Here is a 144,179-nt window from a genome sequence, read left to right on the forward strand (position 1 = left end):
TCTGAGGAGTAGATACAGGGACAGTAGAAACCAGAGCTGTCGATACTCCAGAAGTAAGTGCGGTGGATGGAACAGATGTTGCGGTAGTTGCAGCAGTCGTTTGAGATGGAGTACGAGGCGAAATAGGCCCAGACTGAGAAACTACCGAAGGTACAGAAGTTTGAATATTAGACTGGACTGGTTGCAGGGGTGAACCAGAAACTAAGGGTTTTCTAGTTTGAGATGACAACTGTACACTTGGCTGCAACACCTGTTGAACTTGCGATGGATCCCACACTATGTTTATTCCGGGGTATTGACCCATAACAGGTTGAGGATATTGAGATCCATAACCGGGTTGAGAGTAGGATTGATAATTGAAAGGTACATTTCCCTGAACATAAGATTGACCTTGGGGTGGTTGGAAACCTTGACTCGAGTACTGACCTTGGGGCAGATACCCTTGAGGCATGTACTGATACTGGGGTTGACCTTGAGGTATAAATTGATACTGGGGTTGACCTTGGGGTACGTATTGAGTCTGGGGTTGACCTTGAGGAAGGTAATGTACCGTAGGCACGTACTGTCCTTGAGGTTGCCCCCCAGATGCAAATTGTGTACCTTGAGGTTGCCCCCCAGGCGGTAACTGAGGCTGCCCCCCAGGCGGTAACTGGCCACCTTGAGGTTGAGAAGTAGGAATAGAACCTGACATCATAAGAATATCTTCTACACTCAAAGGCTTTGCACCATTTCTTCTAGTGAACATCCTTTGTTCAATGGGTTGAGGAGATGCTCCCGAAAAAGTACCAGATAGAGACTGATACCCAGCAGGAACAGAAGGACCGCCGTACAAAAAATATTCAGGTGATTGAGTAAACATGGACAACTGACCTGACATATTTACGGGAGTATAAATACCCCTAGGTGGATAAGAAACACGAGGTGGTGAAAAAGTCGACACTGAGTTGTCCAAATAATTAGTGAAAGAAAGATACCAAGTAGTACTTCTAGGTGGACTGTAAAAAATGGATTCACGCTCCCTTAGATCAATAGTAGGTTGATCTTCAGGGATAGGGATGCCTATTTCTTCTTCCGGAGCAAGTTCTTCAATAGCTATCAAACCAGAAGGAAGATTTTCGGTGATGACTCTTTCTACCCTAGGTGAATTAGGAGCACTAGAAGTTGGAGAGACTAACCCCGATGTTGGAGTAACAGGTTCAGATATCTCGGGTTCTTCGCCTATATCACTAGTAGATGAAAAACTACCAGCAAGTTCGGAAACTGAAACAGCTTCAGGATTATAACCTGTTTCTAGAGTTTGGTAATCAGGATGAACTACCAACGAAGACTCTCCTTCTTCAGGTGACCCTACTTTACTGCCACTAGGAGTTACGAGGACTTTCAAACCTTCGTAATGGCCCGGGACGTCTTCAGAAGGTTGGCCCCGAAGTCTACGGGACTTCCTCAACAAATCAGCCACGGTTACAACCTCAAGAGACTGGCCCCGAAGTCTACGGGACTGTCTTGGTAATTCAGCCACAGCTAAAAACTTTTAACTACTGCACACGCAAACAAAGTAAAATCTCAAAGCAAACTACCTAAAGTCTCTAAAGAACCAAATAAATTTGAATCACATGCCTAAAGAATCTAGGGCGTCAAACCACACACAAACAGTAACCTTCCAGACCGAAAACACTAGTTGGTGATGAAATCCAACATCGCCGAATTCAGTACAGAAGTGGCGGGTGGAACAGTTACCCCGACAACCTGCTTAATGAATAGACTGGACCAAGTTCCTCCACTTTAACCGTCTCGAGTGAAGTGAACCCCCCAGAAAATCCAAGTGAGTCTAGCCGACGTCTGCTCCAAGTACAGTGGGATCTTCCATCCACCGTCACCTTAGGAAGAATCCTAAAGATAATAGTCACTAAGGTCACCAACAACAACAAATATACTTGGGGGAACAGTCTACGATCCGATAGCATGCAAGGGCAGAGTAACAAGCTCAATCCCCTTGTTGGCTCCTTGACAATAATCCAAGGTTTACCGACAAGTGACCCCAGGCTCCTCAACAATGATTAATCCGAGGTTTACTCTTTGTAGTACGTGCGTATCTGGCGTCGTTCCCAATGAAGGAGGATTGATTCCCTCACTGGTTCGGACACGATCTCGTGCTTCTCCTTTAAGAGGAGCTTTCCCAGAGTATAAATGAAACAGTTGGATTTATCCTACCACAAGATAAGCTACTTGTTTGGTTTAACTGTCTTGGAGAGTTAATTACTCTCCTACTCCAAGACACTAGCTTGATCTATGTTGGTGTTTTAGAGCCCTAGTAAATAAAAATTTACTAAGTTGATTTTACTTTAAGCGTTAATTTTTTTGGCTTTTCTTTAGGACAAAAGGTAGCGGAGATGAAACTGATGGTGTGTAGTCTCGACTCAAATCCACTAAAAAGATGCACCTAGGATGAAACAAAACAATCTTTCCTTTTCAATGAATTCCCTAGCTAAGAGAGTTGGAGAATGAAAAATTTATAAAGACAATTTTCTTGGCAATGAAAATCAAAGAAACAATCTCTTTATCTTTTCCAAAGCACACAACACATGACCACTAATTATTTCACGAAAACTTCCTTTCTCTTTTCAAAGACTTCAAATGCTACTAAACAAAATTTCCTCAAAAGAGATTTTATATTTTTGCCTATTTAACAAAGCATGTAAACCTATTTAACAAAAATCAATTTTAAGATCTATGAAAATCCAATCAAGTTTAAGATCTATGAAAATATAAGAGAAAATTACCTAAAAACAAATCTAATGAGGTAAAAGCCTACAAAATATAATTCCAGGTTGTTTTACTCAGTTACAATCCAACCAAGGACTAATTCATGCAGAATCATAAACTAGTCAAAAACAAAAAACAAAAAGTTCTTGTTGTTTTTCTTAAGAATGAAATTCACAGCTTAACCAACAAGCCTTCTCGAAATTCCGCAAAGAGACAACACAAAGGTAGGTTTCTCACAAAGGTGGATTTTATGAAAGGGCCGACTCCTAAGAAGATTGAAAAGACCAGGGATATCCAAGGTTTTTACAACTTTTAAAGCCAAAGTCACTACAAGACCAATGCGAAAATCAAACCTAGGGCTAGAATTTCTATGAACTTCACTAAAACCCTTGATGCTAATGAAACAAGCTTAGATGAAAAATTTTGACAGGTAACCAGTGGATCTGGGCAGCAATTAACAAACTATAAGCAAAATCTAAAAGGTAAAAAGGAAAAAATGGAAATTTTCTAAGTTTTTGACAGGGTACGCAGGCAGCCTGTTTGCACAGGTGCGACCATGCTCTGTGTACAAAGCAGAACTGCGTATAGGTACGCACTGTGCTTAATGCAGAGGGTGCGTACTGCTCTCAAATCCAAGAAAAATAAAAACTAACTTAACCCTAAGCTATTCCACCCAAATTCACAGTCAATCAGTCAAAAACTAGAAAGAAATCAAATTTTCTCAAATCAAAGTATCAATCAAAAGAGAAATCAATCAAATCCATGGATTCCCCAGCGGAGTCGCCATTTTGTCATGTGGAAAGAGTCGATTTTGCGGACAAAACTGACCTCCCTAGAAGCTAAGGCTTTCTAGTGACAAACAAAACAATCAAGCACTATATTTCCCTAAATATGCATTTAAAATAAAAGCAACCAGGTGTTTAAGGCTTACCTCTAGTCCAACGCTTGTTTGCAGCAGCCAAGCCTCTTCGATCCAGATGAGCTCCTTATCCTTGAAGCCTGCATTCACTAACAAGAAAACGATTACATAGCATCTGAATAACTCATATAATAAAACATATTCATCATAAAGACCAAGGAGTTTATGAAAAAAATTATATATAACAACTTGTTGAGAAAAATGAACTTAATTGTATTAATTGGAAACAAAAGAAACCATTACAACCAGTGCCTTGGTGTTGTGCAGGTCCCTCCCAAGGTCCAGCAAGAGTTCTCCTTTACTTTGATCAGCTCACCCACTTCCAAATGAAGCTAAGAAAAGATTGGAATCTCTCCTCTCAAGCTCTAAAAGGGAGTCCTAATTTCAGCAACATCTACCCTTAGGAATGTTCAGCTTTCAACCTCCCCTCCCTCTGGCCCAATGCCTGTATTTATAGTGCTTTGGAGGAAGTTAATCAGGTCCACCATCAATGGGATAACCCCCTCTTTCAATGGGATAGCTCCCCTCTTCATGGGATAAGTTCCTCTTTCATTGGGATGCATGAACCATCTGGAGGCACTCAATCCACGTCAAACCATCTTCTAGAATTCTCTAGAATCGACCACAAGTAAGTTTTTGGAGTAAAAATTGCACCTTTTGACCTTTACAGGAGTACGCACCCACCCCTTTACAGACAGAGAATACAAGTACGTAGGTATTATGAACAAGAGGTTCGTACACGCAGGTAAGGGTAAGACAAACTGCGTAACCAGAGTTAAATTGAATTTTAAAGACTTTCTCTCTTTCTTGGAGTTTGACATGAGGAGCAGAGGTATAAGACTTGCCAAGGAGGACAGTATGACTATTGATGGAGCCATACTGACTGCAAATAGTCATGGTGACAAATTTTAGTGTAACAGTGGCCACCCCGAGAGCTCGCACTATGTTTCGTCCTTCTCAAACACCAATCCACAACAATCCCACCTTTTCTCCATAAACCTAGGGGCCAGAAGGAAGAAGGGAATAAAAAAACATGAAAGAAATGGATATCAACTGTGGTTATCAGCTCGCAAGGGGAGGCTTCAAACAGAGAACAAGCTTCCCCAACCCCGTGGAATAAAAAAACATGAAAGAAACGGATATCAACTGTGGTTATCAGCTCACAAGGGGACGCTTCAAACAGAGAACAAGCTTCCCCAACCCCGTGCCTTCACAAAAAGGGGGGAACTGTAGGGGATGACAATCAAGAAGGACTAGGGTGGCCACCCCAGGAACTCGCACTGCTTTTCTTCCTTCCCGAACACTAATCCACAACAATCCCACCTTTTCTCTGTAAAGCTAGGGGCCGAAAGGAAGAAGGGAAGAAAACAACATGAAATAAAGAGAGATATAAAATGTATCTACCAGCTCACAGGGGGAGGCTCAAAATGAGAAAAAGCTTCCCCAACCCCGTGCCTTCGCAAAAAGGGGGGAACTGCAGGGGATAACGATTGAGAAGGACTAGGGTGACCACCCTCGAAACTCGCACTGCTTTTTGTCCTTCCTGAACACCAATCCACAACAATCCCAACTTTTCTCCATAAAGCTAGGGGCCAAAAGCAAGAAGGGAAGAAAACAAGATGAAATCAAGAGATATCAAACATGGCTACCGGCTCACAAGGGGAGGCTCAAATAGAAAACAAGCTTCCCAAACCCCATGCCTTCAAAAAAAGGATGGAACTATAGGGGACAACGATCGAGAAGGACTAGGGTGGCCACCCCGGGAACTCCCACTACTTTTCGTCCTTCCCGAACACCAATCCATAACAATCCCACCTATTCTCCATAAAGCTAGGGGCAAAAGGAAGAAGGGAACAAAACAACACCAAAGAAACAAAGATCCCAAGAAAAGAGAGAAGCTCAACAACACACCAAGTAGATGTCCGCTAACCAAAAAGAAATCAAACAAGGCACCCAATCAAAAAGCATCCCACCTCTTCACACCCTCCCACATACATTACGGCACAACACCCTTTCTAGCTTTACAACATAACAAACAACAATCAAACAACCAAGCAAATAAATCACAACCTAAACTTGACCACTAGAAAAGACAAGGGCCATGATGAGACCAGTGTTTGGAGCACGTTACTGAGAAGTAAACAACCCCCAAACCTAGCACAAGGCTTCAAATGACAAATAGACTGCTAATAACACAAACCCACCCTACTATTTGTTGCACAAAAATTGTCACCTTGACATTCTGCAATCTATGTGAGTCCATTATCACTCATACTTTCCTCTTTTGCAAGACTTAAGCCTCAGTTCTTCATATCAAGCCTTGAAAATAAGAGAAAGCCCTCAAAAGTCTATAAAACTCTGGTTCCGCACTTTCTCTTAGCATTACCTGCGGTCCTGCACCTAAAGGTCATGTCCCCCATGCACTTGACCACTTTGTCTCTGTGTTATGGGTGCGGACCCCTGTAAAGGTCAAAAAGGCGCAAGTATATTCTTAAAAACTCACTTTGAGTCATTTCTATAAGCTTCTGGAAGGAATCTTGAGGTGGCAAGTTCACTCCTTTAAGGTTCATGCATCCCATATCTTAAGGAGCTAACCCCTTGATGTGAAGAGCTTATCCCTTTGAAGGAGGACTCTATCCCTTCATAGGTGGACCTATAATCTCCTTCCTTTGCACTATAAAATGAAGCATTAGGCTAGTTACTTGAGAGGTTGAAAGTTGAATATTTGTGAGGTGAAATACTGCTGGAACTTAGTCTTCCTAATTGAACTTTTGTGAGGAGATATTACATACCTCTTTGATCTCATTTGGAATAGTGTGAGGCTTGTCAAAGTAAAGGAGATTCCTGTTTCGGACCCTGGGAAGAGCTTGTACAACATCAAGGCACCAAAGGTTGTAAGGTTCTTCTATTTCAAAGTTAATACAAATAAGTTTATTTTTCTCAATAAGTTGTGTTTTATGGTTCATTTTATGGATTCCTTGATCACCATAATGAACATGATTTATTATATTAGCTATGCAAGTGTTATTTGATATGTGCTTGTTTGTGATTGCAGGTTCTCAAAAGGAAACGCTTTCGAACGGTTGAAGGATGGTTGCTAAAACTAGCGTTGGACTTAAGGTAGGGTCTAAACACCTCTATAGATTTTATTAATGAATTGCAATATGTTTAGAGAAAGGTAGATTTGCTTGTCCTGCTTGTTGCTAGATATCTTTTGATACTAGGGAGATTGGCCTTGTCCAGAAGATCAATTTATCCAGCCAACAAATTGGCAACTCCGCTGGGGAAATGAATTTGGTTTTTGGTTTTCCTTTGTCTTTGACTTGAGAAACTTGTTCTAGTTTCTGGTTTTTTCTTGATGTGTGTCAGATTGTGTAGTTTTTAGAATCTGTATTTTTTTTGTTTTTTCGAAGTTTTCAGAGGACCATACTTTCTTTTTACAGATAGTGCAGGCATCCCCGCACTTTTTCTTTAGTACATAGAGCGGTACTGCATCTGATTCTTCTAGAAGCCTGCGGACCCTGTCAAAATTTTTGGAAAAACCTAAAATGTTTTCTTCCAGTTTAGTTTAGGTTTCATTTACGACTTTTAGTGTCTACCCAGATCTACATGTGTTCTGTCAAAAATCTCTTGTGAGTAAGTTCCATTGGTATTTTTGTTTTAGATGATTTTCTAGAAGTTTTGCATGCTTGGATTGGTTTTCACTTGGTCTCTATAGTGACTCAAAGATTAGAAGCCTAAGAAACCTTAGATTACCTTGATCTCTTTTGTCTTCTTGATGAGTCTGACTAGTTTGTGAAATATACCCTTGGTGAGAAATATATTTCATTTTCTCTTTGCAAATCTTTGAACAAACTTGCTTATAAGTTTTGAATTTCATTTTTATAAAAGAAAACACATTTGGATGTTTTTTTATTAATTTGTTATTCTGAACAAATTAATCCTTAGTTTACTGAATAACTAAGTAAAACATCCTCGAAAAGAATTGAAGCTTTTATACATTAGGTTTTTAGAAGCTTTTAGATCTCAAAATTAGTTTTGTAGTTTTTAGTGTTTTTTAGAAATTGTAGAATCTCTTTTGAAAGAATTGTTTTATTGTAGTTTTTTAAGTGTCAGAAAAGAAATGGATTTTTTGTGAGCATAATTAGTAGTCTCATTTTGAGTTCTTATTGAAAAAGACAAAAATATTTTCTTTTCATTTACATGTTGAAAGAAAGATTTGTTTTTCAAAGAATTGCATTCTCAAACTCTTTCTTTTAGCTAGAAATTCATTGAAGGAAAAACGAATTGTTTATCATTTTAGGTGCATTTTTTAGTGTTTTTGGAGTCGAGTCTTCACACCATCAAAGTTTCATTTCCATACCTATTGACTTAAGAAACAACCCATAAAAGTAATGCTTAATTAAAATTGATCTAGCAATATTTTTATTTCTAGGGCTCTTATCACCAATATAGCTTAGGCTAGTATCCTAGAGTAGGGAGTAATTAACTCTCCAAGATAGTTAAAACAAACAAGTAGCTATATCTTGCGGTAGGAAATAAATCCAATTATAATTGATATAATTTGGGAAGCTTCTCTTAAAGGAGTCAATCACGAGATCATGTCCGAACCTTTGAGATAATCAAGTCTGTCTCATTGGGAAAGATAGAAGATTTGCGCGTATTATAAACGGTAAACCTCGAATTAACCATTGTCGAGGAGCCTGGGGTCACTTGTTGGTAAACCTTGGATTGATCATGTCAAGGAGCCTTCAAGGGGATTGAGCTTTGTTACTCTGCCCTTGCACGTAGATCGGATCGTAGACTGTTCCCCCAGTTGTATTTGTTACTATTGGTAACCTTAGTGTCCATAAACTTAAGATTATTTCCTAAGGTGACAGTGAAGGATAGGTCTCACTGTACCTAGAGCAGACGTCTATTAGACTCACTTGGACTCTCTGGGGGGTTCTCTTCACTCAATACGGTTTTGTGAAGAAACTTGTGCCAGTCTGTTTCATTAAGCAAGTTGTCGGGGTAACTGTTCCAACCGGCCTTTCTATATTGAATTCTACGACATTTGATTTCATCACCAACTAGTGTTTTTGGTATTGAAAGTTACTTTTTGTGTGTGGTTTGAACTCTTAGATTTTTTTAGGCATGTGATTCAATTGTTTGGTTCTTTAGAGACTTTAGGTGGTTTTATTGATATTTTCTTTGTTTGCGTGTGAGTAATTAAATATTTAATTGTGGCTGAATTACCGAGACAATCCCATAGACTTTGGGGGGAACCTCCCGAGTATACACCAAGCCAGCTTGAAGGGCTACAAGCTCTTGTATCGCCTAGTGACAGTAGAGTTCGGTCATCGGAAGCTGGAGAGTCATCTTTAATTGTTCATCTTGATTATCAAGTTCAAGCAACGGAGTATATTTCTGAACCAATTTATTTTTCTGAAGTTAGTGGTAGTATTTATCCTACCAGTGAATTAGCTGAAGAATCTAAAATTTCTGAGCCTGAAACTGAACCTGCTGCTACTCCATCTTTAGGATTTGCTTCTCCAACTTCTAGTGGGCCTAGTTCACCTGGGGTAGGAAGTATCATTACCAAAAATATTCCTTCTTGACTCATTTCTATTGAAAACTTGTTAGTCTGGAAGAAGATATAACTCTCCCTGAAAATCAACCAACTTTAGAACTTAGGGAGCGTGAATCAATTTTCTACAGTCCTTTTAGGAGTGACGCTTGGTATGTATCATTAACAAACTTTTTAGAAAACCCGGGTCTTAGTTTTTCACCACCTCAAATTCCTTTTCATCTTACGCCCAGAGGTTATTATCCTCCTTTGAATATGTCAAAACAGTCATCCATGTTTTCCCAAACACCTGAAACATTTTTATATGGTGGTCCTTCTGTTCCTTTTGGGTATCAGTCACTCATTGGTACCTTTTCATGAGCATCTCCTCAACCAATTGAACATGGGATATCAACTTGTAATAAAGGAAATCAAGCGTTGAGTGTAGAATAAATTCTTATGATTTCTGGTACTATTCTAAATCTGCAACCCCAAGGTAGTCAGTTACCGCCTGGAGGGCAACCTCAAGGTAGTCAGTTACTGCCTAGGGGGCAACCTCAAGGATAGTTCATACCTTTGGGACAGTACATACCTCAAGGTCAACCTCCGACTCAATGCATACCTCAAGGTCAACCCCAGTATCAATACATACCTCAAGGTCAACCCTAGTATCAATACATACCTCAAGGTCAACCCCAGTTTTAGTACGTGCCTCAAGGTTATCAACCTCAAGGTTAGTACCCAAATCAAGGTTTCCAACCACCTTCTAATCAACCATTTGTACAAGGAGCTGGAAATGTACCATTTAATTATCAGCCCTATGCTCAACCGAGTTATGGCCCTTATATGCTCAACCTTTTATGGGTCCATACCCCGGAATACCATGGTGTGGGATCCATCTCAAACTCAACAGACTTTGCAACCTAATGTGCAGTTCTCAGCTCAATTTGGACAACCTTTGGTTTCTGGTCCAACCCAGCAACCTATCCAGCCTATTTTTCAAACCTATGCACCTAGTGTAGTTCATCAGCCTGGGCCTAGTTCACCTCGAACTCCGCCTCAAACTGCTACTGCAACTACTGCAACTTCTGTTCAATATACCCCACCCACTTCTAGAGTATCAGCAGCTTCGGTTTCTACTGTTCCTGCATTAGTGCAAACTCCTCAAGCCTCTTTACCATAGTCACGACCTACAGTTTATAATTTGGTTCAGATGCCTTTAGGACAACCTAGTCCAAGTACGATTGTCACAAGTCAACCGCAATTCACTTATCAACTGTACCAGGGACAGTACCAATTCGGTCCTACTGTACAAAACCCAGTTTATCAATATCAACTGTACCCTGGATATACTTATCAGCAACCTCAACAACCCCAGTTTGGTCTGCTTAATCCTGGTTTCCCAGGAGGTTATAATATTCCAAACACAAATCCAATTCTAGGTTATCCTGGATATCCTCCTACTGGGGCTAGTCTTGTCACCCAAGGTTTTCGCAACCCTAACCGTTAGTTACCGTTTATTGCAACTTTGGATTTACTTGATTTGTCACGCCTTACGAACGATCCAATTAACTATATTCTGTATTGGCCGCCAATGCCTAATAAGTTGCCCAGAGATATCCCAAAGTTCGAGGGTAAGTCAAGAGAAGATCCGTCAAATCACGTGATGACTTATCACCTCTGGTGTGCATCTAATTCCATTATCGATGATTCAATTTGCTTACGTCTTTTTCAACGCACTCTGATTGGTCTTGCTGCCAAATGGTACATTGAGTTACCATGATGCTATTTTTATAATTTTAGTCAGTTAGCCACTTCTTTCTTAACTCATTTTCAGTTGCCTGTTAGATACGACAATGGCACGGAATTATTAACTTCATTAAAACAATCAACGTCCACATATATTTCATATCATATTCATGAATGGTGATGTAGATGAAATTTAGTGAAAGTTTTTATTCCGGATCAAATTTTAGCAGAATGGTTCGTTAAATCATTATTACCTAAAATCACTGAAGATGTAGCTAAGGCAGGAGTTGTTACTGAAGAGAAAGTAATTTCTCAGGCTCAATACCTTGACCTCGTTTATACGCAGTCAAGTACTTTACATGAAAAAATCCCCAACCTTCTTAAACACAATCAAATAACTGCAGCTCCTTCAGGGTCTCATGCCGTTGATGGTATGATTGGTTCATTTAGTACCAAAATTAAGAAGAGATCTTCAAAGAATTCTTCTCCTATTATAACTTTACTAGTTTCCCCAATAGGAGAATCTTCGGCTGAAATTCCTACCAATATCCATGTCGTAGAATCATCTATGGCAAAATCAAAATTCGGTGGTAAAAATAAGGGGAAGAAGAAAAATAAACAAAGTTAAAAAGAGAAATCAGATAAAAATGAATCTACTGATGAGAAACGTAAACCTCGCTATCCTTGTCTCATTTGTGACGAGGAGAATTTTACAAGAGACTGCCCACATTGAGTAGAGGTTTCAAAAATCGTCAAAGGTTCTCAAACGCCTGTTGTCTTGAAGGATACTTTTCCTAGCCAAGATAGTAAGATGATTGGTTCTTCCTCAAATGCCTCAGAAGAACCCATTATGAAGATGTCTCATGTCAGGATTGTGACGCGATCGCAAGATTATGGTAGTAAAAATCCTTTTGGTGGTAAGGAAGCAGAATCTTCTCATTCAAACCCATCAACTTCAACTCCTTCTGGTTCTGATCCGCTACAGATTGAGAAACCTAACCCTGACTTAGTAATCAAACCACCTACTAAAGGTATACTTCGGAAGTCAGCTATCAATCCACATGCAAGAGCTACCCAGAATTATAACATTGTTGAAGACTTAGCTATTTCCCCTTCAGCGATGTCGGCTTTGGAGGTGCTGCAATCATGCCCAACACAATGTAAATTACTATTGTCGGCTATACGAGTTGTTGATATTCAGGATTCAAACCTAATAGTCTTCGATTTAGAGAATAGTACACCTTGCCTACCTCATCAAATGGCTTTCCAGATTGCAGTGTTAGTAAAAAACAGACCTTACTTTCAGACTGTGATTGATGAGGGAGCTTCTACGTGTATTATGTCGATCCAGTGTTGGATATCACTTGGCTCTCTGACACTCAATCAGTACCCGACGATTCTAAAGGCTTTTGATGGCCGAGGGTTCCATATTTTTGGCATTTTGTAGTATTTACCCATAGGGGTTGAAGGCAAAACTGTAAATCTAGATGTGGAAGTGGTTGATGCCCCTCTAAATTACAACCTTCTCTTAAGTCACAGTTGGTCTTACGCTATGACTACTATTGTTTCATCGGTATTTCGGCTTATTAAGTTTCCTCATAATGGAAAGATCGTTACGATAGACTAGCTGACTTATTTTTCATCCAACGTAGCCTCTTCGGATAGTATTCAGCATGTCGGTAAAACAACTATCCCTTACAAGGATGTTGGGGTAGGTTTGATTAAAGATTCTGGTTTACTAGGAAATTTTTCCTTTCCTCCTCGTAATGTATCACCTTCTATTACAACTATTCATATGATTTCATTGAACGCTGTCGCTTTTGATGATCCTTGGATCGTACCTTCCGATTCTGAGGTGGATTCATTTGGTAACGCGATGCCTTTGAGTCCCTTTGAAATTGCATATCAGGCCGTACAGTCATTTTCTGACTCTTGTTCAACCGAAACTAATCAAATGAATGTGGTCCATGGGGAATCACTTTCAATATCAACCTCAGCTTCAACAACATTTTCTAATACTGTTCATACTGATGAGCAGATTCATGAACTTTTGTCTGTTGATGATTTACCATGGGAAGATCTTCATCATCGATCTTCAATTTTTCCTGAGCTTGATCATTTTGAAAATGATTTTTCATCTATTTTTACTGCTAACTATGTCAAAGAACCTCAGAATCCATTGCAACATCCTGATTCTGAGTTAAATTTGGGAAATATTTCTCGAACGGTTCCTATTGACATTTCAGTTAAACCTGGAATTATTGAAAACATTCATATAGGTGCTTCCTGTACAGACGATGAAATAAAAACTTATAAAGCCCTATTTCAAGAATTCCACAACGTGTTTGCCTGGTCATATGAAGAAATGCCAGGAATCGATCCATCAATTGTTATCCATGAAATTAAAACTTACCCAGATGCTAAACCTATCTAGCAATGTTTGCGTCAGATACATCCGCGAAAATCTGCTGCTATTAAAGTTGAAGTTGAGAAATTACTTCGAGCAAGTTTCATTTATCCAATTCCTTTAACGGATTGGGTATCGAATATTGTTCTTGTTAACAAAAAGCAAGGAACAATAAGAATATGTATCAATTATAGGGATATTAATCAAGCTTGTCCTAAAGACAATCATCCAACCCCCTATATCGATCAAATTATTGATGATTGTGCTGGCAGTGAAATGTTCTCATTTATGGATGGTTTTTTCGGTTACAATCAAATCAACATAGTCCTTATTGATCAACCAAAAACGAATTTCATTTTTCCATGGGGGACATTTGCTATTGCAAATTACCTTTTGGATTGAAGAATGTTGGAGCAACTTTCCAAAGGGCTATGTCTTACACATTTCATGACATCAAGCACATTTTGCAGCCTTATCTCGATAATTTACCTGCCCATTCATTACGTAGAGCCGATCATGTCACTCATTTACGAGCAATCTTTATGAGATGTAGGCATTATCAAATTAGGCTGAATCCACACAAATGTGTATTCTGTATAGAAACGGGTCGTTTACTAGGATTTGTCGTTTTGAAAGTTGGCATTTGTGTCGATCCCTGGAAAGTTGAAGCTATTGTCAAATTACCTCCTCCTTCAACTCTTAACCAACTCCAAAGTTTGCAAGGGAAAGCAAACTTTTTATGTCATTTTATTCCTAACTACGTCGAGATAATGAAAGGTTTTACCAGGTTGTTGAAATAGAATAATCCATTCTTTTGGTATGAGGTAGCTGACAAATCTTTTGATGCACTTAAACACGCATTGACCCATGCACCATTATTGCATCCTTCCAAATACAACCAGGATTACTTTTTGTACCTCGCTGCTTCTCATTCCACCATTGGGATGGTTTTGGTTTAGGAATATGAATTCAACAGTGAACATGTGATTTACTATCTTAGTCAAACTCTGAATCCGACTGAGCTTAAATATTCGCATGTGGAGAAATTGGCCTTGGCGGTTGTTCAAGCTGTCCAAAGATTTCGTCACTACATCTTATTACGCAAAACCACGGTAATTTTTTACTATAAACCTATGAAGCATATATTGAACAAATAATTACTAGGGGTCAAGTATTCCAAATGGATAGTTATCCTACAAGAATTTGACTTGGAATTTGAAAAATCCAAGGCAAAGAAATCTTTGGTTTTTCTAGAACTGATGTGTGATTTCCCGCGTACTGATACTAAAATTATGGCGAAAGAGCCCATTGCAGACGAATCCTTGTTTCTTATCAGCACTCTTGATCCATGGTATGGATATATCATTGTTTATCTCCAAACCCAATCTTTTCGGCCTGAAATCTCACGATCTCAGCGACGAAAAATACGTTTCCAATCCCAACAATACAATATTATTGGTGATACACTCTATCATCGTGGGGCGGATTATGTTTTATGACGTTGCCTAACTCATGAGGAAGCTGAAAAGGTTCTAAATGACTGTCACTCTGGAGCATGTGGTAGTCATATGTCTGGGTATGCCACAACCCAAAAGATATTGCGCATTGGTTATTTCTAGCCATCCTTATTCAAATATTGTATCTACCCGTGTGCACCAACCACTCCTCTCCATGCTATAATTGTTGTCGGTCCTTTTGCAAAGTGGGGTATCTACTTTATTACATCTAACCCTCACTCAGCCAGAGGGCATGTGTATATCATCCTTGCGGTAGATTATTTTACTAAGTGGGCCGAGGCGATGCCTACATTTTCGGCAGATGGCAAAACCGCTGCAACTTTTGTTTTCAATCATATAATTGCTAGATTTAGTGTTCCTCAAGATATTATTACTGATCATGGGAGTCATTTTCGAAACATCATGATGACTGAATTGACAGATCAACTTGGCCTGCTTCACAGTAGTTCTACTCCATATTACCCACAGGCTAATGGTCTGGTTGAAGCTATCAATAAAGTTCTAGTCACTATGATCCAACGAATCATTGGTATTCACAGGTCGAATTGGCATAACATGTTATTTTCAACACTTTGGGCATATCGAACCTCAGTAAAAACATCAACTGGTTTCACTCCTTTTCAACTGGTTTATGGTTTGGAAGCAGTGTTACCCATTGAATGCGAAATTCCGTCATTACAAAGAGCCATAGAATTACTCCCAGCCACCTTTGAAGAGGAGAAATGTTTGTTGTACTTAGCTCAGCTAGATGAGAATTGACGTAATGTTGCATTAGCAATCGAGACTCATGTAAAACGAATAAAATCTCAGTACGATCGAAATGTTACACCTTGTAATTTTTCGGAAGGAGACCTAGTCTTACTATGCAATCAAGAAAATAATAAGCTAGGGGCTGGAAAATTCGTACCTATGTGGCATGGTCCTTATATTGTTAAGTGAATTCTAGAAAAAGGGGCCTATGAATTGGTAGATTTTGATGGTGTCTCTTTGGGTAAACCCAGGAATGGGCTTTATCTGAAGAGATATTATGCTTAATTTTTGGTGTGGAGATTTTTGTTAGATTATTTTCTTTCTAGCTGGTGTGTTTTAGATTAGAAATGTGTGCCTATTTTAGAGAGTGCTTTTATCATCATTCCTGCTTATCTTAATTTTAATCTTGATATTGCAGATGTCGACGTCTCTTCAAGCATACATTGGTTTTGCTAATGGTGCTTATCGTAATACACAGAACATTTCTTCCACAGCTTGGGTTATCTATTCACCCTCTGATGAGTTAGTATCTATGCATGGGGTAAGCCTCGGTCAAACAATGAATAACATTGCAGAGTATAATGTAATGATTGAGTTATTATCTGAATCCATCTCATTTGGGATTCAGAGTTTGATTGTTAGGTTAGATTTTGAATACAGCTTAACAGGGTGTATGCCATTAGAAATCCAATGTTATTAAGATTATTTTTGAGAGTTCGTCTCTTGGAACGTGAATTTGACTACATTGAATATCAGCATATTCCAATATATTTAAATACATTAGCAGATGCAGTTGCTTCTTGTATGATAAATAGACATTTTCAATAATCAAAACAGTAAATTTAAAAACATTCCATAACATGTTATACAAGATAGCCAGTAATAGTGATATATCATAGCATAGAAGTGTGTCAAATATACATCGTCTTCAATCATAGGTTGAAAAACACCTTATGATCAGCAAAAATGATAATACAAAAAGACAGAAAATGTCATATGAGTCTACAAAAGTGATCATCCTATCCCTGGTGATGATCATGATAAGAAACCACTGCTCGGACCGCCCTACAAAGGAACCTCCTAAAAGGTCCTGGGACCCCAATCACGTAATGTTGTAACCTAAGTGGGATATCATCTATGCCAGTCTCTGGAATATTTGTTGTCAAATGCTGTAGATGATTCTCCAATTCGGTCAGGGTCTCTGTAGATTGGTCATGTGGGGCCGGTACTGCTGTAGCTAGGTGTCTCCTCTCATAGGGCTGGAGAGCGGCTGGTCATCGTGGACCCACATTTGCATTTGAAACTTTTTATTGTCATTTTTGGAAGATTTAAAAAAAAAAAAAAATTAGCTAAAACTTAGAAAATGTTGAGAATGATTTTACATGAATCATCCCACTGCTCTCCTGGTGGAAGAATCATGTCTGGGTCACCATGATAATCCATCCCAACATATGGAAAATCCTGAATCACAAAAAGTTGGTTCTTCAACCAACGAAAATACTTAAGCGTAAATCGAACAACCTTTGAACCCTCCTCAGGATGACGGGCCATCACTGCAACCAAATGCATTATCCTAGGCTCTCGAGAAATTCCAACCTCAACAGAAAGCTACTGTGGGACCAACATAGGGACCCTCTCTAGACCAAGGCTCGTGACCAGGAAACCATATCCAAATTTTTTTAGTTGTCTGTTAATTGATCTAGTTAATTGGCCTTTTACATTCGCCAACATAGCTTCGCACCAGTTGAAGATGGCACCTCGATAATAGTCTACTGCCATTCGCATCTGGGATCGAGTAGCTACATGAAATGCTTCACTCCCGCATAGTCTGGTGATAGTGAATGTGATAACCTTAAGTTTAGGACGGGCGATATTTTTAATATCAATTCGTTTGTCCTTTGTTTTATCATTGCAAAACTCCAATCAGAGACTAGTGACAGACTGGCCACCTGGCCTAATCCCGAAAAGAGATAATCGTTTACCTCTCTTGGGCAAACCAGTGAAAAAATATATGTCCTCTAGCTCAATTTCGAGCCGGTGGCCACCAATCATGAAACACTAGTCCTGTATGTTCCACCTATCTACCAGCCATTACAAGAAGTCTACTTGGGCCCTCATGCCAAGTATGGCCCAGAATTTAAACAGTCCACATGCTATCAATGCATCCAATATGGGTTGACGATTTATTGCAGCAAGGTCCACATCCTCATGCTCACGTTCCCCCCAAATAAGAATTTTGTATGTCTTAAATTGCAAAAAATACATATTATAACATTTTAGTTCAAAACTTTTTGGGCGAAAATGGAGAAATTTTAAATTTTAAAACCTATTTGGCGGGGTCCACACCCACTGGTTATGGATAGTGCGTAGGTCTACACTCGTTGTAAGCAATAGGTGTGGACCCATGACTTTTTCCTTTGTAGAAAAAATTCGAGGCCCGCAGGGGCCGCATGTTGTGCGCGTGGACCCCCGCAAGCATTTTTCTAAATCAAATTTTCCTTAAAAAATCAGTTTTAAAGCCCTAAAAAGAAATGAAAATGGTTGAAATGCAAGATAAGGATGATGTGGATTACCTGGAGCTGGCGTTTTTCAATTCTAACGGATGAATTTTCTGCAATCTTCACAGGAAGTTTCTTACCCAAAAGCTCTCACCTCTCACTCTGAAGGCAAACAGTAAAAATGAATTTACAAAAGCCCTTTTTATAAGATTTTTTGAATAAATGAATTTTTCATTTATTTATTTTTCACTTTAAAAAGGTAACTTTTTGATGCATTTTTATTTATCTTAAACAGGTATGAGTAATGTTTTTAGTTTTTGTGCAGAATATTGTATTTTTCAGGGAGAATTGATCATTTTCAACAAATAGTACTTTTATCACTTTTTCGAACTCTTCCAAAATTTACGAAAAAGCAAAACATTGGAGTCCTCTTTAAGCTCTTTTCTGACTCGTAAAATAACAATGGATGTTATAAAATCATTGATAAAGTTCCCAGTGATAAAATCATGTGGGAAGTAATTAAGAGAATCAAAGAATCATCGCTTGATGATATCACAAAAAAAAAAATCATTCCTAATAGTGCCATTATTCCTAGAATTTATGGGGCTCCTAAAGTCCATAAACCTAACATACCTCTCAGACCTATAGTTAATACCATAGGTTCCCCTACTTACCTTCTTGCAAAACACTTGGCCAAAAAACTTAGACCCCTATCTGGTAATACCCCCTCTTATATTAAAGACTCCTATTCTTTTGTTCAATGGATTAATAACATAGAAATGAAAGATGAAGATCTGATGGTTAGCTTTGACATTGTATCCCTTTATACCATGATTCCTATTGGTGAAGCTATTGAGATCATTAGAAACATCACTGATAAAGAAACTGTGGATCTTCTGGAGCTATGCTTAAGATCCTCCTACTTCAGTTTCAAAGGTAAAATTTATGAACAGACTCATGGTGTGGCTATGGGCTCTCCTCTATCCCCCATAGTTGCCAACATCTTTATGGAGCACTTTGAAAAAAAGGCTCTTAGGTCATTTCCATACACCCCTGATGAATGGAAAAGGTTTGTAGACGACATATTTGCCAAGTGGAGTCATGGGAAAGAAAAACTTGACCTATTCCTCAATCACTTAAATAGTCTCTCTGACCATATAAAATTCACTATTGAAATTGAAAATAACAGCCATCTTCCCTTTCTTGATATCCTTCTTACTAAAAGATATGGGTCCCTTGGTTTCCAAGTCTATAGAAAGAAAACCCATACACAATGATATATTCATGCAAATTCCCATCACCACCCTAAGCAGAAGATTGGCATCATTAGAACCTTAACCACTAGGGTGACCAGAATATTTGATCCTGACCATTTAAATGATGAACTCAACCATCTTCACAAAGTGTTTGAACTAAATGGCTATAATAGAAATACCATCAAGAAAGCCATGCACCTATCCCTAAACAAGAATAACAAGGATATCAAAGACCAAAATTTATCAAATCCTAAGGTCTCCCTTCCATACATAAAAGGCACCACTGATAAAATTACTAAAATTCTTAATAAACATAACATTAATGTAGCCTTCACCCTTGTTAACACCATTAGACAATTAGTCAACTCAGTCAAGGATCCCATAAACCCTAACGTTCAAAAAGGTGTTTATGTGATTCCGTGCTCATTTGGTAAGGAATACATAGGTGAAACAGGTAGGTCTCTTAATATTAGAATTAAAGAACACACTGCTGACTTAAGAAGAGAAAGGACCTCAAAATCAGCCTTAGCAGAACATGTTCATTCTTCCTCTCATTACATGTGCATGGAAGAAGTCAAGATGGTTAGAAGAGAAGACCACTATCTTAAAAGGAAAATCAAAGAAGCCATTGAAATAGAAAAAAGGAAGAATAACCTAAACCAGGACGATGGTTTAAAGCTAAGCAACACGTGGAAACCTTTACTTGAAATCATAAAAAATCAATAAATAACTCATTATTAGGTCATCAATTTATTAATTAATTAATTAATTTATCAATTAATTCATCAATCAATTAATTAATTAATTAAGTTATTAATTTATTAAATAACAATTAATTAATTAAATTAATTAATCAATAAAATAAATTAATCAAATAAAACATATAAATAATTAATCAAAAAAAATACATAAAATTAAATTAATAAAAATAAAATAATATAATAAAATTAATTAATTCTTTTAATTAATTAGTCAAATAAATTAGCTAATTAATCAAACAAAGCATTGAAACTTTTAAGCAAATTAATTTTACATAAAATTATTAAAAAAAAAATCAATAAATAATAAATAAAAAAAATCAATTAATTTATCCCTTTACCTAATTAATTAATTAATTAATCAAACTAATAAATTAATAATTAATAAACATGTTAATAAATAATAAATAATAAAATTAATTAATTAATCTATTCTTTTATCTAATTAATCAGATAAATTAGTTAATCATCTAAACAAATTAATGAATTAACTAAACAAATTATTTAAATAATTAATTTTATATAAAATAAATAAACATAATAATTAATCCAATAGAGAATAAAATTAATTAATTAATTTATCCCTTTAATCTTATTAATTAACTAATTAATTAAACAAATTAATAAATTAATTAAATAATAATAATAATAATAAATGAAAAATTAATAAGATAATGGCCGACTAAATTTCATATATCTTTCCTTTAAAAACCTATATATACCCTAAATTGAGCTCTTGGATAAATCATTAAAATCTAGTGAATATCTATTGACGCATCCCCTGATGATGGACTCACTTGGTAGTCCGAAACGTTGGGTTCACAAAACTCTGTAACAGGTCATTCCTCATTCCTCATCTATATGAAAAGATTGCCGAGTTTTTCCCTTTTTAACTCGTTAAACAGAATTAAAAAGATGGTCCACTTACAGCTATTTTCTGACCGTATAAACATGAAAACATCGCCAGACTTTTGTCGTTTCAAGTTCGATATTGGTTATAAAACGACATGTCTTCGATCGCTTTTTTACTTTTTTAGATCAGAGCCACTAATTATGAAAAGTACTCCTTGATCGTAATGGTCAAGCGGTTCTCTCAAGTATTATTTTATACTTTTTCGAGCTTGGGGGACACAAATTTACGAAAAAGGACACCCATGGAGTTTCCTTAAGTTTTTATTCTGACTCCCTAAAATTGAAAAAAATCGAGTTTTTCGTATATTGGACTCGTTAAAATTTAACAGTAAAGGACCGGTTCAATTTTAAACAAGAACGAACCACTCCTTCTAAGGGTTCGAATTTTAAACTAAGTTGGACTCATCTGAAGGATGAGCTTATAACCAAGCAAATGTTATTCTCCTCAAGCTTGTCAAAAATAAAGAGGTACTTGCCAGAAATGGTGGGGGAAAAGAGAGAAAAATGAACTTGTTTGTTACACTTTGTGTTTTAGAAAAGCAGTTAACAACTCTTGAACACGACACTTTTTGTTCACCTGGGTTGGGAAATCCTTTGCCTAACTATTAATCAAATCATATTGAAAGTCTTCGACCAGTTTCTGGGTATTAGCTTTGGGTCAATTGTCACCAAACCATATGCAGTGTCGTTATGTGTTCAAGAGGTTAGTTTAAATAAACCATTCATCTGCAAAATATTTGTCATCCATTTCGACCATCCCTAAGTTAGTCCTTGCCAAATATATTTCTTCAAAACTTGATTTATGATTTTGTGTTGTGGGCTTGCCTACAACGGATCACTTTCTATCGACTTCAGCTTATTATCTAGAAAGATGATCTAGAAATTGTCAGTACCTTGGATTCTGCATGCCCTAATGGCAGGTTTCTCGCCTTCAACGACAAGTTACATCATTGACCTTCGATCAAAGGATTCTATTACATGTTTGACATCAGCTCATCTATTCACATTTCATGGATTGTACTTAGTACTTTGAGAGACATTGACATTACTCGTGGTTTCTCTCACACTTGTTAACAGTTCACATCATTGACTGGTAATCAAGTGGTTTCTACCATGTTCGACTTCGACACATTCATTCACATGGATAGAATCGTACTAGTTCAGGAAGCAGAAATCAAGACCTTGGATCTAGTTTCCACCATCCAGGCTACAAGGAATTTTGTTATTCATTATATAGTGGACTATTCATAAACAGATGGTTGCGCCCATACTGTGTCTACATATGTCTATACTCGTGATGTATTACAAAATCATTCCTGTATCAGAGAAATTTAGTTAGTTTCTAGTCAGTTTTGATCTGAGTATGGGAATGCCTACCTCAGCGATGATATGTTCACATATATATTTTGCATTGAATATTTTTACAGGTTCCGACCGGGGTGTCCACAAGATGATCCTTGAAATGATAAAGTACTTCATTCTTCTTAGATGACAAATTATATCTTCATCTATTACAGACTTCACACTTTAGGGGGCAATCTATTGCACAAAAATTATCACCTTGACATTCTGCAATCTGTGTGAGTCCATTATCACTCATACTTTCCTCTTTTGCAAGTCTTAAGCCTCAGTTCTTCATATCAAGTCTTGAAATTAAGAGAAAGCCCTCAAAAGTCTATAAAACTCTGGTTCCATACTTTCTCTTAGCATTACCTGCGGTCCCGCACCTAAAGGTCATGTCCCCTACACACCTGACCGCTATGTCTCTGTGTTATGGGTGGGGACCCCTGTAAAAGTCAAAAAGGCACAAGTATATTCTTAAAAACTCACTTTGAGTCATTTCTATAAGCTTCTGGAAGGAATCTTGAGGTGGCAAGTTCGCTCCTTTAAGGTTCATGCATCCCATATCTTAAGGATCTAACCCCTTGATGTGAGGAGCTTATCCCTTTGAAGGAGGATTCTATCCCTTCATAGGTGGACCTATAACCTCCTTCCTTTGCACTATAAAATGAAGCATTGGGCTGGTTACTTGAGAGGTTGAAAGCTAAATATTTTTGAGGTGAAATGCTACTGGAACTTAGTCTTCCTAATTGAGCTTTTGTGATAAGAGATTACATACCTCTTTGATCTCATTAGGAAGAGTGTGAGGCTTGTCAAAGTAAAGGAGGTTCCTGTTTCGGACCCTGGGAAGAGCTTGTACAACATCAAGGCACTAAAGGTTGTAACGTTCTTCTATTTCAAAGTTAATACAAATAATTTTATTTTTCTCAATAAGTTGTGTTTTATGGTTTATTTTATGGATTCCTTGATCACCATAATGAACATGATTTATTATATTAGCTATGCAGGTGTTATTTGATGTGTGCTTTTTTGTGATTATAGGTTCTCAAAAGGAAAATCTTTCGGACAGTTGAAGGATGGCTGCTACAAACTAGCGTTGGACTTAAGGTAGGGTCTAAACACCTCAATATTTTTTATTAATGAATCGCAATATGTTTAGAGAAAGGTAGATTTGCTTGTCCTTCTTGTTGCTATATATCTTTTGATACTAGGGAGATCGGCCTTGTCCACAAGATCGATTTATCCGGCCAAAACTATTGCACCCCTCCGTGTACAAAACACCCAACAACCTTTCCAGTGAGAAAGTCAACGGGTTTCAAGGATCAAACTCCAAAGAGGAGTTGTCACAGGTCGACACTCAATGCTGGAGAAAACCGCAAGCCACAAATACATCGATGGTGCAGAGCCACTAAAGAGAGGGATGTTCGCAAAGCGCACACCATGAAACAAAGAAATGACCAAGTCCCACAAAAAACCCACAATCCAAAGGGAGGAACAAAGACACAAACCGCTACTTCTTTTTTCCCTTAGAAGGCAAGTGGCTCACAAGAGGATGAGGAATTCCCTCGACGAGAAAGGCATGAGATAAGATTGCCACCCTCATTCCCACTGACAGGGAAAATTACGATCTCAATGGAGCTAAGACCGAGGGAGGGATTTTTCATTACCTGGACACCCAACCCTTCCATGAGGGCATGTCGAGGAATGGTCAGGACGACTAGGGTGGCCAGCCTAATGGGTTGAACTACTCTTCATCCATCCCATACTGACTACACCCTGAAAATTTCCCCTCACAGAAGGTTTGAGCTACCAGGTGCACACGCAACCACTCCCTCGACCCAACCACGAGCAAAAAATCTCACCCAAGAAACACATCAACCACCGCTGCCTTTTCAAGAGAACCAACTATGGAAGCTTGCACCCTTGGCACATGCCTTCCAATGAACAAAAGACTGAGCACCACCGCTATGAATGAGTCTGAATTTATTCATCGTATTTTCCAAGCACCTCAATTGCAGCAACCATGCCCGGCTGAATAGATCATCAGAAGGGCTCCCAAGAAAAAAGCTTTCCAACCCCCTGCAAAAACACATTGGGGGAAGAAAAACAAAGGATGGGTGGGACAAGCATAAGCATGGCTTGCAAACACACACAAAAAACAAGCGTTACCTCAAGACAAGCAACCAATAATGTTCCCGCCAAACACCAAACCCTCTCCCCTAGAGACACACCACACAGTCCCACATTGAAATCGAAACCCAACCAACCCAAACCAAAAAACAAAACCCCTACTATCAATGATCCTACCGCAGGTTCACCTACGGTAACCTTGTTACGAATTCTTCTTCATCTAAATGATAAGGTTCAATGAACTTCTCATGACGTCGAAGGCAACAAACCACCATCATCGATGCAATCCGAACACTTCATTGGATCATTCAATCGGTAGGAGCGACGGGCGGTGTGTTCAAATGGTAGGGATTTATTCAACATGAGTTGATGACACGCGCTTACTAGGAATTCCTCGTTGAAGACCAATAATTGCAATGGTCTATCCCCATCATGATGCAATTTGAGAAGATTTCCCGATCCTCTCGAATCAGGAAGAAAAACTTGTTGGCTGCATCAATGTAGCATGCGTGCGGCCCAGAACATCTAAGGGCATCACAGACTTGTTATTGCCTCAAACTTCCAAGGCCTAAATGGCCATAGTCCCTCTAAGAAGCTAGCACGAATGGGAACCTCTACGTAGCTAGTTAGTAGGCTGAGGTCTAATTCCTTATCAGAATTAACTAGACAAATCGCTCCATCGACTAAGAATGGCCATGCACCACCACCCATAGAATCAAGAAAGAGCTCTCAATCTGTGAATCCTTAATATGTCTAGATATGGTAAGTTTCCCCATGTTGAGTCAAATTAAGCAGCAGACTCCACTCCTAATGGTGCCTTTCCATCAATTCCTTTAAGTTTCAACCTTGCGACCATACTCCCCCCCGAAACCCAAACACTCTGATTTCTCAGAAGGTGCTGATGGAGTCCTTAGAGCAACATCTATCGATCCTTGGTCAACGTTGTTTATGGTTGAGACTAGGACGGTGATCATCTTTGAGCCCCCAAATTTCGTTCTTGATTAATGAAAACATCCTTGGAAAATGCTTTCACAATGGTCTGTCTTTCATAAATCCAAGAATTTCACCTCTGAAAATGAAATATGAATGCCCCTAACAGTCCCTATTAATCATTACTCTGGTCCCGAAGGATAACACAATAGGACCAGACTCCTATCATGTTATTCCATGCTAATGTATTCAGAACATAAGCTTGCTTTGAGCACTCTAATTTTTTCAAAGTAATATCACCGAAACCATGACCCATCCAATTAAGTCTAGGAGCATGCCGCCAACAAAAGGGACGAAAGGGCAGGTGCACGCCGAGTAGGCGAACCGACCTTTATGACCCAAGATCCAACTATGAGCTTTTTAACTGCACAACTTAAATATACGCTATTGGATCTGGAATTACCGTAGCTACTGGCACCAAAATTTCCCTCCAATGGATCCTCGTTAAGGGATTTAGATTGTACTCATTCCAATTACCAGACTCGATGAGCCCAGTATTTTTATTTATTGTCACTACCTCCCCATGTTAGGATTGGGCAATTTTCGTGCTTGCTGCCTTCCTTGGATGTGATAGTTGTTTCTCAGGCTCCCTCTCTGGAATCGAACCCTAATTCTCCGTCACCCATCACCACCATGGTAGGCCTCTATCCTACCATCGAAAGTTGATAGGGTAGAAATTTGAATGAAGCATCACTAGCACAAGGGTTGTGCAATCCGTCGAGTTATCATGATTCACCAGAGAATCAGGCAAGCCCGCGCTAGCCTTTTATCTAAAAAATGCATCCCTTCCAAAGACAAGTTTACATGGACGCCCTCGCCCAGCCTGCCTGAACGAGTTTACATGGATGCCCTCGCTCGACCCACCCGAACAAGTTTACATGGACGCCCTCACCCGACCCACTTGAGAAGTTTACATGGCACCCACACGATCGAAATGAAGGGACACGGGAGAGTCTGGAAAACGAGCTGCACGAATGTGCACAAGGGCCACCCCAGGTCACAACTTAGCATTTTTTATACGGGCTCGTGTGACCGGGCGTACCCTCACCCGACCTGCCCGAACAAGTTTACACGGACGCCCTATCCTGACCCATCCAAATGACTTGACACAGACGCCCTCAAACGACCTACCTGAATGAGTTTACATAGGAACCCACACGATCGAAACGAAGGGACAAGGGAGAGTCAGGAAAACGAGTTGCACGAACGTGCACAAAGGCCACCGTGGATCACAACTTAGCATTTTTGATATGGGCTTGTGTGCCTGCGCATGCCCTCACCCGACCCGCTCAAATGAGTTTACACGGATGCCCTCACCTGATCCACCTAAACGAGTTTACACGGATTCCCTCACTTGACCCACTTGAACGAGTTTACACGGACGCCTTTGCCTGACCCACCCAAACGAGTTTACATGGATGCCCACATGACCGAAACGAAGGGACAAGGGAGAGTTGGGAAAACGAGCTACATGAACGTGCACAAAGGCCACCGCAGGTCACAACATAGAATTTTTTATATGGGCTCATGTTCCCAGTCGCGCTCTCGCCCGCCCCGCCCAAACGGATTTACATGGATTTCCTTGCCCGACATGCCCGAACAAGTTTACATGGATGCCCTCGCCTAACCTGCCCAAACGAGTTTACACGGACGCCCTCACCCAACTGACCCGAACGAGTTTACATGGGCGCCCACATGACCAAAACAAAGGGACAAGGGAGAGTCGAGCAAATGAGCTGAACGAATGTGCACAAAGGCCACCCTGGGTCACAACTTAGAATTTTTGATACTGGATCATGTGCCTGGGTTCACCCTCGCCCGACCAACCCAAACGAGTTTACATGGACGCCCTCGCCTGACCTGCCCGAACGACTTGACACGGACACCCCTCAAACGACCCACCCGAACGAGTTTACATGGGCACCCACATGACTGAAATGAAGGGACAAGGGAGAGTCAGGAAAACGAGCTGAATGAATGTGCACAAAGGCCACCTCGGGTCACAACTTAGCATTTTTGATATGGGCTCGTGTGCCTGGGCGTGCCCTCGCCCGACCCGCTAGAACGAGTTTACATGGAAACCCTCGCCCAACCTGCCCAAACAACTTGATATGGATGCCCTCAAACGACCCGCCCGAACGAGTTTACATGGGCGCCCAAACGACTGAAATGAAGGGACAAGGGAGAGTTGGAAAAACAAGCTACACAAATGTGCACAAAGGCCACTGCGGTCACAACTTAACATTTTTGATATGGGTTCATGTGCCCTGGCGTGCCCTCGCCCGACCCGCCCGAACGAGTTTACACAGATGCCCTCGCCCGACCTGACCGAACGAGTTTACATGGACGCCCTCGCCCGACCAACCTGAATGAGTTTACATGGACGCCCTCGCCCAACCCGCCCGAACGAGTTTACATGGGCACCAAGACGACCAAAACGAAGGGACAAGGTAGAGTCAGGAAAATGAGCTGCAAAAATGTGCACAAAGGCCACTGCGGTCGACAACTTAGCATTTTTTATAAGGGCTCATGTGCCCAGGCATGCCCTCGCCCAGACGAGTTTACACAGATGCCCCCACCCGACCTGCCCAAGTGAGTTTACACGGACGCCCTCGCCCAACCCGCCCAAATGAGTTTACATGGATGCCCTCGCCTGACCCGCCTAAACGACCCAAACGAAAGAGTTGACATGGATGCCCTCAAACCAACCGCTCAAATGAGTTTACATGGGCGCCCATAGGACCAAAACAAAGGGACAAGGGAGTGTCAGGCAAACCAGCTGCATGAACGTGCACAAAGGCCACCCCGAGTTACAACCTAGCATTTTTTATATGGGCTTGTGTGCCCAGGTGTGCCCCCGCCCGACCTGCCCGAACGAGTTTACACGAATGCCCTTTCCCGACCCGCCCGAGAAAGTTTACACGGATGCCCTCTCCCAACCTGCCCGAACAAGTTTACATGGATGCCCTCACCTGACCCGCCCAAACGAGTTTAAATGGGCACCCACATGACCAAAACGAAGGGACAAGGGAGAGTCAGGCAAACAAGCTGAAGGAATGTGCACAAAGGCCACCCCAAGTCACAAATTATCATTTTTGATGCGAGCTCGTGTGCCCGGGCACGCCCTCGCCCATCCCACCTGAATGCGTTTATAGGGATGCCCTCGCCCAACCCGCTCGAACGAGTTTACACGGACGCCCTCAAATGACCTGCCCGAATTAGTTTACACCTATGCCCTAAACGAGCCACCCAAACGAGTTTACATGGGCGCCCACACGACTGAAACTAAGGGACAAGGGAGGGCCAGGAAAACGAGTTGCACGAACATGCACAAAGGCCACCCCGGGTCACAACTTAGCATTTTTTATACGAGCTTGTGTGCCCACATGCGCCCTTTCCCGACCGGCTCGAACGAGTTTACACCAACGCCCTCGCACGACCCACCCGAATGAGTTTACACAGACACCCTCGCCCGACCCACCTGAACATGTTTACACGAACACCCTTGCCCGACCTGCCCAAACAATTTTACATGAACACCCTCGCTCGACCTGCTCGAACGAGTTTACACGGATGCCCTCACCCGACCAGCCCAAAACGAGTTTACATGGATGCCCTCAAACGACTCGCCCAAACGAGTTTACACGGATGCCCTCACCCGACCTACCCGAATGATTTTACACAAATACCTTTGCCCGACCTGCCCGACCCGCCCGAACAAGTTTACACGAATGCCCTCGCCTGACCCACCCAAACAAGTTTACACAAACGCCCTCACCCGACCCGTCCGAACGAGTTTACATGGACACCCTCTAATGACCTGCTCGAATGAGTTTACACGAACACCCTCAAATGACCTGCCCGAATGAGTTTACACAGAATCCCTCAAACGACCTGCCTAAATGAGTTTACATGGGCGCCCACACCACTGAAACAAAGGCACAAGGGAGAGCCAGGAAAACGCGCTACACGAACGTGTACAAAACCCACCACGGGTCACAACTTAGCATTTTTTATACGGGCTCGTGTGCCTAGGAGTGCCCTCACACTAAACGACCCAATCGAACAAGTTTACACGAACGCTCTCAAATGACCCTCCCGAACGAGTTTACACGAGCACCCTCGAACGACCCGCACGAACGACCCTCCCAAATGACTTTACATGAATGCCCTCAAATGACCTGCCCAAATGAGTTTACATGGATGCCCTCAAATGACCCCCCAAACGAGTTTACACAGACGCCCTCAAACGACTTGCCCAAATGAGTTTGCACAGACGCCCTCGAATGACTCGCCCGAACGAGTTTACACGGCAAACGACCCTCAAACGACTCACCCAAACAATTTTACAAATAAAATTACCCTCCTAAACGAGTTTACATGGGTGCCCTCAAATGACCCACCTGAATTATTTTACATGGCAAACGACTCGCCCGAACGAGTTTACATGGGTGCCCTCAAACAACTCGCCTGAACGAGTTTACACGGTAAAAAACCTGCCCAAACAAGTTTACACGAGCAAATGACCTGCTCGAACAAGTTTACATGGGCAAACGACCTGCCCGAACGAGCCTACATGACAAACGACCCACGCAAACGAGTTTACATGGGTTTCGACACACGACCGAAGCGAAGGCACAGGGAGAGTCAGGCAAACAGGCCACACGAGCATGCACAAAGCCCACCCCCGGTCACAAATTAGCATTTTTATACGGCCACGTGTGCCCTGGGCGCCCTCACATGACATGACCTAACCTGACCCGACCCGCCCCAATGCGTTTACACAGACACACACACACAACACATCCCAACCTGCCCGAACGAAATTTGGGGTTTCCATGGGTGCATGACCCGAACGAAATTTGGGGACTTTGTGGGTGCACAACCCGAATGAAATTTGGGGATTCTGTGGGTGCACAACCCAAACGAAGACATGAGGGAGCATCACGCAAACAAGCTGCACGAACGTGCAGAAGGGACATGGGCGGTCACGACTTAGTGTTTTTAGCACGGCCACGTGTGCCTGGGCACACACACATGGCACAACATGAACCGACTGGCCCTAGGCGAGCCGACCCAACCCGCCCAAATGTGTTTTCACAAGCACCCACACACGACACGACAGAACCTGAACCAAACAAAATTTTGGGTTTCCATGGGTGCACAACCAAAACAAAATTTGGGGTTTCCATGGGTGCATGACCTGAATGAAGGCACAAGGGAGCATCAGGCGAACGGGCCGCACGATGTGTAGAAGGCACATAGGGGGTCATGACTTAGCATTTTTGGCGCTCCCACATGTGCCTGAGCACCCACCCATAGCACGACCTGACCCGACCCACCCGAATGAAATTTGTGGTTTCCATGGGTGCACGACCTGAACGAAGGCACGAGGGAGCATCGGGCAAATAGGTTTCACGAACGTGCAGAAGGCACACGGGCTTTCACATGTTAGCATTTTTTGCACAGCCACATGTTCCCAAACACCCACACACAACACCGAACAACCTGACCCGACTCGCCTGAACGCGTTTGCACAGGCACCCACACACGACATGACCCAACCCGCTTGAATGAAATTTGGGGTTTCCATGGGTGCATGAATTGAATGAAGGCATGAGGGAGCATCGGGTAAATGGGCCGCACGAATGTGCAGAAGACACACGGGCGGTGATGACTTATAATTTTTGGCACGGCCACATGTGCCCGGGCACCCACACATGAGACGGCACGACTTGACCTGCCCAAACAAAATTTGGGGTTTCCATGGGTGCACGACCTGAACAAAGGCACGAGGGAGTGTCGGGAAAATGGGTCGCATGAACGTGCAGAAGACAGATGGGCAGTCACAGCTTAACAAGCTTCAACATGGCCACTGTGCTCGGGGACCCACACACAACACGACATGGCATGACCCGGCCCTCCCGAAGGAAATATGGGGTTTGAATGGGCATACGACCCGAACGAAGGCACGAGCGTAGGAATATCTTTGACTCTAATACATAAATATACTTGGTGTAATATGCCTTTAAGGTCTTCAACATTTTCTTTTGACTCTTCGACTCACCTATAACACTTTAACATGTGGTCTATTTCAATGAGCAATAAACTCAATGATATATATATATATATATATATATATATATATATATATATATATATATATATATATATATATATATATATATATATATATATATATATATATATATATATATATATATTTCTTGAATAAATACAAATATCAAAAGTACATTTATGAATACCGAACCCAGTTACACTTTCTTCAACACCCCCTCTTAACTAGGGAGGTATTCATAAATCATTACAAAGTGTTTGGCTATTTTTCAATCTTGAATAATTCACATAAGAGAAACCAGATTGGCAACCCATCTGTTATAGCATCATATTAGCCAACATTGTTCATAGCAAGGCCTTGAATAACAGCTTTATCTCTCATAAGATCAGAGCACAATGTTGGCAAGGCCAATGGCTTATAAACACCTTAGTCATTGTCTCTCAAGGTACATACCCACCCAGGTGTTCCCTGAGTATGACCTTCTAGGACAATTCTTGTCTTGGGTTCCCAGCCCTCAAAGAATATTTCTCCTCTTGCCTACTCTTGTCTTGGATGCCCTACATATCCTCAAAGAGCATCAGATGCTAGATGATTACCCAATCCTCCCATTATTTCTTGCCAAGTTAAGACAAGAATGTTGTGTCTATCTCTTCCCCTTGATTGAGGAAGACATGCCCAAGTTTCCTCTAACAAGGAACTTTCCCAAGCTCCTTTGTAGTTGGGAACTTGTTAGAACTCCCTCTTAGCTAGGCACTTGTCCATTCATCAACAACATCTTCTTCGTGGGTCCTTCAGCTGCTTAATCTCCTTCTTTCCTTCGATGTCATGAAGTCTTTGTTTGAACTTCTTCTTGGCAGGGTACCGACCATCGATCGCTTTCCCTCCTGGTTTGTCATGTTATTGCTCCTTTCATGGAAAGTGGCCTTCTTGATATATATCAGGTCCTTTTTGTCATCTAGCTACTCGTTTGTCATCTTGCCTATCCTTCATAATACTTATCACATGGATGCATAGTAGAACTTACTTGTTCCCATACTTTGATTTAGTGGCCCTTCATGACTTCTTCATGATATTGCTTCAACATCAAATGGTGATTTTTTTGGATGGCCTCTTCATCATGACATATTTGTAGAGTTGAATCAGTTATTTTCACCTTACTATCTCCAAGGCCTTCATAGGTGTCAAGGGTCCTTTGATCTTTTTCTTCATTTGTCATAGTTTCCATGCCTTGTTTCGAGAGATGTTTGCCAAATATTTATTCTTTGTGACCACGATGTTCTTCACATGCTTGATCTATTTCTTCATTTTCTTCTTCTTGGATTGATTAGTCAACCACCTTACACTCCTTATGAGAGCACTTCTTCATGTTGACCTTTACTCGATTGTAGTACATGCCTCCAAGCATATCATTGGCGAAAGGGATCCTTTTATTCTTGATCATGATTCTAGAACTTTTCCCATGACCCAATATATATGATGACATGACTTAAACTTTGATGCATGCATACCTCATCTTGATTATGCTTTTATCATCTCAGCCTTATTTGATAGTTCTCCTTGATTGGTGTAGCCTTTCTTGCTTCATCTTCTCTCGCCTGTATATCATCCTTTCTTGAATCCCATAAATGGGACTCCCAACGATACATTTACCCCCTTATGTACGAACCTTATTTTAAAGATTCTATCAGAGGATCATGAGGACCCTTACCTTGCAAATGTTTCTTCCTTTGATGATGGAGGCCTTCTAAGAATTTTGATCATGATCAATCATTTTTTCATTGTGGATGAGACCCTATAATCGGTATGCTCCTTCTATGTGAATATCTTGAGCTATATCTACACCATGCTCCTTTATTCTAGAAGATATCTTTAACCATGTAATTTGTTCTATTTCTATATGTTCCTATACTAATCAAAACTTTGAAAGAAGACTTTAAGCAAAGAGGTTGACTTAGTCACGGGAGGATCTTCCTTCTTTTGCTTCTTGTCGTCTTCTTTCACTTCTTGAGTTACATGAGCTTCTTCCCTTTCTCTCTTGTTGTTGTTGTCCTTCTTAAGTTTAGGACAATCCCTTTTGTAGCGTCCATATTCTTGGCATCCAAATAATTGTACTTTGGACATGTAGTGGTACCAAACAATTTGTTACTTTCCTTGCAAAAAGACATTGAGGTATACTCAGAAGGGGACATATACTTACTTGATAGAGTTTGAGGTGTAGTGTACTTGCTTTCTTCTTGAAGAATTGATGGCATGCCTTCCTTAGATCTTGACGTTCTTCAAGTTGCTTTCTTCAAATGGACTTGCTTGATAATTTGACTCGTAGTGCCTTTCATTTTTCAAGATGGTGTAGCTTGATGTAGGTCCCTCTTTGATTTGTTCTTCTTGTAGGTGCCTTTATACAAGGCATTTCTTCTTGCTTTGTAGTCTTCCATGATGAATGATAGATGGTAGACCTTCTTGTCCTTGATGTGATTGAGACTTCTTGGCTTGATGCTTCAACCTTGCGGATGTTCTTGAGATTCCATTTCCTTGATGTGTCACCTTAGCTTTGATACCGCGTTGAAGAATCTGGGGCAATGGGGTATAGTGGGATTCTTCTAGACTTGATAACAATTTGTGAAGATCTTCGATCCTATTTCCTACTCTTGTCTTGGATTCCCTACACATCCGCAAAGAGCATCAGATGCCAGATTATTACCCAATCCTCCCATTCTTTCTTGCCAAGTGAAGACAAGATTGTTGGGTCTATCTCTTCCCGTTGATTGAGGAAGACATGCCCAAGTTTCCTCTAAGAAGGAACTTTCCCAAGCTCCTTTGTAGTTGGGAACTTGTTAAAACTCCCTCTTAGCTAGGGACTTGTCCATTCATCAACAACATCTTCTTCATGGGTCCTTTAGCTGCTTGATCTCCTTCTTTCCTTCAATGTCATGAAGTCTTTGTTTGAACTTCTTCTTGGCAGAGTATCGACCATCGATCACTTTCCATCGCGATATATCATGTCATTGCTCCCTTCGTGGAAAGTGGCCTTCTTGATATTTATCAGGTCCTTTTGTCATCTTGTCTATCCTTCATAATACTTATCACGTGGATGCTTAGTTGTACTTGCTCATTCCCATACTTTGATTTAGTGGCCCTTCATGACTTCATCATGATATTGCTTCAACATAGTTTCCATGCCTTCTTTCGAGAGATGTTGAGGAATCTTGTCAGATAGTGATTCTTTGTGACCACGATGTTCTTCACATGCTTGATCTCTTTCTTTATTTGCTTCTTCTTGGATTTCTTAGTCAATCACCTTATACTCCTTATGAGATCACTTCTTCATGTTGACATTTACTCCATTGTAGTACATGCCTCCGAGCATACCATTGGTGAAAGAGATCCTTTTGTTCTTGATCATGATTCTAGAACTTTTCGCATGACCCAATATTTATGATGACATGACTTAAACTTTGATGCATACATACCTCATCTTGATTATGCTTTTATCATCTCAATTTTATTTGATAGTTCTCCTCAGCCTTTCTTGCTCCATCTGCTCTCACTTGTATATCATCCTTTCTTGAATCCCATAAATGGGACTCCCAATGAGACATCTGCCCTTATGTACGAACCTTATTTTTAAGATTCTATTAGAGGATCTTGAAGACCCTTGTCTTGCAAATGTTTCTTCCTTTGATGATGAAGGCTTCTAAGAATTTTAATGATGATCAATCATTTTTTCATTGTGGATGAGGCCCTATAATAGGTATGCTCCTTCTATATGAATATCTTGAGCTATGTCTACACCATGCTCCTATATTCTAGAATATATCTTTAACCATGCAATCTGTTCTATTTCTATATCCTCCTACACTACTCAAAACTTTGAAAGAAGACTTTAAGCAAAGAGGTTGACTTGGTCATAGTAGAGATCTAGGGGATCTTCCTTCTTTTGCTTCTTGTCTTCTTCTTTCACTTCTTGAGTTACATGAGTGTTACACAGTAATTTGTCACTGTCTTCACTCCAGTCTTCCTACTGTGTCATGTGTCCAGAGTCATTCATGCTCATGTTAGACAAATGCTCTCTAATGTTGCCAAATGACCCACTTTTCCAAATGTTTTTGCCTCATCGCGTCTGTTGGATAAATAAACGCACTGATGGGTGCTCCAAAATAGTCCAGAAGCACTGCCATCATGGAAGTACACGTGATTCCCGCGATGGTCGGATTTTATGTGCCAGCGCGACTGTCGCTTATAATCCTGAGCGATGATCTGGATAGCTGCGTTATTCAATAGCGATGCTAGCGCGGAAGGCTAGTTATGTGCCCACGATGATCCAGATTGGGTGAATTTGTTCCAACAGTCGACCTTCCAGATGACTCCAGACCTGGTTGTTGGCCTAGTTTATGTTTCCCTCCTTTCTCTAGCGTGGTTGTTCCTTCATTTGTGCTACCTTCTTTGGAGATAAGCTCATTCTCCCACCTTTCATGGAGACTCCTTCTCCTATTTAAACTCTCACCATTGCTATGTGCTGCTAGTTTTTGGAGTTCTTAGTCTTTGGAGTGGTTGTTGATAGTACTGTTAGTGTTTTGGAGTTTGCTAGATAGTTGGTGTGAGTGTGACAAGTGTGGGATTGTTGATAGCTTGAGGAAGGTTGTGAAGTGCCTTTAATCTTGTGTAAAACTTGTGAGTGAGAGAGACTTGTATGTTGGGAGATCCATCTTCAAGAGTGACTGCTTAAGGAACATGCTGGCTGGATCCCTCTGAGAAGGCTTGTGACGTCAAGACTTTGGTTGTAAGCTTACTCTTATTTCATAATTAATGCAATCAATGATGTTTTCCTATGTCATGTATGTATTGTACTTGGTAGCTCATGACTTCTTGATTTTGTGAGTAAATAGATCATTTTTGTTCCGGTTACATGCTTTGTTTTATTTCCTTTGCATTGTTTCAGGTTGATTACTCATTAGGAGAAGGAAGCGAAATCTGGAGCAGCGCAACGGAACTCCATCGACCACCGGTTGAGGTAGGCCTCCAAATATGACTGTTTAAGGAAAGTTATTGTTGATCTATCCTTGTTTGTGACTAGACCCACTCTAAGGCTAGAGGGGTTGCCTCTGTCCGTAGAGGGAACACTTTCCTGCATCACAAATTGGCGACTCCGTTGGGAGGCCTTTCTTCTTTTCTTGTTTACTCTTGTCTTGATTTTTTGTTTGGCTTCTTTTGAAGTTTTGGGGATTAGTTACCAGTCCTCTGAGTTTCCTGGCCTAATCTGGGAAATTCCCTTATTTGATTAAAGATTGATTATCTTTGGTTTGAGAGTTTTTGGTTCGCTTGTTACTATTTTGAACATCATTGCAGATTTTAATTTAACAGTCGCGCTATCATCGCATCACCCCTTTTGTAGTATCCTTTTCATCGCGTAATTACGCTTAACAGTCGCGACGGTTCTGTAAATCGGACCATCGTGGAAAAGTCGTGTACTTCCGTGCTGACATCGCTTTGTTGCTGCGGTGTGCTCTTTATCAGTGCTTGTTGCTTTTGTATCACCCGCGTTGATTGCTGTAGAATTGATTTTTTCAATTCTGCCTCCTGAATCCATCAGTCTTGCTAGTCCCTTTTTGTTCTCACTTGTTTGATAATTTGTTTTCACTATCTAGAGGTTGAGGCACTCTCTTGTGAGCTTTGTTGAATGAATCTTGTTTTTCTTGCTTTGTGACCTAGTGTCATTGTTTCAAGTTTTTTGGATCAGTTTGGCTTGGTTGCTTGTTCGCAGAGATTCGTTTGCAGCTTGCTGTTGGTTTGATTGAGCCTTCCCCTTTGCTTACTTTTTGTTGATTGTTTAGTGATTGTTATTGGACCAATCTCCGCATTGATTCTATTTCTCTTCACTACCCGAACACAGATTACAATTGTTTGGATCAACCATTTTTCCACATTTGTTTGTTGCTCATTGGTTTCTTTTAGATAAGAGACATCAAAATCAAAATATTGCATTTCATTTAGCATGCGAAAGTGAAAGTGAATTTTCATTTCAAGTTGTATATTGAAAAGTGAATGATTAAATCTCTCATTAGTAGTATCCGTGCACTTTAGGAATTGATGTCTGCTTGCATTGAGTGACTGTTTTGTTGTCTTGGTTTTCTTGGTTTGGGAATGATCTCTCTACCCTCCCATAGGTAGGTGTTCATCGAAGAAAAGGATATTTCATTCATTCTAGCTGCATCCTAGGTTTGTTATATACATACGGTAAGGCCTAAAAACTGAAACATAATCCAAGATCAACTTTAAAATGAACTGAATAAATCTAACAACACATTGGAACATAGCGCACACATTTAGAGGTCTATGCTAGAGACGTGCTCTGGCGTCGTTAAACCTAGTCACTTTTGTTTCCACTCAAGGTTGGGTGATTCCTCCTTCGGTGACTCAATAGTGCTCTAGCACGGATTTGTGCTCCCATGTACCATTGAGTATATGCTGGGAGACCCCACTAGGTTATCATCCTTTATCCATAGGAAGCCATGTATGCCGCCTTACAAGTTGTAACGCACCGAACACAGCATTCGGGAAGATTGACTGCCGTACAGAAAGTCCTTGGTTTTCATATGACCGCCATGGTGCATATGCAGTTTTACGGATTTGTTTGGTAAACCTTTTCCCCAGTTCTCCAGAGTAGTCACTTCCGTTCCTTTTCAGACTCCCTAAAAGAAAAGGTACATCTAAGCACTTGTCACTTCAGGCTCATTAAATATTCGAAGGTGACTAGAGTCATCTTTTGTCCTTTTCTCGACTCTTTAAAGATGAAAAGGTCAAGTTTTGTTCCTGTGTCTTAAAATTTATTCGGCCACGATTCACATTTACCCGGTTAGATCTCGTTTTCGTTAACTTGAGTAGGGTCCTTTCTCGTTAGTTTGCCTAGGATCTTTTGAATTCATCATCCTGGCAGAATCACCGATCTCGTCTCCCGTTTCGAGTGACCAAGGGTCTCCTTCTTCTCTTACCCCTGAGGTACCAGTTGTGAGTGATACTCTCTCTGTTATTCTGAGTATCCAACCGATTAACTCTCGCGCTCTAGAGGACGAGACTTACGAGATTCATTGGAACCCCGTTTGGGAGCCTTCTGAAGAAGATATTCTTGGTACTCATCCTAGCGTTTTGATCCCAATGTCTTCTTCTGATATGGAGGACACATCCCCCGTCACAAGTGAAGAATCCGTTGTGACAAGCGGTGAAATTCCCACCTCAACGGAAACTCCACCTTTTCGTATCACCCCTCTTGGGTTACATTGCCTTTATGCTATAAGGCGTTGAGGGATGTTATGTCTTCTAGGACTCCCCCTACAAGTTCTATGTGGTCGCACACCATCACTCCGACCTCAGAGTCCTTTATTCCTAAAATTCACAATGTGCCTGTCACTTCTGTCCCAACTATTCCAACTATCTGTGTGGCTTCTTCAACCCCCGTTATCGGTGTCGTTACTGCATCTTCAGTTGTGACCGCTGTTGCTGGACCTTCTTCAGGCTCAGCTAATAGTGGCCTATCAGCATTCATACCCAGAGTTGTTGACCCTACACTAGGTGCCCCACCTTCTTCTGGTTCTATTCCAGCAGCGGGGGCATACGATCAATATTTTCATGCTCTTCAGAATGCGGTTCCTCAAAATCTATTTCATTATTATGATTCTAGAGGGGCTCATATCTATTACCATGGACCTTTGTCACCTCAACCTGCGGTTGAGGTCACGGTCCCATTATCCGTTGCTTGGACCACCACTAGTTACAGCAGTGGTCAAGTATCGCCTACACATCTTCAAGGGCCACCTCATCAAGGCCAACCATCTTACATGCAAACCTCTTATGGGCAACAGTATTATGGGTAGTCTTATCTAGGGCAACCTGGAGGCCCACAAGGACAACCCTTCTAGGGACAACCTTCGGCCTCCGGTGGTCCATCTTTTACCCATTTTTCACAACCTTCTGGTAATCCGGGACAACCTTACATGCAACAAGGCCAACCTGGTGTCTAGCAAGGCTATCCTTCTAGGCATGTCGGTCAACCTTACGGTCAGCAAGGCCAACCCACTATCTAGTATGATCAAACATCTGGACAAGTCGGTCAACGTCAAATCCAATCAGGTCAACCAACTGTCCAGTCTGCTCAACCATTTGGTCTATCAGGACAACCCTCAGTTGTGCAAGGACAACCCAACACCCAACAAGCTCAACCTTCTCGGCAAATATTCCAAACTCAGTCTCAACTAGGTCAACCTTCTGGCCAGATGGCTCAACCTCAGTTCTCTCAAGGACATCCTTCTCGGCTTGCTCAATCGGGCACTCAAATGATTGTTGCTTCTCAAGCTCAACCCAGTTTTCAGCCCCAGGCCAGGCTCCAGACCCAATCCGGTCTTCAAATACAGGTTGGACCTCAATCCCAACCGGCCTATCAAATGCAGCTTGCCTCCCAGGCTCAGTTTGGAGCCCAACTGCCTTATGGTTTCCAGCAATCCCAAGGGAAAACTCAATTTTCCCCATATCAAAATTATCAACAACTGCAGGTGAGTCCTTATCAAAATTACTAGCAACCTTATGTTGCTCCTGCAGGACAAGTTGGTAATCGATGGAACGCTGGGGGGCAAATCTAGGGTCAGCCATCCTATAACCCCTATGGACAAAATCCCTATAGACAAAACCCTCATGGGCCAAATCCATCTGGACAAAATCAATGGGGGAAACCGGCAGCTGGCTGGAACTCTGGTACCACCTCTTACTCATAGCCTCAGATGTCTTTTAACCCTCAATTACCATTTTTCGAAACGTTGGAATTACCAGATGTGTCCAAACTGACAAATGATCCTATTCTTCATAATCTGTATTGGCCCCCGGTTCCAAATAAGATTCCCAGTGATTGTCCCAAATTTGATGGTAAAGCGGGAGAAGATCCCCAGGCTCACACCAAGACTTATCATCTATGGTGTTCATCAAATTCGTGGCTTGGTGATTCAATCCGTCTCCACCTTTTTCAAAGGACTCTCACTGGCTCTGCTGCTAAATGGTATATTGAGTTATCTCACGGAACTTTTCAGGATTTTAACTCGTTGGCTATGGCATTTTTAACTCATTTTCAGTTGCCAATTCGATATGAAACGGGCACACACCTCCTGACATCCTTAAAATAGTCAACGACTATGCATATCTCTAATCATATCCATGAATGGAGACGACATCGTCATTTGATTAAGTTTTGGATTCCCGATCAGCTTCTTACTGACTGGTTCATGACCTCATTCATCGGTCCGATCACACGGGACATTGCTATGGGGGCATGTGTAACTGAAGAGTAGGCGATTGCGTGCGCTCAGTACCTTGACTTGGTTTACTCCCAGCCCGGTACGCTATATGATTATTTTCCTGATGCCCCGAGACCCGGAACTTCGAAAGCCCTGCCAACGCCATCTGTTGATGATATCATCTGTTCTGTTAATCCGTCTTCCAAGAAAACTTCCACGAACCCTGGGAAGCAAAAGTCGAATGCTCCGAATGAAAATACTTCTCAGGCTATATCCAATTCTGGTAGTACTTCCGAGGTTAACGCTGTTCAGTCCACCACGGCGGATAAAGCCTCGAAAGGAAAGAAGAAGGGAAAAGGAAAGAATAAAGTGGATCAACCTAAGCAGGATTCCCCTAAACCTCTGCCCGAGGAAGGCACCAAACTCAAGCCCAAGTACCCTTGTCTTATCTGTGACGAGGATCACTATACCAAAGACTGCCCCAGGCAGTCTGAAGTTAGTCGTTTGTTGAAAGGTGCTCTCGGGACTCCTGTTGTGCTCAAAGAACCTTTTCCCTCAAAACAAATGCAAATGGTGGCTGATCCATCCCAATCCTCTTCTCCCTTTGGTTCTCAAGTATTTATGGCTGGGACAATTCCCGTCCACATCAGTACTCAGCAAAAGAGTATCCGTCACCTGTCGGGAAAGATCCCGAGATCCCCTCTAGTGCTCCTCCGTCCAGTTTTGGTCCACTCCATATCGAGAGACCTAGCACTGAGACGCCTGTCCAACCCCCTCCGAAAGGTGTACTCCGGAAATCTTCTTACAACCCTAATGCTCGTGCTGCCCAGCACTATAACATCGTTGAGGACTTAGCCCAGGCTCCGTCAGCTATGTCCGCTTTAGAAGTACTCCAGAGCTTCCCCTCTCAGAGGAAGTCCTTGCTGTCGGCCATCGGTGGCATATACCCGGCTGACTCGGATCTGATTACTTTTGACCTGGAAAGCCATATACCGAGACTGCCTCACCAAATTGCCTTCCTCATACAAGTCATCATCAATTCTAAAACGATTCATCGTACATTCATTGATGAAGGCACTTCAACTTGCATCATGTCTGTTGCTTGTTGGAAGGCTATTGGTTCTCTGACTCTTAGCCAGTCTCCTACGACCTTGGAAGCCTTTGATGGGAGAGAGTCTCATCCTTATGGTATACTCCAACGTTTTCCCATTACTTTGGAAGGGAAGACGGTCTAAGTGGAAATTGAAGTTGTTGATGCTAATCTTACCTACAACCTCCTTCTGGGACGTAGCTAGACATACGCCATGCGAGCCATGGCTTCATCTCTATTTTATGTCATTCGTTTCCCTCATCAGGGGAAGATCGTCACCGTAGACTAGCTATCCTTCTTTGCCTCCTCTTCTGAAGGAAACGTGCCCTTTGTGGAGCATACCTCCATCCCATATGAGAGTGTGGGAGCTGGAATTTTTAAAGATCCTGCCCTGATGGGTGTTTTTCCACTCCCACCTCCTAATGTCACTCCTATCAATATGATTTCCATTCGCTCTGATCCATGGGTTCTTCCCCCCACTGATCAGGTAGAATCTTGGGGTGATGAGATGCCGTTGAGTCCTGCCGAGTTCAACTACGTCAAAATTTTTTCTGCATTAGCTCCACCTTCTGAACTTGTTCCTTTGAGTAGGGCTCCCGACTCGTACGCTCATTCCCCTTGGCCTGGAGATGATGCTTCTTCAGATCCTTTAAAGGAAATATTTCCTTCTGATGAAACCCTTATCGAGACCATATCTCTCAAGGAACCCCCTTGGTCTAATCATCACCATCGTTCCTCGTTCCTCCCTGCCCACCAGGAAATGCTTACCTGTCTCGAGTGGTTTGCTCCTTGTCTCCCATCCCAACCCCTTCAGACACCCATTCAAGTTTATCAAGTGTCTTCTGAAGGAAATATGGGAAACATCACACAGACCTAGCCAATCGACATCTCTGTGAAACCAGGGATTGTCGAGCATATCCATGTCGGGGTCACTTGTACTCCGGAGGAAATTCAACTCTATACTGATCTTTTTCACGAATTTCGTGATGTCTTTGCTTGGTCCTATGAAGAAATGCCTGGCATTGATCCTAGCATAGTGGTGCATGAGATACCTATGTATCCGAGTGCTAAGCATGTTCGCCAACGTCTACGCCCCGTGCATCCTCGAAAGGCTGCAGATATTAAAGCGGAAGTTGAAAAGCTTCTTAAGGATGGTTTTATTTACCCCATCCCACTCACAGATTGGGTCTCCAATATCATCCCTGTGACTAAGAAATAGGGTACCATCCGAGTCTGTGTTGATTATCATGATGTTAACTAGGCCTGTCCCAAAGATAACTTCCCCACACCCTTCATTGACCAGCTCATTGATGAGTGTGCTGGGAGAAAAATGTATTCATTCATGGACAGTTTTTCCGGGTATAACCGGATCAATATTGCCCCCGTAGATCAACACAAGACTTCCTTTATCTATCCATGGGGCACCTTTGCCTACAAAAAGCTCCCTTTCGGTTTGAAGAACGCCAATGCTACCTTCCAACGTGCAATGTCTTATGATTTTCATGACATTTGAAACCTTGTACAACCGTGCCTGGATGATCTACCAACTCATTCAGCAAAACGCTGGGACCATCCCACTCATCTTCACGAAATATTTCTCCGTTGTTGACACTACCGTATCAGGCTTAATTCTAATAAGTGTGTCTTCTGCGTTGAGTCAGGCAGACTACTCGGGTTTATCGTCTCCCGAGAGGGCATCCGTTTGGATCCCCTTAAATTCGAGGCTATTCTGAATCTTCCTCCCCCTGCTTCTTTGCAGCAATTGTAGATCTTGCAGGGCAAAGCGAATTTTTTAAGACGATTCATTTTGAACTATGCCGAAGTGGCTAAAGGTTTCACACGGTTATTAAAGCGAGATACCCCTTTTCATTGGGATGCTGCTGCTCAAGAGTCCTTCAAGCGTCTCAAGGGTCTCCTTGTTTCTGCTCCATTGTTGCGTCCTCCGAATTATCATCACGACTATACTCTGTATTTGGCCACTGCCGATACCACTATTAGCATGGTTCTTGTTTAAGATGATGATGATGACACTGGGCATGTTATATATTATCTCAGCCACAATCTTCTAGATACTGAAACTCGATATGCTTACGTCGAGAAGTTGCCATTGGCCATCATTTGCGTTTTCCAACGTTTCCACCATTATATCATGTTTCGTACTACTACCATGGTTTCTGATTGCAACCTGATGACGTACATTCTGTCACGTCAGTTGTTGTGGGGCAAGTACTCGAAGTGGATCATCATCCTCCAAGAGTTTGACTTGGAATTCACCACCGCCAATTCTAAGAAATCCCTTGTCTTTGCTGAGTTACATTGCTCTTTGCCATCTCCTACCGCGCCCTCTCAGTCAGAGGATCATATCCCAGATGAAACTCTGTTCCTAATTAGCACCCTCGATTCCTGGTACGAGAATATCATTGTATATCTGCAGACGTTCTCTTTTCAACCCGATGTGTTTAAGGATGCTCGGTGACGGATTCGTCATTAGTCTCAACCCTATCGTATCATCGGGGACACCCTATATCGTCTCAACGCCAACGCCATTCTCCGCTAATGCCTAACATTTGAGGAAGCTAAGAAAGTTTTGAATGACTGCCATTCTGGCGCCTATGGTGGTCACATGTCTGGATATGCTACTGCTCAAAAAATCCTTTGCGCCGGTTATTTCTGGCCCTCCATCTTTAAGGATTGCATTCTTGTCGTCCGCTCCTGTCACGAGTGCCAGATCTACCAGTAGAAGATGTGTGCGCCTCCTGCTCCATTGCAACCTGTTGTTACCGTCAACCCTTTTGCAAAATGGGGCATTGATTATACGACCTGTAACCCTCGCTCGGCTGGGGGGCATGGGTATATTATCGTTGCCGTTGATTACTTCACAAAATGGGCCGAGGTGATGCCCACATTATCTGAAGACGGTCACACAGCAGCGCAATTTTTGTTTAATCATGTTATTTCACGGTTCAGAGTCCCCCAGGCTATCATCACTGATCACGGGAAGCATTTCCGTAATGACATGATGACCGAGCTAACAACCCAGCTAGGCTTACGGCATGATAATTCGACTCCATACTATCCTCAGGCCAATGGCCAAGTAGAATCCATCAACAAGGTTCTAGTTATGATGCTTCAACTTACCGTTGGCATGCACAAGTATAACTGGCACTTGATGTTGTTCTCCGCCTTGTGGGCCTACCGAACCTCTGTGAAGGATGCCACCGGTTTCACTCCATTTCAGTTAGTTTACGGACTAGATGCTACCCTTCCAATCGAGTGCGAGATCCCTTCTTTGAAGTTGGTTGTCAAATTACTTCCCAACACTACTCCGGTAGAAGAACGCCTTCTTTACCTAGAACGGCTGGACGAGACCCATCGGCTAGCCTCTCTAGCTATCAAAGCACAGAAGAAGAGAGTGAAAACTCACTTCGATCATACTGTCCATCCTCATTATTTTGTTGAGGGAGATTTAGTCCTGCTCTACGATCAAGCGAATGATAAGCTAGGGGCAGAAAAACTCGAGCCCATGTAGCTTGGGACTTATATTGTAAAGAGAGTTTTGCAGAAAGGGGCCTACGAGCTGATTGATTATGAAGGGAATCCTCTCAATAAGCCCCGAAATGGGCTTTAATTAAAGAAGTACTATGTGTGAATCCCATTCACTTTGGTTTGTACATACGTGTGTTTTTAGCAGGTGTGTTGAGTGTGTGTGTTTTCATGTTTTTGTCTTGGTGTGAAGGCGTGATTGTCGTTTATTGTGTCTTTTGCTTCTTGTGTAGATGTCTGGTGCACCTTACGTTGGTTTCGCTGATGGTGCCTGCCACAGTACCCGCAACTTGTCCTCTATGGTGTGGGTGATCTACGATCCTCATGGTGAGTTGATAGACCTTCAAGGTGTTTGTTTAGGTTGTACCACAAACAATGTCATTGAATATAGTGCTATGATTGAGTTACTGGCTGAGGTGATTAATCTCGATATTTGTGCATTGGTTGTGAACCTGGACTCTCAAATTATCATCCAACAGCTCAATGGGTGATATTCTGTCAGAGACCATCACATTTTACGGTTGTATTTACGTGTTAAATTGTTATATAGGAATTTTGATTTCATTACATATTAGCATATTCCACAACGACTAAACACGTTAACTGGTGCATTGGCTAATCATGTAATCAAAAAATCATACAAGAAAGCATGTAAAGCACAATAATAGACCATAGGAATATGTATATACATATTTATATATATATATATATATATATATATATATATATATATGTATATATATATATATGTATATATATATATGTATATATATATATATATATATGTATATATATATGTATATATATATATATATATATATATATATATATATATATATATATATATATGTATATATATATATATATATATATATATATATATATATATGTATATATATATATATATATATATATATATATATATATATATATATATATATATATATATATATATATATATATATATATATATATATCGTGTGGCGCACCGAGGCGCTCAAAAATAAGTGTACATGTCCAAATAGAGTCTGTGTTCTCTGCACATCTAAGACACATGTCTCTCAAAAATCACCAACAGGAAATAAAACCCTAGGTGTCTACTGTGGTGGGTTGTGCTCCCTATAGTACACCACCGCTCTTGTTACCTGCCTCAACAGGCAGTGCATCCTGGGTTCCACTCCTACTATGTGGATCTGGGATGCTTTGGTGACCTCCTCGATCCCCATGTAATCTGGAATCCCTACTAGTAGGCCCTCAAGGTTCTGGATTACTGTCTCCATTGTATCATCTTCTAGAGGAGCCAGGGCTAGTGATGCAATGCCCTATGCATCCCTCCACGCCTCTGGAGCCAGCCCGATGGGTCTCACTAGTCCTACATTTGCATACCATAGCATTCACCATTAGGACATATGCACGGACAAATAAAAAATAAAAATCATAAAAATCAAAATCAAAAAATGTGATTAAGTGTCTTACCACCGTCATCCCACTGCTCTCCAGTGGGCAGCTGCATGTCAGGATCTCCATGGAAGTCCATGCCGGCATATGGCCAATCCTCCACGAAGATCGTCTGTCACTCCAGCCACTCTCAGAAAAATGTCCCCACACCACTGGTCGTCCGCCACCTCCTCGTGGCATGATGTGAGCCCATCGTGTGGCCCTTGTCTCATCTGGCCTGGGTAAGTCCAAATCCATGTCCTGTAACTACAGTGCCGACACTCGCTCCAACATGAGCGGGACTAAGATGGATCCATAATGAAACTGCTTCATCTCTCCTTGATGGCAGTTGGTGAGTTGCCTCTTTATGTTCGCTGTCACCGTCTCTGCCTAGTTAAACATGGTAGGATTGAGACACTCGAGAACCAGCCAGAGCTGGGTCTTCAAAACCTCATCTTGGGCTTGGGAGCCCGCTTCCCGTGTCACTATGAAAAGCATAGCACAAAGGATTACGTCGTCCACTGTTGGGATTGCCACCTTCCCACTCCTTGTCTTGTGCGCCCATGGGCACAATTGAGCTATCAGCATATCTGAATCACTCCCGGGTTGCTACCCCTCCATAATGGGCCTCTCACCTCGACGGGGCAGCCTGGTCAAAAAATATATGTCTGTAGAGTCAAACTTGATATCCTGGCCTCGAATGATGAATTTCCCATTTGTGGGATTCCAGGCCCTGATCAGTAGCTCCAACAAGTCAGGTTGTGACCGCAGGTGTGGAGTTAGGAAGAATTTGAGAAATCTGCATGCCTGTAATGCGTTTCGGCACCCCACGTCGGCAAAAGCTTCTATATCATTGTTATCATGCGTGTGTTCTTGTCAGACGAATGCCATTATAGGCTATAGGACGAGAAAAGTTGGATCAGAACTTCATTTGGAAATTTCAATGCAGAATTTGCATAAAAACATATGTTTGTGTCACCATCGCGTCTGTTTTTTAAACAGACATGATGGCGCGAGGTCGCTAGTTAAAATTTTTAGCGATCATCGCGGAAGTACACCACTTTCTCATGATGATCGAAGTGTGCCTTTTGTAATTTGTTTTGGCCATCGCGGATCCGATAAGATAAACCCGCGATGACTGAGCGGCAGAACCCGATTTGAAAATCCACCGAAACTAATACATGGAACATTCAAAACGCATGAAAAATGCATTAAATTGAAGTGCAAGGCAACGTGTGTCTACCTAGAACAAGTTTCGAGATGAATGATGCACGAACATGACCAAATTTCGCTCGCCAACTTTAGTGCTTCAAGTTGCTCCACGGTGAATTGAACAATACTATGGTAAAAATGAATGAGTTAATCCCTTTTTATAGTAATTTTTGCAAATTTAAAAATTACATTTTATAAATGTGGGTTTTTCCTCATAGTTTTGCCACATGGATAGTTAAAATATGGTTTTTACCTATGCTTTTATGTATATTGTTCATTTTATCTCAAATGGGTTTACGTGTGGCGTGTTTTTTGTGCAGAGCTTTAGGCAGTGGAATTACGACAATCTCATAAACACTTGGTCCATGAAGTCATCTTTAAGCTCTTTTCCAACTCGGAAAATGAAAATATAGCCGAGTTTTCCTCTTGGCTCGTTAAAAGAAATGATAGGCGGTCGCCTTTAAGCTCTTTTCCGACCATTTAAACACAAAAATATTGTCGGGATTTTGTCGTTTCAGGCTCATTATCAGTTACAAAATGATGTGATTCCGACTGCTTTTCTACTTTTTCAGGTCGAAGTCACTAGTTACGAAAAGTACTCCTCGATCGTAATGGTCGGACGGTTCTTTTGAGTATTGTTTTATACTTTTTTGGGCTCGAGAGACACAACTCTACGAAAAAGGGCCCCTTGGAGTTTTCTTTTCCGTGTCTTTTCAAACTCTCTAAACATGAAAAAGACTTCGATTTTTACCTATGTTGGACTCGTTAAACCCTGACAACATTGGACTCATCACCATGACGAGACTCGAGCTTCTCCTTCCTAGGGCTCGTTAAACTATTACTAGGTTGGACACAACAACAGGTTTATCATTGATTTCCTATGGCAGCTAGTCCCTCTTGAACATCGACACTTTTGCTTCTTGTTGGGTTGGGACATCCATACATCGTCATTTGGCCTTCCGTGGGTTTGGGTTATCATTCTAGCCTCATTCCATCCAATTCATGTCGTTTCCATCGAGCCTCTAATCCCTTGATGCCTGAATGCTTCCATCCCCCTCCGGAGTCGTGTCGCCGATATGTTCAAGTGTATAATCCTTCTACATTTTACACCCTCATCTTTTCCTCTGGTACTATGTTTTGCCATCTACCACTTGTTCCTTATCTCATGTCATTTATGGGGGAAACATTATGGCCCTCCTGCGACGGTTCGTCTCCTGTCGACTTCAGCTCATTATCCAGGAGATTGATTTAGAGATCCCCTTTGGTACCTTAGAGCTTGCATGCCTCAATGGCAAGTTCTTCGCACCTGACAGTCGACTTTCATCATTGGTTGTCGATTGGGTGATTCCACGAGTGTTTGACTTCAGCTCCTTTTTCACACTTCATGGATTGTGCTGGATAATACCTTGAGATCCATTGACATTATTGGTGGTTTCTCTCACGCTTGTTAACGATTTTCATCATTGACCGCTAATCAAGCGATTTTCTATCATGCTCGACCTCAGCACATCTATTTGCATGTTAGAATTTGTACTATGATCAGATGGGTTCAAGACCCCGAACTCAGATTACACATGTTCGGGTTGCGTGGATTAGTTTATGATTACCTGACTCATTGATGGATGGCTGCAACCATACCTAAGTCTTCATGGATGGCTGCGACCATACCTTTATTATCATCATGGTCTCATTAGCTGGATGGCTGCGTCCATACCACAGACCTATTTCGTATGTCTTTTGGATGGCTGCACCCATGCCTAGACTACATGTACTTCATTATCAGAGATATCAGTTGTACTTGCATGCAGGTTCTTCCAAATGGTGTTCCAGTTCAGTCAGTTTCATAAAGCATTTCACCCCTCCCTCTCTCTCGGGCTTCATACTTTAGGGGGCATCTGTTACACAGTAATTTGTCACTGTCTTCACTCCAGTCTTCCTACTGTGTCATGTGTCCAAAGTTATTCATGCTCATGTTAGACAAATGCTCTCTGATGTTGCCAAATGACCCACTTTTCCAAAGGTTTCTGCCTCATCGCGTCTGTTGGCTAAATAAACGCACTGATGGGCACTCCAAAACAGTCCAAAAGCACTGCCATCGCAGAAGTACACGTGATTCCCGCGATGGTCAGATTTTATGTGCCAGCACGACTGTCACTTGTAATCCTGAGCGATGATCTGGCTAGCTGCATTATTCAATAGCGATGCCAGTGCGGAAGGCCAGTTATGTGCCCGCGATGATCCAGATTAGGTGAATTTGTTCCAACAGTCGACCTTCCAGATGACTCCAAACTTGGTTGTTGGCCTAGTTTATGTCGCCCTCCTTTCTCTGGCGTGGTTGTTCCGTCATTTGTGCTACCTTCTTTGGAGATAAGCTCATTCTCCCACCTTTCATGGAGACTCCTTATCCTATTTAAACTCTCACCATTGCTATGTGCTGCTAGTTTTTGGAGTTCTTAGTCTTTGGAGTGGTTGCTGTTAGTATTGTTAGTGTTTTGGAGTTTGCTAGATAGCTGGTGTGAGTGTGACAAGTGTGGGATTGTTGATAGCTTGAGGAAGATTGTGAAGGGCCTTTAATCTTGTGTAAAACTTGTGAGTGAGAGAGACTTGTATGTTGGGAGATCCATCTTCAAGAGTGAATGCTTAAGGAACATGTTGGCTGGATCCCTCTGAGAAGGCTTGTGACGTCAAGACTTTGGTTGTAAGCTTACTCTTATTTCATAATTAATGCAATCAATGATGTTTTCCTATGTCTTGTATGTAATGTACTTGGTAGCTCATGACTTCTTGACTTTGTGAGTAAATAGATCATTGTTGTTCCAGTTACGTGCTTTGTTGTATTTCCTTTGAATTATTTTAGGTTGATCACTCATTAGGAGAAGGAAGCAGAAGCTGGAGCAGCGCAACAGAACTCCATCGACCACCGGTTGAGGTAGGCCTCCAACTATGACTGTTTAAGGAAATCTATTGTTGATCTATCCTTGTTTGTGACTAGACCCACTCTAGGGCTAGAGGGGTTACCTCTGTCCGTAGAGGGAAAAATTTCCTGCATCACAATGAGCTTCTTCCCTCTTTCTCTTGTTGTTGTTGTCCTTCTTAAGTTTAGGAAAATTCCTTTTGTAGCATCCATATTTTTGGCATCCAAATCATTGGACTTTGGACATGTAGCGACCCCATCCAATTTGTTATTTTCCTTGCAAAAAGACATTGAGGTATACTCAGAAGGGGACATATACTTACTTGATAGAGTTTTAGATGTAGTGAACTTTCTTTCTTCTTGAAGAATTGATGGCTTGCCTTCTTAGATCTTGATGTTCTTCAAGTTGTTTCTTCAAATGGACTTGCTTTATGATGAGAATTGCTTGATGACTTGACTCATAGTTCCTTTCCTTTTTAAAGATGGTGTAGCTTGATGTAGGTCCCTCTTTGATTTGTTCTTCTTGTAGGTGCCTTTATACAAGGCTTTTCTTCTTGCTTCGTAGCCTTCCATGATGAATGATAGATGGTAGACTTTCTTCTCCTTGATGTGATTGAGACTTCTTGGCTTGATGCTTCAACCTTGCGGATGTTCTTGAGATTCCCTTTCCTTGATGTGTCAAATTAGCTCCGATATCGTGTCAAAGAATCTAGGGAAATGGGCTATAGTAGGATTCTTCTAGACTTGATAACAATTTGTGAAGCTCTTTTACAATTTATGTTGTTAGCTTAATCTTCTTCTCTTCTTATTAATGCATGTGTGTTTACTTCATCAAACTAGTGCCAAAAACATAAGGACAAGAACACAAGATGAGGGCTCTATGCTAGGGCAAAACCTCTCTCTCTCTCAGTGGAAAACCCTTTTGTAAATTTCTCTTTTTCAAGCTTCTTATTAATTAATGCCAAACCCTAGACCCTTGACAAGAATATCCTCCAAGCACAAGTCAAGTCCTTCCTCCTCTCTACACTTTGTTTCTTCGACACTTCATCCTTCTTTCAACTTTTGATAATCCTTGGTAGAGTAACTCTAGAAGAGATTCCAACCTTTGATCCTTAATGAGATCCTTTACCAATGAAGAAACCCTCATTCTCTTGACCAACCGAGCCTTTTTCTTGATGTGAGGTTGTAGACTCAATGTTTGTGTGCTTGGGCCGCGACTTCCATCGAAGGAGGGACATAGAAACACCAAGTTTACTACACCTGGGTGATTTCCATCGCGACAAAACATGGAAACCCCAAATTTCCTGCACTTGGGAAGCTTTCGATGAGGCGGGACATGGAAACCTCGAGTTCCCTTCAATTTGGCAACTTTTGTTGAGGAGGGACAGGGAGACCCCATGTCACACCCCTATCCTAGTGGTAGTCTTTCAACCACACATAAGCGAGTGTGACACCTCCACACTTTCTCCTTTTACCAATACTTGAGTACACGGTCTACACCTACTTCAACACTCAGTCAATTTTCCAATAAGTGTTCTAAACAATGCAATGAAAATAACTTATCATCAATTTATCTTCTTCAATTATTCTTTCATCCCGTCGTGTCACATGTCAATTATTCTACTGCACTACCCGCGGCTTGCACGACGCCACTCCACACCTAAACACCAACCGGTGTCACCCATGCCCAAGTATGACACTTGTTAGCCCGACTTTCCGTTCCGCAGCACCCAAACTCTACCCAGTGCGGCCCTTTTACCCATGTCCTTATCTTCCTGCGCATTTTTTCTGCGATGTGAAAGTCTAAGTTTGATGTCCCTTGTTCGAACGCCACCCTCCTTACTTATATGGGTCCTTTTGCCCAAGGGTCGTGTCTCTCGGGGATAAAAATGGTCAGCTCTGTTAGCACTTCAACTTTTTTTTCACTCAAGACATGCATGAACACCCTCAGCTTTACAAGGCTTTAGACCACCAACTCTTAATAGTTTATAGATTTAATGGATAGATGGAGAAAATTGAATGTACCAGTAGATGCATACATAAACACATATGAATGGCTAGCTACAGAGTGTAAATGAAGCTTGAAAATCTAATTTATCAACGCAGAGATAAGATGATAGTTATCTGGCATTAGACACAGAAGAAAACATGAATAACCTATTCAAGTGCAAGCTTGGAATAGAAGAGAAATTGGGAATTGAACATGTAACAACAAAAGAAGCTTATATTGTTGGAATGAAGATGAGACACTCTGAGGAGCAGAATCTCCACAGTCTCCAAAAGTTGAACCCTTGTTACTCTGAATTTTCAAATTTTCTATAGGCCTTTTACAATTCTCTCAAGCCTTCTGAGGCTCAAGAGGTCTTAATCTATCCCCTCTATCTTTAACGACTTGATGCCATGACTATACATGCATGAGCTCAGAGGTTTCTTTTTCTAACAACATAGTAACCAAATTCTGGTAAATGTGCTATGCTGTCAGGTGGCTCACTCGTGCCAGCGATGCTCCATGATCATTTGTTGGTTTGGCTATGTTGCGCTATTGCCTTTCCCCTTCCTGCCTTCTGTCTCCTGGTCTCTGTCTCCTAGCCTCTGTTTTGTAATGGAATGGGTCTTCGGGTCTTTGAAATCCTTTCAAATACCAACAATGACTGTTTTCTGTTTTACACAGAGAAATGCCACAACACTATGAAATCCCGCTAAGCTCTATTCATTTTGAACTTCAAAAGTCCTTAAATATAGTCTATTCCTCTATTGGTTTCGTCCTCATCACTATCGCAAGACGCATTGGCCTTGCTCCTTTGTATTTTAAAAATACGTTAAAAACTGTGAAAATAATTTGAAAAATGGCTCCCTCTGGACTTCAAATATTATATATTTTCCTTCACAAACCCTTTCGGGTCCGGGTCTTATCGCATCGGTGCTATTTCTTTGTATTTCGTTAAATAATAAAAATATGCAAAATACATAGGAAAATTCCTTTCGGCAAATTTCGAATTTTATGCAACAATATTTATATAACTGTCGAGTCTACTTCATCAAATCGCAGATGTGTATGTGTATATGCCTGCTCCCCTATGTAGCCCCAATTGTGATATCGCAATGTGATTAATCACAGTTGCATGTCGCTCATGCCTCGAGCCATTTGCAAGTGCTCTTTGTAAACTCTGATAGCAAACCCGCGATGCAATGTGGGTCGTTGATTTGTGTGCTTCATTGACAATCCATGTTGACTCTGCCAGTCACCATCGCAAGTGTTATATGGTCCACGCTGATTGCCACCACTGATTGCGACTTGTCGATCAGATTTAGACTGTTGATCGACTAGATCTGACGGCTACTGTGCATTTCATTTTTCATGCCTCCAATACTCTGTTTTTTCATGGTTTTCTCTGGTTTTTTTCCTCCCAATAGTGTTTTTCAGCCATTCTAAGGGTTCTCCTCCTGCAATTGTTTTGATATTTGGCCTGATTTTACTAACTTTTGAAGACTTAGAGAGCATATTTGGATCCATTTTGGGCCACATGCCAACAAGGCTAACACTGGCTCCTTTTGGGGATGAAAGCCTCCCTGTGAGGTTTCAAGAACCACAGACCAATGCCTTTCCTATAAAACCAAAATCAAATCTATCTCCTAGTGTCCCATTGGGCATGGAGTTTGTTTTGCATAAAAAATAAAAAACAAAAAAAACATATTTACAATATCAAGGCTTTAAAGCCTTAAATGAAATAAAGTTTCAAGAACCACCCATTGACTGGGCCACCAAAAACATCTTCTCCTTCCAGACTATGCAGAATAAAGGTATTGTTCTGCTGAATTTGAGTGATGACAAACAGACCTGTTCATAAGGAGTTAAATTTACCATGATTACCTTTCTTTTCCTTCAATGCATCCCATTTGAGAACCCAGTCACCAACTTGGAAATTGTCCACTTTTGCCTTCCTATCAAAGGTTTCTTTGATTTTCTTCTGATGAACTTTTGACTTCTCAACTAGCTGCTCTCTGATCTACTATAATTCAACCAAGTTATTCATTCTCCTTACCATGTCATTCATTTCATCTTGTTCTTCTTGAAAGAATTTGGCCACGGGGAGAATCAGATGGATAGGAAAAACAACATCAGTGCCATAAACTAGCTTAAATGGAGAATTTCCTATGGACTTCTTCTTGGTAACTCTGTCAGCCCACAAAGAAAACTTCAACTTGGAATCCCAGCTCTTTTTGTTGTCCTCCAATAATTTTTTGATTATCCTTACAAGACTCTTGTTAGATGGTTCTGCCAGGCCATTGCCTTGAGGATAATATGAGGTAGAATGCACCAGTTGAATGCCCATGGATTCAATCATGTCCACCAATTCTTTTGCCTTGAAAGTTGTTGCATTATCAGTGACTAGTTTGGTTGGGCAACCAAATCTAGTGAAAATATTCTCATTCAAGAACTTTATGACAACTTGATGATTATCATTCTTAGTGGGTATAGCCTCAATCCACTTGGTGAAATAATCAGTGGCTACCAAGATCCATTTGTGTTGGCCACTAGAATGTGGATTGATCTCACCTATAAAGACCAAACCCCAATGTTGGAAGGGACCATTGACATGCACTATCTTCAAGGGCAAAGATTTTAGCTGTTGTCTTCCTACAAACCTCTAACATTTGTCACAAGACCTCAAAAAATAACACACATCATAGAACAGAGTAGGCCAATAATACCCAACTCTCGGGATCTTGTGGGATGTGGTTTTCCAATAATGATGCCCTCCACAGATGCTAGAATGGAACTGGTGCATGACTTCCACATATTGTCCTTTATCTAGACATCTCAATAGGATCCCTGATGGGTCTTTCCAATAGAGCAGGTTTTCATTAATGCAAAATTTGGCTAATCTGAGCTTAATGGCCCAGGCTTGATTCGAGCTAAGCCCTGGAGGGACTTCTAGCTTCTGCAAAAAATGAACTATGCTGGAATACCATTCACAGGTGGCTAGATTTTCAGCCAAAGACTGATTCTGCTCTCGCTTTATTGTTTCTTCCTCTGTCCGCTCACCACCTGAACTTGAACCCATGCAATTGATTTCTAACAAACTACAATTTTCCTCAGCCATAAGCTTAGCCAAGCCCTGGTCTTTGACAAGCTTGGTGGGTTTCACCTCTATGTTGAACTCTATGAATTTTTCAAACCATTTAGCTCTCTTTCCATCAATATCTAACTGAGTTAGAATAACTTTTACTAAGGATGAAGGTACATATGCAACCACTTTGGAATGCAGGATATACATTATGAATGCCTTCAAAGATTTTATGAGAGCATAAGCTTGTTTTCCAATAAGGTCATACCTTAGTTCAACATCCCTCAGAGTTTTGTTGAAAAAGGCCACAGGGTGTTGTACACCTTCATCATTTTTCTACAATAGAACTGTTGCAAGTGTATCATAAGAAGCAAAAGAGAAGATATAAAAATCCTTGGTGTAATTTGGGCTGATTAGAGTGGGAGCTTCCATGATAGCTTGTTTGATGGCTTCAAAATAACTTCTTGCAGCATCTGTCCATTTTATTTCGGATCCTTTCTTCAACATGGAAGTGATGTGCTTCAAAAGCTCTGCAAATATTGGAATGAACCTCCTTACAAACTTAATCTTACCCAGGAAATATTGAATGTCCCTTCTTTATCTTGGGATAGACAATGTCTGAATTGCTTGAACTCTTGCTGGATCAATCTTCACACCTTCAACAGAAACAATATGTCCCAGAATTTTGTCTTCTTCTAGAGCAAACTGTGAATTCTTTGGGTTCACAGAAATTCCAATTTGTCTGCACTTTAGAAACACCTTCTTCAAATGCTGCAAATGGTCCTTGTGAGTGTTGGAAAAGACTGTTATGTTGTCAAGGTAAATAACAACAAACTTGTCCTTTTCTCCCACAAAGGCTATGTCCATGCCCTATGAAAAGTAGCCCCAGCATTCATCAGTCCAAAAGGCATCTTGGAGTACATGAAAGTGCCCCAAGGAGTAGTGAAGGCAGTCTTTTCTTGATCTTTTGGATGTACAACAATCTGATTGTAACCTGAAAATCCATCTAAGAAAGACATGACTCTAGCCCCTGAAAATTTTTGCAGCAGGTGTTCCATCTTAGGCAAGGGGTAGCTGTCTTTTTTAAAGAATTTATTTAGATTCTTGAAGTCAACACAAAGCTTGATTTCTCCATTCTTCTTTCTTACTACCACAAGGTTAGCTATCCACTTTGAATACCTTAGGGGAACTATGGTCTTGGCATCCAGCAGCTTCTTGATTTCCTTTTTAATCAAAGGCAATAAGAGAGGGTTGATAGGTCTTAATTTCTTCTTAAAAGGGATGATGTTCTTCTCCAGTGGAATCTTATGCTGAATGGTGTTGGTGTCATAAGTATTAAGATCATTGTACTCCCAAGAAAAATATCAACAAATTGTTTCATCAGGGTGAAATACTCAGAACTTTGGGCACAAGACAAGTGAGGGATAGATTTATGTACTTTAAATGGGTTGGAATCCCTATATTATGTTTATGAACAACAGACTCATTTTCTATTTTTGTAGGCTTATAAGGTACATCATTATGATCAAACAACTTCTCTAGGGGCACCAATCATTTGGGTATATGGTTACTAGGCAGCTGAACAAGGATGTCCTGACCAATAACGTTCTTTAGCTTGGACTAGTTACATTCTTCCATGGTTTAGTTTTCTTGGTCAATGTGCATTTCAGAAAATCCATCAACGACTTGTAAAAACCTATTTATTTCATCATCATCTTAAAAAACTTTCCAGTATTTGACATTGTCAGGCAGAAGACAAGTGAGGGATAGATTTATGTACTTTGAATGGGTTAGACTCCCTATATTATGTTTATGAACAACAGACTCATTTTCTATTTTGGCAGGCTTATAAGGTACATCATTATGATCAAACAGCTTCCCTAGGGGCACCAATCCTTTGGGTATATGGTTACTAGGCAGCTGAACGATGATGTCATGACAAATATCGTTCTTTAGCTTGGACTGGTTACATTCTTCCATGGTTTCGTTTTCTTGGTCAATGTGCATTTCAGAAAATTCATCAATGACTTGTAAAAACCTATTTATTTCATCATCATCTTAAAAGACTTTCCAGTATTTGACATTGTCAGGAAAAGATGGTCTATATTTCACCTGAACTTCATAAATCAATTTAGGAGGCAAAGGAGGAATAAACGTGCTAGCAGACACAACAAGGGAGTCAACAAACTAGTTCTTCATTCTAGGGATGTAAGAAATGCTGAAACTATTGAAAGAGCCCTTGAGTTTCCATACCTCATCTCTGTACGCTTTCAGCCTTGGATGCTTTTCTTGGAAAGTTTTGTTGACCTACTGAATGATAAGGTCTGTGTCTCCAAACTCCTTCAGACCTTTGATTCCCATTTCTTTAGCAGCGTTTAAGCCCAATATCAAGGCTTCGTACTCTGCTATGTTATTTGTGACCTGAAAAGTTAACTTGAAAGATAAATGAATGCATTCTTGTGTGGGGGACACAAGGACGACACCAGACCCTGTAGCTTCCTTAGAGCAAGCTCCATCAAACAACATGACCTAAATCTATGGGCCTTCTTCCTCTGTGATCTGGCAAACTGATTTCCTAAGCTACGAGGCAAAATGGGATTCTTCAATCTGAAGAATACAGGATCCAAAATCAGTGTCAACAACATAGATGGGATGATTAGTGGGATTATTCTCATCACTGATGATATAAGCCAACTGATATTCTCTGTATAATCTCCTACTCTCACCTCCAACAACTGGGACAGTAGCATAGGACAGATCATTTTGCGATGTTCCACCTAATCTCTTGATCCAACCTCTGGAGAGCAACATGCCAAACTTGGGGGGTAAGTTTGCTACCATAGTATCCATCATCATGCTTTTCATGGGCAACTGATACAAAGTGATGGTTGGGTCTTTGATTAATCCCAAAATTTCACTTTCCTAGAGTCAAAAGAAAACATGTCATGATAAGGCTTGGTAATGTCAAGACCCAATTCATCCATGATAGCCTTGGACATTATATTATGGCTGGCTCCTGTGTCTAGAAGACAGTTGTGAAGGATTTTGTCATGAATAGTCAGAGAGACATAGAACGATGGGGAGATGTCATCATAATTTTCAATCATTGGGCTGAGAACAACAGCTAGTTTGTCATCTTGCAGATTTACATAGTCAGTGGAGGCTTGGATGGATTTAGGCTCAAGGGCCTCAAGGATAGATCTCTTGAAGGACTCATTATTCACGAGTTTAATCAAAGGTATAGGTATTCTTAGCTTCTGAATTTCTGATCCAAAATTGAAAGGAGAAGGAGACTTTTTAGGGCCTCTTACCTCGTGAGCTGGAGCTTTGAGGATGATGGGATCAATTGTCGTTTGTTTCTTCTTATTAGCTTGTTGTATTACAGAGATAGCAGCTCTCTAAATAGGAGTTTCCTTAGCATTATTTATCTTTGACCTCAAATCATATCTGTGTTGATCATTAGCTTGCAGAACAGCTCCACCATCCCATTCTTGGCTGATCTCATCATTGAATAATGACTTTTCATAGGAAGCTAAGGTAAAAAAGGAGGCACTGCCTTTGTCTTCCAGACAATGGATCTCCTCATCTTCTTCAAACTGCTCTTCTTCCATGATTACATTTTGGAAAGGGGTCTTCACCCTTTGGTCTTCATTGACATCTTTGCTTCTTTACAAAATCTGCAACTTCTCATTAGCTCTTCTATATGGATTTCGATTTCTAGGAGCAAAGGTATTAGGAACTCCTTTCCCAGGGTGCTGCTCAACCTTTAATTTGGAGATTTCAGAGGCTAATGACTCTATCATCTTGGTCATTTTATCTATGTTGGGATCTAAAGATGATGAAGATTCACCCTCTGTCTCCTTCTATCAACATTTCCCTTGATATTTTTTGTAGCCATGATGTTTGATTCTACTTCCAAGGCTGCATCTTGCATATTAGCCAAGGTAGCACATTGTCTCTCCCTCAACAGTAGACAAAAGTCAGAATCAAAGGCACTGGCATAGGTGAGTTTAGCAGAGGTAGTGGTGGGTTTTACTTCAGCTGGTATTTTGTTGTACATGCGGTTAAATCTCTTATTGAAATTAGACAACAACTCACCATTTTCCCTTTTTAAGTTCCCAAACTCAGTGTGGTAGTAGATTAGATCCTTCTTATCCCCCCAATGCTTTAGGAATGCATCATCTAAAGCCTCAATATCTTCTATAGACCTTGGGGTTAGTTCTCTGAACCATTTTCTAGCCTCTCCATCTAGGCTTTGGACAAATACTCTCATCCACACATCATCTTCACTAATGTCCAGGTCATCAACATAACTATACAATGATTCAAAATGTTCTTCAACTGTAACACCTTCAATCCTAGTGAACTTAGGCCTATACTTTTGATATTCTCTAGTAGGCATGACATTCAAAGGAGTGGGCAATACTAGAGGTCCATACCTGGCAGCTATGATTCTTTCGCTTTTGGTAGGTTCTTGTGGTCCTGCCATAGTTGTGATGGCTATAAGGGTACTGGAAGTCTAAATGACAAAGGGTTGAGGAGTGATTGATAGGACTAAAGGAGTATGGTGGATAGGAGGAGAGGTTTCCTTTGGGATTGCAACAAAAGGAGAACTTAAAGAATAAGGAGCTTTATGAATTTATGAGATTTTTTCTTCACTACTAGTATTATATGCTATACACTCAACATGTATTTGTTCTATTATAGGATTTTCTTGAAGAAATATAGAATATTTTTTAGAACTACCTAAACCTAATTCTCCTTTCTGCAATGCCTTTCTTTCTTTGATGATTTTTTCAGGGTTAGGCATTGGGTCAACTTGTGGCTTCTGAGGATTTCTCCAAGTGTGCCTCACAAACTGAGCCAAAACTATGAAGTGGAGTCACCAAGAAGTTCGTCTTCCAGTAGAGTCGCCAGATAGATGATTACAACCAAAAAAGTGCCTAGACTTTGTCTATCATCAAATCTAGATCTATGTCATCTCCCAGGGAAGTTGAGCTTCAGCCTCCTCTCCCTGGTAGTGGCACCAATTATGTTAGCACTCTAGGAAACTCTCATAGGTTGTAGCTCAGAGATGCCTGGTAACATATAAATATTCAATATTGTTCTCTGAACTATTGGAATGGATGATGGTTTGGATCAAGTCAGATGATTGTTTCAACTCTGTTTTCACTCAAGACATGCATGAACACCCTCAGCTTTACAAGGCTTTAGACCACTAATGCTCAATAGTTTATAGATTCAATGGATAGATGGAGAATACTAACTGTACCAGCAGATGCATACATAAACACATATGAATTGCTAGCTATAGGAAGTAAATGAAGCTTGCAAATCTAATTTATCAACGCATAGATAAGATGATAGTTATCTGGCATTAGACATAGAAGAAAACATGAATAACATATTCAAGTGCAAGCTTACAACATAAGAGAAAATAAGAATTGAACATGTAACACCAAAATAAGCTTATATTGTTGGAATGAAGATGAGACACTGAGAGGAGCAGAATCTCCACAGTCTCCAAAAGTTGAACCCTTGTTACTCTGAACTTTCAAATATTTATAGGCCTTTTACAATGCTCTCAAGCCTTCTGAGGCTTGAAAGGTATTAATCTATCACCTCTGTCTTTAAATACTTGATGCCATGACTAGGCACACATCAGATCGGAGGTTTCTTTTTCTAACAGCATAGTAACCAAATTCTGGTAAATGTGTTGCACTGTCAAGTGGCTCGCTCGAGCCAGCGATGCGACATGATCATTTGTTGGTTTGGTTGTGTTGCGTTGTTGCCTTTCCCCTTCCATCCTTCTATCTCCCTGTCTCTGTCTCTCGGCCTCTGTTCTATAATGGAATGGGTCTTCGGGCCTTTGAAATCCTTTTAAATACCAACAATAACTGTTTTATATTTTACACAGAGAAACGCCACAACACTATGAAATCCCGCCAAGATCTATTCATTTCGAACTTCAAAACTCCCTAAATACAGTCTATTCCTCTTTCAAGTTCATCCTCATCACTATCGCAAGTCGCTTTGGCGTTTCTCCTTTGTATTTTAAAAATACGTTAAAAACTGTGAAAATAATGTGAAAAATGGCTCCCTGCAGACTTCAAATATTATATATTTCCCTTCACGAACCCTTTCGGGTCCGGGTCTTATCGCATCGGTGTTGTTTCTTTGTATTTTTTTAAATAATGAAAATATGCAAAATACATAGGAAAATGCCTTTCGGAAGATCTCAAATTTTATGCAATAATATTTATATAATCGTCAGGTTCGTTCATCAGATCACAGATGTGTATGTGTATGTGTATATGCCCACTCCCCTGTGTAGCCCCGATTGCAATATCTCAATTCGATTAATCACAATTGCATTGTTGCTCATGCCCCAGGCCATTTACAAGTGCTCTTTTTAATCTCCAATAGCTAACCTGCGATGCAACGTGGGTCATTAATCTATGCGCTTGATCGAGGGTCCACGTTGACTCCGCCAGTCGCCGTCGCAATTGTTATATAGTCTGCGCCGATTACCACTGCCGATTGCAACCCGCCGATCATATCTAGACCATTGATAGGCGAGATCTAAAAACTACTGTGCATTTCACTGCTCATGCCTCCAATACTCTATTTTTTCATGGTTTTCTCTAGTTTTTGGCTCCCGATAGTGTTTTTCATCCATTCTAAGGGCTCTCCTCCTATGATTGTTTTAATCTTTGGCCTGATTTTACTAAATTTTTAATACTTAGAGAGCATATTTGGATCCATTTTGGGCCACATGACAACAAGGCTAACAGGATCCATCAACATGCATGCCTGACCGACCTGCCACATAACCTCGACACACCCCATTCCGATGAACCGTTGTGTCCCTTCGTGTGCATCATCGCACCCATGGGTCAGCTCCAACACTTAACCAATTACACCTGTCGTCACACATCACACACTTGCCCATGTCCTAACTCATCCACACATGGTCACCTCTTTCATTCAGGCACCCAACACAGGTCACCTGCGTAGCTTTCGTCGGTGACTCGCCCATCATGCACGCATCAAGGGGTGGGCGCCCTACACAACGCTATGAGTGTGCCCATCACCATTGCGCATAAGTGAATATCATGCCAAGTCTTCGCATATAATTGAATGTGGGTGCTCGTCACACATCAAGGCGTGGTCTACTACGGGTTCAGTCTTTTGACTCTGTCGAGCACTCCTGACTTGAATCCTGACATCCCAGACCCCCCCCCCCCCCCCACCATGTGGTAGAGGTTTCCGACGCGATGGGAAATGGAAACCCTATATTTCACGCACTTGGGAAACTGTCGTCACAGCGGGTCAGGGAAACCCAGCTTTACCCACACTTGGACAGCTTCCGTCGTAATGAGGAATGGAAACCCCAACTTCCAGAGATAGACTAGGCAAGCAGTTTCTACCCCATCTTGAAATGGAAACCCCGAGTTCGCAAGACTTGGGTGGTTCTTCATCATGCTGCAACATGGAAACCATGAATTCCACAAACTTGGGCAATTTCAGTCATGTTGCAACATGGAAACCCAAGTTCCTCGCACCAAGGCCGCGGTTTTCGCCTGGGCAGGAGATGGAGACCCTAGAGGTTCCCAGAATTAGGCGGTTTCCCTCATGCCATGCAATAGAAGCCCCCAGGTTCCGTGGACTTGGCTGGTTCTCTATCGTTTCACGGAATGGAAACCCAAGTTCCCTACACCAAGGTCACGGTTTCTGTCGTGGCAGGACATGGAAGACCCGAGTTTCCCATAATTGGGCGGTTTCCGTCATGCCATGGAATGGAAAGCCCCGTGTTCAGTAGAAATGGGTGGTCGTTCCCTATCACGCAATGACATGGAAACTCAAAGCTCCCTAGACTTGGGTGTCCATTCCCTATCGCACGATGACATGGAAAACCGAAGCTCCCTAGACATGGGTGGCAGTTTTAGCCACGACGCGACATGGGAACCCCATGTTTCCCAAACTTGGGTAGCAATTTTTGTCACGACACGAAATGGAAAACCTGTGTGTCCACTAACTTGGGTAGAAGTTTCCATCGTGCCGCGAAATGGACAGCCTGATTTCCCCGGACTTTGGTGGCTTTTATTCGCCCCATGACATGGAAATCCAAAGTTCCAAAGAATCTCAGGCGATTCAGGGCATGTCGCAATATGAAAACCCCCAAGTTCCCCACGCTAGGGCCAAACATGGAAACCCCAAGTTTCCTAGGCTTGGGTGGTTTTTATCAGTGGTTCTGGCCGCGCCACGACATGGAAACCGCAAGTTCCCCAGACTTGGGCAGTGGCTTCCAAACACCCCAAGTTCCCCAGACTTGCGAGCTGGTTTCCATCATCATGGAAACCCCAAGTTTCCTGCGTTGGGGATTTATTGAAAACCCCACATTTCCATCATGTCGTAAAATAAGGAAACCCGTGGTTCCATCAAGGGCAAGGGCGGAACATAAAAAACCCCAAGTATCCCTAGACTTGGGTGCCACCAGTTTCGGACGTGGCGTGACATGGAAACCCCAAGTTTCCCAAGCTTGGGCGTCGAGGCGTGACATGGAAACCTCAATTTTTCGAGCTTCGGCGCCTTTTCCGTCACGACATGGAAACCCCAAATTTCTCGGGCTTCAGAGCATTTTCCGTCGCGGCATGGAAACCCCAAATTTTGGGCATCAGGGTGCGACATGGAAACCCCAAATTTTGGGTGCTGGGGCGTGACATGGAAACCTTAATTTTCCTGGGCTTCAACGCCTTTTCCATCGCGGCGTGAAAACCCCAAATTTCCAGCCCCCAAGAAAATCATTTCTAAGATGGTGAGAAATAAAAAATTGACGTTTGGAGGAAGAGGCAAAGGGCAAGAGTGGGAGAGTTGTCCGGATCTATTTGAATAATGTGTGACAAGAGTGAAGCTCTGAATTGAGGCAACCAAGGGTTGAATCTCAGTGGATCATGGCAACAAGTCCACTTTGCCACTTACAATACCCCGTTGCATATTTAAGTCATCGGCAAAGGATTATTCTCAACGACTATTTGGAATTGAACTTTAAAGTTGCCCCGACCGAGATGCTTCACCATCGCGGTTTGAAAATGACACAGGCCCCTGGGGGCGACAAAACGACGCCCCTACTACGGCTCGAGATATAGTCAAAGAGTGACATGCACCGCTTCTAGCGTGGATTCTGACTTAGATGTGTTCAGTCATAATCTGACACACGGTAGCTTCATGCCACTAGCTTTTCAACTAAGTGCAAAGGAAGGAAATAAATGCAAATCAAGAGGCTCGCTACACAATACAAGAACATATCCAAACAGGAGGAGGGATTGGGCAGCTCCGCACCCCACGCACCCTACGGACAGGCAACCTAGGAGATTTCCCAAAACTTTACCAACTGGACAATAAATAATTTTCACTTACGGCCACCTCCACGTAGAGGAGGGAGGTCAAACCGTTCCACCTTGAAATCCTTCTTCCGGATAGCCCCCACCATTGACGTAGCAAGCCTCCTCCCACTGGACCATGAGCGCATACACAATTGAAACAACAAACACTCATAAACATTGTGACTTAACATTTCCAGCAGCAAAATCCTACCACACACGTGAGATGCAAGGAAAAAAGCGACCACTCAATCAAACATATGGTCCACCACATCTATCAAAACCTCAAAGCCAATGCAACCACAGATGATTTGAACTTTGAAAGGAATGCCAACCCTTAACATTATAATAAGGAGAATAGCTCCTCACATCGCCTGACAGAAAAAGCAAGAAAGAGAGGGGTAGGTGGTTTACAACCAAAACTCTTTCACGTTCCTCTTAAATGTATGCATCTCAACCAACAATGCCAACACAGAAAGAGTACAAGCACAAGAAACTGACACCATAAATAGTCAAACAATGAATAGGCTAGCTATCACAGGGAGACACACCACAACAACCCATACAACTCCGAGAACTTAGAGTAGAAGGGGAATTGTTCACATATACCTCTTGGGACGAGCGTGGCCAACATTACCACTCATGTGCTACCGAGTGGGGATGGAGAGGATGAAAATAAACCACCCTACAAATGACCCAAGGCCATCGTTTAGGCAAACCCAAAAAAAACCTCAATTACCAACCCACCTTTCACACGAAAAGCAAACCTATCACTTGTATCATTTGGATGGGCACAAGCGACCAGGACGAGCCAAGGAGTCACACCACAACAACCCATACAACTCCAACAACTAGGAGAGCAGAAGGGGAATTGTTCGCATATGCCTCCAAGACAAGCATGGCCAACATTACTGCTCATGTGCTACTGAGTGGGGATGGAGAGAAGATGAAAATCGACCACCCTACAAATGACCCAAGGCCATCGTTCACGAAAACCTGAAAAAACAACTCAATTACCAACCCACCTTTCACATGTAAAGAAAACCTATCACTTGTATCATTTGGATGGACACGAGGGACCAGGACCAGCGAGGGAGCCACACCACAACAACCCATATAAATCCAAGAACTTAGAGAGGAGAAGGGGAATTGTTCGCATATACCTCCCAGGACGAGCATAGGCAACATTACCACTCATGCACTACTGAGTGGGGATGGAGAGAAGATGAAAATCAACCACCCTATAAATGACCCAAGGCCATTCTTTAGGCAAACAAAAAAAACAACTCAATTACCAACCCACCTTTCACACAGAAATCAAACCTATCACTTGTATCATTTGGATGGGCACGAGGGACCAGGACGAGCCAGGGAGCCACACTGCAACTACCCATACAACTCCAAGAACTTGGAGAGAAGAAGGGGAATTGTTCACATATGCCTCGGGATGAACATGGCCAACATTACCACTCATGTGCTACCAAGTGGGGATGGAGAGAAGATCAAAATCGGCCACCCTACAAATTACCAAAGGCCATTCATCATGCAAACCTTAAAAAACAACTCAATTACCAACCCACCTTTCACACGAAAAGAAAACCTATCACTTGTATAATTTGGATGGGCACGAGGGACCAGGACGAACCTGGGAGCCACACCACAACAACCCATACAACTCCAATAACTTAGAGAGTAGAAGGGGAATTGTTCACATATGCCTCCCTGGACGAGCATGGCCAACATTACCGCTCATGCACTACTAAGTGGGGATGGAGAGAATATGAAAACCGGCCACCCTACAAATGACCCATGGCCATTGTTCAGGAAAACCCGAAAAAAAAAACTCAATTACCAACCCACCTTTCACACGGAAATCAAACCTATCACTTGTATCATTTGGATAGGCACGAGGGATTAGGACGAGCCAGGGAGCCACACCACAACTACCCATACAACTCCAAGAACTTGGAGAGCAAAAGGGGAATTGTTCACATATGCCTCCCAGGATGATCATGGCCAACATTACCGCTCATGTCCTAGAGAGTGGGGATGGAGAGAAGATGAAAATCGGCCACCCTACAAATGACCCAAGGCCATTCATTAGGCAAACCCAAAAAACCAACTCAATTACCAACCCACCTTTCACATGAAAAGAAAACCTATCACTTGTATCATTTGGATGGGCATGAGGGACCAGGACAAGCTCAGGAGCCACACCACAACAACCCATACAACTCCAAGAACTTGGAGAGCAGAAGGGGAATTGTTCACATATGCCTCCCGAGACGAGCATGGCCAACATTACTGCTCATGTGCTACCGAGTGGGGATGGAGAGAAGATGAAAATCGACCACCCTAAAATTTCAGGCAAACCCAAAAAAAGAAACTCAATTACCAACCCACCTTTCACACAAAAATCCGACCGAGGGACCAAGATGAGCATGGCCAACATTACCGATCATGTGCTACCGAGTGGGGTTGGAGAGTAGATGAAAATCGACCACCCTACAAATGACCCAAGGCCAACCTTTAGGTATAACCGAACAAACATCTCAATTACCAGACCACTTTTCACATGAAAAACAAACTGCGCCAGAATGAGTTTACATGGGCACCCTCACATGACCCGACCCAACCCAACCGAACAACTTTTCATGGGCATCCCAACCCGACTCGACCCGACCTGACCTGACACACCCGAACAAGTTTACATGGATGCCCACACATGACCAAAACAAAGGCACAAGGGAGATTCGGGTGGACGAGCCACATTAACGTGCACATGGACCACCCCAGGTCACAACTTAGCATTTGATACGAGCTCGTGCACCCAGGTGCGCCCTCACACTGAACAACCCGACCGAACGAGTTTACACGGCTACCCTCAAACAACCTGCCCAAACGAGTCTACACAGCCTCCCTCAAACAACCCGCCCGAACGAGTTTACACGGGCACCCACACATGACCAAAACGAAGGCACAAGGGAGAGCCAGGAAAATGAGCCGCACAAACGTGCTCACAACCCTCCTTGTGTCACAACTTAGCATTTTTTATACGGGATCGTGTGCTCAGGCATGCCCTCACACCAAACAACCTGCCTAAATGAGTTTACATTATAAACAACCCTCCCGAATGAGTTTACACAGGCGCCCTCACAAAACATGACCCGACTTGACATGAGTGAATGAACTTACATAGGCACCCTCACACAACATGACCCGACATGCCCAAACAAGTTTAAATGGGTGCCCACACACGACATGATCCAACCTGCCCAAACAAAATTACATGGGCACCCACACATGACTGAAACGAAGGCACAAAGGAGAGTCAGGCAAACAAGCTGCATGAATGTGCGCAACGCCCACCCAGGTCACAACTTAGCATTTTTTATATGGGCTCATTCACCTAGGTGCACCCTCACACTGAACAACCCGCCCAAACAAGTTTATACAAACACCCTCAAACAACCCACCCGAACAAGTTTATGCAGGCACCCTCAAACGACCCGACCAAACGATTTTACATGGGTGCCCACACATGACCGAAATGAAGGCACAAGGTAGAGCTAGGCAAACAAGTTGCACGAACGTGCACAAAGCCCACCTTGGGTCATAACTTAGCATTTTTTATATGGGCTCGTGTGCACAAGCATGGCCTCACACTGAAAGAACCAATCAAACGAGAATACATAGGCACCCTCAAAAGACCCGCCCGAATGAGTTTACACAGGTGCCCTCAAACGAACTGATTGAACGAGTTTACACAAGCACCCTCAAATGACCCGGCCAAATGAGTTTACATGGGCATCCTCAAATGACCTGACCGAATGTGTTTACCTGGGCGCCCACACATGACTGAAATGAAGGCACAAGGTAGATCCAGGAAAACAAGTTGCACGAACATGCACAAAGCCCACCCTAGGTCACAACCTAGCATTTTTGGTATGGGCTCGTGTGCCTGGGCGCGCCCTTTCACTGAATGAATCCACTGAATGAGTTTACACAGGCACCCTCAAATGAACCGCCTTAATCAATTTACAAGGCAAACGAACCACCTGAAGGAGTTCAGACAGGCTCCCTCAAATGACCCGCCCAAATGAGTTTACACGGGCACCCTAAAACGACCCACCCGAACGAGTTTACATGGGCGCCCACACACGAACGAAATGAAGGCACAAGGGAGAGTCAGGCAAATGAGTTGCACGAACGTGAAAAAATACCACCCCAGGTCACAACTTAGCATTTTTGATAGGGGCTCGTGTGCCCAGGTGTGCCCTCACACTGAATGACCCGACTGAACGAGTTTACATGGGTGCCTTCAAATGACCCACCCGAATGAGTTTACATGGAAATAACCCGCCCAAACGAGTTTACAAGGAAAACAACCCACCCGAACAAGTTTACACGAACAACCTCAAACAACCTACCTGAACGAGTTTACATGGGCGCCCTCGAACGACCCGCCTGAACGAATTTACACGGATGCCCTCAAATGTCCCACTCGAACAACTTTACATGGGCGCCCACACACGACTGAAATGAAGGCACAAGTGAGAGCCGAGAAAATGAGTTGCATGAATGTGCACAAAGCCCACCATGGGTCACAACTTAGCATTTTTGATACGTGCTCGTGTGCCTAGGTGCGCCCTCACACTAAACGACCCGACTGAATGAGTTTACATGGGCACCCTCAAACAGCTGTCTCGAACAAGTTTACATGGAAAACGACTCACCCGAATGAGTTTACAAGAATGCCCTCAAATGTCCCGCTCAAACGATTTTACACGGGGGCCCTTGAATGACCCGCCTGAACGAGTTTACACAAATGACCTCAAACGAACCACCTGAACAAGTTTACATGGCCGCCCACACATGACCGGAATAAAGGAACGAGGGAGAGCTAGGAAAAAGAGCTGCACAAATGTGCACAAAGTCCACCCCGGGTCACAACTTAGCATTTTTGATACAGGCTTGTGTGCCCGGGCATGCCCTCACACTGAACGACCTGACCAAATCAGTTTACAAGGGCACCCTGAAATGACCCACCCAAATGAGTTTACATGGCAAATGACCTGCCCAAATGGGTTTACATGGAAAATGACCCACCCAAATGAGTTTACATGAATGCTCTCAAACACCCACCCAAACGAGTTTACATGGGCACCCTCGAATGACCTGCCCGAACGAGTTTACATGGACGCCCTCAAATGACCCACCCAAACGAGTTTACATGGGCGCCCACACACGACCGATACGAAGGCACAAGGGAGAGCCGATCAAACGTGCTACACGAAAGTGCACAAAGCCCACCCCAAGTCACAACTTAGCATTTTTGATACAGGCTCGTGTGCCTAGGTGTGCCCTCACACTGAATGACCTGAATGAACGAGTTTACACAGGCACCATCAAATGACCCGCCCAAATGAGTCTACATGGAAAACGACCTACTCAAACGAGTTTACACGAACACCCTCAAACGACTTTCCCTAACGAGTTTACATGGGCACCCTCAAAAGACCTGCCCGAACAATTTTACATGGGTGCCCTCAAACGACTCACCTGAACGAGTTTACACAAACGCCCTCAAACGACCCACCCAAACGAGTTTACACGGGTGCCCTCAAACGAACCGCCTGAACAAGTTTACACAAACGCCCTCAAAAAACCTACCTGAACAAGTTTACATGGATGCCCATAAATGACCTACCCTAACAAGTTTACATGGGCATGCAGGCCCCACACACGATTGAAATGAAAGCACAAGGGAGAGCTGGGAAAACGAGTTGCACGAACGTGCATAAAGCCCACCTCGGGTCACAACTTAGCATTTTAAAAATGAGCTCGTGTGCCCAGGCACAACCTTACACTGAATGACCCAACCAAAAGGGTTTACATGGGTGCCCTCAAACGACCCGCCCGGACGAGTTAACACAAACGCCCTCAAACGACCCACCCAAATGAGTTTACATGGGCTTCCTCAAACAACCTGCTCAAACGAGTTTACACAGACACCCTCGAAGGACCCTCCCGAACGAGTTTACATGGGCACCCACACACGACCGAAACGAAGGCACAAGGGAGAGCTAGGCAAACAAGTTGCACGAACATGCACAAATCCAACCACGGATCACAACTTAGGATCTTCGATATGAGCTCGTGTGCCCAGGCGTGCCCTCACACTAAACGACCCAACCAAACGAGTTTACACGGACGCCCTCAAACAACCCGCTCGAACAAGTTTACAAGAACGCCCTCAAATGACCCACCCGAACAAGTTTACATGAACGCCCTCAAATGACCTACCCGAACAAGTTTACAAAAATGCCCTCAAACGACCTGCCCGAATGAGTTTACACAGGTGCCCTCAAATGATCCACCCGAACGAGTTTACATGGCAAATGACCCACCCAAACTAGTTTACACGAACACCCTTAAATGACCTACCCGAAGGAGTTTACATGAACGCCCTCAAACGACCCGCCCAAACGAGTTTACACGGGCGCCCTCAAACGAACCACCTGAATGAGTTTACACGGGCACTCTCAAACAACCCACCCGAATGAGATTACATGAACACCCTCAAACGACCTGCTCGAATGAGTTTACAAAAATCCCCTCAAATGACCCACATGAACAAGTTTACACGGGTACCCTCAAACGACCCGCCCGAGTGAGTTTACATAGACACCCTCAAACGACCCGCCCGAACGAGTTTACACGAACGCCCTCAAATGACCCACCCAAATGAGTTTACACGGATGCCCTCAAACAACCTTACCAAACGAGTTTACATGAATGCCCTCAAATGACCTGCCCGAATGAGTTTACATGAACACCCTCAAATGACCCTCCCGAACAAGTTTACACAAGTGCCCTCAAATGATCCGCCCGAATGAGTTTACATGGACGCCCTCAAATGACCCACCCAAACGAGTTTGCATGGGTGCCCACACATGACCAAAATGAAGGCACAAGGGAGAGCCAGACAATCGAGTTGCACGAACATGCACAAAGCCCACCCCGAGTCACAACCCAACATTTTTTATATGGGCTCGTGTTCCTAGGCACTCCCTCACACTGAACGACTCGACCAAACGAGTTTAAATGAGCGACCTCAAATGACCCACCCAAATGAATTTACATGGCAAATGACCCGCTTGAAAGAGTTTACACAAATTCCCTCAAACGACCTGCCCGAACGAGTTTACACGAACACCCTCAAACGACCCACCTGAACAAGTTTACATGGGCTCCCTCAAACAACCCACCTGAACGAGTTTACACGGGCGCCCTCAAACAACCCACTTGAACGAGTTTACATGGCAAACAACCCGCCCGAACGAGTTTACATGAGCACCCTCAAACGACCCGCCTGAGCAAATTTACGCGGAAAATGACCCTCAAACGACCCGCCCAAATGATTTTACATGGAAAATGACCCTCGCGAACGAGTTTACACGGGTGCCCTAAAACAACCAGCCCGAACAATTTTACATGGGAAAATACCTGCCTGAACGAGTTTACATGGAAAATGACCTGCCCGAATGAGTTTACATGGGCACCCTCAAACGACCTACCCAAACAAGTTTACACGGGCAAATGACTCGCCCGAACAATTTTACACAAGTGCCCTGAAACGACCTGCCCAAATGAGTTTACATGGGTGCCCACACACAACCGAAATAAAGGCACAAGGGAGGGTCAAGCAAATGAGCCGCATGAACGTACACAAGGCCCACCCTCAGCACCCCCACATGACATGACCCAACCCGACCCGCCCAAACACATTTGCATGGGCACCCACACACGACACGACCCAACCCGCCCAAACGAAATTTGGGATTTCCATGGGTGCATGACCCAAACGAAATTTGGGGTTTCTGTGGGTGCACGACCCGAACAAAGGCATGATGGAGCATCAGCCAAACGGGCCGCATGAACGTGCAAAAGACACATGGGCGGGCATGAATTAGCATTTTTGGCACGGCCATATTGTGCATAGGCACCCACACACGACATGACACGACATGACCGGCCCTAGGTGAGCCGACCCGACCCACCCGAACGCGTTTACACGGGCATCCACACACGACACGACCTGACCTGCCCGAATGAAATTTGGGGTTTCCATGGGTGCACAACCCAAACGAAAGCACAAGGGAGCGTCAAGAAAATGGGCCACATGAACATGTAGAAGACACACGGGTGGTCATGACTTAGCATTTTTGGCACGACCATGTGTGCCTGAGCACCCACACATGGCATGGCCACATGTGCCCGAGCACCCACACACAGTATGGCCACGTGTTCCCGAGCACCCACACACAACACGGCCATGTGTGCCTGAGCACCCACACATGGCACATCACAACCTAACTCGCCCGAATGCATTTGCACGAGCACCCACACATGACACGACCTCACCTGCCCGAACAAAATTTGGGGTTTCCATGGGTGCACAACCCAAATGAAGGCACGAGGGAGTGTTGGGAAAATGGGTCGCATGAACGTGCAAAAGACACATGGGCAGTCACGTCTTAGCATTTTTGGCACGACAACATGCTCCCAAGTAACCACACACAACATGGCATGACCTGACCCACCTGAACAAAAATTGGGGTTTCCATGGGTGCACGACACGAACGAAGGCGCGAGGGAGTGTCAGGTGAACTGGCCACACGAACGTGCAGAAGGAACACGGGTGTTGATGACTTAGAATTTTTGGCATAGGCACGTGTACCCGAGCACCCACACACAACACAACACGACCCGACCCGCCCTGGGTGAGCCGACCCGACCCGCCTAAATGAAATTAGGAGTTTGCATGGGTGCATGACCCGAATGAAGGAACACGAGAGCATTGGGCAAACAGGAGACACGAACATGTAGAAGACACACAGACGGTCATGACTTAACATTTTCCGCACAGCCACGTGTGCCCAGGCACCCACACATGGCACGACACGACACGACCCGGCCTGCCCGAAAAAACTTTGGGGTTCGAATGGGTGCACGACCCGAACAAAGGCACAAGGGTAAGAATATCTTTGACTCTAATACATAAATATACTTGGCGTAACATGCCCTTAAGGTCTTCAACATTTTCTTTTGACTCTTCGACTCACCAATAACACTTTAACATGTACTAGGCCTATTTCAATGAGCAAGAAACTCAATGATATATATATATATATATATATATATATATATTTCTTTTGTTGAATAAATACAAATATCAAAAGTACATTTATGAAGACCGTACACATTCTTCAACACCCCCTCTTAACTAGGGAGGTATTCATAAATCATTACAAGGTGTTTGGCTATTTTTCAAACTTGAATAAATTCACATAAGAGAAACTGGATTAGAAATCCATCTGTTATAGCATCATAGTAGCCAACATTGTTCATAGTAAGGCCTTGAATAACAACTTTATCTCTCATAAGATCAGAGCACAATGTTGGTGAGACCAATGGCTTATCAACACCTTAGTCATTGTCTCTCAAGGTACATACCCACCCAAGTTTTCCCTGAGTATGACCTTCTAGGACAATTCTTGTCTTGGGTTCCCAGCCCTCAAAGAATATCGGTCCACTTGCCTACTCTTGTCTTGGATGCCCTACACATCCTCAAAGAGCATCAAATGCCAAATGATTACCCAATCCTCCCATTTTTTCTTGCCAAGTGAAGACAAGAATGTTGTGTCTATCTCTTCCCCTTGATTGAGGAAGACATGCCCAAGTTTCCTCTGACAAGGAACTTGCCCAAGCTCCTTTGTAGTTGGGAACTTGTTAGAACTCCCTCTTATCTAGGGACTTGTCCATTCATCAGCAACGTCTTCTTAGTGGGTCCTTCAGTTGCTTGATCTCCTTCTTTCCTTCAATGTCATGAAGCCTTTGTTTGAACTTCTTCTTGGCAGGGTACCGACCATTGATCACTTTCCCTCCCGGTTTATCATGTCATTGCTCCCTTCATGGAAAGTGGCCTTCTTGATATATATATCAAGTCCTTTTTTCATCTAGCTACTCCTTTGTCATCTTGTCTATCCTTCATAATACTTATCACATGGATGCTTAGTTGTACTTACTTGTTCCCATACTTTGATTTAGTATCCCTTCATGACTTCATCGTGATATTGCTTCAACATCAAATGGTGCTTTTGTTGGATGGCTTCTTCATCATGACATATTTGTAGAGTTGAATCAGTTATCTGCACCTTACTATCTCCAAGGCTTTAGTAGGTGTCAAGGGTCCTTTAATTCTTTTCACACAGAATGAGTCGATCTTGCGGACAAGATAGACCTTCCTATAATCTAAATAGATCTAATGACAAGCAAGCCAATAAAAAACCATCTTTCTCTAAATATGCATTTATAAACAAAGGCAAACAAGTGATTAGGCCTACCTTGGGTCCAATGCAAGTTTGTGGAAGCCTCACTCCTTTGATCCAAATGAGCTCCCTCGTTGCGAATCTGCAAACACAAACAAGCAAACAAATTAAATAGCACCTGAAAAGCCAATATCATAAAACATATTTAACATGAAGATCAAGGAATTCATGAAACAAATGACATAAGACAATTTTTTGAGAAAAATGAATCTAATTGTATTAATTCAAATCAAAGAAGAACTTTACAACCTGTGACTTGATGTTGTACAAGCTCCTCCCAGGGTCCAACAAGAAGTCTCCTCTACTTTGACAAGTTTCACTCTCTTCCCAATGAAGCCAAAAAGGTATGTGATCTCTCTTCTTAAGCTTAACTAGGAAGTCTCAATTCCACCAACATTTACCCTAAAAAATGTTCAGCTTCTAACCTCCCTAGCAACCAGCCCAATGCCTTAATTTATAGTGCAATGGAGGGAAGTTACTAGGTCCTCCTTCAAAGGGATAAAGCCCTCCTTCAAAGGGATAGCTCCTCTCATCAAGGGATTAGCTCCTTCTCTTTTGGGATGCATGAACCACCTAAGAGCGACCAATCCACGTCAAAATTCCTTCTAGAATCATCTAGAATTAACCCAAAGTGAGTTTTTTAGAATAAACTTGCCCCTTTTTGACTTTCACAGGGGTACGCACCCACTCCTTTAGGGACAGAGCGGGCAGGTCTGCAGTTTTTGTAAACAGGGGGCGCGGGACCACAGGCAATAGTGAGAGAAAGTGCAGAACCAGAGCTTTGTTGATTTTCAATGTCTTTCTCTCATTTTCAAAGCTTGAATTGAAGAGCTGAGGTCTGAAACTTGCTTAGGGGGACAGTACAAGTGATGATAGACCCATACTGACTACAAATAGTCATGGTGACGATATTTTTGTGTAACAGATTGCCCCCTAAAGTGTGAAGTCTGTAGTAGATGAGGATTTCATTTATCATTTAGGAAGAGTGAAGTACTTTATCATTTCGAGGATCATCTTGTGGAGAGCCCGATCAGAACCTATAAAAAATTCAATGCAAGATATATATATGAGATCATATCATCGCTGAGGTAGGCATTCCCATACTCAGATCAAAACTGACTTAGAAAACTAACTACTGCTCTGATACAGGAATGATCTTGTAATACATCACAAGTATAGACTCATGTGGACACAGTATGGATGCAGCCATCTGTTTATGAATAGTCCATCATATAATGAATACAAAATTCCTCGCAGCCTAGATTGCAAAAACTAGATCCAGGGTCTTCATTTCTACTTCCCGAAACAGTACGATTCTATCCATGCAAATGAATGTGTTGAAGTCGAACATGGTAGAAACCACTTGATTACCAATCAATGATGTAAACTATTAACAAGTGTGAGAGAAACCACCAATGATGTCAATGGATTTCAAAGTACCCAGTACAATCCATGAGATGTGAATAAATGTGTTGATGTCAAACATGTCACGGAATCCTTTGATCGAAGGTCAATGATGCAACCTATCGTTAAAGGCGAGAAACCTGCCATTAAGGCATGCAGATCCCAAGGTACTGACGATTTCTAGATCATCTTTCTAGATAATGAGCTGAAGTCGATAGAAAGCGATCCGTCGCAGGCAAGCCCACAACATGAAATCATGGATCAAGTTGAAGAAATTTAGTTGCAAGGACTGACTCAGGGATGGTCAAGATGGATGAAAGATATTTTGCAGATGAATGGCTTATTGGCAGTGACCTCTTGAACACATAACGACACAACAGATGGTTTGGTGACAATTGATCCAAAGTTAATACCCAGAAACCGGCGGAAGACTTTCAATGTGGTTTGATCAACTGTTAGGCAAAGGATTTCCCAACCTAGGTGAATAAAAGTGTCGTGTTCAAGAGTGGTTACAAAGTATGACAAACAGGCTCATTTTTCTCTCTTTTCCCCCACCATTTATAGCAAGTTCCTCTTTATTTTTGACAAACTTGAGGAGGATAACATTTGCTTGATTATAAGCTCATCCTTCGGATGAGTCCAACTTAGTTTAAATTCAAACCCTAAGAAGGAGTGGTTCGTTCCTATTTGTAATTGAACAGGTCCTTTACTGTGAAATTTTAACGAGTCCATTATAGGAGAAACTCGACGTTTTTCAATTTTAGAGAGTCTAAAAAAACTTAAGGAGACTCCAGGGTTGACCTTTTTTGTAAATTTGTGTCTCCCAAGCCCGAAAAAGTATAAAATAATACTTGAGAGAATCGCTTGATCTTTACAACCAAGGATTACTTTTCGTAATTAGTGCCCCTGATCCGAAAAAGTAAAAAAGCGATCAACGACACGTCGTTTTATAACCAATATCAAATTTGAAACGACAAAAATCTGGCAATATTTTCATGTTTTTACGGTCAGAAAAGAGCTGTAAGTGGACCGTCTTTTTAGTTCCGTTTTAACGAGTTTAAAAAGAAAAACTCGGCAATATTTTCATGTTTTAGGAGTCAGAAAAGAGCTTAAAGGTGAATCTAAATGTTTTTTCATTGAAAATGATAGATTTCGCCTAAATAATCTGTTATCCTGAACAAAAATGCAAACATTACTCATACCTGTTTGAAATGGATAAAAATGCTGCAAAAATCATCTTTCTAAAGTGAAACATAAACAAATTTGCAATTTATTTACTCAAAAAACTTATAAAAAGGGCTTTCGTCATTTCATTTTTACCGTTTGAGATTTGGGTGAGAAAATAGTGCTTTTGCTCAGAAACTTTCCGTGAAGATTGCGTAAAATCCAACCTTCGGAATCAAACGCTGTCTTCTCCAGGTAATCCACATCATCCTACCCTTCATTTTTAACCATTTCATTTTTTGTTTTAGGTTTTTATTTCATTTTTGGGAGGGTTTTTAGGCTAAAAACCCACGCGCGGGGGCCCGCAAGCGTAACACTGGCAGCCCGCGGACCCCGACTTTTTCTCAATGGGGAAAAAGTCAGGGGTCCACACCTTCCATGTAGGCAAGGTGTGGACCCACGTACTGTCTCTAACACAGAGGGTGCGGTCCCTGCAGCAAGGGTTTTTAACCCAAAAATTCTCAAATTTGACCCAAACAATTTAATTTCTAGCATTCTAATTTATCTTTTTATTGGATGTAGAGTGTACATCATGCTAGATTGGCATGAACGGGAGCATGAAGACATGGATCTTGCCACATTGAATCACCAACCTTCGATTGATGCATTGAAAGCATGCGGCTTGTACAAATTCTAGGCTATAACTGGCATGAGGGCCCAGGTGGATTTCTTACAGTGGCTAGTTGATAGATGGAGCATACAGGACCAGTGCTTCTTCATTGGTGGCCACCAGCTCGAAATCGAGCCGGAAAACATATACTTCTTGATTGGTTTGCCTAAGAGAGGCGAATACTTGACTCTATTCGGGACTAGGCCAGGTAGCCAGTCTGTCGATAGCCTCCGGCTAGAGTTCTGCAACAACTAGGTTAGAGACAAAGGGATAGACATTAAAACCATATCCCGTCCTGAACTCATGGTGATCGCGTTTACTGTCACCAGACTTTGTGGGAGTGTCGCATTACATATTGCCACCGAATCCCAGATGCGGATGGCAGTTGATTGCTTTTGAGGCACCATCTTCAACTGGTGCGATGTTGTGCTAGCCAATGTAAAAGGCTAAGTGACCAGAGCCAAGAACGAACAACTGAAGACCCTTGGTTATGGGGCTTTAGTTGTGAGCTTTTGTCTGGAGAGGGTTCCAATGTTGATCCCGCAGCACCTTACTGTTGGAGTTGGGCTTCCTCAAGATCCCAAACTGATGCGATGGGTCGCAGTTATGGCCCGTCATCCGAACGAGGGGACAGAGGTTGCTCGATTCAAACTTGAGTATTTCCAATGGTTGGAAAACTAGGTTTTTTCTATTTAGGACTTCCCTTACACTAGGGTAGATTTTCGTGGTGACTCAGACATGGCTCTTCCACCAGGAGAGCAATGGGATGACTCAGGTAAACTCATTTTCAACATTTTCCTATTTTAATTATTTTTTTTTATATCATCCCAAAACTGATAGTAAAAGTTTCAAATGCAGATGTTGGTCCACAATGACCAGCCGCTCTCCGGCCTTACTGGAGGAAACAACCAGCTGCAGCCGTGCCAGCCCCACAGGACGAATCAGTAGAGACCTTGGCCGAGTTGGATAGTCATCTAGAGCGCTTGACAGGAGACATTCCAGAGACCAGCATAGATGACATTCCTCGTCAACTTCAGCGCTATGTGATCGGGGTCCCAGGACCTTTTAGGAGGTTCCTTTGCAAAGTGGCCCGTGTAGTGGTTTCTTATCGAGATCATCCCCAGTGATAGGATGATCGCCTATTGTAGGCACATATGACATTTTTGCTTTTTGTACTTATCATTTTTGCCGATCATAAGGTGTTTTTCAACCTATGATCGAGGACGATGTATTTTTTGACACACTCCTATATATATATATATATATATATATATATATATATATATATATATATCACTATTACTGGCTTATCTTGTAAATCATGTTATGGAATGGCTTTAAATTTACATGTATGATTATTTCAAATGTCTACTTAACATTCGAGAAGAAATTGCATCTGCTAATGTATTTAAAGATCTTGGAATATGCTGATATTCAATATAATCAAATTCACGTTCCAAGAGACGCACTCTCAAAAATAATCTCAATAACACTGGATTTCTAATGGCATACACTCTATTAAGCTGTAATACAATGAGTTCAGAATCTAACCTCACTATCAAACTCCGAATCCCAAATGAATTAGATTCAGATAATAACTCAATCACTGCACTATACTAGGAAATGTTGTTCTTTGTTTGACCGAGGCTTACCCCATGCATAGATACCAACTCATCAGAGGGCGAATAGATAACTCAAGCTGCGGAAGAAATGTTTCGTGTATTACGACAAGCACCATAAGCGAAACCAATGTATGTTTGGCGAGGCATCGACATCTGCAATATCAAGAGTAAAACCAAGATAAGCAGGAATAATGATGAAAAAAAACTCTCTAAGCTAAGCACACTTTTTAAGCTAAAACACACCAACTAGAAAGAAAAACTATCCTAACTAAAAATCTCCATACTCATTCTTTAAGTATAATACCTCTTCAGGTAAAAACCATTTCTGGGTTTACCTAAAGAGTCCCCATCAAAGTCTACCAATTCATAGGCCCCTTTTGCTAGCTTTCGCTTGACAACATAGGGACCATGCCACATAGGAACGAATTTTCCAGTGCCTAACTTATCATTAGCTTGATCATACACTAAGACTAGATCTCCTTCCGAAAAATTTTGAGGGGTCACATTTCGATCATACTGAGCTCTCATACATTTTGTGTGAGTTTCGATCGCCAATGCAGCATCACGTCGATTCTCATCTAATTGAGCCAAGTATAACAAACATTTTTCCTCTTCGGAAGTGGATGGAAGTAACTCGATGGCCATTTGCAATGATGGGATTTTGCATTCAATAGGTAACACAGCTTCCAGACCATAAACTAGTTGGAAAGGAGTGAAACCTGTTGACATTTTTACTGAGGTTCGATACGCCCAAAACGTTGAAAAAAGCATGTTATGCCAATTCGACCGATGAATCCCAATGATTCGTCGGATCATGATGACTAAAACTTTGTTGATGGATTCAACCAAACCATTAGCTTGTGGATAATAAGGAGTTGAACTATCGTGACGCAAGCCAAGCTGGCATGTAAGTTCGGTCATCATAACGTTTCAAAAATGACGCCCATGATCAATGATAATCGCTTGTGGAACACCAAACCTAGCAATTATATGAGTGAAAATGAAAATTGCAGCTGTTTTGCTGTCTGCCTCAAATGTAGGCATCGCCTCGGCCCACTTGGTAAAATAATCTACTGTAAGGATGATATACGCATGCCCCCTTGCCGAGTGAGGGTTACATGTAATAAAATCGATACCCCATTTGGCAAAAGGACCAACGGAAATTATAGGGTGGAGAGGAGCAGGTGGAGCGCGCATCTTTCAATAAAAAAATTTGCAGTTGTGGCATTTTCAGACCGCGTTAATACAATCTTTAAACAAAGATGGCCAGAAGTAGCCAGCGCGTAATATCTTTTGTGCTGTGGCATACCCATACATATGACCGCCACACGCTCCAGAGTGACAGTCATTTAGAACCCTTTCAGCTTCCTCGTGAGTTAAACAACGTCGAAAAACAAAGTCCGCCCCACGACGATAAAGAGTATCTCCAATAATCCTAAATTGTTGGGACTAGAATCGTATTTTCCGACATTCTGACCTTGAAATTTCTAGCCGAAAGGATTAGGTCTAGAGATAAATTATGATATCCCCATACCATGGATCTAAAGTGCTAATTAGAAACAAGGATTCGTCCGCAATGGGCTCCTTCGCCACAGTTTCCGTGTCAACACACGGGAAGTCACACATTAACTCCGCAAAAACTAAAGATTTCTTAGACTGAGATTTTTTAAATTCCAAGTCGAACTCCTGCAGGATGACAATCCATTCAGAGTACTTGCCCCCTAGCAATTGCTTGTTCAAAATGTAGATCATAGGGTTGCAATCAGAAATTACTGTAGTTTTACGTAGTAAAATGTAGTGATGAAAACGTTGGACAGCTTGAACAGCTACCAATGCCAATTTCTCCACATGTGAGTATTTTAGCTCAGTTGGATTTAAAGTTTGACTAAGGTAATATATCACATGTTCAGTACCGAATTCATCTTCCTAAACTAAGACCATTCCAATGGTGGAATGAGAGGCGGTGAGATACAAGAAGTAGTCCTGGTTGTAGTTGGGAGGATGCAATAACGGTGCATGGGTCAACGCGTGTTTTAGTGCATCAAAATATTTTTGAGCTATCTCCTCCCAATAGAATGGAGTATTATGTTTCAACAACTGGGTAAAACCCTTTGTAACCTTGACGTAGTTAGGAATGAATCATCGTAAAAAGTTTGCTTTCCCTTGCAAACTCTGGAGTTGGCGAAGACTCGAAGGAGGAGGCAATTTGACAATAGCTTCGAACTTCGAGGGATCGACGTGAATGCCGGCTATCGAAACAACAAACCCTAGCAATCGACCCATTTCTATAAGAAAACACACTTGTGTGGATTCAACCGAATCCGATAATGCCTACACCTCATAAAGATTGCTTGTAAATGGATGAGATGATCAGCTCGATGTAATGAATGAGCAGGCAAATCATCGAGATAGGGTTGCACAATGTGCTTGATTTCATGAAACGCATAAGACATGGCCCTTTGAAAAGTTGCTCTGACATTCTTGAGCCCAAAAGGTAATTTTCAATAAGAAAATGTCCCCCATGGATAAATGAAAGCCATTTTTGGTTGATCGGCAACTAGAATATTGATTTGATTGTATCCGGAAAAACCATCCATGAAAGAGAATCTTTCGCTGCCGGCACAATAATCAATTATTTGATTGATATAGGGAGTTAGGTAATTTTCCTTTGGACAGGCTCGATTAATGTCCCTATAATTGATACATATTCTTATTGTCCCTTGTTTTTTGTTAACCACAACAATATTCGATACCCAATCCGTTAACGGGATCAGATAAATGAAACCTGCTTTGAGTAATTTTTAAACTTCTGCTTTAATAGCAGCAGTTTTCTCGGGTGAATCTGACGCAAACGTTGTCGGACGGGTTTAGCATCTGGGTAAGTCTTGATTTCATGAACAACAATTGCGGGGTCAATTCCTGGCATTTCCTCATAGGACCAGGCAAACACGTCGTCGAATTCTTGAAATAGGGCCTTATATGTTTGAATTTCATCTTCTGTACACGAGGCACCTATATGAATGTTCTCAACAATTCCAGGTTTAACCAAAATGTCAATAGGAATAGTTCGAGAGGTGTTTCCCAAATTTAACTCCGAATCAGGATTGTTCATTGGATTCTGAGGTTCCTTGACATATTCAATCGTAAAAATTGATGAGAACTCATTTTCAAAATGATCATTCTCGGGTAAGAACGAAGATCTGTGATGGAGATCTTCCCATGGTAAATCATCTACACATAGGATTTCACGAATTTGCTCATCAGAGTGAGCAAGTTCGGAAAACGTTGTTGAATCCGAGCTTGATGTGAAAAGTGATTCCTCACGAACCACATTCTTAAGTCAATTTTGGTTGAAGATGGGTCGGTAAACGATTGCACAGTCTCATACGCAATTTCATATGGACTCAAAGGCATGACATCACCAAATCATCATAAACAATTGTGTCTGACGAAATCATATGAATGGTTGCAAATGAAGATGATGCGTTGATCGGAGGAAAAGGAAAAGTTCCCAGTAAACTGGCATCTTTAACTAGTCCTACTCCAACATCCTTATACGGGATAGTCGTTTTACCGACATGTTGAATACTTTCAGAAGAGGCTGGGTCAGATGAAAAGTAAGCCAGCTGGTCTATTGTTACGATCTTTCCATTATGAGGAAACTTTATAACTCGAAATACCGATGAAACGACAGCTGTCATAGCGTAAGACCAACTACGACCCAAGAGAAGGTTGTAATCTAGAGGGGCATCAACCACTTCCACATCTAGATTAATGGTTTTTCCTTCAACCCCTATAGGTAAATCCTGTAGAATGCCAAAAGGATGAAACCCACGGCCATCAAAGGCCTTTAGAATCGTCGGGGATTGATTTAGTGAAGGAGAACCAAGTTATCTCCAACACTGTATTGACATAATACACATTGAGGCTCCCTCATCAATCATAGTCCTATGAATAGGCCTGTTTTTTACTATCACTGGAATCTGGAAAGCCATTTGATGAGGTAAGCGCGGTGTACTATTTTATAGATCGAAAATTATTAGGTTCGAGTCCTGAACGTCAACAGCTCCTATAGCCGACAAAAGTAATTTACGCTGTGCTGGACATGATTGCAGCACTTCCAAAGCCGACATTGCTGAGGGTGTAATAGCTAAATCCTGAACAATGTTATAGTTTTGAGCCGCTCTCGCATGTGGATTGAAAGCTGACTTTCGAAGTATAACCTTGGCGGGCGGTTTGATTACCAAGTCTGGATTAGGTTTCTTGATCTGTAGTGTATCGGAACCGGGAGCTGAGGTTGATGGGTTAGAATGAGAAGATTCTGCTTCTTTACCATCAACAGGACTTTTACTACCATAATCATGCGATCGAGTTGCAATCCTAACATGGGACATCATCAGTATGGGTTCTTCATTGGCACTCGAGGAAGAACCTATCATCTTACTATCTTGACTTGGAAGAGGATCCTTCAAAACAGCAGGCATTTGGGAACCTTTGACAATCTTCGCAACCTCTGCACGATGAGGGCAGTGTCTTGTAAAATGTTCTTCGTCACAAATGAGACAAGGATAACGAGGTTTGTGTTTTTCATCATTGGATTCCGATTTTTCAGGTTTCTCTTTTGAACTTTTGTCTGTTTTATTTTTCTTCTTCCATTTCTTTTTACCACCGGATTTTGATTTGCCTATAGATGACTCTACAACATGAATATCGGCGGAAATCTTCGCGGAAGAATCTCCTGTCGGGGAGTCTAGCAAGGTTATGATAGGAGAAGAATTCTTGGAAGACTTCTTCTTAATTTTAGTGTTAACCATACCAATCATACCATAAGCAGCATGAGGCCCTGAAGGAGCTACAACAATTTTATTTTTCTTAGGAAGATCGGGGATTTTCTCATGTAACGTACCTGACTGAGTATAGACCAAGTCAAGGTACTATGCTTGAGCAATTATTTTCTCCTCAGTAACGACTCCGGCCTTAGCCACATCCTCAGTGATCTTTGGCAGCAAGGATTTTACAAACCATTCAGCCAAGATCTGATCTGGAATAAAAACCTTCACTAAACGCCGTCGACGTCTCCATTCATGAATGTGATCTGAAATGTAAGTGGACGTCGACTGCTTTAATGAAGTTAGTAATTCCGTGCCATTGTCATATCTGACTGGCAACTGAAAAATGAGTTAAAAACAAGGTAGCTAACTGACTAAAGTTATAAAAAGTGCCTCGCGGTAACTAAATGTACCACTTGGCCGCGAGACCAATTAGAGTGTGCTGGAAAAGCCTTAGATGGATCGAATCATCTGAAATTGAGTTAGACACACACCAGAGGTGATAAGTCATCACATGGTTCGACGGGTCCTCTCCTGATTTGCCTTCAAACTTAGGAATATCACTAGGCAACTTATTCGGCGTTGACGGCCAAAATGGAAGATAATTAATGGGATCGTTCCTTAGGCGCGACAAGTCAGGCAAGTCCAAAGTTGCGATAAATGGTAACTGACGATTAGGGTCCCAAAAACTCTGGGTCATGAGACCAGCCCCAGGAGGAGGATATCCAGGATAACTAGGAATAGGAATTGCATTTGGGATATTGTATCTTCCCGGAAAACCAGGATTAACCGGACCGTATTGGGGTTGTTGAGGTTGTTGATATGTGTACCCAGGGTACAGTTGATACTGATAGACTGGCTGCTGCATAGCAGGACCGAATTGGTACTATCCCTGGTACGGTTGATACGTAAATTGTGTTTGACTTGTGACAACCATACTTGAACCAGGTTGTCCTACAGGCATCTGAACCGAAGTTTGAATCATGGATCCAGATGGAGGTAAATATGTCTGAGGAGTAGATACAGGAACAGTAGAAGCCGGAGCTGTCGATACTCCAGAAGTAGGTGGGGTAGATTGAATAGATGTTGCGGCAGTTGTAGCAGTCGTTTGAGGCGGAGTATGAGGCGTACTAGGCCCAGGCTGAGAAACTACCGAAGGTACAGAAGTTTGAATAGTAGACTGGATAGGTTGTTGGGGTGTACCAGAAACTAAGGGTTGTCCAGTTTGAGATGACAACTATACATTCGGTTGCAAGACCTGTTGAGTTTGCGATGTATCCCACACTAAATTCATTCTGGGGTACGGACCCATAACAGGTTGAGAATATTGAGGACCATAACTGGGTTGAGGGTAGGGTTGATAATTCAAAGGTACATTTCCCATTCCTTGAACATATGATTGACCAGAGGGTGGTTGGAAACCTTGGTTCGAGTACTGACCTTGGGGTTGATACCCTTGAGGCACGTACTAATACTGGGGTTGACCTTGAGGTATAAATTGATACTAGGGTTGACCTTGGGGTACATATTGAGTCTGGGGTTGACCTTGAGGAACGTACTGTCCCGTAGGTATATACTGTCCTTGAGGTTGCCCCCCAGGCGCAAATTGGGTAGCTTGAGGTTGCCCCCCAGGCGATAATTGAGGATTTTGAGGCTGCCCCCCAGTTGGTAACTGGCCACCTTGAGGTTGAGGATTAGGAATAGTACCTGACATCATGAGAATATCTTCTACGCTCAATGGCTTAGTACCATTGCTTCCAGTTAATAACCCTTGTTCAATGGGTTGAAGAGACGCTCCCGAAAAAGTACCAGAAAGTGACTGATACCTGGATGGAACAGAAGGACCACCGTACAAAAAGGATTCTGGAGATTGAGTAAACATGGATGACTGTCTTAACATATTTAACGTAGGATAGTAACCTCTAGGTGTTAGGTGATAAGGAACACGAGGTAGTGAAAAACTTAACCCTGGGTTTTCTAAGAAATTAGTCAAAGAAAGATACCAAGCACTGCTCCTAGGTGGATTGTAAAAAATTGATTCACGCTCCCTTAGTTCAATAACAGGTTTATTTTCAGGGATAGGGATGCCTACTTCTTCTTATGGAGTAGAAAGTTCTTCAATAGCTATAAGTCCAGAAGGAATATTTTGGGTAATTATCCTTTCTACCCTAGGTGAACCAGGACCACTAGAAGTTGGAGAAGCAAACCCCGATGTTGGAGTAGCAACAAATTCACTTTCAGGTTCGGATATTTCAGGTTCCTCACCTATATCAATAGTATATGAAAAGCTACCAGTAACTTCAGAAACAGACACTGATTGTGGATTATAATCTACTACTAAAGCTTGAAAATCAGGATGTACCACCAAAGAAGACTCTCCTTCTTCAGGTGACCCAACTCTACTGTCTCTAGGAGTTACGAGGGCTCTTAACCCTTTAGGCTGGCTCGGTGAAAACTCAGGAGGTTCGCCCCGAAGTCTACGGGACTTCCTCGGTAATTCAGCCACGATTAAAAAAGTTTAACTACTTCACACGCAAACAAAGTAAAATCTCAATGAAAACCACCTAAAGCCTCTAAAGAACCAAACAATTTTGAATCACACGCCTAAAGAATCTAAGAGATCAAACACACACAAACAGTAACTTTCTGTACTAAAAACACTAGTTGGTGATGAAGCCCAATGTCGCAGAGTTTAATACAGAAATGGCGGTTGGAACAATTACCCCGATAACCTACTTAATGAATAGACTGGCACAAGTTCCTCCACTTAACCGTCTCGAGTGAAGAGAACCCCCCAGAAAATCCAAGTGAGTCTAGCCGACGTCTGCTCCAGGTACAGTGGGATCTTCCCACCACTGTCACCTTAGGAAGAATCCTAAAGAATATGGTCACTAAGGTTACCAATTGAAATAAATATACCTGGGGGAACAGTCTACGATTCGATACGCACGCAAGGGCAGAGTAACAAGCTCAATCCCCTTGAAGGCTCCTTGACATAATCCAAGGTTTACCAACAAGTGACCCCAGGCTCCTCGATGATGGTTAATCCGAGGTTTACTGTTTTTAATACGTGAATATCTGGCGTCATTCCCAATGAGGAAGGATTGATTCCCACACTGGTTCGGACACGATCTCGTGCTTCTCCTTTAAGAGGAGCTTTCTCAGAGCATAAATGCAACAATTGGATTTCTCTCCTACCGCAAGATACAACTACTTGTTTGTTTTACTGTCTTGGAGAGTTAATTACTCTCCTACTCCAAGACACTAACCTAAGCTATGTTGGTGTATCAGAGCCCTAGAAATAAAAATATTACTAGATGACGTTTACTTTAAGCGTTATTTTTATTGGTTTTTGTTTAAGTCAAGAGGTGCGGAGATGAAACTTGTGGTATGAAGACTCGACTTGAAATCACTAAAAAAATGCACTTAAGATGATTAAACAATATTTTCCCTTCAATGAACTTCTAGCTAGGAAAGAGTTTGAGAATGCAAATACTTGTAAACACAAATCTTTCTTAACAAACAAATTAAAAGAAGAGCTTTAGTCCTTTCCAATGCACTCAAAACGAGACAACTAGTTATTTTCACAAAAATTTCCCTTTTCTTTCAAAACACTCAACCACTACAAAAACAAACTTTTTCCAAAAGAGATTTTTTATTTTTTATAAAACACTCAAAACTATGGAAATGACTAATTTTGAGATCTATAAACTATAAAAACCTATTTGAGGTCAAAGCTTACAAGATGTATTTTTTAAGGATGTTTTACTTAGCTAGATGTAAACTAAGGACCAATTTATGCAGAATCAGAAATCATTCAAAAACAACCAATTTCATTTTCTTTTTAAAAATGAAAATCCAAACTTTTAACACAAGCCTTTTCGAAGTTTTGTAAAGAGAAAACACAAGGCGGATTCCTCAACAAAGGTAGATTTCGCAAATGGTCAGACTCATAAGAAAGCTGGTAAAAACCAAGGTGATCTGAGGTTCCTACAGCTTCTAAGCTTAGAGCTACTACAAGACCAAACTGAAAACCAAACCCAACAAGCAAAACTTCTAGGAATTTCACCTAAAACCCTAACACCAATGAAATCAACCTAAGGAAAGATTCTGACAGGTTATATGCAGGTCTGGGCAGGGGATAATAACATCTAAACAGAAACTAAGCTGACTAACAGAGAAAATATTAGGTTTTCCAAAATTTTGACAGGGTCCGCAGGCCCACAGTTAACACAGGTGCCGTACCACTCTGTATTACAAGAAAAAGTGTGGATAGGTCCGCACTGTGTCAAAAGCCTAGGGTGCGGTCCTCTCCCAAAGTTATGAAAAACAAAAAATAACCCCGGATCTACTAATTCTACCCAATTCCACACACAACAAACCAAAAGCAGAAACAAAAACACAGTTTCTCAGGTCAAAGTAAAAACAAGGAAAAATCAAGTCCCCAGTATGGTCACCATTTTGTCACACGGAATGAGTTGATCTTGCGGACAAGATAGGCCTTCCTAGAATATAAAGAGAACTAATGATAGGCAAGCCAATCAAAAACTATTATAAACAAAGGCAAACAAGTGATTAGGCCTACCTTGAGTCCAATGCAAGTTTGTGGAATCCTCGCTCCTTTGATCCAAATGAGCTCCCTCGTTGCGAATATGCAAACACAAACAAGCAAAAAAATTAAATAGCACCTTAAAAGCCAATATCATAAAACATATTTAACATGAAGATCAAAGAATTCATGAAACAAATGACATAAGACAATTTGTTGAGAAAAATGAATCTGATTGTATTAATTCAAATCAAAGAAGAACTTTACAACCTGTGCCTTGATGCTGCACAAGCTCCTCCCAAGGTCCAACAAGAAGTCTCCTCTACTTTGACAAGTTTCACTCTCTTCCCAATGAAGCCAAAAAGGTATGTGATCTCTCCTCTCAAGCTTAACTAGGAAGTCTCAATTCCACTAGCATTTACCCTCAAAAATGTTCAGCTTCTAACCTCCCTAACAACCAGCCCAATGCCTTAATTTATAGTGCAATGGGGGGAAGTTATTAGGTCCTCCTTCAAAGGGATAGCTCCTCTCATCAAGGGATTAGCTCCTTCTCTTTTGGGATGCATGAACCACCTAAGAGCGACCAATCCACATCAAAATTCCTTCTAGAATCATCTAGAATTAACCCAAAGTGAGTTTTTAGAATAAACTTGCGCCTTTTTGACTTTCACAGGGGTCCGCACCCACTCCTTTAGGGACAGAGCGGGCAGGTCCGCAGTTTTTGTAAACAGGGGGTGCGGGACCGTAGGCAACAGTGAGAGAAAGTGCGGAACCAGAGCTTTGTTGATTTTCAATGTCTTTCTCTCATTTTCAAAGCTTGACTTGAAGAGATGAGTTCTGAGACTTGCTTAGGGGGACAGTACAAGTGATGATAGACCCATACTGACTACAAATAGTCATGGTGACGATATTTTTGTGTAACAATCCTTTTCTTCCTTTGTCAGAGTTTCCATGCCTTCTTTCGAGAGATGTTAAGGAATCTTGTCAGATATTGATTCTTTTTTACCAGGATGTTCTTCACATGCTTGATCTCTTTCTTCATTTGCTTCTTCTTGGATTGATATGTCAACCACCTTATACTCCTTATGAGAGCACTTCTTCATGTTGACCTTTACTCCATTGTAGTACATGCTTCCAAGCATATCATTGGCGAAAGAGATCCTTTTATTCTTGATCATGATTCTAGAAATTTTCCCATGACCCAATATATGATGACATGACTTAAACTTTGATGCATACATACCTCATCTTGATTATGCTTTTATCATCTCGGCTTTATTTAATATTTCTCCTTGATTGGTGTAGCCTTCGTTGATTCACCTGCACTCGCCTATATATCATCCTTTCTTGAATCCCATAAATGGGACTCCCAATGAGACATGCCCTTATGTACGAACCTTATTTTGAAGATTCTATCAGAGGATCTTGAAGACCCTTATCTTGAACCTATTTCTTCCTTTCATGATGGAGGCCTTCTAAGAATTTTAATCATGATCAATCATTTTTTCATCGTGGATGAGGCCCTATAACAGGTATGCTCCTTCTATATGAATATCTTGAGCTATATCTACACCATGCTCCTATATTCTAGAATATATATGTTATTTCTAATCAACTCAGAGGGGAAAGACAAGATGACTGAAGCAATGACCACAATTGCAGGCCCAAAATCCACACTAACACTCTCTATACACTGACAACCTGCTTTGTAAAGCTTGTTAACAAGCATAAAGGAGCGTTAATCACCCTACTAACTCTTGTTGTTAGACCAGGGGGAGCGTTAGTGAGCTTAAGTGATGTTCAGAAGGTCATGCCAACGAATCTGCTCACAAATATCTAGATATTAAATCCCTAAATTTGCGCAAGAAAAGAAAGGAAACTCCAAAAATAAAGATATTTGGAGAAATTCTATTCTGAGAATGAAGGAAAATGGGAGAAAGCTTGTAAACAGGGTAGGTTCATGGTTTTTTCCCTAATGAACTCTAGATGGAGCTTGGCAGCCCTAATTCGATTGCTATATAAGCAACGAGAGGGCCATTGCAAAAGGGATCAAAGCATTTGGAAGGATAGCCCATAGAGCTGTTGTGAACTATCATATTCTTGAAGGAGCTAGCTGAAAGAAGGAGAGAGAGAGAGAGGAAGAAGGGGTAAGGAAGGTTGATACAACGGATTGTTGTAATCACTCTTCCATTCTAAATATAGAACTGCAGTTGTGTTCCCTACTCCAAAGTGTTGGTGATATTGTGCATTTATTTGTTCATTCTGATGCTTGTCGAGTTGAGTAGTTAAGTTATACATTTATACATGTTTGTTACATATTCTTACATTAGTTTTCAGAAGCGTATGTTGTGATTGGTTTTCCTTGTCCTTTGTGCAGGAATTGTCTTGGAGCCGGCTTAGAAGGAGTTCTTCTTACCGCATGGAGATCCCCAAGCGAATCTAGAAGGAACCAAAGGTGATCCTCTTTCCATACCCTGTCAATTTATGTTTGAAAGATGAACATGTGTGTAACTGGTAGCTTTTGCACATAATATTACAGTCTATCAAAGGTCCCGGGAAGGCCTTTGAGGGTAGTTTTCATCCTGTGCATTTTACCCCACAGTAGAATTGGTGACTCTGCTGGGGATTATACATCTAGTTCCCAGTTAGCCGGACTCCTCTCATATCTTCTCTTTCTTCTATGAGCTTCCCGCTTCTTCAAATTCTTTTATGATCCACCATCTATCTTGTTGCATCCTACAAAGTTGCATACTCCTCAGAAACTAATCCTAAAAGCCCTCTTTATGAGCTATTTCCCTCACTAACTCAGGTTGCTAGTCTACACAAAGCTTTATAAAGCTCTTTGACTATGCACAAGGAGCATTAGTGGCCAAAATAACTCTCTGTTTACAAAGAAACAGAATGTTAGTCTCACATTTCCATGTTTTTTAGAAGATTTTGTGGACCAAAATGGGGGGAAACTTGTCTCAAGGGCTAAAGGAATATCTGCAACAGTATAATGTTAACAAATTTGGTGTCTTGAAAATTTATTTTTAAGAAAATGTTTTAGTTTTTCTCTCTTAAAAGACATTTTTTTTTAAATAAAAGTTGATAAACTGTATATCTCCTTCTGTCGAAATAGTTGTAGGCTGATTCATTTTGGTTTTCAGTAGTTGTCAAGGAATATTGAGAAAAGAAACTTTCGGTTATGCAAGTGTTGAATGGATTTAGATGCACTGACGAATCCATGAATGTGTGAAATAATACATGTGTAGAATAAGACTTGTTTGCATAAGAAATTGAAATATTTTTTTTTTCAAAGCATTGTTCTGCATGGTTTATTGAGTCAAGAGTATCACCATATTCATATGTCAACACCCCTACCGAAGAAAAATAAGCAAGTACACTAAAATTTACATTAAAATCAATCAGTTACTCTTTTTTGAGCAAACCAACATTAGCTAGATTAGGACCTAGGGATAAGTATGTGAGTGAACTACCCAAGGTTGAAAATCAAAACTAGTGTCGTTAACGAGTGAAAAATCCTTCTGCACTCATATTACCAGGACCACTCCACTAACAACGGAGTGAAATACGAGACAACATCATACTGTAATTGAAGGTAGCCCGCATTCTCTTAAAACTCCTTTGGGCATTCTGTATATTGGGGGTCCCTTCGAGGATTTCGAAACTGACTCGAGGACTCAAGTATCCAGCCCACACAACGTGCTTTCTACGACTATGTCTCCCCTGGTAATTTTTGTGATTTGAGGTATCTCTAGTGGCCAAAAATTCTAGGTACTTACCTAAGGTGACTAGGACGGGCTGTCCTGGTACCTAAAACAGATGGATCTACTTTGTCTTTACTTTTTAGGAGGGTGCTCGTCTTCACGAGAGTACTTGACCCCTCAATCTAAGGTTCGGGTGAAGCTCAAAAGTAACCATAACTGTACATTTGGCCATCCTTCACCATTATTCATTAAGAGACTAGGTTTCATCTCTAGTAATCGGTGCTTATCAGACGAGGTATTTACCCTTTGTTTATTGATTGACATATTTATTGTATTTTTTCTTTTTAGGTACCTGAGTGCTATCATTTGTGAGACTTTAAAGAATATCACATTAAAATCTATTTGATAAAACTTAACAGTCATTATGGCTACATCTGGCCCTCATCGTCAATCAAGACGATTGTTAGAATTCCTCCACTCATTGTTGAGGATCCACCGAGTTCCATTGACTCAAATTCCTCATCTTCGAGGAATCAGTCTCCTAAATCACACACAGCATCTGTGTGGATGACCGATGATTCTAGTTTGCCGAAGGATTTCTTTATGGAAGGATTTCTTCCTCAGTTTAACACTCGGCTTACAGATCTGTCAGAACCTATCGTTACTCCCATGGTACCTGTACATCCTTCTTCAGTAGGTGGAACTTTCCCATCCATCCAATTGACGCCTCAAGGGTTGTGGAATTATAGAGACATTGTTGGTCCTCTACCACTTCCCCAGTCGATGGTCATTACAACATCGGTAATGTGGAATCCCACTATCCTATTCATCCCAGGTACTGCAACTCACATAACACCCTCTATAAGTGGAACCCTGCAGATGCCAGATTCCACTCCTATGGTGCCACAAAACATACCTTCGACTAGTGGCACATATAGTGCTCCATATAACACTCAATGCAGGCACTATGGGCACAGTTCCAGTTTACCAACAACAAGGTCAGCCACTAATGTACAGTTCCAACCCCCAGATTCAAATATCTGGGGCGGTTCCCAATATGCACATGCCGGCGGGGAATGTCACAGTTCCCCGCCATTCTCAAGCATGCATGGGCAGTCACTAATTGACATGAGTGTTCCCTCTGTCAATCAAAGCCATATGGATAGTTCTGTGTCGATTGGGAATCCACAAGGGATTCCCACCCAATCCATGGGGGCACCCTACTCACAAGGTCAGATGAGTCAAGGGGGCACTGCTTATACTGGGGGCAACTTCATACCCCAGTATCAAAATCCTCATGGAAATCCACTCTACAACACCGTACCACAAATAAACTACTACACCATGCAGCCCATGTACACCATTGGGAACCAAATGATGGGAGGAGCACAAAGCTCCTCAATTCATCCGTCATCACCATGGTACGAGTCGGGGGCACCCAAAAATTTACCTTTTTTGGAAACATTGGATATTCCCAACTTATACATGTCGACAAATGACCCCATCTACCACAAATTACAATGGTCGCCAATCTCGCATAAAATATCGATGGACATTCCTAAGTTAAACGGAAAACAAAGGGATGATCCAGGCATTCATGTCACCACCTACCATCTCTGGTGTGTTTTTAACTCTATGGTGGATGACAGTGTCTGGTTATGTCTTTTTCCCCACACCCTAACTGGCAATGTAGAAAAGTGGTATATTGAGTTACCACGCACGTCAGTGAATACCTTTGACACTTTAGCGATGGAGTTCCTAAAGCACTTTCAATTGCCTATCCATTATGAGACAGGGACAGAGCTCCTTCATTTTGTCAAGCTACCACCATCCACATCTCTAATCATATCCATGAATGGAGACATAGGCAGAGGTTATTCAAAGCTCCTATCCCTTATTTTCTCTTAACATATTGGTTTTGTAAGTCGTTACTCCCACAAATCGCTAGAGATGTCACTCTAAGTGGTGCGGTCACAGAGGACCAATCCATACGTCGTGCCCAGCACTTAGATTTGATTTATTCACAGTCTGGCACTCTCTACGACATTATCCCGTATGCTCTTGGTAACCCCAATCCTCCCACCACTCATCACCCTAGAGCACACGCCAATGGGATCGTCGGTGCAACCTCCGGGGTCACTGTAAAACAACTCAGTGGTTCCATTGCCAAGCTGGCAGTGGACCCCTCTACCAAAGCGACTACTCTTCCTACCACTGCGGTTAATTCTATGCAGTATTCACAAAAATATGGTAGCAAGAACAAGAAGAATAAGAACAAGACCGCTCCTTCTAAGGAGTAGTCATCTAAGCAGCCCAACCCAAAATAGAAGGTCGTTGTGCCTACTGATGCAGAAAATGATAAAGGAACCAACTGTTCATGCAAGCTCTGTCTTGAAGAAGATGTACACTAGCGTTGTCTGCGTCTTCAAGAATGCATGGATTACCTTGCCAAGAAAGATTCTGGTAAGGCACCTGCTGTCCTTAGAAATCCTTTTCCTACTTAACAACAACAAAATCTCATTACCAACCAACCACAACCCACATCAGGGGGCAGCAATGGTTCACAACATCCTTCAGCTGGTGAAGGAATTTCTACCGTTTACACATTTGAAACGGTAGAACTAGCCACAAGAGCCAAATATTATGGAGCTCCTATCACTCCAACAACAGAACCATCCACAGGTCAAAACCCATCACCGCCCAACGATTTGCATATCGAAAGGCTAGTTGAGGACTTTGTAATTCGACCCCCCAAGGGGACACTTCGACGCATAACACAACACATCTGCACGTGCCACCCAACACTACAACATTGTAGAGGATTTGGCGCAAGCGCCATCAACTATGTCAGTGCTCGAAGTCTTACAAACATGCCCCAGCCAAAGGAAAGCTTTGCTTTCAGCTATCGGGGGTATTGAACCTACGGATTCCATGCTTGCTATTTTTGACATGGACAAGTGTAAACCTCCCCTTTCCCACTAGCTTGCATTTCAGGTGCATATCACTTCGAAAGGTAAAGGTATACACCGCACTGTCATCGACGAAGGTTCTTAGACCTGTGTCATGTTGGCATCATGTTGGCTCACCCTGGGTTCCCCAACCCTCTCCCCACTGTCAAACTCCCTTAAAGCTTTTGATGGCCACATCTTTGTCCCAAAAGGATACTTAGCCACTTTTCCCATCACTTTGGCTGGGAAAACAATAACGGTGGACGTAGAAGTCATGAACAAGGACCTCGACTATAATCTGTTGTTGGGTCACAGTTGGACATATTCCATGATGGCCGTTGTATCCACTATCTTTTGTATCATCCTATTTCCATTGGATGGAAAGGTCATTACAGTGGATTAGTTGTCTTTCTTCACCCCTGATTATTCACCATTACCAAATGGCTCTGTACCCCTAGTAGGAGGTGTAACTGATAATTTTGTCAGTGTAGGTACCGGTTTGTTGAAGGCTTCCTCCTTGATGGGTTGTTTTCCTCTTTTGTTGTCATAGGTTCCACAATCAATCAACATGCTTTCATCAATTCCTCATGAACTGACTGATCCCTGGATCCTAACGGCGCCTTCAGACCTTGACACATTCGGAGACTAGATGCCGCTGTCACCAGCTGAATCGGCCTACCAAGGCATTCAATCAGCATCCACATCTCCAGTCATGTTGGCTATTGCCGATGGTACCACCCCCCTTCCCATAACCGCTCCTCCTTTAGATCCATGTGATCAACTCCCATCAACGGATGAAGCCGTTCGAGAAATCATGAGTTTTGGAGAGCAACATTGGGAGGATTGGCATATTTGGGGTCCGACATCTGACTCAGACATGATGCCTCTTCAAGTCCTGTCCTCTAACACAAACGAAATCATTTCCCCACCCTATACAAGCATTCAAACTCTTGGGGTGGATGAAAATATGGACGACACTTCCAGGTCATTGCCCATAGATATTTCAATCATGACAAGCACCATGGAAGACACCCAGATGAGAGCAAATTTCAGTCCTGAGGAAATTGCAACCTCCACCTACCTACATGAGAAATTTCATGAAGAATTTGTTTGGTCTCACAAGGAAATGCCCGAATTTAATCTGTCATTTGTCGTGCATGAGATCCAACTTTACGATGAGGCAAAACGGAATGGGTGGCCAATTCCTTCCCTCGAAATAGCCATTGAACCCATGCCCAACCCCACTGCCAAAGAAGAACGCCTACTATACCTCAAACAACTGGATAAAACCTGTCGAAATGCCAATTTGGCACTCGCAGCTCAAAAGGAGCAGGTACAAACCCAATTTTCAAAAGTGGTTAGGTTTTGTTCTTTCCAAGAGGGCGATTTCGTATCACTATATCATCCAAAAGATAATCTCTTGGAGGCATGCACGCTTTGACCCATATGGCTAGGTCCCTATGTCATAACAAAAGTCCTCCCCTCAGGGGCATATGAACTGCAGGACTGGGATAGAATCCCACTCAAGGAGCCCACATACGGGCTCTATATGAAAAAGTATTGTGCCTAATGTCATGCTGGGCATGTGCTTTGTAATTTTAAGCATTCATAAGTTTTTCTTACCTTTTTGATGTGATTGGATTGTTTTGTTATCTAGTGGAGTACTTTTCTCATACATTCTTCTCACAATGCAGATGTCGTCATTTCCCTTAGCATACGTAGGATACGCGGATGGTGCCATTCGTCACACATGGCACATTGCATTAGCTACTTGGGTCATCTATACACCCGAGTCAGAACTATTTTTCTCTAGGGGAGTCTTTCTTGGTACCACCACCAATAATATTGCGGTGTACATGTCCATCGTTTCGCTTCTCACGGAAGCGTCATCAAGGGTCATCTCCAATCTAGTGGTCAGGTTAGACTCCTAGCTGTTCATTATGCAATTGACAAACCATTATCACATCCGTAATCCAACCTTGTTACATAACTATCTAAGGGTGCGACTCTTGGAACGTCGATTTGAAATAATCACATATGAACATGTTCCTCGAGAATTTAATACAGTTTCTAATTCATTAGCTAACTATGTATTGGATTGGAATTTGTCTCATATGTTATAGCAGCATGCATGAGAAGTAAAACATTTACTAAAGTTAAAAATTTGTTACAAAAAACATTTAAAAAACATTTACACCACCAAAATACCAAAAATATCTGTATATATATATAGATCAAAATCCAATTTTTTACATCAAAATATTCCAAAACTTGGATGATTTAAGTAAAAAATGGCTCAAAACCTAGCTACAAACACTCATATATCTATGCCAGAACACCTGCTAAAACGAGCCTATTGCTCCAAAAAAGCTAAAACATCTCTAGCTACCCTCCGAAGACGAACCAGAAACAGCTCAGGTACACCAACGGTGTGTCGCTACATATGAGCAGGAATCTTCGTCATAGGAAGGGAGGGACACCCATAGTCAAACCCTTTAGGTTCCTCAGAACCTGGCGGAGACAGTCGGCATCACCCCCTCTAGCATGTAATTGGCTGCCTCGTCACACATAGTGAGGTTCACTTGCAAGTCATATTGGTGCAACATTCGTGTTAAGCATAAAAGTTTCATGTCAGTTCTTATCTCATCGTTAAAAAACATTGCACATACATTCAAAAGCACAAAAATACTTAAGGACTATCAAAATTATTCTCACCTTGAGGGCCCCAGTTGGTCTCGGGTGGTAACATCAAGTATGGGTTGCCAGTAAAATCCATGCCTTCTGTTAGCCTCCTGTTGCAACAGGTGTTCATTTTTCATGATTGACATTTTTACATGCCAAATATGTCATACTTTGCAGGCTGCAGTGTTCCATATTTCCACAAGATGCCATGAAAGTGTGCTAGTCTAAGTGCCACTGCTGCATTCCATTTTTGAAGATTTCTTTCAGTTAAGGGAAGGCCAAACAGTTTAATCTTGGCCTCCCTAGGTTTCAATTTCCTGTTTTAGAATATAGAGAATGATATCTGTCTAAACAGTTTAATCTTGGCAGATTTGTAGATAGGTAGAGAATCAAGGGAGCCCAACTGCTTAATCTGGGCCCTTGGCAGAAATAAGTGTAGACTTAGATAGGAGAATAGAGAAAAGAAAAATTGTAAAGCTGGGTCTGCAAGTCTAAGTGCACCCAAACCAAAAAGAAGAAAAAATGTTAGGAAAAGTAAACTGGGTAGGTAGTTTTTTAGGTTGCAGAATGATGATTCATGATCAATTATGTGTTTTAAAGTGGTATACCTTTTCAGATCATAGTCATGATGCAGTTTTTCACCTGGAGGAACTCAAGCTGGACATTACTAATTCCCCTTCTTCTTTCCCCAAATCACTTACTAACTCCCCTAAAGAGGTCAAGATCTCCTTGACTCCTCTTAGTTTCATCATGTTCCATAACATTGCCCTTGGTGAAGATCTACTTCACTCAAGTATTTTCATTCTTCTTTTACAAAGTTCTATCCCCAAAATGTCCTAAGGTCCCCCACCTTAGCGCTTTCTGGTCACCTCCATATTAATTACTAACTATATTATTTAACTCCCTACATCATTTCCCCTTCCCTTACTAAAAGCACTATATAACTTCCCTATATATATATTCCCACCCCTTGGCATTATAGCCATATTTATCAAAGTCTTGGAAATGTTGAGTTCATCCCGAACCCAGCATTAGCATTCTGTGTCCTGGGATTAGCCTAACATTTGGTTAGGATAATAACCTTCCTCATTCACCCCTTTACCCCTCAAAACCTTCTATCTTTCCCCTCCGCAATCATTTCTAAAAAATTAATGTTTAAAAGTTTTATTAAACATTATTTAAAGCATTTACCCCGCCCGAACCTTATATAAAGAACCCCAAAACCCACTTTCCTAAGTTCAAACCCCCCCGCCGCATCGCATTTAAATATTTGGGCAGGCCCATCCTTTAACCACCCACCAGATAACCGTCCCACCAGCCCTCCGATCTGCCCCCTCCCCATCCGACAGCTCTCGCTGATTTCGGAGCGCCCCCTGCGTTCGGAAGTTAGCCTCCGATATTGCAGTGGTTTTCTCCCCGTACAGGAGGACGCGCGTCCGCTTTCTATTGTGTCAGAGCCGCTCTGACAGAAACCGCCCCCGTACCAAAGGCGGTCCGACGAAAACCATAAACCGCCTATTCCCCCCCTGACGACTGCGCCAGGACCCCGCCACATCATCTACACACGTCGTCCTCCTGCCGAGTCACCCTTGCCACGTCACTACCACCATGTCCTTGCCACGTCATCCACCGTACATGCTGATGTCATCTCACTGACATCGTCATGCTGATGTCATCTGCCGTACCAGGTCCTACCTGCTTACGTCATGCTGACATCATCATCAGTTTTTGGAGCAAAAGGCGAAAATCGTGCTTAGGAAGCCCGGAATCAGTTTCTGAGGCAGTTTTTCATGCGCGATTAGCCTAAGTGGAAATCCCCTCATCGCGCAACCCCCAGCAAGCCCAAAAGGTGCCGAATGACCCGTTTTTCTCTGTGAAGCATGCAGAAAGGATCAGAAGACATTTCTAAAAGAAACAGAGGGCCGAAAAACGGCCATTAATTTGGGATTTGACCCTCAGCGAAAGGAGAGACGCAACTCAATTCATTTGTCAAAGAGTATCAGAGGAGAGATGAAGCAACAAAGTGTACCAGTTAAATTGTTTAATGGAAACCTTCAGTTCCCAAAGCAGGTTACATTGAATGGCAGCCAACAAAGTCAAATCAATCTGTGCAAACCCATCCCAGCTCTCAAATCCCAGTTAAAGCATTTAAAGCCACCGAACTACAATGGAGAAGAATCCCATGCATAGTTATTACAGAAACACTGCACCAAGCCACCGAGGACAACACATTTACTCAGTTTTGATACGGCTGCCCTCAGCGTAGCACAAGATATTTTCTTGCATTTATTTCTGGATAGGATTAGGTTAAAAGTAATCATTTCTCAGACCTGTTTAGGTCAAGTTGTAATAAAGGCAATCAGGAGAATTTTCCCTATATAAACCACCCTTTGTACTGTTTTAAGGGTTGGTCGATTGATAATTCTCACTAGAGACTCGCACTGTATACCTGAGACTGTTTCTGTAATCAAAGATTGCTAAAAGCCTGGAGAAGACATTGTCTGATGTGTTGTTAATGATTTCTAGAGACTGAAAGATGGAATTCCTGTGCTGCAGCATGAAACAATAAGTGCATCTTACCTCTATTCATTGTTTACCACTATCTAAATAGCAGAAAGAAAGATTAGCCTAGAACTTGTTTAAATACACTCTATGCTCAATTTTTGTTGTTCCTTTATGTTTTCATCTGAAGGAATTGGTAATGAATATGAATTCCTTCTGGCTCACATTTACCCTAATTCACCTGTGTTTTCCAATTATCTAGGGATTCTTTACTGCCCCTAGGTAGGACTCCATTGTTTTCCCTCTGTTAAGCTGATCAAGAGATTCTTAACTGCCTCTCATTACTTAGCATTCACTCCATCCTTTAAACCTGAAACATTGTTTCATGTGCAGTTACCTTGCTCCATACCTCTCTTGTGACCAAGAAAACGCACCAGCAGTCCTACTCTTTGACTCCATGCCCAATGGTTTGAAATTTTCACACTATACCTGCCTCTTTACCTGAAAACATCAATCTTCCCACCAAAATCAAAACAAAAGCTCCCGAATTCAATAGCTAGCCTAAAATCCTTTCAAATAAAGCTAAATCATAAAGAGAGAGCCCTCTCTGATTGCAAGTGGGCTAGAACCTGTAGTCCAAAGTTGGTCTGTGGTTACCTCGGACGTATCCCTTTATTACAACCTGAGGGACAACCTAAGTTTTAACATAATGGCGACTCCACTGGGAACTTCCTCAGTTAATTTCACAAAGGAGGTTGTAAAAATCCACCGGAAAAGTTGATTTCTAATTTTTGTATATCCCTTAAAGCTACATATGAAGCCTAAATGTCAGCCAGGAAGCCTTTGAAACTGTTCTTGTTCTACATTTACAGGAGTAGATAAAAGCTGCTTTAGTCAATCTTCATGCTAGTTTTAAGCTATACACAGCTATTCCAAAATCTGATCAGTCCTTCGCTAATTCAATTCTAAAAACATTCCCAGAAAAATACCAAAAAAAAAATCAAGCTCGGAAGCTGGCTCCCAAGAAGAATCCACGATATACAAGGTCAAATCCAGATCCAGACCCACCAGCTGCTTTTGAAAATCCGAACTTAATCCCAAAGATCCTCAGGAAGCAAGAGCAAAGACAAGATTTTGCTGATTTGAGTCCAGAAGCAACTCACCCAAGGCTGTGTTCCAACTCCTGTTAAGGTTCTATTTCGTTCAACCCCTGTTTCCCCTGATTCATCATCCACACCTCATAGCACTCCTTCCACACCCCCATTCACTGCACCTACTACAAATACCACTACTGTTGTTTCCAGTGTCCCAGTTACTCCTATTATCCCTATTATTCCATTTATCCCCGTTGTCCCACTTATCCCGCGAATATGGCTAATAGATATGCACCCCTGCAATTGCCTGCTAATCCTGGGGCTTTACCTCAGGAGTACCAATCTAAAATTACCTATTTTGACAGTACCGGTCCTTTCACAGCCCTTCAGCATACCAAAAAGATGCAAGACTATTTTGAAAACTACGAGATAGACGATGATAGCGTGAGAATGAGAATTTTTGTTCAAAGTTTAACTGGTGATGTAAGAACTTGGTTTAGATCACTTGCTGCAAATTCCATAATTACTCCAGATGAGCTTTACCAATCCTTTACCAACAGATGGGAGTAAAAGAAAGACCCCTTGCACATACTAGCAGAATATGATACAATTAAAAGAGGCCCTCAGGAGACTGTTTTGGAGTACTGTACAAGATTCAATAATGTCTATAATGCAATACCACAGAACTTAAGACCCCCACCTGACCTTGCCTTGTATAAATTCCCTGATGGATTCGACCCAGACATGGCATACCAGTTAAAAGAAAGAGCCCCTCAGACCCTTGCAGACATGCAAAATGTTGTTGTTAGCGTAGAGGCCAACCTAATTGCCAAAAGAAACAAAGCTAGAATGGAAATAAGAATCACCTTTAAGGAAGAACCCTCAGCCTTTGATCAAAAGCTTGATGCTATTATCAATGGCCTACAAAGGCTGGGAGAAAGAGTAGAAAGCGTTGAGAGAAGATCATCATGGGAAGGAAAACAGCCCAATACCATAAGGAAACCAAATTTTAGGAAAACGCAGAACACAAATGCGGGCATGTTATAGAAATTTTTGTGCCTCACAGCATGGAGCATGAAATGTCGATAATATGAGGGATCCAAAGTCCCCAAACATGTTGTTCTTACCCTTAGAGGAACAAGGTCAGCAAACCACAGCTCTGCAAATCAGTCTTCCACTGAAAAAAACACTCAAAACAGGTCAATTTTGGATCAAAGCAGCTGCTCCAAAGGGTACCTGCGTTGCATAGCAGGTGCAACAAAGGCTACCTACGTTGCAAAGCAGGTAGGACAAAGGCTACCTGCGTTGGGCGTAACTAGACATGTGGAGGAATCTTTTTCTCAAAGTGCCAGTGCCCAGGAAGCTTCCAGAAAGGCATGTGATCAAAAGATTCGCCTAATAATGAGTTAAGAGTTTCTAGAACTCCAAGTGAAGGACTGAAGAACAACTGGAGTTGAAGAGCACAGCAAGTCACACATCAACATGACTTGCCTTCACTCCAAAACTCTATATAAGGATCTCATCCCATGGGATCTGGAGGCCGGAATTTAGTGCAAAGAATCGCTGTTGGTTTGCAGTTGTGAGCATTGGGTGATTGCTTGAGGGAGGTGAAGAAGAGATTTCTCTCCGTCGGGAAGGTGATGCTGGATTGGACCTCTCATGGTTGTATCACCGCCTGAACCTTACTTCCATATATTAATAAAGCATTTGAGGTTCTTCTATTCGCATGTGTTTCAATGTGTATTGTCTTACTTGCGTCTTTGATTTATGCTAATCCTTGAATCGATTATGAATGCATGCCTCTTGTAGTTTCCTTTTCTTGTCTTATTTGCAGGATCTCGTGTAGCTGGGCCCGTGAAAAGACTTGGAGCTGGGAGCAAGCGGCAAACAAAGGAGATTGGATCGACCATTTGCGCAAGACATCGGTAAGTGGATCTATCCTTTTTTATCTCTCGCATGTCATAAAGAAGAAACTTTAGATAGCTTTGCTTTCAGCTGTTGCTAAGGAAATGTCACCCTTAGAGTGGGTTAGGGTCATTCCGAGTTGGATACTTTCCCCCACAACAGACTGGCGACTCCACTGGGGATCGTGTCTTGTTGGTAGCTTGTGTTTCTTGCTATTCATTTCTTAAACAAAAAGAGTACCGAATCGAACTGCATGCGAGTCCTTCGAATGCAAAGTAGAGGGCAGCTACTCTAGCCCAGTGCTGGGCATGTTCATGATTTGAAGAGCTGATCCACAAGGACTCTTTTTGCTCTTTGTGATAGTGTTCATCTTCCTTAATCATCCTCTAGAGTATACTTGACTGATAGCTTCTGATTTGGCCAAAAACCGTTGATTTTTGAGCAAACTGTGACCCGGAATCTGGGAAGGACGAGAGTTGTCTCGTTCAGTGCAGCTGCAACAAAGGCTACCTGCACTGCAACGCAGGTCCCAAAAGGGCTACCTGCGCTGCATCCCTGTTTGACAGTGCAGTACCTGCGCTGATCCAGTTTTGCCTTGTGCAACTGGGGTTCCCCACTGTCTGTTGCCCAGTTTTCAATATTGTTTTTGCAGCCTGCTGTCAACCTGTATACCCAGCTAAGACCACTTTTCTTTGCCCTCATTCCGCCTCAGTTGTATGTTGAAACTGTGATTGTTCTTATTGTATTTCTTGCTTCCATTCACAGTTTCCCGTAGCGAAAGTGGGCTAGTCTTGATGTGACCTCTTAGATCTAGACCTTTGAGAAAGTGTCGTTGTGATCCTAAGAGCTAGTTTATTGCTGTTCATAGCTACTTAAGCATTTGCTTTCGTTATCTGGTTCGAATTTCAGTATTTCTTGGGTAGAAACGAGTAAATCTTAAGGTGTTCTTTTGATTGTTGGACAATACTCGTGTGCTTTCGCTTGAAATTGAATTCGAAATCGTACAACAGCTTTCTTTTTGTCATACACAACATTAAGAAAGAAGAAAAGAAATACTTGCATTGTGCATGTGCATTTTGACAGTTTGCATGTCGATTTAGGGAAAGTGCATTAGTGTGTGCTCCATGATCTGTTTGAAAAGATGATGTCTTTCTTTTCCTTCAGTAGTTAAGGTTTTCATAAGTTGAAAGAATTGAAAAAGCTTGCTTATCATTCTTAGACTGCATTTAGGAGTTGTCTCATACATCACGTGGTGATCCATAAAGGCAAACTGCTAAGCAAGATCAACCTAAAAAGAACTGAATTTATCTAACAACGCTTTGAAACATAACGAAACACAGTAGAGGTCTAGGTAGAGACGTGAACCGGCGTCGTTAAACATAGTGACTGTCGATCTCTACGAAGGTGGGTGATTCCTCCTGAGGGACGATAGCACTAATACGGACTTGTGCCCCCGCGTACCGTCGCGTATATTGGGGGACCCCTATAGGAACAAAGCCTTTATCCATAGGAAGCCGTGTCGACCGCCCTACTGATCGCGATGCAGTGAACACAACATTCACGAAGATCGACCGCTCGTACCGTAAAACGTATTCTGTGGTTTCGCGAAAGGTTTGGCACACCCTTGCCTAGAACTCCAGAGTAGTTTCTTTTGGCCTTTTTCAAACTCTATAACTGAAAAAGTCCATCCGAGCATTTGTCACTTCGGGCTCGTTAATACATAGAAGGAGACTAGAGTCATCTTTAGCTTTTTCTCGACTCTTAAAACATGAAAAAGCAAGTTGTGTCTTAAAAGCGTCTAAAATTAATTCAATTCGAAAAACACATTTTACCCTGTGCATTGTTGGTTGATCAAGTAATCCACTACCGTGGAAGAAAGTCAATCGATGAATCGTCGTTCGCAGAGGCATACGAGTAAACCGTCTTTGTCTCCGGAATCGAAAACAACCCGGGCAAAGCGATCTCGTTCAACTAGTTCCAAATCTCCTGTCAAAGTTAGAACAAGCGTTCAGACGACATCTGAGGTTCCGGTTACGCCAAACATTTCTGGAAACCCTGCCCCTATTGAAGAAGTTCAACAGCCCCAGAAGGACAGTAATACTGATCCTAGTCTGAGAGCAAATACTTGTACTACTGAATCAATTCCATCAGTGATCGGTTCAGGGAGTCTTGCTCCTCAAACAACTGTCGCTGTCGAAACAACCCCTTCTTCGGCACAGGAAATATTCTACGGACCTGACGGTCTTCCCCTTCCACCCGGTCTGATCGCAATAGAAGAAATTGTAGAAGATCCGCAAGCAACTTCTCCAACACATTTTGGAGTAGGGATCACTCTATTTCCTATTGCATCAGAAGCTAGCCTATCACCCAGAGAAGTTCCTGAAGAATCACTAGGCAATCTACTGGATAGACTAAAAATGTCTGAACAACCGTCGACATCTAGGACTGTGCCAAACGACACAGCGACAACAGAACTCCCTGCAGTCATTCCGACAATGTTCGCCGGCGTACCATCTGTCCCTAACTCTCAACAGATGGGGAGGGTCCCTTCAGGGGCCGTGACGACAGAATGGTCTGTTCCTGTTTGTTCTCCCGGGATAATACCCGGTAACTCCTATGTTGGAACTCAACAGATTGATCCTTTCGGAAATCCGCTTGGGCAATCTGGTCCTCGAGGTGTAATAAATCCTCTCGGCTCCGGACCACCGCCGTATGGGGGGCAATATGCCTTCTCACTACCCCCTCCGGGAGGTTACCCATACGGGAGTTCACAACCATACCCAAGTTATACTAGAATAACTACCAGCGGTTGGATACCTATGCTACCCCAGCAACCAAGAGTTGTGTATTCTATGCAACAACAGATGCCTGTGACGAACATCCCGACGACACCAGCAATTGTGACTGTGTCGCAAGTTCAAACGATACCTGTTACATGTCAACCTCAGTTTTCTCAGGTTGTAATGCAACAACCCGTTGACCCTGCAACCCAACCGCAATCGCCGGCTAGCGAGGCGTCACAAACACAAACGGGTACCCTTACCCCTCATCTTGGCCCAGTCGTAAGCATCGCACAACAACCAATGGTGTCACAACCGTGGTTGGTGCAGTATCAACAACCGCAGTTCCAGAAAGTGTACCAAGGTACCGAGCAGCAGATTTTTGCAAACAATGGACAACCGTACCTACAATACGGTCAAAACCAACCACTCTACGGTGGAGTAGTCCATCAACCGTATCAATCATATCAGCATCAATTACATTATGCTGGTATGCAAAGGCCAACTGCTCAGGCAATTCTGTCGTACCCTGGGTACGCCTCACCTAACTTGAGTCAGCAGCTGCCATTCGTGGCAACTCTAGAGTTACCCGATCTACATCGGTTGACAAACGATCCTATCGCCTACGCCCCTTGGCGGCCTGCGATTCCTCACAAACTTCCCTCGGACATTCCTAAATTCAATGGAAATCCGGGCGAAGACCCGTCGAATCACGTCATGACCTTTCATCTGTGGTGTTCATCGAACACTCTGAACGATGATTCGATAAGACTTCGCCTCTTCCAGAGGACATTGACAGGTCCAACGGCTAAATGGTATATAGAATTGCCAAGAGCCTCCTTCGACAATTTCAGCTCCTTAGCCATGACTTTCTTAACACATTTTCAATTACCTATCAGGTATGAAACAGGAACCGAAATACTGACCAACTTCAAACAGACAACAGCTACTCACATATCGGATCATATACATGAGTGGCGTCGTCGACGTAGGATGGTGAAGACATACGTTCCTGATCAGCTATTAGCTGAGTGGTTTATAAAGTCATTACTTCCGGCTATAACGGAAGATGTGGCCAAGGGGGGGGTCGTAACAGAGGAGCAAGTCATCGCTCGTGCTCAATATTTAGACTTAGTATATACTCAGTCTGGCACGCTCTACGACAAAATACCTGACGCCCCGAGACCTGAATTTTCAATTCCTCCCCCTCCTAAATCGAATATTGACTCTCATGCCGGAGATGGCGTGATTGGCACTGCAAGCGCGACGTCGAGAAAGGCTTCACCTCAGAAAGCCCGTAAGACTTCAGATCGAAATGCCCATGACGAGATTCTTGCTTCGGAAGTAAATGCCATATCGACAGATAAAGGCAAAGAAACCAATCAACCAGGAAGCAAGAAGAAACAAAACAAAGGGAAGAAGAAGCAACAGGATGATCCGTCACCTGAAAAAGCTTCTTCAAGCTCTCCTAGGAAAGGGAAATAGAAAGGGAAGCCACCTCGTCCATGTTTTATATGTGACGAGAATCAGTGGACAGAAGATTGTCCGTACAAAGCTGAGCTCAAGAGATTCTTTAAAAGTCCAAAGAACCCAGCTGTGTTGACTGACCCATTTCCCAACCCAGGTAAAAATATGGTTGATAATGGAAATGCTTCCCCGTCGCAAGTGCTGATGTTATCGATCTCTAAGCACCAAAATGATGCTTTGATTTCGATAAGGAGCACAGATTATGGGAATCCGCAACTGTCAAACGAAAAAGGTAAAGATCAACCTAGTAGTTCGACAACAACTTCGAAAGAAGTTGTCCCACCCATAGTGCCAGAATTAACAATAAAGCCACCTAAGGGTGTAGTACAAAAGTTGACTTTTAATCCTCGTGCCAGAGCGGCACAGCATTATAACATAGTAGAAGATTTGGCTCAATCGCCATCGGCTATGTCGACCCTAGAAGTACTACAAAATTGTCCATCCCAAAGGCGGGCATTGTTATCGGCAATAGGGGGGTTGATCCTAAGGATTCCAATCTTGTGTCCTTTGATCACAAAGGGTATGACCCTTAGTTACCAGCTCAATTAGCTTTCCTGATTCAAGTGAAAGCCCTCAACAAAACTGTTCACAGAACAATTATTGACGAGGGGGCATCGACATGTATTATGTCGATGAGCTGCTGGAAAACGCTAGGGTCACCAACCTTGTCGAGATCTTCGACAACACTAAAGGCTTTCGACGGTAGGACATATACCCCTTACGGTATCCTAAGTAACTTGAAAGTTGAACTAGGAGGAAAAACAGTAGAGATTGATGTTGAAGTCATAGATGGAAATCTGGATTACAACATCCTACTGGGACGACCATGGATTTATGCCATGGCAACTGTAGTGTCGACTTATTTTAGGAAAATCGCATTCCCGTTTGAAGGAGGGATTACGGTCGTCGACCAACAGAACTTCCTCCTAAATGGTTCACAAGTTACGGGAAGCATTCCCATGATCCATGAAAGCGACCATTCAATTCAAGATATAGGAGTAGGCCTGTTGAAATACCCCACGATGATGGGAACTTTCTCGCTACCAAATCATACGTACATAGGAAATGTACCATTGGTAGCTACCTGCAACATGATATCTTCCACGAAGGTCGCAAAAGACAAAGTCATCATGGATCGGGCAATGGTTTTGCACCCAAGCCCGATTGAAATATTGTAGCAATCAATATTTCAGGCATGGGAGGCGAGCCCCAATCAACGCTCGTCAAGCGTTTGGGTAGATAGGTCAGGAGAATGTGGAACCCCTTTGGATCCTTGGTCACGAGTGCATGCAAATGACGAAGGAATCCTACAATCCATGATGATTGGGGGGGCACCATGGGATGATAACCACCATCGTTCCCTTCCTCAGGAAGATACTCAAGGCGACCTGTATCACCCTTCAGTATTTGAATTCCTAACAAATACTGTAAATACGGTGGACTCCGAGAGAAACCTATCAAATATAGAAGAGACTATAGCCATAGATATCTCGACAAAAACAGACGTTGTAGAGAATATTTATGTCGGCAAAGGTTGTTCCCCTTCAGAACAAGAAATATATAAAGCTCTTTTCCGCGAATTTAGAGATGTCTTTGCTTGGTCTTATGATGAAATGCCAGGCATTGACTTGAGTATCGTTGAACATGAAATTAAGATGTATCCTGATGTCAAACCAGTGAGACAACGGCTTCGGCAGGTGCACCCCAAGAAAGTCGTTGCTATTAAGGCGGAAGTTGAAAAACTCCTCCATGCTGGTTTCATCTACCCGGTTCCTCTAACCGATTGGGTATCGAATATTGTCCCTGTTATGAAAAAACAAGGAACAATACGAGTGTGCGTCGATTATAGGGATGTAAATCAAGCCTGTCCAAAGGACAACTACCCTACACCCTTCATCGACCAGATAATTGACGAATGCGCCGGATGTGAAATCTTTTCGTTTATGGATGGATTTTCCGGGTATAATCAAATTAATATCCGCCCACAGGACCAGTCAAAGACTGCATTTATTTGTCCGTGGGGCACCTTCGCTTATCGAAAATTACCCTTTGGTTTAAAGAACGCAGGGGCGACGTTTCAGAGAGCAATGAATTATGCTTTCCATGACATCAAGAACATCGTTCAACCTTATCTCGACGATCTTCCGGCTCATTCGCAAAAGCGGACTGATCATCCGCATCATTTAAGAGCATTATTTCTACGTTGCCGACACTACAAAATAAGACTCAATCCACACAAATGTGTATTTTGCGTCGGTTTTGGTCATCTACTTGGCTTTATAGTCTCCAAGGATGGGATTCGTCTCGACCCTTGCAAGGTGCAGGCAATCATTAATTTGCCTCCACCTTCGAACTTGCTTTAGATTCAGAAACTCCAAGGGAAAGCAAACTTTCTGAGGAGGTTCATTCCAAATTACGCAGAACTTGCTAAAGGTTATACCCGTCTCCTGAAAAAGGATGTACCTTTCGTCTGGGACCAGGTCGCACAAGCTTCCTTTGATGCTTTGAAAGAAGCGCTAATCAAGGCATCATTAATGTACGCCCCAGACTATCTAAGGGATTTTAACCTGTATCTGGCTGCAGCAGATACGACCATAGCTATGGTTTTAGTTCAAGAAGTCGATGGAATTGAACATCCTATATATTATTTAAGTAAAAACTTAAATGATACGGAAAGTAGATATTCTCATGTTGAAAAGCTGGCATTGGCAGCTGTTCAAGCGATTCAAAGATTTCGGCACTATGTCCTCTTTAGGAAGACCACTGTATTGTCAGATTGCAACCCCATGACATATATACTGTCGCGAAAGTTGCTTGGGGGCAAATATTCAAAGTGGATAGCTATCCTTCAAGAGTTTGATATGGAATTTGTTAAATCCAAATCAAAGAAAGCTTTAGTTTTCGCAGAATTATTATGCGATCTCCCATCATCGTACAACGATGAAACGTCCAAAGAATCAATCGTGGACGAGAGCTTGTTTCTGATATCAGCAAGTGACGAGTGGTATGGAGATATAATAGTTTATCTCCAAACCCAAAAATTTCGGCTAGACACCTCACACTCAGAACAAAAACACATTCGATACCAAGAAAAAGACTACATGATTGTCGGTGATACACTTTACCGTCGTGGTGTCGATACGGTTCTGAGAAGGTGTCTAACCCTTGAGGAAGCCGAAAAATCCCTGAATGAATGTCATTCAGGCACCTGTGGGGGGCATCAATCTGGATATGCTATAGCACAAAGGATCTTACGAGCAGGATACTTCTGGCCAACCATGTTCAAAGATTGCATAACCGCGGTCAGAAGTTGCCATGCATCTCAGATTTTTGATAGCAAAACCAGAAGACCCCCCACTCCTTTACAGCCAATAATAGCTATGGGGCCGTTCGCCAAGTGGGGCATCGATTTCATGCAATGTAACCCCACCTCGACCGGGGGGCATGGGTATATTATAGTCGCAGTTGACTATTTTACCAAATGGGCCGAGGCGACGCCTACATTGGATAACACTGGTGAAACAGCAGCCCTATTCTTTTTTAATCATGTAGTCGTCAGATTCGGCGTACCACAGGCCATAGTAACAGATCATGGGTCGCATTTTCGCAATCACATGATGGTTGAATTAACTGCCAAACTAGGATTGTCTCACGACAGCTCTACCCCATACTATCCGCAAGCTAACGGACAAGTTGAAGCAATCAACAAGGTCCTGAAGCGCATGCTGCAAAGGATGGTTGGGGTTCACAAAAGAAGATGGCATTTGATCCTGTACTCGGCTTTGTGGGCCTACCGAACGTCGGTAAGGAATGCCACTGGGTTCACACCGTTTCAACTGGTGTATGGCCTAGAAGCAATCCTACCAATCCAGTGTGAAATTTCGTCCCTTAAACTCGCAATTGATCTCCTCCCCGGAACCTCAGAAGAAGAAGCTCGTTTCTTGGAGTTAATCCAGTTGGATGAAACTCATCGTGATGCCTCCTTGGCCAACGAAGCCCATAAGAAACGAGTCAAAGCACAGTTCGACAAAAATGTCAAACCTCGTGTCTTCTTGGAAGGTGATTTGGTCTTGCTTTATGACCAAGAATTCGATAAATTGGGAGCTGGGAAATTCAAGTCCTTATGGATGGGCCCTTATATTGTTAAAAGTGTGTTAGCAAAAGGTGCCTACGAGTTGGTAGATTATGACGGAATTCCTTAAGCGTTACTATGCCTAATAGTAACCTGTATGCTTTTGTTACATTTTTGTTTTCGCTAAAGCGTTTGTTCTGGTTTAAGTAATCCACTTTTTCATTTATTGCAGATGTCAAATCCATTGGAACCGTGGGTTGGATATGCTGACGGAGCGAGTCGTAGTTCGAGGAACCTATCCTTTGCAGCATGGGCCATTTTTAACCCAAGCGGCGAGTTAGTGAGTTTCAGGGGGGTATGTATTGGTCAATCAACAAATAATATCGCTGAGTATAGCGCGTTGATAGAGCTCCTCTCTGATGCCATCACACGTGGCATACGCCGGCTAGTCGTCAGGCTAGACTCACAGCTCGTGGTACTATAGCTCAATGGTACCTACTCTGTCCGAAATCCAGCTATTTATCGCAAGTTCCTAAGAGTTAAAATCTTGGAAAGACAGTTTGATTTTATCCAATATCAACACATTTCCAGAAACTTAAACACATTAACCGACTCATTAGCAAACTATGTGTTAGATAGACATTTGCAAAATTGATAAAAAGAGAAGCATAATCAATGTTTCATACATGGATCACATAAAAACTGGAATGAACCCCGAAAATCAAAAAATATATATAACTGTTTATGGTTTACATGCAATGTTCTGTAACCAAGACAAAATCGGTCAAATGACCCCAAAACTCAAAAATGGCTGGGGGGCACCCTAGCCTAGTGATGCTCATGATAACATGCCACGGCCTGTGCAATCATGCGCAGAAGATGAGACCATCGTCTAGGAACACCAGCAGTATGTCGCTGCAATCACAGAGGCAGCTCATCGATCCGTACATCCGGAATCCCGAAGGTAAGACCCTCGACCTGTTCCTGCACAGCTGTAAGAGTCTCGGCCAAGTCAAGGTCACGGAGAATAGCTCTCCCAGGAGCCTCCCCTGTAGGGGCAGCGGCCGGAACTCTCGGACGAACTGCTGGACGGATGGGACCAACATCTGCATGCACACATGAGTTTGATTAGCGTCTTGATAGAGTAAAGCACAAGAACATTACAAATAAAAACAGTAAAACAGTGATAAGGTCAAGATTTTACCGAGATCACCCCACTGCTCGCCATCCGGTAATACCAAATCTGGATCACCTCGGAAGTCCATGCCAATATATGGATACTCGGAAAAAGCCATATCCTACCGCTCGAACCACCTAAAGAAGGCATCAGTAAAAGTAATCTGAGATTGACCTGCATGTCTAGCCATGTGGTCAACCCACCTCTGCATGCGTGGCTCAGTAAGGGATGGCAAGTCGAGAATGATATACTGAGGTTGCATCAAGGGTATCTTCTCCAAAGCGAAGGCAGTCAAAACTGAACCGAAGCCAAAATTTTTCAGTTTCCCGTCCTTTACTTTGGTCAACTGGTTTTTCATCTGAACCAGTACTGCATCACACCAGTTAAAAATTTTCGGCTGGAGACACTCAAGAGCGTGCTGCACATAAGACCTGTTGGAAACATGAGGGGATGCGCTACCGGCCATCCTACAAATCGTGTACAGAATGGACCTGAGGGACCTGTCAGTGACATCACGGATAGAAACCTTGTCGTCTCTGCTCGGCTGGGATCCCTCCCTGCAATACTGACAGACATAATCTTTCACGGAATCACTCCCTCCGGCCGAACCAGATAAGGAAATGGGGGCACCCCGCCTTGACAACCCAGTCAAGAAGTAAATGTCCACTATGGTCAAAGGGATGGACTTGCCCCTAATCTGGAACACTTGGTTAACAGGATCCCAAGCATCAAGCAGGTACTGCAGTAATTGTATATGTGCCCTCATGCTAGATATACGAAAAAAATTTAGCAAGCCACAGTTCTGCAACGCACTCACGGTAACAGGATCATGGAGGGCAATCATGTCCTCCTCTTCATGCTCTCGTTCTCGCCACGTAAGAGTCATTCTGCTCCAATAAACTCTGCAAAACAAACAAGAGGAGGAGTAAGATCCCTGACTCAGTGAAGAAAATGGCAAAAATCTCATGAAAAACAATGCAACCAACAAGTTTTCTGCGCCCAACGCAAGTGGAGAAGGGTCTACCAGCGTTGGGGCATAAAATGCCCTTGAAAATGCAGCCCCCAACACAGGTTTCGATATGGGGCACCTGCGTTGATGGCAGAGCGCCCTAGAGAAACCCCAGGGGCTCATGGGGGCAAGAAAACAAGCATGAAACTGAGAAATAAGACCATGAAATGATAGAGCTAGGGTTTAGCTCCTACCTGGTGGAAACGGCGCTGAAAATCGTCCGCAGAATCTCCCGGAATCAGCTGGTGAAAATCAAGGGTAAAAGGCACCTCCAAAGCTCCAACAAACCAAATGCACATGAAATGGTAAAATGAGAGGTAAAAACATCTTTTAAATTGCTTTTTACGTAGTTCAAAGTAAAATATTAGTATTTTTACTTCATGGTATCCATTTCTAACAAGTTTGTTGCAGCAATTGATGAAAACAATACTATCTCTGAAAAGGAAAAGCTAGTCATGGTAAAATATGAATTAGACCTTATCAATCGAGCAGTTTTAACATAAAGTTCATGCTCGTTAAAAAATAAATGCAAGATCCGAGCAGTTTTAATGCAGACTTCATGCTCGTTAAAAAATAAACATAAGCTCGTGAGCAGGCTTCCCCCAGAGTTCAAGCTCATTCAGAAAAAAATGAACCGGTAAATAACCATTTGAGACCGTAAATTGATCAGCCATAAAAACCTTGGTCGTGTTTGTGCACCGTCACCTCCACTTGTCATTTGGCCGATCATTCACATCCACTTGATTTTTTACCTATTTTGAGGAACAGCTGCGAAGAGTGATTTCACCTAGCCATCCTTGTGACACTGCCGTGATTGGAAAATTCCAACCCGTACCTGGAATCTGTAGCTATCCCTGTTTATCACTCGTTCCTCAAAAGACGAGTCTTCTTTAAGCTCTTTTCAACTGACTCGTAAAATATGAAAAGATTGCCGAGTTTTGGCCTTCCAGCTCGTTAAAAAGACCGGAAGATCTATCCCTCCTCTAGATTTTAATCTTTTTGGACCTGAGGGATTATTGCACAAAAAGATCGAGCGCTTGTCTAGTTCGGCTCGATAAAGCTATCGAACATTCATCCCTTCTGTATTGTTTTATACTTTTTCGGACTTAAGGGATTAGATGACGAAAAAGGACCCCTGGAGTCCACTTTATGTACCCTTTTCAGACTCTCTAAAAATGAAAAGGACCGAGTTGTCTTTGTCGCTGGGTTCGTTAAAAGGGGTGATAAGCGACAAACTTGTCTGTAGACGAGAACGAGTTTCCCTATCGCTAGGCTCATTAAAAACATAGCGATGGGCTTGCCCGAAGGGCAGGTTATAGAACAAGCATATGTTATCCTCCTCAAGCTTGACAAAAATAAAGAGGTACTGGTCAAAAATGACTGGGGAAAAATTTGGGAGAACCTCAAAGCTTAATGGTAGCAGGTCGCTCTTGAACATGACACTTTTGCCTCCGTAAATATCGGGTTGGGTTATTATCATTCACCGGTCCCTTCACCATGGTCTCGCCATACCATCCATACATGGGGTAATGCTACCGATCCATCACATCAGTGTCGTTATATGTTCAAGAGATGTCATTCAGAAAGTGTTAACCCGGGTCCCATCCACTACCATACATCATCTTTCATCCTTCCATGACCGCCACCCTGAATCATATTTCACAGATCGTTTTCACCATCATCACTAGCTCTGTTCCGTGTCACTGATGTGGGATTCATTAAGGCCCTCCTTTAACGGATCGCTTCTTGTCGACATCAGCTCACTATCCAAGAAGTTGATCTAGGAACACCCCCTCAGTACTTTGAAGCTTGCATGCCTCAATGGCAAGTTTCTCACTCCCGGCGATAGGTATACATTAATGACCTTCGACCAGGGGACTTTGCGTGGTGTTCGACGTCAGATCCTATATTCACGCCACGTGAATTGTGCTGCAGTACCTTGAGGGACATCATCATTATCGGTGATTCCTCTCGCGCTTGTTAACAGTTTACATTATTGACTGGTAATCAAGCGATGTCTTTCCATGTTCGACTTCAAGAAATTCTCACATGGATCGACTTGTACTTAGTGTGAAGATCGGAAGTTTGAAGACCCCGGATCTAGTTTCATCCATCCGGGCTGCGATATATATTCAGGAGATAAAAACATAGACATGTGCAGCAGATGATCATCCTACTAAAAGGATGATAATTAAAAAAGCAGAGAATTATCAGTCTACTATCAGACGATCGTCTGTTTATGTACAGCAAATGTATTTATAAAGCTGAGCATGGGAAATGCCCGCCTCAGCTAGATCATGAAAAGAAAGTATGAAAAATGATGTATTGTATAGTATTTTGTTACAGGTCACCTACCGACGATTGAATGAACTTCGGATCCTCCTAATAAAGCATTTCACCCGATAAACGACCTCATACTTTAGGGGGCAACTGTTATAGACATTTTTGTGCCTCACAGCATGGAGCATGAAATGTCGATAATCTGAGGGATCCAAAGTCCCCAAACATGTTGTTCTTACCCTTAGAGGAACAAGGTCAGCAAACCACAGCTCTGCAAATCAGTCTTCCACTGAAAAAAACACTCAAAACAGGTCAATTTTGGATCAAAGCAGCTACTCCAAAGGGTACCTGCGTTGCATAGCAGGTGCAACAAAGGCTACCTGCGTTGCAAAGCAGGTAGGACAAAGGCTACCTGCGTTGGGCGTAACTGGACATGTGGAGGAATCTTTTTCTCAAAGTGCCAGTGCCCAGGAAGCTTCCAGAAAGGCATGTGATCAAAAGATTCGCCTAATAATGAGTTAAGAGTTTCTAGAACTCCAAGTGGAAGGTAGAAACTCCAAGTGAAGGACTGAAGAACAACTGGAGTTGAAGAGCACAGCAAGTCACACATCAACATGACTTGCCTTCACTCCAAAACTCTATATAAGGATCTCATCCCATGGGATCTGGAGGCCAGAATTTAGTGCAAAGAATCGCTGTTGGTTTGCAGTTGTGAGCATTGGGTGATTGCTTGAGGGAGGTGAAGAAGAGATTTCTCTCCGTCGGGAAGGTGATGCTGGATTGGACCTCTCATGGTTGTATCACCGCCTGAACCTTACTTCCATATATTAATAAAGCATTTGAGGTTCTTCTATTCGCATGTGTTTCAATGTGTATTGTCTTACTTGCGTCTTTGATTTATGCTAATCCTTGAATCGATTATGAATGCATGCCTCTTGTAGTTTCCTTTTCTTGTCTTATTTGCAGGATCTCGTGTAGCTGGGCCCGTGAAAAGACTTGGAGCTGGGAGCAAGCGGCAAACAAAGGAGATTGGATCGACCATTTGCGCAAGACATCGGTAAGTGGATCTATCCTTTTTATCTCTCGCATGTCATAAAGAAGAAACTTTAGATAGCTTTGCTTTCAGCTGTTGCTAAGGAACTGTCACCCTTAGAGTGGGTTAGGGTCATTTCGAGTTGGATACTTTCCCCCACAACAGGGCATGTCTAGCCCAGACCATGACATAAGACCCCCTTTTCAAGATAACTATGTTGAAGGATCTACTTATAGTGAACCCTTAGAGGATACTCATATGAACCTGATGGATCTAAAGGGTGAACAACAAACTTTTCTGAGCCAAGAAGACCAAAATAAATCTGACTATAATCAGTTTCACACTAAATCTGGTGAGTCTTTTGATTTTAAACAAGGTCATGATACTGCAGCTGTGTATGAAGTACACAAACAATATAAGCTGAGAACTAGGACCATTGACATTTCTGAACCTAGCAAAATAAAGGATGGCAAACAGCCCAACAAGATTAAGAGCAAGGTTGTCATAACAGAACCCGCTGATACAACTGCCCCAAACCCGCATCAAGTGACTGTAGAAGACATTACAGAAGTGCAGCCTTCTATAGATCAGCTTTTGCCACCTTCTTCCTCTGAGCAAAAATCGAACAGCGTTCCAAAAAAATCTCCCGAAGTCGAAAAACCACAGGCGATCATTTAACATAACGCTGATAAACAAGAGCAAATATCATAATTCAAATGAAACAGAAAAAACTGCGAGCATCAATACCAAAACTCCATTGGAAAAGCCATTTAATTTAGAGGCAGAAATAGCCAAGTTGAAGATATCCATCCCCCTCTCAGAACTTGCCAAACATGATGTATATAGGCAACAAATTCAAATATCACTTCAAATCCCAGAGAATAAGGATGATGTAAATGTCTTGGATGATACCCCTGAACTGTTGTTTGGCCCAGAAGTTAATGGAAAATCAACCTATGGACCTATTCCACCCTTTTATGTCAGTTTGCATATACATGACAAAGTTTTGCACAACGCTATGTTTGATTCAGGAGCATCACATAATCTGATGCCCAAGGCAGTTATGGAAAAGCTGAACCTTGATATTACCAGACCCTACAAAGATCTATTTTCCTTTGACTCAAGCCAGGTCAAGTGTTTAGGCCTCATCAAGGACTTGTGTGTATCCCTAGTCCAATATCCCAACAAGACCATCCTCATGGATGTGGTGGTGGCTGACATCACACCAAAATATGGTATGCTCCTGTCAAGATCATGGGGAGCAAAGCTCCAAGGATCCCTTCAACTAGACCTATCCTATGCTACTATTTCAATCTTTGGGCAACTAAAGAGACTGTACAGAGAAACACTTATGAAATATGTGGTAAGTAGTGAGAGAAAGCCTGAAAAATTTCCCATTTACTCAATCCATTCTGATATGGATTCCTTTATTTTGTTTAATGATGATATAAATTCTCCAACCGATGATGAGACTTTGGCTCTAGAACAACAAGCACACATCAATGAAGAATCGGTTGCACATACCCATGAGACTATCACAACAATTAATGCAACCAGCATGCTAGAAGAAGCTCCCCAAACAGAAATTTCAAGTCTGCCTAATCCTAATATAGTTGAAACTCTTAGTGCTAACCACAGCCAAGAAATCACATGGTATTTAGAGTTTGATGTCTCTGTCAACAAGTTAGGAGCAGGGGCAGGTGTATGGATTCACAATACACATAACAATCATGTAGAAGGTCATGCCTACAGACTGAATTTCAAATGCACAAACAATATGGCAGAGTATGAGGCTATGATTTTAGGCCTTAAACTGCTCAAATCTCTGGGAGCTGCAAAGGTGTTCATTTTAGGTGACTCTAATTTAATCATACAACAGATGAAAGGTAACTTTGTAACCAATGACAATAGAATGAGGGCTTATAGGACTACTGCCACTAATATACTCATTGCATTCACTGAATTCAGCCTGGCCAAGATTTCAAGAGAGCATAACATTCATGCACACATCCTAGCCACCTTTGCTAGTACATGCAAGATTCCCTTTGAGCCAAACCATCACTTCACAGCTGAAATAAAACATAGGCCTGCTATCCCAAATAACGTCAAAGATTGGCAAGTGTTCGAGAATGATTTCCAGATTAATAATTTCCTTACCCTTGAGCATGAGTTTTCAAATATTAACATTGACATGGACGCTATGACAGATGACCAACAACAAACAATTGAAAATCAACAGGAAAATCAGCAAGTTGTAACAGCTGCAACAGCCAAACAGATCCTGAACCCAACTATTTTTGACAAAACAAACACAGAACAGCTGAAACGAATGCATTTGGAAGAAATTGCCAAAACAGAGGCAAAGATCATTGACTTGAAGGATAATTTTCTGCCTGCTGGCTTAACCCCATTAGAAGACATGTTTGACGCCAATGATGTTCCCAAAAAGCCAAAATTACAACCATTAAACGCTGCTATAGAAGAACACAACATCGGGACAAAAGAGAATCCCAAAATGATCAAACTATCCAAAAATTTGCCACCTGATCAAAAGCCCAAGTATATTGATTTATTTAAAGAGTTCCAAGATGTATTTGCTTGGAGTTATGAGGATTTGAAATCCTATGACACCTCGGTGATCCAACACACAATTCCCTTAAAACCAAACCAGAAAACCTTCAAACAGAAACTTAGAAGAATTAACCCTATGCTTCTTCCCATGATTGAGAAGGAAGTGAAGAGGATGCTTGAAGCAGGCATAATAGCACCCATCAGATTTTCTGAATGGGTATCCAACCTTGTTCCCACAAGAAAGAAGACAGGTGAGATTAGACTTTGTGTAGATCTGAGAAATTTAAACCAAGTCTCCCTAAAATACCATTATCCTTTGCCCAAAATGGACCACATCCTACAAAGAGTAGTGGGGTCATCTATAATCTCTTTGCTGGATGGCTTTTCAGGTTTCAACCAAATACTCGTTCACCCAGATAACCAAGACAAAATAGCCTTTACCACACCGTGGGGAACATTTAAGTATGTTAAGATGCCATTTGGACTTAAAAACGCTGGTGCAACCTTTCAACGAGCAATGGATATTGCGTTTTCTAAAGAAATACATGACTTCCTAGTTGTCTATCTTGATGATCTTACCCCATTTTCCAAATCTAATGAACAGCTCCTCAAGCATCTTAGGCAAATATTCATGACATGCAAGAAATATGGCATTTCCTTGAACCCTAAGAAGTCTCTCTTTGGCCTTGAAGAAGGCAAATTACTTGGCCACATCATATCAAAATATGGGATTAGAATTGATCCTGAAAGAATCCAAGCCATCCTCCAAATCCCATATCCAAGAAACATAAAAGAGCTGCAAGCATTCCTTGGAAAGATTAATTTCCTAAGAAGATTTATTCCAAATCTAGCTTAATTGATACGATTGTTAAGAAACATGTTAAAAAAGGATGCCAAGGTAAAATGGTCTCTTGAAACCAAGCAAGCATTTGAGAGCATCAAAACGGCCTTAACCCAAACCCCTGTCCTCACCAGCCCACAATTTGACAAAGACTTTATCATATTTTTGTTTGCATCTGATCATACTATAGCTGTTGTCCTTTTGCAAAAGGATGAACAGGGAGCTGAAAAGCCAATTGCATTTTTCAGCCGAGTCTTAAGAGACGCCCCTTTGAAGTACCCAATCATGGAAAAGCAGGCCTATGCACTCGTTAAGGCCATCAAGGATTTCAGAGTATACATTTTATATTCACATGCGATTGCCTATGTCCCACACGTTGTTGTAAAAGACATACTGACCGAAGAGGGATTAGAAGGCAAAAGAGGCAAGTGGATAGCAAATATCCTTGAGTATGACATAGAAATAAAACCAACCAAGCTAATAAAGGGACAAGGTTTAGCCAAACTGATGTCCGAAACAAACTTTCAGGCCCTAGACATTAACCAGCTGGACAATGAACCGGAGCTGGCGACTCCACAGATCAGTGAAATCTTTTTTCAATCCCCATGGTATGTTGATATATGCTTTGCATTGTTAAACCTGAGTGCTCCCCCAGGATTGTCCAGGACCAAGAAGAGATTTTTGAAAATGAAGGCTTTAAAGTTTTGTGTAATAGATGATGCATTATTTTGGAGAAATCATGAGGGTATATTGCTGAATTGTTTAACCATGAATGAAACTAACAAAGTCATGAAAGAATTCCATGCAAGTGACTGTGGAGGACATCTATATTGGAAGTGTTAGCCTCCTGCTGCAGCAGGTTAATCATCTTTCATGATCGACATTTTTACATGCCAAATATGTCATACTTTGCTTGCTGCAATGCTCCATATTTTATACAGATGGCCAGAGAAGTATCCGTGAAAGTGAGATAATCTAAATGCCACTGCTTTGTTCCAGTCTTGATGAGTAATCCATTTTGATCAGTTTTCAAGCATGGGAAGGCCAAATAGCTTAATCTTGGCTTCCCTGGGTTTCAATTTCATGTTGTAGAATATAGAGAATGAACATCTGTCCAAACAACAGATTTGTAGTTAGGTAGAGAAACAAGGGTGCTCAACAGCTTAATCTGAGCCCCTGGCTGAAATAAGTGTAGAAGTAGATAGGAGCACAAGCAACAAGAAAGAATGAAAAGCTGGGTATGCTAGTTCAAGTGCACCCAAACCAAAAGAAGAAAAAATGCTAGGTGAGTAGGCTGGGTAGGTAGCTTTGTGGTTGCAGAATCATGGCTAGTGATCCATTGCATGTTTTCAAGGGCCATATCTATTCACATCTCAAGCATGAGGTAGTTTTCCATTTAAAGGACTTCAAGCGAGGCATGTATAACTTCCCCTTCTTCTCTTTCCCTAAAATGCTCACTAACTTCCCCTAAAGAGGTCAAGATCTGCTTGATACCTCTCAGATTCATCATTTTTCATATCAGTTACCTTGGTAAAGATCTGCTTTACTCAAGGAATGTCCATACTTCCTCTATGAATCATTTTCCCCCTTAATAGCCTAAGATCTCATACTTAGCGCTTTCTCATCACATTTCATATTAACTACTAACTCTATTGTGTAATTCCCTATCTATTTCCCCTCCCCCTACTAAAACTATGTTAATAGCTCCCCTATATACTTATCCCCTCCCCCCGGTTGAAAAATAACCATAAATGTGCTTGGGAAGTGCTAAGTTTACCTGAAGCTTAGCAAGAGCCCTCATTTGCCTCCTCAAACCATCTTCTCATGCATTTTGGACTCCTTCCGATGCATAAAACCCTTCATCACTCCATAAAACCTCCCAAATGCTTTTGGACCCCTTCCAAAGCATTAAATCCCCCTCCAAATATATAAAATCCATCTTTGGCCTTGTTTTACCTTTTTCAAGGCATAAAACCCCTTTTAAAGGCCTAAAACCTTCCTCCGATCATAAAATGCCCCTTCTGTGTAATAAAAACCTCCCTCCGAATTCATTTGCCCCCCTCCGACGCGATATCGTTGTCGGAGGTCGCAACGATCATTATTGGCCCCTTTTAAAATACCTCTGATCCATCCCTCACCGATGCGATTTCGCAATCGGCGTATCGCAAAGTTCTGTGCCCATATACATGCTTCCTCTCTATTTCGCCGATGTGATATCGCTGTCGGGAGCCATCCGCACCATATATCCCCGCTTTATCGTTTAAACTTAAGTTTTTATAAAACTTGAGTTATAACGTAAAAGCCCCGCATTTTCATGTATCGCAAGCTCTATCGCATGTCCCCAACAATGAAATGTCGAGTTAATCTCAGCCGCCCATTCAGGCCTTGAGATCAACGGCTCATATTGATTTGCATCATTCCTATATTGCTCCGACTAGCGGAGCCGAAATAACAATAAAGCATGGCTTAAAGGATTTCGGGTCCGCGGACCCGTTCCATTATAATTCCGCCGTTTTGGGTTCGCCGATGGGCCGGGTCCGATTTCAAATATAAAGGGCCTTAATGCAATTTCAGGTCCGCAGGCTATATCGCTCGTCGGGGGTTTTTATGTGTTGGGACCGCCGATCTGCCGATCGCCGAGTTAGCGCCAACCGTTGGATCGGCTCGCGCCTGATCCAACGACCACGATTTAATATTTTGAACAGTGTCGCTCCCACCCCGTTTTTTTGCGATTTCTGCGTGTAAATGGGTATTTTGCCTGTTATAAAGGAAAAGGCGGCATTTGTTCATGTTTTCACATATATGCCTGTGCGCACTCCCGATAAGGGAATTCATGCATCCTTAAGCCATTTTTGGATCGCTCCAAGCCCGGTTTTGTTCTAGAAGGCCAGTCTCGGCCTCAGCATAGTCAACAGCTTTCAATTCCTCCTTTTTGTGGCATTTCCTCATAGTTTAATACTATTTTTGATCGGCTAAGCGCCGATAGCATCCCAAAGGCCACGGAAAGCATTTGCAGCAGTCATTTTTGCATTAAAAGGGCAGAATGGGGTGATTTGACAGTTTAAAGAGTATCAAAGGAAAGATAAAGCCCAGATTCAGTGTAAAAGTGTATCAGGATGCGGGAAAGTGTATCAGTGAATATATATCAGCGGCCCGAAGTAGGAAAACATTAAAGAGCCCCCCAGCAAGTCAAAGAAACAGTAAAGGCCCATTTAAAGCTCACTAAGACAGATTTATGGGCATTTAAGCCATATGAGAGCAGCGCAGCAGAACCCAAGGCATAGTTATTACAGAAATGGCCAGCTCGTGGCTCAAAGGACCATATCAACTCATTTTTGAGGCAGTTGTCCCAACGCAACTTAGTTAGATATTTCTTGCATTCATTTCAGTACAACTTAGGTTAAGACACTTATTTCATGATATATGTCTCAAATCTGATTGTTTGTAGATATTTTCTCTATATATACTACCCTCAGTGATATAGAAGGGGGTGGTTGGTTAATGTACTCGAGGAGAGACCTGCACTTTATATCTAATATTTTATATAATCAAGGACTGCTTACAAGCTTGGAGAATGGACTGTTTGATGTGTTGTTAATGGTTCCAAAGAGTGAATGATGGAATTCTTGTGCTGCTAAATGAATCAATAAGTGTTCCTAACCTCTGTTATTTCAATTTCATATATGCTCAAGTCGTAGAACAAAGGATTGGTTTAGAATTTGCTTAGCTGCACTCTATGCTCAGTTTCTGTGGCTTTATAATGTTTTCCTCTTGATTTAGGCATAAACATGAATTCTTTTATGGCTCATGTTTGATCTATTTCACATATGAATGATTGTTATCTAAGAATTCTTAGCTTCTCCTATATAGAGCTCATTCATCTTCCCTCTTTTAACCTGATTGAGAGATTCTTTGTTGCCTCTCATTCCTTAGCCTTCAATCCATCTCCATTCTGCTTGAGTATTGTTTCATGAGCAGCTACCTTGCTCCTCATTCCTCTTGTGACCAAGAAAACGCACCAGCAGTCTTACTCCATGAGTCCATGCCCAATGGTTTGAAACTTACCACACTATGCTTTGCCTCTCTACTTGAAAGCATCATCTTTCCCACCAAAACTTAAACAAAACCCCTGAACTCAAAAACTAGCCTAAAATCCTCATCAATAAAGCTAAATCAGAAAGAGAGAGCCCTCTCTGATTGCAGATAGGCTAGGACCTGCAATCCAAAGATTGGTTTGTGGTTACCTCGGTCGTATCCTTTAAAGGAGCTTAAGGACAACCTGAGTAATAACATAATGGCGACTCCACTGGGGACATCCTCAGATAATTTCACAAATCAAGTTGGAAAGTTCCACTGGGAAAGAACCAGACCTTCAAAAGTTTCTTTCTAACCCATACATTCTTAGAAAATCCCCAAAAAACAAGCCAGAAGCTGGCTCCCATGAAGAATTCACGTTATACAAGGTCTAATCCAGACCCAAATCCCACAGCTGCCTTTGAAAATCCGAATTTGATCCAAAGAAACCTCAGGAAATTAGAGCTAAAGGAGGATTTTGCTGATTCTACTCCTGTGATAGTTCAGCCAAACTGTGGCCCAACCCCTGTCAAAGTTTTATTTCGTTCAACCCCTATTTCCCCTTGTTCTTCATCCACTCCTTCCACACCTCCATTCACTACACATACTACCACTACTACTCCTATTATCCCAGTTGCTCCTGTTGTCCCTCTTATCCCTATGAATATGGCTAACAGATATGTACCTTTGCAATTACCTGCTAATCCTGGAGCTATGCCTCAGGATTACCAAACTAAAATCACATATTTTGATGGCACAAGTGCCTACACAACCCTTCAGCATACAAAGAAAATGCAGGATTACTTTGAAAGCTATGAGATTGATGATGATGGTGTGAGAATGAAGATTTTTGTCCAAATTTTGAGAGGTGATGTTAGGACTTGGTTTAGAGCACTCCCTGCTAATTCCATAGCAAACCCAAAAGCCTTATACCAGTCATTTATCAACTGATGGGAGAAAAAGAAAGACCCCTTGCACATACTAGTTGAATATGATACAATCAAAAGAGGTCCACAAGAAACAGTCTTGGACTATTGTGCAAGGTTCAATAGCATTTATAATGCTATCCCACAAAACTTAAGGCCTCCACCTGACCTTGCCTTGTATAAATTCCTTGATGGATTCGACCCAGATATGGCCTACCAGTTAAAAGAAAGAGCCCCTAACAGCCTTGCAGACATGCAAAACGTGGTTGTCACTGTGGAGGCAAATTTAATTGCCAAAAGAAACAGAGCTAGAACTGAGAGAAGAACCACCTTCAAGGAAGAGCCCTCAGCCTTAGATAAAAATCTAGATGTTATTATCAATGGCATGCACAGGCTGGGAGACAGAGTAGAGAGTGTTGAGAGGAAATCATGATGGGACGGGCAGCAAGCTAACACTGTCAGGAACCTGACTTTCAGGAAAAATCAAAATCCAAATGCTGGTAGGTCTAGCCCAGACCATGATATAAGACCTCCTTTTCAAGAAAACTATGCAGAGGCATCCACTTCTAATGAACCCATAGAAGATACTCACATGAACTTAATTGATTTGAAGGGTGAGCAACAAATTTTTCTAACCCAAGAAGACCAAGATGACCATGAGATAAATCAATTTCAGACTAAGTCTGGTGAGTCTTTTGAATTTAAACAAGGTTATGATTCAACTGTTTATGAAGTCCACAAACAGTATAAACTGAGGACAAGAACCATAGATGTGCCCGAAAAGGTTAAACCAAAGGAGGGCAAACAACCCAAACATATTAGAGGCAAGGCTATTATAACAGAAACAACTGATATAACTGTCCCAAACCCTCACCAAGTGACTGTAGAGGACATAACAGACATACAGCCTTTTTTTGATTAGCCTCTGCCACCTTCTTCCTCGAAAGAGAACTTGAACAGCGTTCCAAAAAGCCCTCTTAAAACTGAAAAACCACAAGCAATCAATTCCCATAACGTTGATAAACAAGATCAAATCGCTGATAATTCAAATGAAAAGGGAAAATCTGCCCGTCACAATATTAAAACACAGTCAGAAAAACCATTTGATTTAGAAGCAGAAATAGGTAAACTGAAGATATCCATCCCTTTATCTGAACTTGCAAAGCATGATATCTATAGGAAACAAATCCAAAGATCACTTCAAATGCCAAAGACCAAGGATGATGTCAATGTTTTAGATGATACACCTGAGCTGCTTTTCGGTCCTGAAGTCGATGGCAAGTCAGCACATGGAGCTGTTCAACCCTTTTATGTCAGTTTACACATACATGACAAAGTTTTGCATAATTCCATGTTTGATTCAGGTGCTTCACACAACCTAATGCCCAAAGCTGTAATGGAGAAACTAAAACTTGATGTCACAAGACCCTACAAAGATCTATTCTCCTTTGACTCAAGTCAGGTCAAGTGATTAGGCTTAATCAAAGACTTGTGTGTCTCCTTAGTCCAATATCCCAACAAAACAATCCTAATGGACGTGGTGGTTGCTGACATACCACCTAAGTATGGCATGCTCCTATCAAGATCATGGGGAGCAAAACTCCAAGGATCTCTCCAATTAGACCTATCTTATGCCACCATTTCAGTCTTTGGGCAACCTAAGAGACTGTATAGAGAAACACTGATGAAGTATGTGGTAAGCAGTGAGGAAAAGCCCCAAAATTTTCCAATTTACTCAATCCATTCTGATATGGATTCTTTTATTTTGTTTAATGATGAAACAAGTCATCTAACTGATGATAAGCCTATGGCTTTAGTACAACAAGCACACATCAATGAAGAATCGGTTGCACATACCCATGAGACTGTCACAACAGCCAATGCAACCAGCACACAAGAAAAACCTCCCAAAACACAAGACTTGGGTCTGCCCAATCCTAAAATGACTGAAACTCTTAATACTAACCACAAGCAAGAAATCACATGGTATTTAGAGTTTGACGGCTCTGTTAACAAGTTAGGAGAAGGGGCAGGAATATGGATTCACAATACACATAACAACCATGCAGAGGGTCATGCTTATAGACTGAATTTCAAATGCACCAACAACATGGCTGAGTATGAGGCACTCCTCTTAGGCCTTAAGCTGCTCAAAGCTTTAGGAGCTGCCAAAGTTTCCATTCTAGGTGACTCAGACCTAGTAATCCAACAAATGAAAGGTAACTTTGTTACCAATGACAATAGGCTGAGAGCCTATAGGTCTGCTGCCACTAATATACTCAATGCATTCACTGAATCCAAGCTTGCCAAGATTTCAAGAAACCATAACATTCATGCACACATCCTAGCCACTTTTTCTAGTACATGCAAGCTTCCCTTTGAGCCAAATCACCATTTCACTGCTGAGATAAAACATAGGCCTGCTGTCCCTAACAATATCAAAGATTGAAAAGTGTTTGAGGATGATGATCAAATCAACAATTTTCTCACCTCACAGCACGAGTTTTCACGCCTAAACATTGATGAAGATGCCATGGATGACCCACAACAGCAAATGAGCCAAAATGAGTAAACCATAACAGCTGAAGCAGCAAATCAAATCCTACACCCAACTATTTTTTACAATACAAACATAGAAGAGCTGAAACAGATGCATTTGGAGGAAATAGCCAAAACAGAGGCCGAAATCATTGATTTAAAGAACAACCTTTTTCCTGTTGGCCTCACTCCATTATAAGATATGTTTGATGCTAATGATGTCCCCAAAAAGCCCAAGATGCAGCCCTTAAATGCTGCCATAGAAGAATACAACATTGGGACAGCAGAGAAGCCCAAAATGATTAAACTATCCAAGTCTTTGCCTCCTGATCAAAAGCCAAAATATGTTGACTTGTTTAAGTAGTTTCAAGATATGTTTGCTTGGAGTTATGAGGACTTGAAGTCCTATGACACCTCTGTTATTCAACATACCATTCCCTTAAAGCCAAATCAAAATCCCTTCAAACAGAAACTAAGGAGAATCAATCCTGTGCTTCTCCCTTTCATTGAGAAGGAAGTAAAGAGAATGTTTGAGGCTGGTATCATAGCACCCATCAGATTTTTAGAATGGGTATCCAATCTTGTTCTCACAAGAAATAAAACAGGTGAGATTAGACTTTGTGTAGATTTGAGAAACTTAAACCAAGTCTCCCTTAAAGACCACTACCCACTGCCAAAGATGGACCACATCCTACAAAGAGTAGCAGGGTCATCTAGAATCTCTTTGCTAGATGGCTTTTCAGGTTTCAACCAAATACTTGTTCACCCGGATGACCAAGACAAGACAACATTTACCACACCGTGGGGAACATTCAAGTATGTTAAAATGCCTTTCGGCCTAAAGAACGTTGGTGCCACCTTTCAAAGGGAAATGGACATTGCATTCGCCAAGGAAATCCATGATTTCCTAGTTGTCTACCTTGATGACTTAACCCCTTTCTCCAAATCTGATAAAGAGCACCTCAAACACCTAAGGCAAATATTCATCACATGTAGGAAATATGGCATTTCCTTGAATCCCAAGAAGTCTCTCTTTGGCCTTGAAGAAGGCAAATTACTTGGACATATCATCTCAAAGGATGGTATTAGAATTGATCCAGAAAGGATCCAAGCCATATTGAAAATCCCATATCCTAGAAATATAAAAGAATTGCAAGCATTCCTTGGGAAAATCAATTTCCTAAGGAGGTTTATTCCAAACTTGGCTGAGCTAATAAGAATCATAAACAACATGCTCAAGAAAGACGCCAAGGTAAAGTGGTCTCTAGAGGCCAAGCAAGAATTTGAGGGCATTAAATCAGCCTTAACTCAAGCCCCAGTCCTCACAAGTACAGAATTTGATATGGACTTTATCATATTTTCATTTGCATCTGATAATACTATAGCTGTTGTCCTTTTGCAAAAGGATGATCAAGGAACTAAAAATCCAATTGCATTTTTCAGCTAAGCCTTAAGAGATGCACCCCTGAAATACCCAATCATGGAGAAGCAAGCCTATGCCCTTGTTAAAGCAATCAAGGAATTCCGAATTTATATTTTTATATTCACATGTGATTGCTTATGTGCCAAATGTTATTGTAAAAGACATATTAACCCAAGAGGGGTTAGAAGGCAAAAGAGGCAAGTGGGTTGCTAGCATTCTTGAGTATGACATAGAAATAAAACCAACCAAGCTAATAAAGGGACAAGGGTTAGCTAAACTAATGTCCGAAACAAACTTTCAAGCCTTAGACATCAACCAGCTAGACAATGAACCGGAGCTGGCGACTCCACAGATCAGTGACACCTTTTTGCAATCCCCATGGTATGTTGATATTTGCTTTGTATTGTTAAACCTGTGTGCTCCCCCAGGATTGTCCAGGACCAAGAAGAGATTTTTAAGAATGAAGGCTTTGAAATTTTGTGTCTTAGATGGTGCATTATTTTGGAAAAATCATGAAGGTATATTGCTTAACTGCTTGATTGTGAATGAAACTAACAAAGTCATGAAAGAATTCCATGCAGGGGACTGTGGAGGACATCTATATTGGAAGTCCATTGCTAATAAAATTTTAAGGGCTGGTTTCTATTGGCCCACTTTGTTTGCAGATGTAAAGAAGTTTGCCACCTCATGCCATAATTGCCAAATCTTTGAAGGCAAGAAAAAGCTGCTCCCTTTGCCTCTCAAACCCATCTCAACCGAGAAGCCTTTTCAACAATGGGGTCTTGACTTCATTGGAGAAATCCATCCCTTTTCCTCAGGCCAACATAAGTGGATCTTAACAGCTACCGACTATTTCACTAAATGGATTGAGGCCATCCCATGTAGGCAAGCCAATGACACCACCATTATCCAATTCCTTGAGTGCAATATCCTTTCTAGATTTGGTTGCCCTGAGAAGATCATCACTGACAATGTCGCTGCTTTCAAATCCAAAAAGATGATCAATTTTTGCCATAAATTCCATATCACTTTAGGCCATTCCACAGCCTATTACCCTCAAGGTAATGGCTTAGCTGAGTCATCTAATAAGAGCCTGATCAGTATCATTAAGAAGACCTTGGAAGAAAGCAAGAAGAACTAGCATAAAAAGCTCACCAATGCCCTTTGGGCAGACAGGATTTCAACAAAAAAATCAATTGGGATGAGCCCTTATGAGCTTGTTTACGGTATGGAAGCCAGATTCCCATCTTCTTTGGGCATTTCCATTATGAGGCTGTTGCAGGAGGTTCAAGCTGAACCAAATGATATTCAACGAAGGATCAATCAGACCATTCACCTTTAACAGACCAGAGAACAGGTGTATGACAGAGCTCAAATGTTACAAGAAAGGCTGAAGAAGGCGTTTGACAAGAGGGCTAAAGGTGAGGATTTCTTTATTGACAACAAGGTTCTAAAGTGGGACTCAAGACGAGAAGACAAGGGAAAGCATGCCAAGTTTGACTTTCTGTGGAAAGGCCCTTTTATCATCAGCACTGTGCAAGGCAATAATACTTATTTCCTCAAATCTGAAGATGCCTCCGCACTTGAAGAAGGCCCGGTTAATGGATGAGTATTAAAGCATTACCATGTTCCCATCTATTGAATGCAACTCAGGCCAATGTAAATATTTGTATATTAGTCTTTGTTTAGACTCAACGTTCTCTTTTTATGTTTGAATAAAGCAATTCGATTGCTAGGACAAAAATGCAGCACAGTTTTGAGTTAAAAGAGCAAAAAATGCAGCATTACAGTTCTCTGTTCTTTGAAATATTTCAAAGAAAGTATTCTGTTTTGATACCTGTGCGCAAATAAGAGATAGATGGCTTCCCAAAGGAGAGTTCAACGTTGTTCTGAGAATTCGGTGTCAAAAGGGTATCGTTGTTATTTATAACAGCAAGTTCTATTAAAAATGTTGCATTCAGGCTTCCAGTTCTTTAGTTAGTAGTATCAAAACAAAGGATTTTTTTTAGCGTTACATCTACAGCCTATTCAAAGACAAGAAAAGAAGAGCTCCAGTTTTGTTCCCTTTTTGTGTTTAGTTCACAAGGCAGTTCTCAAGCAAAAGTGTATGCAATATCAAGCACGCAGAAGAAAGTAGGCGATGCTTTATTTTTCACAGTGTTTCAGTTAAGGAGGAGTGCTGCATTCAGAAGTTAAAGTTCTAGTCATTCAGCAGTCAGCATAGAAGAAATTTTCAATTAACAGCAACTATAGAGGATCAAGGCATTCTGCTGTTCTTGGCTTGTCAAAGGGAAAAGCCATCCTCAAGTGGAGCCACTGTTAGCCTCCTGCTGCAACAGGTTAATCATCTTTCATGATCGACATTTTTACATGCCAAATATGTCATACTTTGCTTGCTGTAATGCTCCATATTTGATACAGATGGCCAGAGAAGTATCCGTGAAAGTGAGCTAATCTAAATGCCACTGCTTTGTTCCAGTCTTGATGAGTAATCCATTTTGATCAGTTTTCAAGCATGGGAAGGCCAAACAGCTTAATCTTGGCTTCCCTGGGTTTCAATTTCATGTTGTAGAATATAGAGAATGAACATCTGTCCAAACAACAGATTTGTAGTTAGGTAGAGAAACAAGGGTGCTCAACAGCTTAATCTGAGACTTTGGCTGAAATAAGTGTAGAATTAGATAGGAGCACAAGCAACAAGAAAGAATGAAAAGTTGGGTATGCTAGTTCAAGTGTACCCAAACCAAAAGAAGAAAAAATGCTAGGTGAGTAGGCCGGGTAGGTAGCTTTGTGGTTGCAGAATCATGGCTAGTGATCCATTGCATGTTTTCAAGGGCCATATCTATTCACATCTCAAGCATGAGGCAGTTTTCCATTTGAAGGACTTCAAGCGAGGCATGTCTAACTTCCCCTTCTTCTCTTTCCCTAAAACGCTCACTAACTTCCCCTAAAGAGGTCAAGATCTGCTTGATACCTCTCAGATTCATCATTTTTCATATCAGTTGCCTTGGTAAAGATCTGCTTTACTCAAGGAATGTCCATACTTCCTCTATGAGTCATTTTCCCCCTTAATAGCCTAAGATCTCATACTTAGCGCTTTCTCATCACATTTCATATTAACTACTAACTCTATTATGTAATTCCCTATCTATTTCCCCTCCCCCTACTAAAACTATGTTAATAGCTCCCCTATATACTTATCCCCTCCCCCTGGTTGAAAAATAACCATAAATGTGCTTGGGAAGTGCTAAGTTTACCTGAAGCTTAGCAAGAGCCCTCATTTTCCCCCTCAAACCATTGTCTCATGCATTTTGGACTCCTTCTGATGCATAAAACCCTTCATCACTCCATAAAACCTCCCAAATGATTTTGGACCCCTTCCAAAGCATTAAATCCCCCTCCAAATATATAAAATCCATATTTGGCCTTGTTTTACCTTTTTCAAGGCATAAAACCCCTTTTAAAGGCCTAAACCCTTCCTCCGACCATAAAATGCCCCTTTTGTGTAATAAAAACCTCCCTCTGAATTCATTTGCCCCCCTCCGATGCGATATCGCTGTCGGAGGTCGTAGCGATCATTATTGGCCCCTTTTAAAATACCTCTGATCCATCCCTCGCCGACGCGATTTTGCAATCGGCGTATCGCAAGGTTCCGTGCCCATATACATGCTTCCTCTCTATTTCGCCGACACGATATCGCTGTCGGGAGCCATCCGCACCATATATCCCCGCTTTATCGTTTAAACTTAAGTTTTTATAAAACTTGAGTTATAACGTAAAAGCCCCGCATTTTCATGTATCGCAAGCTCTATCACATGTCCCCGACAATGAAATGTCGAGTTAATCTCAGCCGCCCATTCAGGCCCTGAGATCAATGGCTCATATTGATTCGCATCATTCCTACATTGCTCCGACTGGCGGAGCCGAAATAACAATAAAGCAGGGCTTAAAGGATTTCGGGTCCGCGGACCCGTTCCATTATAATTCTGTCGTTTTGGGTTCGCCGATGGGCCGGGCCCGATTTCAAATACAAAGGGCCTTAATGCAATTTTGGGTCCACAAGCTATATTGCTCGTCGGGGGTTTTTATGTGTTGGGACCTCCGATCTGCCGATCGTCGAGTTAGCGCCAGCCGTTGGATCGGCCCGCGCCTGATCCAACAGCCACGATTTAATATTTTGAACAATGTCGCTCCGGCCCTGGTTTTTTGCGATTTTTGCGTGTAAATGGGAATTTTGCCTGTTATAAAGGAAAATGCGGCATTTGTTCATGTTTTCACATATATGCCTGTGCGCGCTCCCGATAAGGGAATTCATGCATCCTTAAGCCATTTTTGGATCGTTCCAAGCCTAATTTTGTTCTAGAAGGTCAGTCTCGGCCTCAGCACAGTCAGCAGCATTCAATTCCTCCTTTTTGTGGCATTTCCTTAGAGTCTAATACTATTTTTGATCGGCTAAGCGCCGATAGCATCCCAAAGGCCACGGAAAGCATTTGCAGCAGTCATTTTTGCATTAAAAGGGTAGAATGGGGCGATTTGACAGTTTAAAGAGTATCAAAGGAAAGATAAAGCCCAGATTCAGTGCAAAAGTGTATCAGGATGCGGCAAAGTGTATCAGTGAAGATATATCAGCGGCCCGAAGCAGGAAAACATTAAAGAGCCCCCCAGCAAGTCAAAGAAACAGTAAAGGCCCATTTAAAGCTCACCAAGACAGATTTATGGGCATTTAAGCCATATGAGAGCAGCGCAGCAGAACCCAAGGCATAGTTATTACAGAAATGGCCAGCTCGTGGCTCAAAGGACCATATCAACTCATTTTTGAGGCAGTTGTCCCAGTGCAACTTAGTTAGATATTTCTTGCATTCATTTCAGTACAACTTAGGTTAAGACACTTATTTCATGAGATATGTCTCAGATCTGATTGTTTGTAGATATTTTCTCTATATGTATCGCCCTCAGTGATATAGAAGGGGGTGGTTGGTTAATGTACTCGAGGAGAGACCCGCACTATATATCTAATATTTTCTATAATCAAAGACTGCTTACAAGCTTGGAGAATGGACTGTTTGATGTGTTGTTAATGGTTCCAAAGAGTGAATGATGTAATTCTTGTGCTGCTATATGAATAAATAAGTGTTCATAACCTCTGTTATTTAAATTTCATATATGCTCAAGTCACAGAACAAAGGATTGGTTTAGAATTTGCTTAGATGCACTCTATGCTCAGTTTCTGTGGCTTTATAATGTTTTCCTCTTGATTTAGGCATAAACATGAATTCTTTTATGGCTCATGTTTGATCTATTTCACATATGAATGACTGTTATCTAGAATTCTTAGCTGCCCCTAGATAGAGCTCATTCATCTTCCCTTTGCTAACCTGATTGAGAGATTCTTTGTTGCCTCTCATTCCTTAGCCTTCAATCCATATCCATTCCGCTTGAGTATTGTTTCATGAGCAGCTACCTTGCTCCTCATTCCTCTTGTGACCAAGAAAACACACCAACAGTCTTACTCCATGACTCCATGCCCAATGGTTTGAAACTTACCACACTATGCTTTGCCTCTCTACTTGAAAGCATCATCTTTCCCACCAAAACTTAAACAAAACCCCTGAACTCAAAAACTAGCCTAAAATCCTCATCAATAAAGCTAAATCAGAAAGAGAGAGCCCTCTCTAATTGCAGGTAGGCTAGGACCTACAATCCAAAGATTGGTTTGTGGTTACCTCGGTCGTATCCTTTAAAGGAGCTTAAGGACAACATGAGTAATAACAGGAAGTCCACTATTGATAAAATCTTAAGGGTCGGTTTCTATTGGCCCTCTCTTTTTGCAGATGTAAAGAAATTTGCCATGTCATGTCACAAGTGCCAAATCTTTGAGGGTAAGAGAAAACTGTTACCTTTGCCCCTTAAACCCATCTCAACCGAAAAACCTTTTCAACAATGGGGTCTTGACTTCATTGGAGAAATCCATCCCTCTTCCTCAGGCCAACACAAATGGATCCTAACAGCCACCAACTATTTCACTAAGTGGGTTGCAGCCATTCCTTGTAGGCAATCCAATGACACCATCATTATCCAATTCCTTGAGTGCAATATCCTTTCTAGATTTGGCTGCCCTGAGAAAATCATCACTGACAATGCCGCTGCCTTTAAGTCCAAAAAGATCATCAATTTCTGCCACCAATTTCATATTACCTGGGGCCACTCTACAGCTTATTACCCTCAAGGTAATGGCTTGGCCGAATCATCTAACAAAAGCCTCATCAACATCATAAAGAAAGTGCTAGAAGAGAACAAGAAGAACTGGCACAAAAAGCTGGTAAATGCCCTATGGACAGACAGACTTTCAACTAAGAGATCCATTGGGATGAGCCCTTATGAGCTAGTATATGGCATGGAGGCCAGATTTCCTTCATCCCTAGGCATTCCTACTATCAAGCTGTTACAGGAGATTCAGGTTGAACCAAATGACATTCAAAGAAGAATTAATCAGACCATTCATCTTCAGCAAACCAGAGAACAAGTTTATGATAGAGCTAAAATTCTACAAGAAAAGCTCAAAAAGATGTTTGAAAAGAGAGTTAAGGCTAAGGATTTCTACATTGGTGACAAAGTTCTAAGGTGTGACTCAAGAAGAGAAGACAAGGGCAAACATGCCAAGTTTGATTTTTTATGGAAAGGACCATTCGTTATTTTTGTTGTTCAGGGAAATAACACATATTTTCTCAAATCTATAGACGATAATACTACCGAAGAAGGCCCTGTCAATGGCCGTATGCTGAAACATTACCATGATCCCGTTTAGGGGATACAGTGCGGCTTTTTGTGTATATATTTTGTACAGTGATATTTGTATATATCAGCACTTTGTTTTCATTTTTATATCAGCAAACCAATTGTCAAGGGAGCAATAGTAAATTTTGTGAAGACACAGCCAATACAAGTGTTCCAGTTTCAAAAAGCTTTGTCCCTGCATTGATCTCAACAAAACAACAAGAGAAGCATTGTCGAATCGCAAGAAATTCATGGTAAAAGAAAACTATTCGTAGTTTTCAGCCAGAGGGATCAAAGCAGAGCAATATTTTCGGTTTATATCAGCACCCTTGGTCAAAGCAAAAGTAAAGCAAACACACCAGTTTTGATCCATGTTTGAGAATGTTTCAAAAGGTACAATGCTCAAGCAACATTCTACATAATAGCAAGCACACAGAAGAAAGCAGGCAGTGCTATGCATTTCACATTAGTTCAGTTGAGGAAGCTGTTGTTCATATTACGAAGCTTCAATTATCTAACAGCCAACACAAAGAAGTTCCTTCAATCCACAGCAGCCATACAAGATCAAGGCATTCTAACCTGTTGTTCTTGGCTTTTCACAAGGAAATGCCATCCCCAAGTGGAACCACTGTTAGCCTCCTATTGCAACAGGTGTTCATTTTTCATGATTGACATTTTTACATGCCAAATATGTCATACTTTGCAGGCTGCAGTGTTCCATATTTCCACAAGATGCCATGAAAGTGTGCTAGTCTAAGTGCCACTGCTGCATTCCATTTTTGAAGATTTCTTTCAGTTAAGGGAAGGCCAAAAATTTTAATTTTGGCCTCCCTAGGTTTCAATTTCCTGTTTTAGAATTTAGAGAATGATATCTGTCCAAACAGTTTAATCTTTGTAGATTTGTAGATAGGTAGAGAATCAAGGGAGCCCAACTGCTTAATCTGGGCCCTTGGCAGAAATAAGTGTACACTTAGATAGGAGAACAAAGAAAAGAAAAATTGTAAAGCTAGGTCTGCAGGTCGAAGTGCACCCAAACCAAAAAGAAGAAAAACTATTAGGAAAAGTAGACTGGGTAGGTAGTTTTTGAGGTTGCAGAATGATGATTCATGATCAATTATGTGTTTTAAAGTGGTATACCTTTTCAGATCACAGTCATGATGCAGTTTTTCACCTGGAGGAACTCAAGCTGGACATTACTAACTCCCCTTCTTCTTTCCCCAAATCACTTACTAAGAGGTCAAGATCTCCTTGATTCCTCTTAGTTTCATCATGTTCCATAACATTGCCCTTGGTGAAGATCTGCTTCACTCAAGTCTTTTCATTCTTCTTTTACAAAGTTCTATTCCCCAAAATGGCCTAAGTTCCCCCACCTTAGCGCTTTCTGGTCACCTCCATATTAATTACTAACTATATTATTTAACTCCCTACATCATTTCCCCTTCCCTTACTAAAATCACTATATAACTCCCCTATATATATATTCCCACCCCTTGGCATTATAGCCATATTTATCAAAGTCTTGGAAATGCTGAGTTCATCCGGAACCCAGCATTAGCCTTCTGTGTCCTGGGATTAGCCTAACATTTGGTTAGGATAATAACCTTCCTCATTCACCCCTTTACCCCTCAAAACCTTCTATCTTTCCCCTCTGCAATCATTTCTCAAAAATTAATGTTTAAAAGTTTTATTAAACATTATTTAAAGCATTTACCCCGCCCAAACCTTATATAAAGAACCCCAAAACCCACTTTCCTAAGTTCAAACCCCCCCGCTGCATCACATTTTTCATTAAATATTTGGGCGGGCCCCGTCCTTTAACCACCCGCCAGATAACCGTCCCGTCAGCCCTCCGATCTGTCCCCTCCCCATCCGACGGCTCTCGCCGATTTCAGAGCGCCCCTTGCGTCCGGACGTTAGCCTCCGATATTGCAGTAGTTTTCTCCCCGTACAGGAGGACGCGCGTCCGCTTTCTATTGCGTCGGAGCCGCTCTGATAGAAACCACCCCCGTACCAAAGGCAGTCTGACGAAAACCATAAACCGCCTATTCCCCCCTGACGACTGCACCAGGACCCCGCCACATCATGTGTACACGTCGTCCTCCTGCCGAGTCACCCTTGCCACGCCACTACCACCATGTCCCTGCCATGTCATCCACCATACATGCTAATGTCATCTCGCTAACGTCATCCGCCATACCAGGTCCCGCCCGCTTACGTCATGCTGACGTCATCATCATTTTTTGAAGCGAAAGGCGAAAATCATGCTTAGGAAGCCCGGAATCAGTTTCTGAGGCAGTTTTTCATGCGCGATTAGCGCATGGCTACGGGAAATGAGCCGAAGTGGAAAACCCCTCATCGCGCAGCCCCCAACAAGCCCAAAAGGTGCCGAATGACCCATTTTTCTCTGCGAAGCATGCAGAAAGGATCAAAAGACAGTTCTAAAAGAAATAGAGGGCTGAACAACGACCATTAATTTGGGATTTGACCCTCAGCGAAAGGAGAGACGCAACCCAATTCATTTGTCAAAGAGTATCAAAGGAGAGATGAAGCAGCAAAGTGTACCAGTTAAATTGTTTAATGGAAACCTTCAGTTCCCAAAGCAAGTTACATTGAATGGTAGCCAGCAAAGTCAAATCAATCTGTGCAAACCCATCCCAGCTCTCAAATCACAGTTAAAGCATTTAAAGCCACCGAACTACAATGGAGCAGAATCACATGCACAATTACTACAGAAACACTGCACCAAGCCACCGAGGACAACACATTTACTCAGTTTTGATACGGCTGCCCTCAGCGCAACTCAAGATATTTTCTTGCATTTATTTCTGGATAGGATTAGGTTAAAAGTAATCATTTCTCAGACCTGTTTAGGTCAGGTTGTAATAAAGGCAATCAAGAGAGTTTTTCCTATATAAACCACCCTCTGTACTGTTTTAAGGGTTGGTCGATTGATAATTCTCACTAGAGACTCGCACTGTATACCTGAGACTGTTTCTGTAATCAAAGATTGCTAAAAGCCTGGAGAAGACACTGTCTGATGTGTTGTTAATGATTTCTATAGACCGAAAGATGGAATTCCTGCGCTGCAGCATGAAACAATAAGTGCATCTTACCTCTGTTCATTGTTTACCACTATCTAAATAGCAGAAAGAAAGATTAGCCTAGAACTTGTTTAAATACACTTTATGCTCAATTTCTGTTGTTCCTTTATGTTTTCATCTGAATGAATTGGTAATTAATATGAATTCCTTCGGGCTCATATTTACCCTAATTCACCTGTGTTTGCCAATTATCTAGGGATTCTTTACTGCCCCTGAGTAGGGCTCCGTTGTTTTCCCTCTGTTAAGATGATCGAGAGATTCTTAACTGCCTCTCATTACTTAGCATTCACTCCATCCTTTAAACCTGAAACATTGTTTCATGCGCAGTTACCTTGCTCCATACCTCTCTTGTGACCAAGAAAACACACCAGCAATCCTACTCTTTGACTCCATGCCCAATGGTTCGAAATTTTCACACTATACCTGCCTCTTTACCTGAAAACATCAATCTTCCCACCAAAATCAAAACAAAAACTCCCGAATTCAATAGCTAGCCTAAAATCCTTTCAAATAAAGCTAAATCATAAAGAGGGAGCCCTCTCTAATTGCAGGTGGGCTAGAACCTGTAGTCCAAAGTTGGTCTGTGGTTACCTCAGCCATATCCCTTTATTACAACCTGAGGGACAACCTGAGTGTTAACACCTTCATAGGCATAGTCGTCAACAATCACAATCTGGCTGCGAAGCCACTGGAAGAAATCTTCGTCAAAAAAGTGTCGGAGTGGTCCTCCTCCTATGCAAGGATCAAGTGATGACCAGCAACCTTGCCTTGGCTCCCTCAGATCAAAGGGACCTAAGCTCACCCATGGGCGCATGACAGGTACCCTCTCAAGGAAAAATGAGACTATGATAGTGCCATACCCAAAACTGTGTTGGGTACGGGTCTTTCATGTTGTCAATTCTACCTTCAACTGGCGAAGCACTGCTTCACACTATTTGAACATCTGGGGCTAGATACAGTCAATGGAAAGCAACAGTTGGGCCTTTTTCGCTACGTGGGGACTTTTTGACCCCACCAAACGCACAATCAACCATAAAACTGCCCTCATAGACCAAGATCGAATCCTCTCTGTCAGTACTCTATTGCTGACTAGCCCAATCCCAAGGATGCAGTAGATCTGTACTAGCTCTAAAGTACATCGTGGATCTAACCTGCCATCGGTGAGGTTTTCTTGTGCCCCACAACACGAAAAACCAGTCAAAAAGTAAAAATCATCCCGGTCAATCGCCAGCTCTTGATCTCCAATTGGGAACACTTGCTCGTGTTCATCCCAACGTTGTATGATCCATCCCAGTAAATCCTCCTATCCTTTCATCAGCTCTAGCCTTGCATACTTTAACAAACCACAGTGGCACAATGCAAGTATGCAAGTTGGATCGTTGCTCATCAGTAATTCCTCATTATCATGGGCCCGTTCTCTCCATAGGTGAGTCATTTCAACCTGAAACTTGCACAAAATAACCCTAAAAATAGTTAAAATGGGACAAAATCACTTAAGGAATCCATGCATGAGGGTTTCAAATGTTCCCTACAGCCCTAACACCTCTCCCAGTGCTGCAATAGGAGGATTAATGCCCTTCAGTCGCTCGTACGGAGCGTTTAACGCTCTCTACTAGCCATCTAGAGGGCGTTAGTGCGCAAAAATAGCTATAGGGAACCTCAGATCTGCAAATTTCCACCCATAAAACTGTTAAAAAGGTTTAATAATGCATAGAAAAATGTTTTATCTCTCACCTAGGACTGACGACACATCGAATGGTTGCCCAGATCTCCTGCAATGGTCCGCAGAAAATCTGCTCCTCTTTAGCTCCAACAAGTGCTCACAAACTTCAAAATAATGAAAATGATGCATGTGAAAGCTCAAAGCATCTCCTTATGTAAATTTGAGAGACATGATTTTTTGAAAATCATTAAAGAGGAAGTAGTCCATTCTACATGATTTTTGATCATGCATGAACCCGGATAATATGAATTGCTGCTTTTTTTATACTTTTTACTGCTTTTGATGAAAGTTCTTTCAGGAATGAAAAGCAGTAAAAGCTGTCTGCAATCCTTTATAGAGCACTGTTAGGCATATTTTATTTCTCTTTAAAAAATATAAACATCCATGAGTTTTCATCATTAAGCTCATTAAAATCTATCTAACAATGATAGAGCACTTTTGGAGACATTTTATTGCTCTTTAAAAAATATAAACATCTCCGAGTTTTTGTAGTAGGGCTCATTAAACATCCATACCACAATTAGTAAAGCACTTTTAGGGATATTTTATCGCTCTTTAAACAATATAAACATCCCCGAGTTTTTCATCATTTTCACTCATTAAATATATGCAAACGATGCTCTAAGCACCTCTTCTTTGATCTTGTTCCAGCTCATAAACTGAGAAATACCAACGGAGAATCCTTTTTAGGCACTTTTTTCTCACTCTTTAAACTAAAAAAATCCTGAGTTGTGACTTGCTACTCGTTAAACATGCTAAATATGACCGAGCATTATTTCAGGTACTTTTTCTTGCTTGCTAAAAAATGAAAAATCCTGAGTTTTTGTTATTGAGCTCATTAAAGCGTCACGACAAAACACGAGTTTAGTTCGTCGCCTCGTACTCGTAACAAAATGAGGTTGACATCTATTGGAAAAAGGTTTCTCTTTATCCGGGTTCAATAGATTAAAATACGGAAAAGTAACCGATCCGGGTATACTATTAACCTTTTGTTGCCCCCGGTTAACAACTATAACAAAGGGACCACCATGGAGTCTCTCTTTACAATCTTTTCAGACTCTCTAAATATGAAAAGACCACCGAGTTTTCTAGTCTGGACTCTTTAAATACACAGAAAAGATATAGAGTCGTTCTTTTTACGATACTTTTTAGACTCTTAAAAGATGAAAAAATCGACGAGTTTGCTTGTCTGGACTCATTAAAATAATCAGATAGGGCAAAGAGTCGTTCTTTTTGCGATCATTTTCAGACTCTTTAAACATGAAAAGATCGATGATTTTACCCATCTGGACTCATTAAAAAATTAGACGAGGAAAGTGG

General features: G+C 41.9%; 1 pseudogene; it reads right to left on the minus strand.

Moving 5' to 3' along the window:
• Positions 1-24,721: 24,721 nt before the first annotated feature.
• LOC149265800 (18S ribosomal RNA) lies at positions 24,722-25,412 on the minus strand (annotated as a pseudogene; the record flags this gene model as incomplete).
• Between the last annotated feature and the right edge of the window lie 118,767 nt (positions 25,413-144,179).

The sequence above is a fragment of the Pinus tabuliformis genome, chromosome 6, assembly GCF_031772625.1.
Source record: "Pinus tabuliformis cultivar Carrire ecotype Pingquan chromosome 6, CPIR1, whole genome shotgun sequence".
Taxonomy (NCBI): Eukaryota; Viridiplantae; Streptophyta; class Pinopsida; order Pinales; family Pinaceae; genus Pinus; species Pinus tabuliformis.